General features: G+C 39.1%; 1 protein-coding gene and 1 pseudogene across 1 annotated transcript; both read right to left on the bottom strand.

Annotated features, from left to right (window-relative positions):
• Positions 1-46,051: 46,051 nt before the first annotated feature.
• LOC133750440 (microtubule-associated proteins 1A/1B light chain 3B-like) lies at positions 46,052-47,176 on the bottom strand (annotated as a pseudogene).
• A 4,587-nt stretch (positions 47,177-51,763) lies between these two features.
• Positions 51,764-105,674, bottom strand: ADAMTS5 (ADAM metallopeptidase with thrombospondin type 1 motif 5). Its single transcript, XM_062206374.1, has 8 exons — positions 103,571-105,674; positions 89,932-90,064; positions 79,613-79,780; positions 70,067-70,350; positions 67,430-67,613; positions 66,556-66,731; positions 64,130-64,305; positions 51,764-59,107 (listed from the first exon to the last, which is right to left on the bottom strand). Exons 1-8 carry the CDS (start codon positions 104,675-104,677, stop codon positions 58,540-58,542), a joined length of 2,796 nt encoding a protein of 931 aa, XP_062062358.1. The 5' UTR covers positions 104,678-105,674; the 3' UTR covers positions 51,764-58,539.
• Between the last annotated feature and the right edge of the window lie 38,505 nt (positions 105,675-144,179).

The raw sequence follows: 144,179 nt of genomic DNA, 5'->3' as shown, positions 1-144,179 counted from the left end.
AGCAAACCATGAATTCACCATACTAACTATTAAAACGATTAAAAAATAAAAAAACAAATGCATCTCTTGAAACATATTAGAGAGCTATGGATGCAAAGAGTTCTAATATGGAAATTACATTTCAGAAAATGAAAAGTAATTCTTAGTGAAGTAGGCATCAGAGGTAATATTAGCCTGAAGGATTTGCTGAGAGTGTGCATGGGGTAAGGATCAGACTGGCCATAGGCAAAGAGATTCTGACAGAAAACAGAAAGACACAGAGGTTCTCATAGCTGCTTTGGATTCAGTAAAGGATTTGCGTCTGGAAGAACCCTGAATATTTTCCTGCCAAATTTTTCTTGTGATACTATTTCTGAGTTCTGGAAGATGGAAAAGTTTCAAAGCCAGAAGTTTTCTAGTAGGAGGGTTTTCAACAAAAACATGGCAAATCTTTTCTGAGAGATAAACAAAACCAGAGTTGAACTGAGATTAAGCTCTGCCCAGAAAAACCAATCCATTTTTGATGAGATAGAGGTAGTCAGCCCTTCATTCTATCTGCCTTACAGATGAAAGTAAATGTCTTCACTTTGGGTAGTAATACTGATTTTGATCTTTATTTTAAACACAGTGTTTGGCAAACAAGGATAAGTGACACTATATGTGTATAAGTGCAAAATGCCTCTAGGTAAAAAGAAATAAATTAGCAATTAACAGAATCAGATCCACAGTGGCCTAGATCTTAAACCGCTGGACAATGAATTAAAAAGCACATTAAAATAAATATACTTGAATAAGTAGTGTGAAGCAGTTTTAATATTAAAATTGATATTTACTATGAGAGAGAATTCATGAGAACAAAGTTGATCTTGTACATGTAAAAAATAATGTATCTGACATTCGAAATGCATTTGGTTTAGCATTAGACTATGCACAGAAGAAGAGAGAATTGAAGAATTATAAACCAGGACAATAGAAATTGTGGAAATGTAAACACCAAAAGAATGAGAAAACAAAAAAACAAGACAGAGCATAGGAAATAGTGCATTTATCCTTGGGATGCAAAAGTGTTTCAACATTCACAGATCAATAAACGTTATAAATATCATCAATACAATGAAGAACAAAAATACATGATCATTTCGATAGATGCAGACAAAGCATTTGATGATACTCAGCATTCCTTCATGATAAAAATACTCAACAAATTAGGCATAAAAGAAACATAATTCAAAAATTATAAACCCTAAACATAACAAACCAACAACCATCATCATACTGAGTAGGGAAAAGCCAAAAGCATTTTTTCTCAGATCTGGAACAAGACCAGGTGTCCATTTTCACCCCTCTTATTCAATATAGCATTGGAAGTATTAGCAAAAGCAGTTAGGGAAGAGAAAGGAAACATTTACATCAAATCTGGATAGGAGAAAATCAAAATATTCATGTTTGTGAATGACATGTTTTTGTACATGTACAAATCTTCATACCCCACCAAAAAGCTGTTAAAATTGCTAAACCCATTTAGTTAAGTAGTAGGATAGAAAATTAACATATGAAAACACTCACATATTTATGCACCAATAATGATCTTGCTGAAAGAGAAATGAAGAAAGAAATCCCACTTACAATAACTGCAAACGTTAAAATATTTAGGAATAAATTTAATCAAAGAAGTGAAAAATCTCTACAATGAAAATTATAAAAACTGATGAAAGTAATCCTCAAAGACACACAAAAAATGCAAGGATATTTTGTATTGGAACCACAGACGACCCAGAATAGCCAAAGTAATCTTGAGCAAAACTCAAGCTGAAAGCATCATAATACCTGATTTCAGAGCGTACTATAAAGCTAAAGGAATTAAAATAACATGGCACTGGCATGAGAATTGACACGGTAGCTCAATAGAACAAATGAGAGCTCAGAAATCAATCTGTGCATATACCACCAACTAAGTTTTGACAAAGGCACCAAGAATACATATTGGGTCAAAGACCTAAATATAAGATCTGAAATTATGAATTTGCTGAAAGAAAACACAGGGGAAACACTTGGTGTAGGTGATGGTTTCTTTGGATAAGACCCCCAAAAGCACCGACAACAAAAGCCAAGCTAGACAAATTGGATTATATCAAATTCAGAAGCTTCTTTATAGTTAGAGAACAAAAATATCATCTATATACTCTTTAAAGGAGACTCACTTTTACTAAGAAGCATAAAATATAGAAAAGGTAAGGATAAGGACTGGAAAAATCTTCAATAAAACTTGCAATCAAATGTATGTACTGGAAGTATTTGCTCCAATCTATGGAAAACCTCTTAGAATTCTAAATGGTATCTTTAGAAACCTAGTAGTTATAAATTTTAATATAGTACATTTATGACATTTCTCTTTGATGTTTACAATTTTCTTAACCTTGTTTAAAGAATTTTGCTGAACCTCAGGTCATGAAGATCCTCTCCTCTTTTTTCTAGGTGTTTATAGTTCCATCTTTAACATTTTGAAACATGATATAATTCAAATTAATATTTGGGTATAAAAAATAAAGTAGGTGATTTGCATTTTCCTAATGAATAGCAATATTGAGGATTTTTCATATATCTGTTGGCTATTTGTATTTCTTCTTTTTTCGCATTCAAGTCTTCACACATATCTTAACTGTGTTGATTGTTTCTATAATACCCAGTATATTCTGGGTATTAATCCTTTGTCATATAAGCAGTTTACAAATAGTCTCCCATTCTCTTTGATGTCTCTTAACCTGACTGATTTTTTTCTCCTAACTATAAAGAAGCTTTTTTTTCTTTGTCCCTTCTGTAATTGTAATCAGAGAAATATACAAATCTTAAAAATCATGTATGTTTATCTCTGCTTTAACATTTTCTTTTTTAACTTTGGCTTTATGATATGTCTATGTGACATTTTCCTATCTTTATAGTGTTTTGGTTTCACTGATAGTATTTTGTGTTGGGTATTATAAATCCTCAACCATTGTCTCTCCAAATGTTCCTTTTCCATTCCCCCTTTTCATCTCCTTCTGGAGTTCCAGTTAAACATATGTTACACTGTTTTATTGTGTCTCACATATTTCTTTCTAACTTTTAATTTCAGAACAGTTTTAAATTTACAAAACAGAAATTGTAGAGTTGTATAGAGTTTCCATATCCCCCACACCCAGCTTTCCCTATTATTAAAATGTTAGTATATTTTTCAGAATCCCAAGATTTATTTATTGTTTATTTCAGTCAAAATTGCAAAGAGAAAGGAAGAGACAGATGGAGAGGGATCTTCCATCTGCTCTTTCACTTTCCAAATGGCTGCAATAACCAGGGTGGGGCCAGGTGGAAGCCAGAAGCCCGGAGCTTTCTCTTGGGGTCTCACATGGCTGGCAGGGGCCTAAGTACTTGGGCCATCCTCATCTGCTTTCTCGGGCCATTAACAGGGAGCTGAATCAGAAGTGCAATAGCCAGGACATAAACCGGCATCCATATGGGATGCTTATGTTGCAGGCAACAGCTTAACCTGTGGTACTACGATGCCAATCCCACCTCCTAAGAATTTTTTTAAAGATTTATTTATTTATTTGAAAGGCAGAGTTTTAGAGAGGGAGAGGAACACACACACACACACACACTGAGAGAGAGAGAGAGAACCTTCCATCCACGGGTTCACTTCCCACATAGTTCTAATGGCCAGTGCTGGATCAGGACAAAGCCAGGAGCCAGAAGCTTTATCACATGGGTATAGGGGCTTAAGCACCTGAACCATTCTTTGCTGCTTTCCCAGGCACATTAGCAGAGAGCTGGATTGGAAGGGGAGCAGCCATGACTTGAACTGGAACCCAATTGAGGTGCTGGCACTGCAGTTGGAGGCTTAACCCATTGTGCCACAGCATTGACCCCTTCACCCCCCAAATTTTTAAATCCAGACTCCCTCTATCCTTCCTACTTCTCTCTGACTCTAGAAAATAACATTCTGCCTTCATATTGAGGTTTTACTTTTTTAAATTCTCACAAATGAGGGATAACATGTGGTATTCGTCTATGTCTGACTTATTTCACTTAACACAGCGTCCTCTAGTTCCATCCAATGACAGGATTCCACTGTTTTTCATGGCCAAATAGTATTGTTTTGTGTGTGCATACCACCTCTTCTTTATCCATTCATCCAATGATGGATATCTTGGTTGATTCTGTATTTTGGCTATTGTGAACAGTACTGCAGTAAACATGGTGAAGCAGATATCTCCTTGATCCAGCGCTGTCTTATCTTTTGGATATATACCTAGTAGTGGGATTACTGCATGGCATGGCAGTTCTATTTCTAGTTTTTAAAGAAATCTCCATATTTCTTTCTATAGTTATTGCACTAATTCATATTCCCACAGCGTGTAAGAGTTGTGGCCATTTGGGTAGTAAGCCAACAGAATGAAGACTTTTCTCTCTGTCTCTCCCTCTCACTGTCTCTAACTGTACCTCTCAAATAAATAAATAAAAATCTTAAAAAAGGAGTTGCCCTTTCTCCACAGTCTAACCAAAGTTTATAACTTTTCCTTTTTTTTTTTAAAGAGATTTATTTATTTGAAAGTCAGAGTTACACAGAAAGAGAAGGAGTGGCAACGAGAGAGGGAGGTCTTCCATCCGCTGGTTCACTCCCTAAATGGCTGCAATGGCCACAGCCACACCGATCTGTCAGAAGCCAGGAGCTTCTTCTGGGTCTCCCACATGGGTGCAGGGGCCCAAGGACTTCGACCATCTTGTAGTACTTTCACAGGCCATATCAGAGAGCTGGATCAGAAATGTACCAGCTGGGACTCGAATTGGCGCCCATATGGGATGCCGGCACTGCAGGCGGAGACTTTACCCACTACACCACAGTGCCAGCCCCTCTGTCTTTTTTTATAATAGCATTCCAACAGGAGTTAAGTGATATTTCATTGTCGTTTTGATTCACATTTCCCTAATGCTCAGCAATATTGAGGGTTTTTCATATAGCTGTTGGCCATTCATGTTTCTTCTTTACAGAACGGTGCATTCAAGACCCTTACATGTATCTTTTTTTTCTTTTTTTGACAGGCCGAGTGGACAGTGAGAGAGAGACAGAAAGGCTTACACATATCTTAACTGTTGATTGCTTTTGGTTGTGGTCCTAATATATACCAAATATTAATCCTTTGTAAGCAGCTTACAAATATATTCTCCCATTCTGTTGGATGTCTCTTCACCCCATTGATTTGTTTTCCCATGTGAACCTATAATTTTTGTAACACTATTCCAAGTAATCAATTTCTGTGAAAACAAACAAAACAATCCCAAAGTCTAGTAATCTAAAACACAAATTTTATTTTTCTCATAAACATTTGGACCAGGAATTCTGGAAAGCTTAAGAAGGTGGGTCATCTCTGATCTATATTATCAGCTGGGGGCACTTGGGTTTGAGCAACCTTCTAAGATGGCTTCTTCACTTGCATGTCTGCTCCTCTAGCTTCTTGGACCCTCTGTCTTTTTTATCTTCACATGGTGTCTTATCCTCAAGGATTTCTAAGGTTGGCTTGGGGTTCTCATAGCATAGTGACTTCAGAGTAGTTGAGATTTCTTCATAGTAGGTCATGGTTTTAAGAGATTGAGGTGGATTCTGTCAGTCTGTTTATGGCTAGGTCCAAAAATGGTATACTGTTACTTCCGTTTTTCTACTGGGAAATCAATCATAAAGAGGTCTAGAAGGGAAACTGATGCATCTCAGTAGATGGATTTTCAACATATTTGTGCTCATTTTTAATTTACTAGAGCATCATATTGAAGACATCATTCTTCCTTTCATTGAATTACATTAGCACAGTTGTCATAATTTAAATAAACATGTGTGAATCTATTTCTAAACTCTTTATTCTATTTTTACAATGTTAAATATATTTACCATATGACCCACTAATCCTATCCGTTAGTATTTACATAAAATAAATGTAAAGCTATGTTAACATAAAATTCATTTAGATGAGTATTTATAGCAACTTTACACATAAGTATCTAAAACTGGAAGTGATTCAGATGTCCATTAAACAGTGTATTGATTAAAAAAAGGTAGTACATCCATACAGTAGAATATTTATTGGTAATAAATGGAAGAGACTATTGATTTACACAACAACATGGATAAATCCTAAATACATTTTACTAAACAGAATAAATCAAACCCCAAAGCTACATAATGCTTGATTCTGTTTACATGGTATTAGAGGAAAAGTTATAGAGATGTGTATTTGCCAGGTTCTCCTGAGAAACAGAACCAGAAAGGTGTATATATATATATATGTGTATACATATATATACATATATATATATAAAATCTCAAAGATATTTATGATGGAAACTGGCTCATGCAATTAGAAGGTCAAGAACTCCCACAATATGTGAAACTGAAAAACCAGGAAAGTAAGTGATATAATTCAAAGTCCATAGGATTGGGAAGCAGGGAAACTGATGGTATAATTCCTACTTTTACACTGTAGGCCTGAGAACAGGAAAGGAGGACAAGGGTGGATTCAACACTGGAAACCAGATGTTCCAGTACAAAAAGCGAGGGGGAGAAAGAGAGAGAAAGGGAATGAAAGAGGGAGAATTAGAATGTATCCTTCATGCTAATCAGCTTTTCATTATGACAAATACCTGAGAGAAGCTAGTTAAGAAGGATGAAAGTTTATTTTGTTTCACAGTTTTGGAGGTTCACAGTCCAACATCAGATTGTCCCCTTGGTTTGGTGTCTGATGAAGGTGTGGATGGTAAAATGTGTGCAGAGAAAGGATCACATGATGAGCTGAGAAACAGAGTGTATGTGTGTCTCTTCTCAGACAACTACCATGATTCTATTAGGGGGGCTCCATCCTAGCAATCTAATCCAATCCAACACTTACCAAAGTCCCCACCTTCAGAAACCATAATTGGATCAAGCCTCTACCCTTAATCCATAACCATGACTTTGGGATTTGGCCACCTGTGTGAGTTGGGGAACTGAATATTTGAACATGATTCTTCTGCCTTTTTCTTTTTTTTTTTTTTTTATTTTTGACAGGCAGAGTGGACAGTGAGAGAGAGAGAGAGACAGAGAGAAAGGTCTTCCTTTGCCGTTGGTTCACCCTCCAATGGCCGCCGCGGTAGCGCGCTGCGGCCGGCGCACCGTGCTGATCCGATGGCAGGAGCCAGGTGCTTCTCCTGGTCTCCCATGGGGTGCAGGGCCCAAGCACTTGGGCCATCCTCCACTGCACTCCCTGGCCACAGCAGAGAGCTGGCCTGGAAGAGGGGCAACCGGGACAGGATCGGTGCCCCGACCGGGACTAGAACCCGGTGTGCCGGCGCCGCAAGGCGGAGGATTAGCCTACTGAGCCGCGGCGCCGGCCGCCTTTTTCTTCTATTTAGGCCTATCCATACTGAAGGTGGATTTTCCTTACTCGGTCCACAGGCTCAAATGCGAGTATCTTCTGGAAATGACCTCACAGACACATCCAGAAATATTTTTTCACTACCTATCTGGCATCCTTCAATCCAATCAAGTTCACACACAAAACTACCCATCATTGGATAGAAAATACATATTTAAGTGTTAGGGAAAAGATGTGTGGAAAGATGTTGATAGAAAAAGGGGCAGCATGAGGGAATTTGGTGTTTAATGAATACCTTTTGTATCACAACTATAATGGTGACTCGATTCATTTTTCAAAAACCTATAGAACTGCATGCCACAAAGAATGAGTAGATAATTTAAAAGTAAATACAGAAAGAATTTTGCACAATAAGTGCATTGTAGTTAGTAAATTTGTTTCTTGTGGATGTATAGGTTAGTAAATCTGAAGCTACACTATGTGTACATTATGGTTGAAAAAAAGAAGTAAATAGATTGTAGTAAATGAGAGCCAGAGTTTTCTCATGAGAATGAAAATTGCAAATGAGTAAAAGGGGAAGGCTAGAATTAACTTTGTGATGTTGGAGATGGAGATATCTGTATAAGTTATTTAAATATGTATATATATGTATATATGACTGCATTAATACACAGATATAAGAATACATGTGTGGGTAAGTATATATATATATATATGTATATATATATATACATATCTTAATCTTCTATATGCCAAAAGTATCAAAAATCAAAGAAAACCCACTATAGATAAGCATACTTGGAGCCAAGATCTTCATTTTTAAATAAATAATACTTTTAAATAAATAAATATAAGGAAATGGGACACTTTAGTGAAGTGGTTAATTGGCCACAGAAAATATAAGCTATTTTCCTTGAAAATAAGACAGTTATAAAGTGGAGTAATTATATGAAAAGTTCTGAGAAAATAAAATATATATTACAGAATACATGCAATATTATTCTATTTATATGAAGTATGGAAGTATTCTTCAGGATAGAAGTAGGTGTATTTTTAAATCAATTAATTAATATTTTTTAATGAATACAAATTTCATATGTACAACTTCAGGAATGTAGTTATTCTTCCCACCATGCCTGCCCTCCCATCCACACTCCTACCCCTTCTCCACCTCCTGTTCCCCTTCCCAGGCCCATTATCCATTAAGATTCATTTTCAATTGACTTTGTACACAGACAAGCAACTCTACTAAGATTTCAACAATTTGCACACACACATGCACACAAATTGTTTGAAAACAAGTATCACTGTTAGCTCTCATATATAAAACTCACAGAGGACAGAGATCCTGCATGGGGAGTTAGTGCACAGTGTGACTCCTGTTATTAATTTAACAATTAACACTCTTATGTATGATGTCAATGACCACCTGAGGCTCTTGACATGAGCTGCTGAGGCTATGGAAGCCTTTTGAATCCACAAACTCTGTCAGTGTTTAGACAGGGCCATAAGCAAAGTGGAAACTCTCTCCTCCCTTTAGAGAAAAGTACCTCCTTCTTTGATGGCCATTTCTTTCCATTGGGATCTCACTCACTGAGATCCTTCATGTAGAATATTTTTTGCCGCAGTGTCTTGGCTTTCCATGCCTAGGTGTGTTGTTACTATGCAACCATACAAGTTGAGAATCTAATGAAAAGGATATACAATTCAGAATGCTATTTCTCTTATTTTCTAAAAAGAAAAAAACACTGTTGAACTTTCAACAGCTTAATAGCTTCCACAATCAGGAAGATTTTTCCTTTCTTTATCTCACATCTATCATTCTTTTGGTACAATTACTTCCATGTGTTTGAGGTTCAGATCTTGTGATTGAATCCCCTGGGTAGTAGCCAAATTTAAAACTGAAGATTGCTTTTAGTTTTCTATCTCCAGGGTAAATAATTCCACAAGTTCAAGTTCTCTAATCATATAACAATATTTGCTTTTTTCTTCAAGTTTTTCTTTCCCTTTGTTATAATGATGAAGAATTGAATATTCCAGTATGCAATGAGTTGATGGCTTCCTAATTTCTTTGTACTTTATACACTGGATGATATCAGTTAGCAAATCCATACACATTGGTTCCAAATTCAATTTCCAAAAACAGGCCTTAATAAAGCTCTTTACTCCATAATTCCATGTAGATACCCAAGCCCTGAATGATTTCACATTTCTTCCTCTCCCCATATCTTCCTCTTTCCCTCTTCTCCTCTCTCTATTTTCTTAACATTTTGTAGTAGCATCTTTATTTAAGAAAAGGGTCTTTTTATTTAAACCAGATAATTTCTACTCATAGACACATATTTTCTGGAAATAGTACAAATAATGATATTTGTGCTTGTTTTTTTTTTCAGCTAAATGCTTGTCATTTCAAAAACAGACATTTTTATTTTATTGGTCTTTGGTATTTTTTTCTTAGTCTCAATTTTATTGTTTCTACTCTGCTAGCTTTCTAACAAGGTGAGTGGGTTTTTTTTTCCCAGCCATTAAAAATTATTTATTTGAAAGGAAGAGTGACAGACAGTGATAGAGATCTTTCTTACCTGGGTCTACTCCCTGAATGATGGCAACCACAAGGGCTGCTCCAGGCCATAGTCAGGAGTCAGGTACTCCATCCGTGTCTCCCACATGTGTGGGAGCTAGCATCTGCTGCTTGACCTATCATCTGCTGCTTCTCTGGCACATCAATAGGGAGCTGGAATCAGAAGCAGAGTAACTGGGACTTGAACCGGTACTCTGATACAGGATGTGGACCTCCCAGGAGGCAGCTCAAATTGCTGCAGCACAGAGCTTACGCCTACTCTGATATTTGTTATTATTGCCTTTCTATAATTTTAGGTATGGTTTGTTATGGATCAATATCCATAAAATATAATGGTGGTTTTCATCTGAAATTTTTCCTATCATTTCTAGGGGCCAGCAACTCAATTCAGAGCTCCCATATGGGGGATAGGGACACAGCCACTTGAACTATCATCTACTACTTTGCAGGGTGTGCAGTAGCAGGAAGCTGGACTTGGGGTGGAACTGGTATTGGAACTCAGGCACTCCAACTTCAAATGCTGAAATCCCAACCTGTATCTTAACCCCTGCACAAACTGGTGGCATGGAGACCTGAGTTTGATTCAAACTCCACCTCTTGAAAATCCTTAAGGAATTAGGAATGCTGCTCCCTAGGCAGCCAGAGTTGCCCAGTGATGTTTAAGTTAGTTAAAAGGGAAGGAGTGAATGTTATTTAGATTCAAAATTTATATGGATGGGGTTTGTATTGGGGAATGAGAATACGATGTAGGAGGTTGAGAAGGGTTGAATCCCATGATTCAACAAACTAATAATAAGGAAAGCTTGTAACTCCTATTTTATTGAATAGCATAAGTGAATAGTGTCTCTGTTCAAATGAACTATATGATTAATGTGAAAAGCTAAGTATCTAAACTTAAACTACAGTACAATCAAAACACGTACACAAACTGAATTTCCACAGGTTTTCAACTTTGATGTTATGTAGTAACAAGACTACCCAAAAGGTGGCACTAAAAAACAGATAGTCACAATGTGACTTTCAAATAAATATATTTTAATGAGAAAAAAGAGAGATGGTAGATAAGCTGTAAAGGCTTTCTTTTGTGTTTAAATACTTGTCTGCTTAGCAATTTGCAAATATTGAACAGTAGATGTCTTGAAGAATGACTTCTATTCTCAATCCAACATAAAGCATTTGGAACTGGTTTGCATTGTGTTGATATTTCTTATTTGATATCTTTCACCTTATAAGAATAATGGTCTCTTTTTTTGAAAAAATCATCAGAGATATCAATGTTTATAGACTGCTTTGGAGTCATGCTGTTCCATAAATTTCAAATGAATTGATGCTCTTATCTGAATCCAAATTCACTCTATTGCGTGTCTCATAGTTATATAAAATGACAATGGGAAATATATGTGAAGGCTAATATTTATTTATTTAGTCTGTGTTAGTAACTAAACCACACATGTAGATTAAGAATATAAAATATTCATATATTATAAATAATGTGAACACATTAGTGTTATGATTTGAATCCTACCCTCCCCCAAACTCATTTGATATTTAGTTGCCATTGTAACAATAAGAGAGGAGAAGAGCCTACTGAGTGATGAAAACTCTGCCCTCACAAATGGATTTATGCCATTACTGGGAGAGTTGAATAGTTATCATTCTTTTTAAGATTTATTTGTTTATTGAAAGTCGGAGTTATAGAGAGAAAGGAGAGACAAAGAGCAAGAGAAAGAGCTCTCATCTGTTTATTCAGTCTCCAGATGGCTGCAACAGCCAGTGTTGGGTCAGCCTGAAGCTAGGAGCCAGGAACTTCCTCTGGGTCTCTCACATGGGTGCAGGGACCCAAGCACTTGGACCATTGTCTGCTGCTTTTCCCACGTTGTTAGCAGGAGGCTAGCTCAGAAATGGAGCATCCAGGACTTGAATTGGCACCCATATGGGATGCTGGCCAACCAGGGGGCAACTTTACTTGCTAGGCCACAACACTGGCCCTGAGTATTTACCTTGACATTGTCTTTATTATAAGTTCAGTTTATTGTCTTATTATAAGTTCAGTTCCATCGTGCCCCCTCTCACTCACTGTTTTTCACATGTGCTCTTGCCATGTGTTGCCGTCTGCTCTGTTATGACACAGCAAGAAAATCCTGGCCAGAAGGCAATGCCATGCCCTCCGACTTCTCCGTTTCCAGGACTTTGAGCCAAATACACTTTGTAATTTGTTTATAAATCACCCAGTCTGTGGTATTCCATTAGAGCAGCAGAAAACAGACCAAGACAGCTACTTTTTGTGGTTATTTGGGAAGGGCAATGGATCATGCCACATCCATGCACTCTACTTCTTTATCAATTCAAAAATACAGTAAATGATTCTACCTAGGAGGAATAGCAATAAAAAGAACCATGGCTGTTACAGTTAAAACTGAAATTAGAGAATGTGTCTAGTATCTGGGAACACGTGGGCTTCTATGTACTGAGCCCCTGGTTTCCATAGCTTTGCTTGCCCAGTGACAGGTGTGCTTGACCAGGCCAGCTCTACCTATGCAAGCAAAGCTGGTCTTAGAGAAAGGAAACAGAGCTGGTGGGCAGCTGTTTCCCAAGAGAAACAGAGCAAGAAGATTCTGGCTCCACTCACCCAAGTCCTTCCAACCTTACTTGTCACTTTATTTCATATTTTAAAAGATTTATTAACTTATTTATTTATTTGAAAGACAGCATTGCAGAGAAAGAGAGAGAGAGCAAGAGTGAGACCGAGAGAGAGAGAGAGAGAGAGATCTTCCATTTGCTGGTTCACTCCTGAAACGGCTGCAATGGCTAGAGATGGGCCAGTCCAAAGCGAGGAACCAGGAGCCAGGGACTTCTTCTGGGTCTGCCACGTGGGTGCAGGGGCCCAAGTACTAGGGCCATCCTCTGCTGCTTTCCTAGGCAAATTAGCAGGGAGCTGGATTGGAAGTAGAGCAGCTGGGACTCAAACCAGTGCCCATATGGGATGCTGGTGTCACAGGAGGCAGTTTTACCTGTTACTCAGCAATGATGGTCCCTTTATTTTATTTTTTTAAATGTTTATTTTATTTGTATTTTAAAGGCTCTCTCTCTCTCTCTCTCTCTCTCACACACACACACACACAGTGTGAGAGAGAGAGGGGAAGAGAGAGAGAGAGAGAGAGAGAGAGAGAATAAGGAGAGATCTCCCATCCACTGAATTACTCCCCCAAATATCCCAACACTGTAGCTGGCAGCCAGGAACTCAAGTTAGATTTCCCACATAAGTGGCAGGAAGTCAACTAGTTGAACCATAATCTGCTGCCTCAAAGGGTGCACATTTATGGAAGCTGGAATAGAAAGCAGGGCTGGAATGTGAACCCAGACACTATGACAAGGGGTAGAGGTATCTCAAGAAGTGTCTTAACTGCCATGACAAATGCTTACCCCAAACCTTACCTGTTTGTTAATCCACTCCTACTGATGTAACAAATAAGAAGCTCTCAAACTTGGGAGTATGATAAAAATGTCAACCTGTCTACATACAAGGAAAGGCCAGGAGTAAAGCAGTCTACTCCATCCACAAGTAGTTTTTCTAATGAATAGGTTCTTGTCCACTCTGAAACAACAACAAAGTGCTGAAGTACAGGGGAATTTATGTTGTACAATGCCTGTATCTTAGAATTTTCTCTAATGTGGAGAATGCACTGATACTTGAAGCAGTGATATAGCAAACAAATGTAATGCTGATGCTTGTGTCCCATCCTCCCTTTATACATTGGAACCTGATTCCCTGATGTGGTAATATCAGCAGACAGGTCTTGCGGGGGTGACTAGGTCATGAGGACTCTGCCTTTGTGAATGAACTTGGTGCTCTTATAAAAGACACCTCAGGCCAGCGCCACGGCTCACTAGGCTAATCCTCCTCCTGCAGCACTGGCACCCCAGGTTCTTGTCCCAGTTGGGGCGCTGGTTCTGTGCCAGTTGCTCTTCTTCCAGTCCAGCTCTCTGCTGTGGCCCAGGAGGGCAGTGGAGGATGGCCTAAGTGCTTGGGCCTTGAATTCACATGGGAGACCAGGAGGAAGCACTTGGCTCCTGGTTTCGGATCTGCGCAGTGCGCTGGCTGTAGCGGCCACTTGGGGGGTGAACCAATGGAAGGAAGACCTTTCTCTCTGTTTCTCTCACTGTCTAACTCTGCCTGTCAAAAAATAAAAAAAATAAAAAAATAAAAGCACCCCAGGGGGCTTGCTAACTCCTTCTATCCATGTGAGATCACAGTGAGAAGATAATCATTGAAGATCTTAGATATCTCTGTCTCCAGAACTGTGAGAAATAAATTTCTGTTGTTTATAAACATAATACAAGGGATTTTCAAAGTGTTATGGAAAATTTATATTATGAAAAAACTGCATGGATTTCAATTATTTTATACACAAACTGTTTTTTTTCTTTTTGAATTTATATAAAGACAACAGATTTCATTTATTTTGTATATAGAAAACTTATGTTTTGAATTTCATTTTCCACTAACTTTTTGAAGTACCCTGATATGAGAAACTCTTTGTTGGCATCGTGTGTGATATGCAGCTACCTGTTGATCCCCATGGGGCATGTAGGGCATATAAGAAACTTTTCTTCAGGCATTTATACTCAGGGGTTGTCAGTAAAGCATGAATCAATCTATCCAGAACTAATACAGTTATTCAGAGCATTTGCACATTAAAAAAGCCACTTTGCAACTTTCATTTGGAAGCACTGCTGTATTCTGGGAAAGCATTTAATGTTGGAACTGTGGAAATTTCCATAAATGTGAGATTAGAGCAAGCCTTTAGAAGACAGGTCAGATTGGGGGTAAATTGAGAAAGCCATGGAGGTATACTGAGCAGGGGATTATGAGCGAAAGTGTGGGAAAAGAAATATTAATGGTGATGGTGCAGTGCAACTGGCTTGGACAGAACAAGGAGAGTTAACTTACAGAGTTGTATAAGATGAAGTTTTATTGCTGTGAAGAATCTAAAGTATGAAAACACTCTGAGAATCCATATGAGGTCTTTAAGGAAGATAAACAATGGGATTGTCAAGATAAAAGAAGGAGACAGTAGGTCAGTTGCTCAAAATACCTTGATAAGGGCCAGCGCCGTGGCTCAACAGGCTAATCCTCCGCATAGCGGTGCCGGCACACCAGGTTCTAGTCCCTGTCGGGGCACCAGATTCTGTCCCGGTTGCCCCTCTTCCAGGCCAGCTCTCTGCTGGGGCCTGGCAGTGCAGTGGAGGATGGCCCAAGTGCTTGGGCCCTGCACCCCATGGGAGACCAGGATAAACGCCTGGCTCCTGCTTTCGGATCAGCGCGGTGCGCCGGCCGCAGTGTGCCAACCGCGGCGGCCATTGGAGGGTGAACCAACGGCAAAAGGAAGACCTTTCTCTCTGTCTCTCTCACTGTCCACTCTGCCTGTCAGAATATAAAAATTAAAAAAAATACCTTGATAAGAAGATGCTTCACCTACATAACAGATATCAGCAAATTCTGGCATGTGCTGGCTACTTCCTAACAACATTAATGAATTTACTGTTTCATTCAGAAATAGGAGAGGGAGGGCATGAAGGCTCAAAAAGCAGGTGAGAATGACATGGTATTGGACGAATAGGTGGTGAAAAGGAGAATGAATTGAGGTGAATATAATTTATCTTCTCTTGAATAAATTTTGTTCTCAATAAGGGAAACTCACTAGCTGCATACAAATAACTGAAACATGATTAGAAGATATAACAGATGTTGCAGATGTGAGATTAATGCCAACCGACAATAATTAATACCCAAGATTATGATTATAGGGATAGAGAATCATCTTGTTTTGAGAGAATGTATACAGAGAAATGGGCGAAGCCCTGAAAGCTGAGAATATTTCATGGTAGGGGAGGGAAATAAGCTTTTAAAGGACTGTATCAGGTGTCTTTTTTGACTGGCATACCAAGATCTTTATCACATGCAGCTTTTATTTTTTGGTATACATGCCCATGGAACTATATTTCTGTATTTACAACTTTGATTGCACTTGACTTCACCCTTGGAAAGTATCTTTTACCATAGTCCAGTCATCCTCTGGTTTTTCTTGTAAACTTTTTCATTATTTTGGATGGAATTAATGTGTTCAAAGAGAATCTTCATAAAATATTGCATATTTCTTCTTGACCTGCAATGAACTGGCTTAGTTTACCCTTACTCTTTTATTAAACCAACTCAGTTGAACTGAGTAATGTATCAATATATTGCAAATTGTCCCACCAAATCCATAGCTTTATGAACATAAATAAGCTTTGTAATGCTTCTATTTAAGTTTATAGGTGAGTTGAGTAAATAGAAACCATATTATATATATATATATATATATATGCGCACACACACACACACACATATATATATATGCAGACTAGTTAGACCCTGTTGTAATATTTTGTAATTAAAAGTTGACATTGTTACATCCCTGAAACCCTGTAACATATCAATACTAATATATTTCCCATGAGGGAACTGTTCCAAATTCATTCTATGAGGTCAACATTACCCTAATACTAAAACCAGGCACAGTCACAACAACAAAACATAAACCAATAGATCAATCTTCCTGATGAACATGGATGCAAGAATACTCTCCAAAATACAGGCAAATCTAATCCAACTGCACATTAAAAAGATCATTCACTATGATCAAATGGGATTTGTCCCAGAGATCCAAGGATGGTTTAACACATGAAAAGTAATAAACATAATATATTGTATCAATAGAATAAAGATTAAAAAATAATAGAGCTGTCCTATGATATAATAAAATAATATAATACATATTATATAATATTATATAGTAAAATATATTTGTTAATTATATTAATAGATTAATATATAATATAATAAAAATATAGGACTGTGGCTTAGTGGGTAAAGCCACCCCCTGTGGTTCTGGCATCCCATATGGGTGCCAGTTCGAGTCCCAGCTGTTCCACTTCCAATCCAGCTCTCTGCTATGGCCTGGGAAAGCAGTAGAAGATGGCCTAAGTCCTTGGGCCCTTGTACCCACATGGGAGACGTGGAAGAAGCTCCTGTCTCCTGGCTTCAGATCAGCGCAGCCCTGGCCGTCGCGGCCAATTGGGGAGTGATCCAGTGGATGGAAGACTTCTCTCTCTTTCTCTGCCTCTCCTTCCCTCTTTGTGTAACTCTTTCAAATAAATAAATAAATCTTAAAAAAATCATAGGATTGTCTAAATACAATTAGAATTCCTTAAAATGTGTTCTATCCAAGCTTTTTCTATTATTTAGATCTATTAAAAAAAAGATAATGCATGTATTGCTTCTAGAAGCGTTTTCTATATATTTACTCAGACAACGCACAATTTATTGGATGTTTTCACATACTAGATGTTCTACCAAGCATGAGGGGTACAAAAATGATTCAGGTATAGTCTTCAAAGGACAGAATTTTACTTCTAGAAAGAAAGGAATTCCAAAGAAGAAAAGAAAATTACAGTATTTAGCAATAAATTTTTTGTTCAAAATTTGTGTTGCACAATGCTCCTTTTTAATAACTTGAAGGAGGAACAGCTCTTGTAAGCTTGGGAGGTGAGAGAGTAGGAGTTTGTCAGGTTAAAGAAGGCAGGGAGCAAGAAGGGCATTGCAGGCAGAACATTCATGTCAAGGCCAGGAAAGAGGACCAGTACCTAGCTCAGTAGGCAAGTAGCACAAAGTGGAGAGATAAAAAAAGAACCAAATCTTGGTAGGCCTAGATTCTTCCATTGTTTGTTTGGTTACAACTTCCTTTGTACCAGATGAATTTTCAAGTGCCTTGAAGAACTGTGAAAAGCTAAGATGGAGAACTCTTGGTACAATCCTGGCAAGTGTCAAGAGGCAAGCAACATGATCAGATTTGAATTTTCAGAATAGCAGAGGAGAATGGTCACAAGGAACAAAGGCAGATATATTAACAAATTACTGAAGTTAGTTGGAAAGTGCATCATGAGAGTCTCCGTTAAAGTAGAGACTTTGGGGAAGAAAAGATGGAAGAGATATAGAAAAAAGCTTCAGAAATTCATGGAAAATTAATGTTCTTAAAAATGCATGAGTTTCAAAACTTTTTGCACCAAAGTAAACTTGTCTTTCGATTCCACTTTCTCTATATGTTGAAGTACCACAGTGAAGAAAGCACAATCAACATTCTAATATTTGTTACTATTTTATCATTGGATGAATTGTGGCTAATTAAATGTGTAGAGTGAAGAAGGTGGAGAAGTCAGAGATGAATGCTTTGTTCAGGCTTGGGGAAGGAACAAGGCAGGTGACATGAAATGTCATTGCTTAGCTACTAAATGTTTTCCTTTTGAATTCGTTGTATACATGGGGATCATAGTTATTGTATGTAGATTGATCATAACTATGTAGTAGGTATTCTGAGAATAAATTGATGTCTTCCCCTTTTCTTATAATTTTTCCATCAGCAAGAATGGTACTGAACACCAAACTGACTACAGTTCAGTGAATCTTGAGTATAGTGTGAAGAATGACTGACAGATTTTAACTAATATCATTTGGTATTCTTTGGTTGCATGTAACAGAAATAGAGTCTATCATGAGCCAAAGAGAAATGTGATAATTGATTGAGAATTCTCAGACTTGACATGAAGTCTGCAAAATCAGGCTTGGAGATATGAAAGAAAAAAAAAAGCAAATGCAAAGAATAGAACAAGAACCACAGGAGATGTCCTGTAAAATGAAGGCTTTCATCAGAAAGCCCCCATGGAAATGCATAAACCATATGACTGAGCTTGTTTGTTCCTTTACTCAAGATTCAGAGTCCAGAGAGCTATGAATTGTTGATCATCCTGAGTAGATCTCCACTGCTTTGTGGGGGAAGAGTTAGTCCTCTAATTATAATCCTTCCTCCAAGGAAGGGGTTGATTCCTCGAGCACTTGGAAAACATGGCCACTGAGGAAGAGAAAAGGATGCTAGCCAGCCAGATCATGACAAATGCCCACTGCAAGCTGATTCTAGTGTCCATTGCTTTCTGTTCAGGAAGATTTTTGAAAACCAAATCAAGCCTTTATGAAGTCTTAGCATAAGAAATTTATATTTATAAAAGGAACTTGGATCCTTCTCTCCTGGACAAGAAAATTAATTTTTAACTTAAGGTCCAGGGTTTCAGATATATACTTTTAAAATAATTGGACACAGGGATTGTACTTATGAGACACAATAGGAGAATCTACACTTGGTGGAAATTTATTGAGATTCTGTGGAGAAAATTGAATTGATGAGAGAGCAAGCAAGTGAAGCAAGTGAGAGAGGGAGGAACACATGTAGGAGAAGCATTCAGCATTATTTGCATAAGCTTCAGAACAACATCCAAACCAAATCTCCAACTCTTGAGCATCCGGAGGGAACACCCGCCACTAATTACAGGACTGAGATATGCAAGAAGCCACTGCAGGACTGTGGGGCCTGAATCCATCATCCTAATGGTAGTTTTTAAAATCTTGCTGTGGTTGTTTGTTTGATGGGTGGAGAAAATTTCAATTTACTTCTACAGGCCTGCGTTGATGTTGAGATTTCTTCCATCTCTAATTTCCCTCCAGAGCAAAGGAGATACCTAAGCCAACTCTGGCCTTATTGGCTGTGCCAGGCAGTCATGGTGATGCAAAGTCAAATCACTGTGAAGGATATTTATCTAAATGTGGAAAAGGACTGGGATCTTGTTTGAAGGTTTGCTAACAGTTTACTGTGAAGCCTCCCTATTCAATTCCTTTTGAGAAAATAAGGGAAAGAATTTCTTTTATGATTGATTTTGAAAATGATGGAAAGATTGTTATGTTGGTCTATATCTGAAACTACAGTTTTCCCAATTTTCTTTCATTTTTGTTTAAAAATAACAATTTCTCTGTTTCTGCAAAGAGTACTCCAATTCTGAGAAAATCCACATTCCTTTATAGGGTGAAATAGAGAAGAAACATAAGATGTGATGAGTAAAAAGCATATCTTGGAACTTAACTAGCATTTTCTGGGAGCAATCTGGCTCCGTAATAGAGACTAGGCCTATTACACACATCCTTAGCAACTCTATACCATTTGATGTTTATAGTTTACCTGACAACCTCTAACACCTTTTCTTTTCCCAACCCCAATCTAGAGAGATGTCCCAGAAAATAAAGTGAGTGTCGTTCTACTGAGCATGATTTTTTTCTTTCTCAATGTAGAAGAAACAGTTATGGAACAGTAGATGAGAAAGGGTAGTTCCTTAAACTGTGGCTTTAATTGGAAATTAGATAGCAGAGTTGCCTAAAGAATAACCGAACTTTTTTAACCTACCACAGAGAAAACAAAGATCTGATATACTCCTGCTTCAGAAATGTTTTCCTATCCTTACTTATAGTATAGTATAGTGTGAGTCAGACTGCCTGGGTTTGAATCCTAGATCTCAACTATAGCATCAGTTGCTATCCTGAAGTTGCAAACACATGATTTTTAGAGAGCTATCTGAGGAGACTTCAAAAAGTTTGTGGAAAATGGAAAAATTAAGTAAAAATTTTTGAAATTCATACCTAGTATTTTCATCATATGCATTTTCATAAACTTGTTTTAAGACACCTCATATTTATATATACTAGTTAATGAAGAAAAGCCTGGAAATTTAACTTTGTCAGTTGTGTCTTTGATGGAGAAAGGTAGAAGATTGTGTGTGTGTGTGTATGAGTGTATGTGTCTGTATGTGTGTTCATACAAGTACTTGTGTATAAGTGAGTGCCAATATGTATATATTTATGTGCTTTCTGTATGTATCACTAACAAAGAGCCAGCAGCTGCCATGAAGTTTGATTCAATGATCTTAACAGTACTAAGTCATCCTTAAGGGAAAACCATAGTTGAATATCATAATACTGCTATCTCAACCCATTTAACATAAAGAACAGCTACAGCACCATTCAAACACTTTACTCTAACTTTTTGTCTAGCATCTTCTACTTTCTGTGGTATGGTGAGGTAAGTAGGTAGGTGGAGCCCAAGCAGAAACCAAGTTAAGCTCTTATTTATCTCATAAGCCTTTATTTCAAACTGGGAAGGAGGGTGTGATTGAAGTGAGTATTGAGATATTGCCCGATAAGTGGCAGTCAAGACTAGCTTCTAAATGTTTTTTTTGAAGATTTATGTATTTGTTATTTATTTATTTGAAAGGCAGAGTGACAGAGAGAAGGAGGGAGAAAAGGGGAGAGGGAGAGAGGGGGAGAGGGATGGAGACAGTGAAAGAGAGAGAGCTTTTCCATCTGCAAGTCCACTCTCCAAATGGCTGCAATAGCCAGCAGATCTGGTCCAAGCAGAAGCCAGGAGTCAGGAACTCCATTTGAGTCTCCCACATTGGTTACAGGGGCCCAAGTAGTTGGACAATCATCCATTGTCTTCCCAGGTGCTTTAGCAGAAAGCTGGGTTGTAAGCAGAAACCCAGCCTCAAACTACCTTTCCAAATGGATGTAGTCATTGTGAGTAGCAGATTAACCAACTGTGCCACAACACTGTCCCCTAAAGTAATATCTGATACGTAGAATCGCATGCTGGTGATAAATTCTTTTTGAGTCTTCCCAGCTAAACTTTCACAAAGGTTTATTTTTAGCAATTTCTTAGTCATCTCTACTTGTCTTTCAGCCTGCCATTTGTTCAGGGTAGTTAAATGTGATACCTTGAAGAAATTCCTTGAACTGAATTAATTCAGACTACTAATGATTGTCTGTGTATTTGGTGTTATTTCAGGAGCGGTTTGAAATGGAAGTTACTGGATCTAAAGCTAAAAAAAAAAAAAAGTGTCCTGGAAAGTACCTACAAAATTGAACTAAATTCATGATTATATTTCCTGTGCTTTTTTTTTCATGTAAAGTAGAAAACATTGATTTAAAAACAGAATAATGCATTCCCAACTGCCAAAAAAAATGTCAAATCCAGCTTTATTCTGGTTTGTCATACATTGGCTTCACATAATTATCTTGGTTTTAGGGAGGTGGGGAGTGTGAGAAAGAATCATAATAACTAACCAGAAGAAAGCTAGCCAATCTTGTTTTATTTTAGAATTTATAGTTCCTTGATTTGGGTAGGATAATACCAATGACATGATGTCATCTCTTTTAGATTGATTTTTGATATAGTGAGAGATAATGGTTTAGTTTCATTCTTCTCCGTGATATTCAATTTTCCCAGTATCATTTACTTAAAACATTGTTCTTTCTCCAGAATCTCTATTCTTTGCACCTTTGTCAAAGATCACTTGGAGATTCATGCCTGGGTTTACTTCTAGGATCTTTATTCTGCTCTATTGGTCTATCAGTTAATTTTAATGACAATATCATGCTGTCTTAGTTATTGTAGCTTTCTGATAATTTTTAAGACCTGGTAATGAAATGCCTCCAACTTTGTTCTTTTCACTAATGAACTTTTTGACTATTCTGAATTTTTTCTGATTCCATACATAAAAATTTTAGTAGTATTTTTCCTAATTCTGTGAAAAAGACATTTGGATTTTGATAGGGATAGTGGTGAATCTGTAAATTGCTTTGGATAATTTATACATTTTAATGATATTGATTCTTCCAATCCATGAAGATGGAATGTCTTCCAACACTTTTGTATCCTCTTCAATTTAGTTAGTCAATGATTTACTGTTTTCATTATAAAGATTTTTCACTATATTGGCTAAATTTATTTCCAGGTAATTTATCTTTTTTGTAGTTATTAGGAATGGAATTTCCATCTTGATTTCTTTATCAGGTAATTCACTATTGGTATATAACCATGTTACTGATTTTTGTACACTGACTTTGTATCCTACAACTTTGAAGAATTTGCATATTAGTTCTAACAGCTTTGTAGTGTTTGGGATATTCTATATGTAAGGTCATATCATATGCAAATACTGACAATTTGAGTTCCTTCTTTTAAATTTGGATGCTCTTTCTTTCTCTAGTATAATTGTTTTAGCTAGGACTTCTAGTATGAGGTTGAATAAAAATGATGAGAAGGGATTCCTTATCCTGCTCTAGATTTTAGAGAAAATCCTTCAGTTTCTCCCTACATAAATGGTTAGTTCTTGGCATGTTACACATATTATGTTGATGTATAGTCCTTCTATGCCTAATTTTTTAAAAAAGTTTTTATTATGAAATGAAGCTAAATTTTATCAAATGCTTTTTCTAAATCTATTGAGATGTTAACAGCATTTTTGTCCTTCATTCACTTGATGTGGTATATCACATTTATTGATTTGTATATGTTGTATCATCCTTGCATTCCTGGAATGAATCCCAATTAATCATGGTGAATGATATTTTTAATGTACTGCTGGATTCAATTTGTTAACATGTTGCTGAGGATTTTTGTATCCATGTTTCATTTTTGTAGATTGCTTTTCTTGTGCCCTTGTCTAGTTTGGGGATCAAGGTCATGTTGACCTCATAGAATGAACTTGGAAGAATTCCTGCTTTCTCTAATTTTTGAAAGAATTTAAGAAGTATTGGTGTTAATTATTTTTTTAAAAAAAGTTTGTTAGAAATTAGCAATGAAACCATCTAGTCCTGAGATTTTCTTTGATGGAAGAATTTTTATTACTGATTCAATCTTGCTATCTATTGTTCTGGTTAGGTATTCTATTGACTTATGATTTAATTTTGGTAGGGTTATGTATGCAGGAATTTGATCAGTTCTTCTAGGTTATGAAATTTGTTGACATAATTTTTAATACTAATCTCTAATAATCCTTATTTCTGTGGTGTCATTGATAATGCCTCCATTTTAATCTCTAATTATATGTATTTGAAATTACTCTCTTTTTTTCTTGGTTAGTCTAGCTAACAGTTTATCAATTTTATTTTTCAAAATAATCAGTTTATTATACTTGTTTCTTTTTGTCTCTATGTCATTCATTTGTGCTCTGCTTTATAATTTCTTCTGCCAATTTTGGACTTCATTTTTTTCTTGTTCTTTAAGGTCCAACAATAAGTTATTTATTTGAGATATTTCTATCTTTTTGTTGCCAATATTAATTGCCATACACTTCCCTTTTAGTACTGTTTTTGCTAAATTCTATAGGTTTTGATATATTGTCTTTTCAATCTCTTTTGTTTCAAGAAATATTTAAATTTACTCCTTAATTTATTCATCTATCCATTGGTTGTTTAAGAGTGGAGTAAGTTGTTTAATTTCTATGTATTTGTGCAGTTTACAACACTTTTCTTCTTGCTGTGATTCTTAATTTATTGCATTGTGTTTAGAAAAAATACTTGATGCAATTTTTTTATTTTGCATTTTGGGGACTTGTTCTTTGAATTACCAGATGGTCCTTCCTGGAAAATGTTCCATAAGCTGTTGACAAAAATATTTTATTTTGCAACTATTAGACAGTTCTGTAGATTTCTATTAGGTACAATTGATATAGAGTGTAATTTACTCTGCTATTTCTTTTTTGATTTTCTGTCTAGATGATCTATCCATTTCTGAAAGTTCAGTATTAAAGTCCCTTGCTATTATTATATTGGAATCTATTTTGCCCTGTTAGTCTATTAACATTAGCTTTCTGTCATTGGGTGTTCTACTATTGGGTGCATATATACTTACTAGTATTATTTACTGTTGTTAGATTAAACTCTTTATCATTATACAATGACCTGCCCTAAAAAATGAGTTTGCTGATCTTTTTTTTACTGCTTTTTTACCTAAAGTCTATTTTATCCGATGAAAGTATGACTACTCCTGTTTCCTTTTGGGTTCCATTTGCATGGAAAATCTTGCTCCATCCTTTAATTTTCACTTTCAGTCTATGTGTGCCCTTAGAGAATTTGATGTTGTTGATAGCAGTGGCAGGTAATTTGACTTTTACTTACAAATTATTGATCTTTTCCCATAAAAATATATCAGGGCTGGGGAGCACAGATATTCTAATTAGTTTTGGCATCATCAACTTCTGGTTCTCTATGTATGAGCTTTCTCTCCAGGTTGAAAAATCACTCCAGTAGCAGTGCCACCCAACATCCCCTATGGGCACTGCTTTGTGTCCAGCTGCTCAACTTCCAATCCAACTCCCAGCTGAAAGCCAGAGAAAAGTAGCAGAAGATTCCAGAAGTGACTCTGCTATCCTCATAGTAGAGCTAGAAGAAGCTCCTGACTCCTGGCTTTGGCCTGGCCCTGGCACTGATTGCTGCGGTTATCTGGGGAGTGAACAAGCAGATGGAAGTTTCTCTCTATCTCCCCCCAGCCCCAACTTTATAACACTGACTTTTAAATAAATAAATGAATCTAAAAAAATCACTCCAGCTTTCTTGGTGTTTTGACTCCTCCAACAAACTCGACACTACATTGATGTGGCTGCATATAAAACAAGCACTCTCTCTATCTCACCATCACTTAAGTTGACTTTTTCTTTCCTAGATCCAAAATACACAAGAATTTCTCAGATGAGTTCAGTTAAGCAAGTACCAAACTGGCACCAACCTTGGATCACTCAGAGGTAACATGATACAGTATTTGAAAGCATTCATAGAAAGATATGTGTACTATTTTATGTATAAGGAAATATTTTCATTTGTCTAATGGCTTGGGATTTTAGAAGTGTGTATCAGGTCTTTAGAATATGTTGCTAACATATCTGAGATCACCATTTAAGCTCTGATCACCTTCTCTAGTTTTAGATCCTTCACTAAATTCAACAAGTGAATAATAAATGGGTATAGGTTGAACCAAGGTTTAAAACTGATTAAGAGGATCGGGTTGTGACCATTTTCAAGATGTGTCTGCTGTGGACATGTTATTTCTGTTTGGTTGTTTTTCCTTTCTTATTTTCTTGTTGTTATCAATCCATTCATCTGGTTCAAAACTAATACTTTGATGTGTTTGTGAAGCAGTAGTAATAAAAACAGAGTGAAATTAATAAAAAAAATTAAAATACATAGCTGGTTAAGCTGCCCTCTGCCTTGCCAATATCCCATGTGGAAGCTGGTTCAAGTCTTGGCTGCTCCTCTTCAGATCCGGATCCCTGCTAATGTACCTGGGAAAGCAGAAGAAGATGGCCCAAGTGCTTGTGACCTTGCACCCATATGGGAGATCTGGATGAAGCTCCTGGCTTCTGGCTTTGGTTGTTGTGGCCATTTGGGGAGAAAACAAGCAGATGGAAGATATCTCTCTGTGTGTGTCTCTAACTCTGTCTCTCCCTCTCTCTCCGTAATTCTGACTTTTAAATAAATACATCTTTTTTTTGTTTTAAACAGACATAATTGAGGCCTCAGGACTTCACACGAGTAATATCTAGATTCTATTTGAAATGAGGTTTTGGGTAACGTTGTCATTGTGTGCCTGTTCACTCACTTGGATAAGTCTAGTTCATATTTGAATTGAGTGCAGTTAACCTCATGTTCACTTTATGACTTTGAACACTTATTTTAGTGATAAATTTATCAACATTTTGATGCCAATAAGTGGTGCCAATAATTACAAAATAGATGTAAATGCAATGGGAATAAAATAAAGGTTTCCCTTCTTAATTTTTCCCTACTTAATTTTCTCAAATAATTCATTTTCGGTGTAAAAAATATTTGTTAAGTTTTGTTACAGGAATCATACAAATAAACATTAATTCTCAGACCCCAAATTTCCTTCTGACATTCTTTCAGTTTTTACTCTGCCATCTTTTTTTTTTTTTTGACAGGCAGAGTGGACAATGAGAGAGAGACAGAGAGAAAGGTCTTCCTTTTGCCGTTGGTTCACCCTCCAGTGGCCGCTGCGGTAGCGCTCTGCGGCCGGCGCACCATGCTGTTCCAATGGCAGGAGCCAGGTGCTTCTCCTGGTCTCCCATGGGGTGCAGAGCCCAAGCACTTGGGCCATCCTCCACTGCACTCCCTGGCCACAGCAGAGAGCTGGCCTGGAAGAGGGGCAACCGGGACAGGATCGGTGCCCCGACCGGGACTAGAACCTGGTGTGCCGGCGCCGCAAGGCGGAGGATTAGCCTGTTGAGCACGGCGCCGGCCCTACTCTGCCATCTTTCAGTCTACAATTTTAATCATAATTTGATTTTGTTGGTTTGTTATTCATTAAATGTTAGTGGAAGTGAAATCTCACTAGAAGTTAAGCACAAAGATGACTGGTTTACTTCAGGGAAGCCCATAAATATAAGGTGGAAAAAAATTCCAAAACATTATATTTACTGAAAAATTTGCTAAGAAGCTCTTGGTTACTCAAAGGCTCACTCAGAATGTGCAATTTGGGTGTTGGGGCCTTTTTGGGTAGAGAGAAGACAACGTTTAATAAACACAACAGACATTCGCTGGCATTAAATTGATTGCAGTGCACTAGGGAAGCAAGTTATGAGAGAAATATGAAAACAGGCTTTGTATGCTGTGAAGTGGAACATTTCAGAGATGCCGATTACTAAGATTGGAACTAATAGTAATGTCCCAAAGCCAGGTTTCTGATGCAGGCCTACGCATGCTCATGTTATTCTTCATTCATGAAGAAATCTTAGTTTGCCAACAGGATGCATACTAGACCCCCTCAAAGACTTAAGAATTTTATTTACATAGAGATTAATATAAACACATGCCCTTCATTTACAGCCAGAGGGAAATAAATGGCATTCAGCTTATCTGTCTTTTTAAAAGAAGAAAAAAGTAGGAATGAAAATTAGATTCTTTTTCAAACATACTTTAGAATAAGTTTTTTTTAAAAAATTTGCTTATTTATTTATTTGAAAGAGTTTCAGAGAGGGAGAGGTAGAGGCAGAGAGAGAGAGAGAGAGAGAGAGAGAGAGGAAGAGAAAGGTTTTCCATCTGCTGGTTCACATACGAAGTGGCCACAACAACCAGGGCAGGGCCAGGCTAAAGCCAGGAGCCTCTAGCTTCAGCTGGGTCTCCCACAGGGGCTCAGGGGCCCACAACTTGGGCCATCTTCCTCTGCTTTCCTATCAGCATTAACAGGGAAGTGGATTGGAAGTTGAGCAGCTGGGAAACAAACTGGCACCCCTATGGAATGCTGACATCATAGGCTACTGCTTTACCCGCTAAGCCACAATGGCGGCATGCTTGTTTTCTTCCATTTGTTGACATCACCATGAATTTAAAGAAGTTTTTTTGTGTCCTGGCTTAATTTGACTTTTACTTCAAGAGGTCAGGAGATCAGTTTCTGTCTCTAACTTTGGAACAATATCTTTGGACTGAGACCCTCCAAGATTGCTGAAGAAAGCAACAGTTAAGCTGACTACTAAGGGACATGATTTCTTTTTTAAAAAATAGATTTATTTATTTATATATTTATTTGAAAGAGAGAGAGAGAAAGAGGGGAGGAGATATATATATATATATATATATATATATGTATATATATATATAGAGAGAGAGAGAGAGAGAGATCACTTCTATCTACTGATTATCTCCCTAAATGCTTGCAACCACAAAAACTGGGACTGGCCTAGAGCTAAAGCCCAGGTACAGAAATTGAATCCAAGTCTTCCACATGGGAGGTAGGAACCCAGAGCTTGAGTCATCACTTTTGCCTCCCAGGGTCTGAATACTAGGAAACTGGAATCAGGAATTTGAGCTGAATATCAAACCCAGGCACTCTGGTATGTGATATGGACATCCTAACCACCAGATCAAACCATGTCTGTCCTTGACAGTTTAAAGTAGAGCTCCATGAAACAAAATTTGGTAAGGAGAAAAAAAGTCGTGGATCTATCACTCTATGCTATCTTTTAGACAGACATGTTGCACTCATTATGCAAAGGGAAACTAAGGCTCAGAGGTGTTGAGACAGGAGTGTGTATTAGTCAGCTTTTCACAACTACAACAAAATATTTTGGGCAACTCTCTTTGGAAAGAGAAATAGTTTATGTATAACACAGTTTTGATGTGTTAAAAATCTAAAGAATGTGATGCAGGCTTTGGTGAAGACACCATGGCCAATGGTGGAGCATTTGCATAGGATCACATGATGAGCCAGAAGGCTGGGAGAGAGACTGGGACTAAACTCAGCTTTTATAATAATCATCTCCAAAGAGCTACCTTCAAATGGCACACCCCCACTGACCTTCTGATGTACCCATAAACCCCACCACCTAAAATTTCCCCAAATGTTAGTCTCCAATCTTGAGGACCACAGCTTTAACATAATGCCTTTGAGGGACACATAATATACTTAAAGCATAGCAGAGTGCAATTGCTGTTATCATATAGGAGCTGCTGTTGTGTCTTAGCAGGTTAAGCCACTGCCTTCAGTGCTGGTATCCCATATGGGCTCCAGTTTGAATCCCAGCTGCTCCACTTCCAATCCAGTTCCTAACTAATGTGCCTGAGAAAGCAGTGTAAGATAGCCCAGGTGCTTGGGTCCCTGCACCCACATGGAAACCTGGAGGAAGTTCTGGCTCTTAGCTTTGGTCTGGCCTATTCTGGCCATTATGGCCATTTGGGGAGTGAAACAACAGATGAAAGATAATCTCATCTCTTTCTCCCTCTATCTCTCTTTCTCCATCTCTCTCTCTGATTCTGCTTATCAAATATGAAATAAGTAAGTCTTTGGATCATAGAGTGAGTGTATTTTTTTGTAAGAATCTGTCAAACTGTCTTTCAAAGTGACTATACCATTTTGCATGCCTACCAACAATGAATGAGAATTCTTGTTACTTCATAAATAGTTTTTAAAAATAACCCAAATGACCGGGTTTCATTGTTTTTGACTTTGACTGCTGTATAGTATTCTATAGAGTACATGTCCCATAATTTCTTTATCCAGTCTACTGTTGATGGGCATTTGGGTTGGTTCCAGGTCTTAGCTATTGTGAATTGAGCTGCAATAAACATTAATGTGCAGACAGCTTTTTTGTTTGCCAATTTAATTTCCTTGGGTAAATTCCAAGAAGTGGTATGGCTGGGTTGTATGGGAGGGTTATATTCAAGTTTTTGAGGACTCTCCAGACTGACTTCCATAGTGTCTTAACCAGTTTGCATTCCCACCAACAGTGGGTTAGTGTTCCTTTCTCCCTACATCCTCTCCAGCATCTATTGTTGGTAGATTTCTGAATGTGAGCCATTCTCACTGGGGTGAGGTGAAACCTCATTGTGGTTTTGATTTGCATTTCCCTGACTGCTAGTGATCTTGAACATTTTTTCATGTGTCTGTTGGCCATTTGGATTTCCTCTTTCGAAAAATGTCTATTGAGGTCCTTGGCCCATCTCTTAAGTGGGTTGTTTGTTCTGTTGTTGTAGAGTTTCTTGATTTCTTTTATCTGTTGCATACTTTGCAAATATTTTTTCCCATGCTGTCGGTTGCCTCTTCACTTTCCTGACTGTATCTTTTGAAGTACAGAAACTTCTCAATTTGATGCAATCCCAAATGTTAATTTTGGCTTTGACTGCAGGTGCTTCTGTGGTCTTTTCCAAGAAGTCTTTGCCAGTACCTATATCTTGCAGGGTTTCTCCAATGTTCTCTAATAATTTGATGGTGTCAGGTCATAGATTTAGATCTTTAATCCACGTTGAGTGGATTTTTGTGTGAGGTGTAAGGTAGGGGTCTTGCTTCATGCTTCTGCATGTGGAAATCCAATTTTCCCAGCACCATTTATTGAATAGACTGTCTTTACTCCAGGAATTAGTTTTGGGTCTTTGACCAAATATAAGTTGGCTGTAGATGTTTGGATTGATTTCTGGTGTTTCTATTCCATTCCATTGGTCTATCCATCTGTTTCTGTACCAGTACCATGCTGTTTTGATAACAACTGCCCTGTAGTATGTCCTGAAATCTGGTATTGTGATGCCTCTGGCTTTGTTTTTGTTGTACAAGATTGCTTTGGCTATTCGAGGTCTCCTGTGTCTCCATATGAATTTCAGCATCATTTTTTCCAGATTTGCAACAAGATGGAGGAATCTGGAAAACATTATGCTGAGTGAAATAAGCCAGTCCCAAAGGGACAAATATCATATGTTCTCCCTGATCAGCGACAACTAACTGAGCACCAAAGGGGAAACCTGTTGAAGTGAATTGGACACTGTGAGAAACAGTGACTTGATCAGCTCTTGTCCTGACTGTTGATGTACAATGCAATACTTTATCCATTATAGTTTTTATTTTTTGTTCTAGTACTATTGTTTGAACTCTGTAATTAACACACAATTATTCTTAGGTGTTTAAATTTTAACTGAAAGTGATCTCTGTTAAATATAAGAGTGGGAAAAAGAGAGGGAGGAGATGTACAATTTGGGACATGCACAATCGGACTTGCCCCAAATGGTGGAGTTAGAAACGTGCCAGCGGATTCCAATACAATCCCATCAAGGTGGCATATTCCAATGCCATCTCAATAGTCCAAGTGATCAATTTTAGTTCACAATTGATCACACTGATAGGTCTAAGAGTCAAAGGGATCACATAAACAAGACTAGTGTCTGCTAATACTAACTGATAGAATCAAAAAGGGAGAGAACGATCCAACACGGGAAGTGGGATACACAGTAGACTCATAGAATGGCAGATGTCCTAATAGCACTCTGGCCTCAGAATCAGCCCTTAAGGCATTCGGATTTGGCTGAAGAGCCCATGAGAGTATTTTAGGCATGGAAAGCCAAGACACTCTGGGGAAAAACAAACAAACAAACAAACAAACAAACAAAACCTAAATGAAAGATCTCTGCGAGTGAGATCCCAGTGGAAAGAACAGGGCCATCAAAGAAGGAGGTACCTTTCTCTGAAGGGAGGAGAGAACTTCCACTTTGACTATGACCCTGTTGGAATAAGATCGAAGTTGTCGAACCCTAAAGGCTTCCATAGCCTTGGCAACTCATGACTAGGGCCTAGGGAGATTACTGACGCCATAAATAAGAGTATCAAATTGTTAAGTCAGCAACAGGAGTCACTGTGTACTTACGTCTCAGGTGGGATCTGTCTTTAATGTGTTGTCCAATGTAAAGTGATGCTATAACTAGTACTAAAACAGTATTTTTACACTTTGTGTTTCTGTGTGGGTGCAAACTGATGAAATCTTTACTTAGTATATACTGAATCGATCTTCTGTATATAAAGATAATTGAAAATGAAAAAAAAACTTGGTTTTAAATTGGAAATTACATAGAAAATTAATCAATTTTTAAAAAATATCATGTAGGATCTCTGTCCTTCATGTGCTGTACATTGTGATTTAATGCTATAACTAGTACTCCAACAGTATTTTTCACTTTGTGTTTCTATGTGGGTGCAAACTGTTGAAATCTTTACTTAATATATACTAAACTGATCTTCTGTATATAAAGAGAATTGAAAATGAATCTTGATGTGAATGGAAGGGGAGAGGGAGTGGGAAAGGGGAGGGATGCGGGTGGGAGGGAAGTTATAGCGGGGGGTGGAAAGCCATTGTAATCCATAAACTGTACTTTGGAAATTTATATTCATTAAATAAAAGTTTAAAAAAAAGAAACAAAAAAATAATAACCCAAATGAGTCCTCTAATGAAGTCAAGAATGAGAGCATACACCTTGGATTAATAATGTCTCCCAGAAAAACATTTTCTTCTCACTTGGTCTTCAGTAAATCAATGAATCCTTATTTCTTTTCCATTTCCTTGGAAATGTTATTTTTTTATAATGCTAATATAAAATCCTCCAATATAATATCCACATTAAAACATGAGGGCCAGACAGCAAATTAGATAGTCTGAATTTGTATATGATCTAAAATTATTTTGTACAGCTTCTTTATTTTAGAGTGTTGTTATCCAAGATAATTGAGAGTTCAGTCTGATAAGGAATGGTATTTATAAAGCCAGGAGCGTTGAACTGGTGCCAGTGCATGAAAATTTTTACATGGCTCTGTTGATGGCCACAGACCCCAAACAGCTACCTGATGAAAGTCTGGTACTGCTAACAATAACAAAAAAAAGATGTAAAATGTGATGCCTCCAGTACTTTCTCTGAAGTTTCCTGGTCTTCAGGTGCTAGCTTTGTCTTTCAAATAAGGAAAGTAACCAGGCTTGGTATTGCTGACAGAAAAGAAGTAAAATTGCATGGGCCTTCAGAACTTTCTCCTAAACTTGGTGGTCTTCAGATGCTAGCCTTGACATTAAAATGGGAAGGATGGGTGGTGTAACTTATAAGCTGCCTTACTGTTCTAGGTATTATATTACATTATAGTGTTTCATTATTTGATTATACTTTAGGGCCAGAAATTCATTAGCATTGAGAACAGCAAAAAGCATGGTGTGCTAAATTTTCATCAGCTACTTTAGATTTAGTAGATATCACTGTACTGCATTATGATAAAGTAAGTGAAGAATTTACTTCTGGTACTAAATTTAAAGGGGATACACAAGACTCAGTTATCAAAAAATAATATTTCAGTGCTATATTTAAAAACAAATCAAAATTAATGCAAAGATCATGATGAATAAAATTTCCATATTCTAAATACATATTGCATTTTCCAATTATATTTGATATTAGAAACTAATGGCTATAATGCTTTCCCAAGCTAATATAATAACAGGTGTCCACGTACTCATTCATACAATAAATTACAATAAATTTGTATTGGTTGTAACAGTAAGGGTATTTAAAACACGGCCTTTTACCTCAAAGGACTTGTTATCTAATGCGGGATGGAGAACTCAGTTGGAGAGGAAAAGAAGCAGACTTATGTAATTAATTTTAAAACATGTTAAAAATAGAAGAGTATAATAATGTAGGAACCCACAGTGTGGGCATTTAGTAGGCAGGGTAATTAATTTTCTGGAAATGAGTCTGTGTGTGTGTAGTAGAATGGGTCAGTGTTCATGGAAAATGTGATTTTATTAAGAACTGCACAAAAGGGATATTTTAAGAGAGATGAATTGAAAGACAAAGTAGGCTGAAGAATAACATGGCAAAGGTACAGAGACATGGGCATATAAAGGAAATTCAGGAAAGAAGGGGGCCTTTGTAGCAGAATCATAGGTGTGCAAAATCTATAATGGTTGGATATGTGACTGGAAAAGTTGGTTGGAATCTGAATGTTTTGCATGCCCATTTTCTCCTGGAATCCATAGCCAGGCACTATGGGGTGAATAAATGAACTGCAAATATTCTTCAAAGGGGGGAATCCCCACAGATGAGAATCCTGTCTTTCTGAATGCAATAGTGTTTTGTACCTCTGACCTAGTAAACTTAAGCCAGGAAGATTAAGTTAAATATCCAGGAAAACTAGCTGCTTCAAGAATTTAACTTGGAACTGAAAAAAGGAATTATTTACACCCCATCTCTGTCACGTGCACAGTGAATCAGAACCAAGGTAGCACACTTTTAGAGATTGCCCGCCATTTTGATGGCTTGAGTGCTTTGACACACCAGACCCCGTGTGTTGGGCTTGAAATGGGTCAAAGTTGACTTTTATGACTGAAGATCATTTCTGAGAGAGAAAAATGAAGCACATCAAAGTGCAATCATTTTTCAAATTGTACACTAGATTCTGGAGATGTTGCGTCTTTGGCCTTGACTTGAAAGCTGTGGTGTTGAGTCTTTTAGGAGGTGGAAGGTAATGGATTTAGACAGCAGAAATAAACGGGAACCTCAGGAATCCTTCTGGTTTGGCATGATGGAGTCCAGTGGCAAGTACACTGTATATATCTGAAAATAAATAATAACCTCATGAAAATATAAGCAGAATTTTGTAGCACGTCCTCCCTTGATCTTACCTGCTTTAATCCACAATGTTTGTGGTCTTCTCCTCTCTCTCTCTCTCTGTTTCTCTTTCTCTCTCTCTGCCTTTCTCCATTTCTCTCTCCTTGTCCTCTCTCTTCTTAATCTCTAATATTGGTTATTGTGGTTCCTTTCTTATTTATGCCAAATTTCTAGCTATTGTATAATTGGTGATTTCTTTTCTAATTTAAAATCTGTGGTTGGAAACAAAGAAAGAGAAAGTATTTCCTTACCTTTTTACTTTTAGTTAACCAGAATACCATTAGGACCATTCTAAACAGTCAAGCTTAAGAATAAATATTTTGGTATAGGCCTTCACATACAAAATTTCTTGTAATTCTTAGTGTTTAGCAATAGCTTAAGAATTCTTAAACAAAGAGCTTCTTAAACTAAAGAACAAATTTCTATAGTGAATGACTCACATTGGAAACTGAATTGGTATTGTCTGTTGTAGTATCATGTTTTTTGTATTTCCTAAAATTTTCTAAAAACTAAAACATGCTCATGTATAGCAGTTACTACACAAAAATACCATTTGCACCTAAAATAAAATGCTCTTGAAGGAACAACACTTTTATTCTTTTCATTTGGCTATACAGAAAACATTTGGCTATATGGAAAAATAGCTTATTCAGAAAATGTGCAAACCTGGCTCTGGACATAACACTAATTTTCAAAAATGGATGGGCCAAGGCTGTTTACCATAAGTTTTGTTGCAATCAGTAACGTTCTGCTGGAAGTAGCACCAGCAGTGATTTATAGTAATTGCTTGCCATTGGTCTATGCTATGCTTGCCTGTATAATCCATCAATTGTCCCTTAAGTGCTCAGGGCTTATAATCTACCTGAGGTTATTTAGTTCTCAGGAAACACGCACTACATGCCAATATCCTAAGAACGAAACATTGATTCTCGGTTTCTACTGCTCCAATCTATATGGCAGCAGAAAAGAATCTCAGGCATGTTGACTCACCCCTGTTAGATGATAGGAGATAGTCTATGAAGGCAAGAAGTCTCAACTTCAGCACCACCGCCATCCAGGATGGGCTAATCCTTCGGGGTTGCGGCTGTTGTGTGCATCGCAGCTTCCTTGGATCTTTCTGACTGGATGGTAGTGCATCCCCTCTACCACGGCAACAATCAAAAGTATCTGCCAACATTGCCAGATGTTCCCTCACAGCAAAAAGCTCCCTTGATTGACATAAATAGTAATAAAGAGAAGGCAAAATGAAGAATTTGCAGTTGGTAAATACTGAATTCTCAAGGCATGAAGCATGTCACAATCTATTGGATGAAAAAAATAACAGGACAAATAGTTTTTAAAACAAAAATACATTGAAAATTTTAGAAACTTTTTAACTGGTGGACAGGAATGATAAAAATTAACCTCAACAGTTTGAGACTTCTGAAGCATTTGGATTTGGCATAAAATTTGGAATGGGAGAATGGTAGACTTTTTTTTCTCTACATTGTTTTATTTCATTTTATTTATTTATTTATTTACCAACTCATTTTTTTGGTTAAGATTTATTTATTTATTTGGAAGTCAGAGTTACACAGAGCGATAAGGAGAGGCAGAGAGAGAGAGAGAGAGAGAGAGAGAGAGAGAAAGGGGGAGAGAGAGAGAGAGAGAGAGAAAGGGAGAGAGAGAGAGAGATCTTCCATCCACTGGTTCACTCTCCAATTGGCCACAGCTGTCAGAGTTTGCCAATCTGAAGCCAGGAGCCTCTTCAGTATCTCCCACATGGGTGCAGTGGCCCAAGGACTTGAGCCATCTTCTGCTTTCCCAGGCCATAGCAGAGAGCTGGATTGGAAGTGGAGCAGTCGGGACTCGAACTGGAGCCTATATGCGATGCTGGCACTGCAGGCAATGGCTTTACCCGCTGCACCACAGAGCCGGCCCCCATTGGTTTTAATTCTATCCCTCTGGTTATGTAAAAGATTTTAATATGGCCGGTGCTGTGACACAGCAGATTAAGCCACAGTTTGCCATGCGGGCATCCCATATTGTTACTGGTTCAAGTACTGACTGCTCCACTCTCAATCCAGCTCTCTGTGATGGCCTGGGGAAACAATGGAAGATGCCCAAGTCCTTGTGCCCCTGCCATCCTCGTGGTATACTGAATGAAGATCCTGGCTCCTGGCTTAGACCTGGCCCAGTGCCAGTGGCTGTGGACATTATAGGAGTGAACCAGAGGATAAGAGATTCTCTCTCTCTCTCTCTCTCTCTCTCTCTCTCTCTCTCTCTCCTTCTCTTATTCTGTAATTCTGCTTTTCAAATAAATAAGTAAATATTTTTTAAAAAAATAATTTTTCTTCTCCATGATAGCACTTCAACTATTTGAAAACATGTACTATATCATTCAGAAGCTCCTTTTCCAACCTGTTTTTATAGATTGAACAATTTGTAAATATTTTACCATATTCACTTAATATATAAATATTATATACACATATATATTTTATTTTCTTGAAAGCAAAAATATTAGATCATATGCGATACATAACAAAGATCATAAAATGAATAAAGAAGGTTATATTATTATGTAAAGCTACAATTTATAATTATCTTTATACCAAACAATATGATATCCACACAGTTTTTATATTGTCTCCATTAGAAGACATGTTTTAAGTCCTCCATTTTCCCAACCTTTCTTTTAATTTCAGTGTATTTGTATTGTTATTAAACTGAGATTCTCAGGACTAAGAATCCCAATCCCTGGAGAACTTGAATCAGTCAGAAATGCTTTTGCTGTAAGACTCAGAACATCCAGCAGTTATTTAAATCTTTTTTTTTTAAAAAAGTGTTCTCCTGTAACAAGAATCCCAAAGGTGGTTGATGGTTGGCATTGGCTCATCTGCTCAGACTGTCTCAGTTGATTTTTTTTTTTTTTTGAGAATCACAGCGGAGTATTTTATTGAACAATGTTATAAGTTGTAAGAGCAGAAATCTGTAGTCAATTAATTATTTTACAAAAATCAGGCTGGTTTTAACTGTTTTTGTGTGAATGTAAGAAGTTGCACTTGAAAAAGTATAGGCTCATATTGGACAAGATGCATCTAAACTTTATAAATTGCTGCTATTTTTAATATGAAATATACATGAGTATGTGTTTTAAACATAAATATAATTGATCATAAAAGCTTTTGTTTCTACTCAAATGCACTTGTGAAAAGGAATTACAATTTAGCCATAAAGTAATTTAGCACTTCCTAATATTATCTAACTTAAACAATGAAGTAAAACATCCTAAAACATCTTTTGTTTGTGTAAGAATTACAGTGCCTCATATTAGCATTTTCTGTCCCAAAGGTTATTAAAAGTGTTGATAGGGAGACAAACTCTACAATCCTTATATACTCATATTCATTCTAGTCTCTTATTTTAGAAAAACAAGGGTTGATGATTTATGACTCCTCCTAATCTATGATGGTTACAAAGTAAAACTTCTAGTCAAGGTATGAATTTGTAAATTTCTTATCTGGAATCAAGTTATGATATAAGAAAAATTTCGTGGCACTAAGTTATAATAGTATTTCAATAATTATAAATTAAGAGAATATTTAGCAACTTAAGAACATCTGGCTATCAAAACAATTCAGATTCAGACAAGATAAGATTCCTTGTGGGGAAATCACATTCTAAACTCCTGGCTTTTTAATTACATGTCTCCGTGTCACAGGGGGGACAGCAACAAAACTCAGTGATCAGATGGACGAGCATTAGTCTTTTAGGGACACAGGTTCCCTGCTAGGACATCACTGGCCTAACTGTAGATGTTATCGACGCAGGCCCTTTTAAGGAACCATCCATACAAAATAATCAAAAGATGAAATAGAACTCTGAAAGAAATCATACATCATCTTATAATTACGTTATGAGAAAAGGACTCAGAAATAAATGTGTCTGATTTAAAGTGAATTGCAACTACTACTATATGTTTTCTTTCACAACTTCAAGTAGACATAGCTCATAAAGTAAAAGAAAATCATAGTTTTATAAACACTAAAGCTTATCATAGACAATTGGGAGCAACGAATAGCGTCTTTTATAGTCTGTCTATAGAAATAATTAACAAATGAATTATTTTCTCCCTATTCTGCAAAGCCAGTCAACGCAACTGATTTCAAACTTAGTATTTTGTAAATCACCCAGAAATGTACAATGTTAATGTTTTTGCAGCTTTATAGGAGCATAAAATAGCAGTTTTTAATTCTTGCAATTTTTTAACAGTATAGAATTCTGAGACGTTAAATGGTATTTTTTTCTTTCTACTCCATGTAAGACTAACAATGGGCAGAAAAAAATGAGAATTTTTGTTATGCAGGTAAATAATTGTGCTTTGCTTAGACTTGTGTTTCAAATTATGCTATTTTTCCTCTGTAGCAAAGCCAGGAAGCAGGTTCTAGTTCTCTTACATGATAACGTCCCTGGTGCTCTTAATTGATAACTTTTTGTTCAGGAACTTCCAAGCAGTCACACCCCTGTCACAGTGAGGGTCTTTTCTGTGGCTGGGGTCTTCTCTTCCCTTTGCTTCTTCAGGCAGACCCCGTGAGGCCAGCTGGAGATCTCAGGGGAAGCACACGTGGGGACAGAGAGACACGCTTCTCTGCTGGAGGCAGTTGTGTCTGAAATTTTCTTCTCATGGCCAAACTGACTGGTCTCTGTCCAATGATAACGCGAAGACTCACAAAAATTAGAAACACAAAAACGAAGCATTGAAGTTTCTTTTTTTTTTTTTTTTTTTTTTTTTGCCCCATGCAAGTGGAGCAATAGCTCTCAGAGTAAAACAAACAGGCTGTAAACAGTCTGTGCAATATTGCATTCTAAGGACGGACCTTAGAAAACTTGAGACTGTCTCTTGATGAGTATCTGCCCTGCCATCCTTAGAACAGAGCAAGAAAAGCATCCAGAAGTATTAGTGGTATATACCGATAAGCTCACCTTATCAAAGCAGAGTGGGAAGAGCATCACAGTCTACAACCATGAAAATCACGCTGACAGTCTAGTGGCTTCTTTAACAGTCAGATTCCGTTATTGACAATGTGTTTACCTTTCTCACGGCCTTGTGATTTCCTTGTACAAGCATCGCCCTAGCTTTAGGTCACTGACTACAGGAAGAGTCATAGTCACTATTGCGTCTCATGATTTTCACAAGTCATGTTACGTAAATGTTCAGGAAATATTTTTGCATGATCAATGCATACCAACCATGTTTGACTCTGAAGAGCATAATATTTATTTGTAGGAGGTTATTTCCTAGAAAATTTCCTTTTACTACATTCTACATTGCTTTTGTTTCTGTAACTTGGGTTTTCTTATTTAGCTTATGTTTATAAATTATTTAGAATTACATGTATTTTCTACATAGGAATTTATTATGCAAAACATGGTTTCAATCGAATTCCCAAAGAAGTATTTTTGTGTTTCTATATAGTATAGATTTTTCAGAAAAAGATAAATTGAAGATCAAATGTAAAGTACTCAGACAAAGGCATATTTTCTGGAAAATGAGATAGGGCCTCTTTGAAGAGATTTTTTTCTTCCTTCCCAAAATAAACAAAAAAAATCTGTATTTATAATGATTTTCCAGAATTTTCTGATTCTGTTACTGAACTCAAATAATGGGATGGACTATCAATACCAAAATTCCCAAACACAATTTAGGAGTCCATTTCTCATTGATTATTGGAAAAATCATAATGGGCTTCAGAAACACTCTATCAAAATTGAAATAATTTCATCTTTTTTTTTTTTTTGACAGGCAGACTGGACAGTGAGAGAGAGAGAGAGACAGAGAGAAAGGTCTTCCTTTACCGTTGGTTCACCCAACAATGGCCGCTGCGGCTGGTGCATTGCGGCCGGCGCACCGCGCTGATCAAAAGCCAGGAGTCAGGTGCTTCTCCTGGTCTCCCACTGATAGAAGAAGGATGCAACATATAAACTGTCTCTTCTTTTTTTTTTAAGATTTATTTATTTATTTGAAAGTCAGAGTTACACAGAGAGGAGAGAGAGAGAGAGAGAGAGAGAGAGAGAGGTCTTCCATCCGATGGTTCACTCTCCAATTGGCTGCAACGGCCGGAGCTGCACTGATCTGAAACCGGGAGCCAGGAGCCTCCTCCGGGTCTCCCACATGGGTGGAGGGGCCCAGGGACTTAGGCCACCACCCACTGCTTTCCCAGGCCACAGCAGAGAGATGGATCGGAAGTGGAGCAGCCGGGTTTTGAACTGGCGCCCATATGGGATGCCCGCGCCTCAGGTCAGGGAGTTAACCCACTGTGCCACAGCGCCTGCCCCTAAACTGTCTCTTCTATAGTCTCCAGGCTCATTTTCAGCAGTATATACCTTTCACAGGCTGTGTTGGTGGATTTACAATGTTTCATCCATAATCTCTCTTTGGCTCCCTGTAGGATCAATGATAGAGCAAGTTGTAGGGCTTACAAGTGAGATCTATCACTCTAAAGGACCAGGAACATGTTTGCAGTTTCATTAACTAGAGCCAAATTAAGTCGTCATGCACATTTCCTAAATAGCACATTTGCTACATTTTCTTCCTAATTAGAATGGTTTTAGTTGCTCATGAAGTGACTCAGGAGATGACTGAACAATTCATGACATCATTGTATACAGCTGCCTTAACATATTTTGGAAAATGAAAATATCTGTCGAACTTCACCCATACAACTAATAAAAACTTTCTTCACCATCTTAAATTTGGTGCCTCTTTATATCAGACACTTCTGTTGCTCAGAATGATGACAACTTTCAGAAATGCTGAACTTTTTCCAGAGGGAAAAGAAAAAGACACACAGACGAGGAAAACAAAACAAAAACAATAAGGATCAATTCTTATTCCCCACCCAACCTGAAGACTTCCCAAAGTCGGGGCTGGCGTATCAAGTAAATTACAGCTTGTGAGACTTATTGTCTGCAGCTTGCTTATTTTTATACTCAAGTGAATATCATTTCCACTTAATTGTTAACAATTATGCCTTTGTAATTCTAAACATTGTTGTTTCTGAAATGAAAGAGCCCATTTTTTGCTTGTAGAAATGGCATGTTAGCAAAGAAGAAACAACTTTAAAATGTTGATAATTAAAACAAATGAATGACTTTTTTAAAAAAGATTTATTTATTATTTGTTTATTTATTTGAAAGGCAGAGTTACAGAGAATCAGAGAGAGAGAGAGAGAGAGAGAGAGAGAGAGAGAGATCTTCCATCCACTGGTTTGCTTCTCAAATGGCTGCAAAGGCCAGATCTGGGCTTATTGGAAGCCAAGAGCCAGGAGATTTTTCCAGGTCTCCCACGTGGGTGCAGGGGACAAAGGACTTGGGTAATCTTCCACCACTTTCTCAGGCACATTAGCAGGGGACTGGATCCTATATGGGATGCTGGCACAGCAGACAGTGGCTTTACCCACTATGCCACAGTGCCATCCCCAAGAGTGACATGTTTTCTAATTTCTCAACTCCTGGAAGTATTTGATTCACATACTGTGAAATTTTTAGTGAGTTGTGTTAAGGAAGCATATTTTGGAAGTTCAAGCACAGTAAAAAAGACATCTTTTAGATTCAGCTTTGTTCTCTGGAAACAGCTGCTCTTAAAACATGAGCCATTTTGTGAAAAGATAGAGCATACTACAGAGAATCCACACAGGTTACATGAAGACAGAGGGAATTCAGCTGAGATTGGCTTTCTAATCACAACTTGCCAAGATACCAGACATGTGAATGAACTGGATAGGTTCACTCTAGTCCAGGCCTTTTGATGTGTGGAGTAGAAATATCATTCACTGATTCAATGAGTAAGTTTTTGTGACTATATCCCACATGAAATTATACCCTTCCTCTCCCCATGCTGTGATTATTGTCATGAATCCCTCACTTTGTGATATGAATATCTCTGTTTTTAAGAAAAATTCTGGAGTTAGAAATGTGCCAGGGGATTCCAATACAATCCCATCAAGGTGGCATGTACCAATACCATCTCACTAGTCCAAGTGATCAATTTCAGTTCACAATTGATCACACTGATAGATCTAACAGTCAAAGGGATCACACAAACAAGACTAGTGTCTGCTAATACTAACTGATAGAATCAAAAAGGGAGAGAACGATCCAACATGGGAAGCAGGATGCACAGCAGACTCATAGAATGGCAGATGTCCTATATAGCACTCTGGCCTCAGAATCAGCCTTTAAGGCATTTGGATATGGCTGAAGAGCCCATGAGAGTATTTTAGGCATGAAAAGCCAAGACACTCTGGCAAAAACAAAAACCAAAAAACCTAAATGAAAGATCTCTGCGAGTGAGATCCCAGCGGAAAGAATGGGGCCATCAAAGAAGGAGGTACCTTTCTCTGAAGGGAAGAGAGAACTTCCACTTTGACTATGACCTTGTCTAAATAAGATTGGAGTCGGCGAACCCTAAAGGCTACCATAGCCTTGGCAGCTCATGACTAGAGCCTAGGGAGATTACTGACGCCATAAACAAGAGTGTCAAATTGTTAAGTCAACAACAGGAGTCACTGTGTACTTACTCCTCATGTAGGATCTCTGTCCTTAATGTTTTGTTCAATGTGAATTAATGCTATAACTAGTACTGAAATAGTATTTTACACTTTATGTTCTGTGTGGGTGCAAACTTATGAAATCTTTACTTAGTATATACTAAATCCATCTTCTGTATATAAAGATAATTGAAAATGAATCTTGATGTGAATGAAATGGGAGAGGTAGCGGGAGATGGGAGGGTTGTACGTGGGAGGGAAGTTATGGGGGGGAAAAACCATTGTAATCCATAAACTGTACTTTGGAAATTTATATTTACTAAATAAAAGTTTAAAAAAAAAAAAAGAAAGAGGGAAATCTAGATTCATACCGAGCAGCAGGAGCCAGCCATGTGGAAGAGCATGCAGGCCAGAAAACTAAAAAAAAAAAAAAATTCTAGATATGTGTTTGTATATAATATCTGCATTTAAAATTATTTCCTGCCATCGGATCAGCGCGGTGCGCCAGCCGCAGCGCACTACCGCGGCGGCCATTGGAGGGTGAACCAATGGCAAAAAGGAGGACCTTTCTTTCTGTCTCTCTCTCACTGTCCACTCTGCCTGTCAAAAAAAATTATTTTGGCAAAATGCTAAAAAATTGTTGAATTTTAAAACTAAAAAAAACTGCAAATGAATATAAAAGAAAATATTAACACTCACTGAGTCCCAACTCATGAAATCATATAGTTCAATTACTTGCTGCTTTAAATTTTGGGATGGATTGTGAACTGCAATATATGAGCAGAACGACTTTGTTTAACTTTTAATTTATTAAGCCTTTACTTGTGGGACTGGTGCTGTGGTGCAGTGGGTTAAAGTCCCAGCCTTCAGTGCTGCCACCCCATATGGACGCTGGTTCAGGTTTCAGCTGCTCCACTTCTGATACAGCACCCTGCTAATATGCCTGGGAAAGCAGCGAAGGATGGCCTAAGTCCTTGGGCCCTTGCACTCATGTGGGAGACCCGGAAGAAGTTCCTGGCTCCTGGTTTTGGATCAGCTCAGCTCTAGCTGTTGCAGCCATTGGGGAGTGAAGTAGCAGATGGAAGACTTATCTCTGTCTTTCTCCCCCTCTGCCTCTCTCTGTAACTCTTTCAATGAATTAAATCTTTAACAAATGACAAAAAGAAAAAAAAAACCCTTTACTTATGTATTTACTGGCAATAAAACTGCATTTTGGAAAACATTGTTCTAGGTAATAGATAAATGCATCCATTGACTCCTTTTGCTTTCCTTCCACTGTTCAGTTGAATTTGGTTGTTATTACTGTGTCTGTAGATTCTGCACTCTGCCCCAAGCTATTAGCTAATGCCATCTTTGAATCAGAGAGTGTTTAGCAGCTCAAGTGACTCTATATCACAGTTGGCTTAGATGATGGTTGTATTCCAAGTTTTTGTGCCAGATGTAGTAACTCTGATTCTGTTATTCTTGTGTTCCCCCTTGTATTATAATTCCAGTAACTAGGTCTTAACCTTGTTCATTCTGATTACTGGTTATATTACAGGGGTGGGGAACAGTAAGTCCATGGGCCATATAAGGCCTGTGAAATCATTTGGTCTGGCCCTGCCAACGCAACTGCAGCCCAGATTCGAAATTCAATAAATCGGTACCAGAACAATTTCTAAGTTGATGATTTTGTATGGCTCATGAATGATGTTATAAATATCCGAAAGACCCTTGGCAGAAAAAAGTTTATCATCCCTGAATGACAGTTATATTGGTCAGCTTTTCAATCCCGAGATAAAATACCTGAGTCAGCTCACCTGATAAGAAAAAAATTATTTAGATCACAGTTTTGGAGGTTGAAAATCAAGAACATGTGGTTCCATGGATTTGGACTCTGAGGACAGAGATGAAGGGGGACAGAGCCACATGTGTAAAGGAAGGATCACACGGCAAGCTGGGAAGCAGAGTGCAAGGGTCAGACCCAGCTTTTATGATCAGTCTCTGAAGAGAACTATCCCTGGAGGACACCTGCCCCCTGTGACCCACTGACCTTTGCTATGCCTACCTTCTTTTTTTTAACTTTTATTTAATGAATATAAATTTCCAAATACAGCTTATGGATTACAATGGATTCCTCCTCCATAACTTCCCTCCCACCTGCAACCCTCTCCTTTCCCGCTCCCTCTCCCCTTCCATTCACATCAAGATTCATTTTCAATTCTCTCATATACAGAAGATCAGTTTAGTATATATTAAGTAAAGATTTCAACAGTTTGCACCCACATAGAAATACAAAGTGAAAAATACTGTTGGAGTACTAGTTATAGCATTAAATCACAATGTACAGCACATGAAGGACAGAGATCCTACATGAGGAGTAAGTGCACAGTGACTCCTGTTGTTGACTTAACAATTTGACACTCCAGTCTTGAGTTGCCAAGGCTATGGAAGCCTTTTGAGTTCACTGACTCTTATCATATTTAGACAAGGTCATAGTCAAAGTGGAAGTTCTCTCCTCCCTTCAGAGAAAGGTACCTCCTTCTTTGATGACCTGTTCTTTCCACTGGGATCTCACTCGCAGAGATCTTTCATTTAGGTCATTTTTTTTTTTTTTTTGCCAGAGTGTCTTGTATGCCCACCTTCTAAATATAGCAATTGGATTAAGTCTAAGTACCGCTGACTTTCTTGGCAATTTAGAATGCAAAGTATTTTATTTTTAAACTCCTAAATTTGAAAACAATATAGCCTAGTTAAGTCATAGTTTTCCAAAGCTGAATGTATTTCTTTGGAGCTGTTTTTCTGCTTGACACACAAAAATCACTTCCTAAAATGCCTAGGTGGGAACACTGCTATTTGGATGACCTGTGATTGAATGATTGAATGATCAGTCTCAGTTGCTAACGTCCATTTTTCTCCTTGGTCAGGATCTTTAAAAATCTAGAGTAGATGCATTGCTCTGGTCCTGCATTGACAATTTCATTCCAAGTGTCTCGTGGGAGGCACGCCTCTTATAGAGGAATCCATCTTCATCCTTCTCACTCTCATACCTCTGAGATCAGCATGGAGATGCTCACCACGCTGTGCCCATTCATCAAGGGGAAGAAAGCTTGATTAGCGTTGAGCTGTAAGTGCCTCCTAATTATTTTGATGAGTTCACTCATGTTCACATGATCAGCTACAAAGAATTAGGTTTTTATTCAGGACAGAAGCTGCTTCTCATTCTTGTATCTTTCTATTGTCACTGGAATTCTGGTAGAATGATGCTCTCAGATAAGCAGCATCTGCTGCTCTTTGTTCTACTCCAAAAGTGCAGAGCTGCTTGAAGGTTTTCTCTGAAGGCGTGGAGGGGGCGGCTGGGTGGTGACGGCAGGAGAGTCCCCATGGCTCTGTACCATTGACTTGTGATTTTGGAGTTTAAAGTGAAGCATGAATTAGGGAGGCAATCATGTTCAGACCGCAGCAACACCCTTGCTAATACTCCACTCAAGAAAGGGACCTTGGTTTTCATCTGTGTGTTCATTTTCTATTGGTACCGTTGCAGATGCAATTGTTCAGAAGCTTTAAACAACAACTGTTTATTACCTCATAGTTCCAGAGATGCCCAGGAGCAGTATGGCTCAAGTGGATCTCTGCACCAGGTTTTTCAAGGCTAGAATCAATCAGCAGGAGTGGACTCTTTTCTGGAGGTTCTGAGTATGAATCTCACTCCAAACATGTCCAGTGTGTTTCGTATTGCTGTACTAGAAAACTCTAATAGATATAACAACTTGTAAAGGATACAAACGTATTTCTCACACAGTCTGGAGGTTGTGAGATTCAAGGTTAGGAAGCCAGAATCTGATGAGGGCCATCTTGTTGTGTAATAACCTAGTGGAGAATGTAGTATGGAGGGAAAGATAGAGAGAGAGAAAGAGAGAGAGAGAGAGCGTGCGCATCACCCCCTTTTAGAGGAATTCACTCAATAACAACCATAATGCATTTATTAAAGCAGGTCCTTACAACCTAGTCATCTCTTACGGCTTGCACCTCTCATCACTGTTGCACTACGGATCATCTTTCCAACACATGAACTTCAGGGGACAGACTCAAATCATAGCAAAGCTCCTTTTGTTGGTTGGCGTCCAGTTTCTTAAAGTTGTACAACTGAGGTCCCTTTCTCCTTGTTAGCTATCTGCTAGGAGTAATTTTCTCAGCTACCAGTGGCTGCCTGAATTCATTATCTTGTGGCTCCCTTACTCCATCTTCCATGTCAGCAACGGACTCTCATGCTTAGAATTTCTCTTTCCTTTCTGCTTTTGCATTTCATTTTTCTGGAAATATTTATTTTATTTATTTGAAAGGCAGAGTGATAGATTGGGGGAGATAGAGAAAAACCTTGCAACTGTTCACTCCTCAAATGAACTCTACAGTCAAGGCTGGGCTAGGTTGAAGTGGGAGCCTAGAACTCCATCCATACCTCCTTTGTGTGCAAGGTAAAAGGAATTTTGCCACCTTCCACTGCTTGCCCAGGCTAATTAGCAGGGGGCTGGATTGGAAGAGGCGCTGCTGGAATTTGAACTGGTATTCGGTTTTGTTATGCAGCATTATAAGAGACAGCTTAACCCACTCTGCCAGGTCACTTGTCCTTCCCTTCAGTTTTGAAGAGTTCATGTCATTATATTGTACCTTTCAACTTAATCCAGAATAATCTCCTAATTTTAATGGGTGTTGCTTGGTAACATTAATTCCATTAGACAATGTGTTCACAGCAGTACCGGGATTATTGGCATAATCAAGGGATGAAAACTATGGGAGGGCATCTTTAGAATTCTACCTTCTACAATGAAAAGTTCTAGGAACTAAAGTTCTCTTTGTTAATCCAATACCCATGTTCTTGCTATCATGACACTACCCTTACTCCCCTGACCTAACCTGGTTTGACTTTTTCCTAAGATATTAAAAAATAGTGTTATGGTTTAAAATATTTTCATTGCCACATTTTGCCCACATTCTGAGACATTCTTGACCATTTCCTGAACCTCTTATTATGGCTTTCTGCCTGAATTGTCATTATTTCATTTGCTGACTTCATTATTCAAGTACTTATTGAACTCATGCTATGTGCCATGTAACTTCCTAGGAGCCGATGACAAAGGAGTGAACCAAAAAGATCACGTTCTAATATATACATCTGCATATCTGTGTAAATGATGGAGATAACAGACATAACCTCATGGCTACATAAAGATCTCTCAAGTGGTGATAAATTCCATGAAGAAAACCTAGAGGAGGGAAACATTAATTTCATTTGGGTGATTAGGCACAGGAGAGGAAACTCATGTATAAGAGAAGAGTGTTCTAGGGTAAGGACTCTGGACCAGGTTCATGCTTGATATGATGAAGAATAAAAGGGAAGCAGAGTAGCTGGAACACAGAACAGAGGCAGGAAATGAGAAGACATCAGAGAAGTAGGTGGGAGCAAAACCTATGGGGCATTCAGGGCCATGGAAAGACCTCACAGTTTTACACTGAGTAAGATGAAAAGTTTTGGAGAATTTTTACCAGCATTAAATGATCTGACATACAGTTTTCCATGAACAGTATGGCCACTGAAGGAAGCATGCAGCCCCATTAGGAGGCATTCACTCTTGCTCAAGGTGGGAAAAGTTGGTGGTTTGGACATGGGAGGAAGCAGTGGGGGAGGTAAGACTTGACTGGGTGTAGCAAAACCTTGAAGGAAGGACTCTCCATTGCTTGTTCTCACATACTAGCATTCTCTCTGATTTTCTGGTCTAAGCTGCAAGGACCTTTTCAGGCTTCTGCCCATGCAGGCTCTTGTGTCTCCTCTATCTTCTGGATCCTATCCAGCTCTAAAATCTGAGCTCCCATCTTGAAATGCCTAAAAAATACAATGAAGATACAAGGAGCAAGAAAGACATTTTTGAAAGACAGAGGGACAGTAAAGGAGTTTGAGAGTGAAGAAATCGTCTAGACCATTTTTTTTATGATGTCTAAAATGTATCAGACATATTTGAAAGGGGAATAGTTAATGGTTGTCAACATTTTTTGTAGAACTATTTTTAACCTAAAAGTAGTTCATTCACCATTTTTGGACAGAGTCTACTTACAAGTGATTAATAAATACGTTTTTTTTCCTTTCTTTTTAAAAATTTGTTTATTTACTTGAAAGGCAGAGTTACAAACAGGGAGAGGGAGAGACACAGAGAGAGAGGTCTTCCATGCAATGGTTCACTCCTCAAATGGCGGCAACGGCTGGAGCTGGGCCTATCTGAAGCCAGGAGCCAGGACCTGCTTCCCTGTCTCCCACGCAGGTGCAGGGGTCCAAGCACTTGGGCCATCTTCTACTGCTTTCCCAGGCCATGGCAGAGAGATGGACCGGAAGTGGAGCAGCTGAGACATGAACTGACGCCCATACGGGCTGCAGGCACCACAGGCAGATGGTTAGCCTTCTATGCCATAGTGCCAATCCTTGCTTTATTCCTAAGATTTAGATGGCTTTTAATCTTAAATAATAACAACAAAATTCAAATGATTTCAATTTAAAGCTAGCCCCAATGAATACTGAAAAAAATCCCTTATATGAAATGTAGCGTTTTCATGTGACCTTTGCATATCAGCCTGTGTACTTTAAAGCATCTTTACATTACATGTAATTCTTCATACAATGTAGATGGTGGGTAAGCAGTTGCTCTATGGTGGTATTCAGGAGATAATGACAAGAAAGGAAGTCTGTACACATTTACAGTGGGCACATTTTTTCCTTCAAATGTTTTCTTTTTATTTATTTATTTGAAAGTCAGAGTTACAGAGAGAGGGAGAGGGAGAGGGAGAGGGAGAGAGAGAGAGAGAGAATGTTCATTTGCTAATTTACTCCCCAGATGGCTGCAACAGCCAGGGCTGAACCAGGATATGGCTAGGAGCCAGGAGCTTTTTCCAGGTCTCCCATATGGGTAGCAGGGACCCAAACACTTGGGCCATGTTCCGCTGCTTTTCCCAGACCATTAGCAGGCAGCTGGATCAGAAGTGGAGCAGTGGGGATGCAAAACAGTGCCTAAGTGGGATGTCACTGTCACATGCTGTGGCTTTATCCACTATGTCACAATGCTGGCCCTCTTCAAATGTTCTCAGTTTGCAGTTAGTGGTATACATAGATGTGGAACAAGAGGGTTTGGAGGGCTAATTGTATTGATTCATTGCTTGGGAAAACATGAACTTAATTGAAAAAATTCAGTAATATATCAAGAAAGACATAATGGAATGCAGGAATAAAGACAATTTGAACTTCACAAACACCTAAAATTCCATTTCCAATAATCTCCTTTGTTTATTCTACTCCTAATCTAAAAGCCAGTCCCGGGACACTTTTTGACTTTGACCTTGTTAGAGCCAACTCATTGTTAGTGGTGAAGGAGTTTGCAAGATAAAATATTGATGTTTTTAAAGCCTTACTAATGTTTCCAGGTTTTCCAAATCAAATTCCCTTTTCTGTCCTTAAGCAACAATCTTTCGCACTGCTGTAAGTTCCTGCTTATGTCGTTGTTGCTTGCCTGGATCTCCATCTTTTCCACCTGTCTTCGTTGCAATTTCAGAACTACTCTTGCTGTGACACAGAGAACCCATCCACTAGGGCATCTAAACACTCTCTCCAATATCATACAGTCCTTCACCCTCCGTACAATCCTCCCTGATATGCACAGCCTACAGGATTGAAGACCCTCAGTGCTTAAAGAAGCCACAATTTGAAAATAAAGTGCTCACAGCAGTGTATGGAATTGGTAAGAGCCAGATAACCATTAATGGTTACTATATTGTGGCTACCATCTGTAGTTTTGGAAACTCAAGACTAACCAGAGAGGAGTATGCTTGAAGTCGGGAGGCTCTTACCACAAGATATGGTCTAATAAGATATTCGAACACTTTTAGCTATTTTATGATGACTAAATTTATATGCTAATGTGCTCCATTAACAACATGTTGTTGAACAAAGGACTGCATAGTTGATACTGGCTTCATAAGATTTTATTGCCTAATGACATCATAAACTGTATAAACACACTCCCTGATGTTCACACAAAATCACTTAATGACTCAGATCTCAGGATGCATGCCCATAATTTTAAAAATTCATTTATTTATTTCAGTGAGAAAGTTGGAGTTTAGCGCTCAATCTGCATCTTTGCCATAACTGCTGCCCTCCCCTCCCCCCGGGGTATGACATAGAAGGAAGCAGAAATCAGAATTGTGCTGAACTCAAACCTAACACTCTGTTATGGCATGTGGGAGTTCCAACTGGTGGCTTAACCACTATGTCAAACTCTCACCTCTGTATGGTGCTTTCAAAAATGTCTTTTAAAAGTATGCTTTGTACTAACTAGAAAATGTAAGTGCCACAATTCTAAAATATTATTTGATATGAGGGAAAGGGAAATTCAGTGTTTGGAATGTACACTAAACACTTGTGATTTCAAGTTTAAAAAAAATTAATGTCCTTAGCAAACTTAATGCTATAGAATTACTTTAGCAAAAAAAAAAAAAAAAAAAAAAAGAGAGAGACTTTTGCTAGTGAATTGCAGTTTATCTTTTACTTCCATGTTTGTATTATTATCTTTATTCTTGAATTTTACATATGGAAAAAATTTATGTATAAAATAGAAGTGAAACAGTTGACCATGTAATTTGTTGTTTGTAATTTAACAGAATTTCAGTACTAGGCAGACTTTAGAGAGCAGTAGCCTAGTAAGAAGAAAGTGAAGCAATAGTTTCATAGTATTTTAAATCAGATGAAGTATTAAATGTCTATAACAAAATGGGCCAGTGCCGTGCGTAGCTCAATAGGCTAATCCTCCCCCTGAGCCGCTGGCACCCCGGGTTCTAGTCCTGGTCGGGGCGCCGGATTCTGTCCCAGTTGCTCCTCTTCCAGTCCAGCTCTCTGCTGTGGCCTGGGAGTGCAGTGGAGGATGGCCCAGGTCCTTGGGCCCTGCACCTGCACGGGAGACCAGGAGAAGCACCTGGCTCCAGGCTTCGGATCAGTGCAGTGTGCTGGCTACAGCGCACCGGTCACAGCGGCCATTGGAGGGTGAACCAACGAAAAGGAAGACCTTTCACTCTCTCTCTCTCACTGTCCACTCTACCTGTCAAAAAATAAAAATAATAAAAAAAGTCTATAACAAAATGAATGAGAGATGATAGAAGTCATGGAAAATATAAGGGTCTCCTTAAGACCTGGCTTCGTGCTACTAGTGGGATGAAGAAATTAAACATAAATGGACATGTGTTCCCAACTTTAAAACATATCTTGTACAGTACATACTTTAATCTAGTTTATAATTTAGATTTATTGTGTCCACTAAAACCACAAAAGCAATGTTTAATTTTACAGTTTAACATCACACATAGGGAAATGTCTTACAAAATAAGATATTGTTCCTTAATGAAAAATATACAGGCTAGGTCCCACACAACTCAGTTCAAGTAGTTTACCTGAACCACAGCGCTATTGTGGAATGCAGGCAACAAGACACAGCAATGCTTTAAATAGCTGATTCAGATTTGAAGTTTGCCAAAGCTGAAGAGATGTTTTAAACAAGACCTGCTTTAGTTTTCCAAGCTTTTCTCGTTCTTTCTACTTCACTATATGCTAGCACTTCTGTAAAATTGAAATTCATAAGTAGTGTGCATTTTACATCTTATAAATAGTGTGCAAATCTGCAGTATTTTTCTATACCATGAAAGCATGTTTTAAGATTTTAAATTTTGGTTAAATTGACTTAGTTTTATTATTTGAATTTACTCACATACCCTAGTGTAGGAATTTAATATTTGTGCAACTGCTTACATCAAATGGAGCATATTTTTGTAATCTGTTTAGTTATCTGCACTATTTACAAAGCACATGCATGATTTCCTCTGACTAATAGGTCATTCCAAGATGTAGGCAGTGTTTGTCAACTGCTAATGGTAGCAAAATGAACTCATATTTGTCAAGCCTGGTGTATAATGTAAAAACATCACCCAGAGACTATATTTCTTAATCAAAAGTGTAGCGTCACAAAGTCACATAACAATATGAACTTCTAAATATACTCTCAGTATAGGTAGCAATGTTTGTAATATATTGTAAGTTGTGGAAGAAAAGGCTGAGATGCAGTCAGTAATGTTTACAAAAATATTGCGATACTTAAAAAATGTCAGGCCAAATGTGCACAGATGTTTAAATGGAGTAGTGAGAGCTTAGTAAATACTGAAACATAACTTCTAAACCTGACTGTGGCCTGACACTCTTCAACTTTTGATAATAGCTTAATTGTCTTTAGAATATGTATAGTTTATATTGCTTGCCACAGTTGGTCAGAATGACCACTGAATGTGCTTATTTTCCAGACTTTTGAGTGTCAAGTTGTACCCAGCTTTGACAAAAACCTGAGAGGTCATTCTTTAAAGTTATTAAATCACTTAGAAAGAAATAGTAATTCAGAAATGTTGCATTTGACAGTTGACCACTGATGATATTAGCACCTTAATAGGAATTACAACTGATTGTTGGATGTGCCAAACAATCAGGAAAAATGTATGCACTATTGTACTTACAAATCACAGTTTTCCTCCCAGTGTTAGACTTTGGGTCATTCTGATGTGGCATTGCCTTATGGGATGATGGGATATTAATTCATTTTTTTCACTTGACCTATGCAATCTACATGGACTACTTAGTGGAAGTATATGATTAAAAATAGAAATAGAAAAATTATTTCTAAAGTGGTATTATATTAATAAGATGCAATTAACTAGGTTAGCTAATGTACACTTCTAGGTCTTATGCTAAAGTCTTTCAAAACCAGTGTCTTTGTATTTTTTTATTTCTTCCACAAAACCTGCATGGACAATTATATAACATGGCACCAAAGAAATAATTGCCAGATTACTTAATCTGCTTTCTGAGATGAATACCACCCATATTCCCATTTTCAGTTGTGTAAATACATGGTTTCATATTTCAATATGTTCCCATACATCAGTTGAATAGAACACAATTACACATTACAGACTAATGTGCTTCATGAAGATATAACTAGATAAGTCATTTCTACAGTTCATGCTAACATGGGCTATTTGGCAATTAGGTTGATCTGTTTATTTTGTAATCTACAACTACAGATTGTTGGCAAATGAGAAAAATTAATAGTGAAAACATTCAAGTTTTTTTCTGTGTCTAAATGATAAACTACTTTGAATTTGTCTCTATTATAACTTTAGATGACCATTTCAGTGGTCGTCTATTTTGTAGCTTTGAAATGTTCGAAAATATAGAGTTATTTGTTTGGCTTGAAGTTTAACTATGAATATATTAGTAATATTCCCAATTGGGCCAGTGAGATTTCACACTCAGCCATAGACTGCTAGCAAGTGTCAGCCATTATTAAACATGACCTTATTGTACAAATTGTGACCCCTGAGTCATAGCACAAGTACTGGACTTCTGAATCTAGTGGCTGCTCTCATCCAAATCGTTACAATGAGATTGTTTAAAAGGGAGGAGTTGATAGGAAAACATCAGAACCAGAGATGGACCCAGTGCATTGTGCTGTGAGGCAAAGGTGCTCTCTCTTATTCTTGCAATCAGACAACTAAATTATAGTCAGAGGCAAACTGGTATTATCAGACATGTCCCTACCTGTCCCAAGTTGAATCACCACTCCAGGGGATTTAACAGTAGTAATAAAAAGTCACATTCTATCAATGAACACACCATATTTGGAAACAGTTACAATTACTAACATCTGAATCGTACGAATCCATTTGTTTGTGATCATCCATGGAATTCTACAGATACTAGGGAATAAATGATATTAAAGTTATTAAGTGTTTCAAAAGCAGCAGAAGACAAGTTTTATTATAATTTACATCACTCAGAGGTGTGTGTACACAAATTTCACATAATACATCAATAGCTCCTTGTCTAGATTAATCAATGAGGTGCGTGGACCTGATTCTTGACTGTGCTACAGCTACTATGGGAAGCTTTCTAGATGCTCAAGTTTAAAACCTGCACCTTAAATGATCAAATACATGTTTCTGTTATCTGTGACTTTAAAAAATTAATGTTAATGGTATGAAAATACCTATTAACATAGCTACAAGTAATTAATACTACTATTCATGAATGATTAAATTTAAAATTTCCTTAGAAAGGAAGATGATAGTATCAGTAAAGATACATGAAGAATTATATATACATATACACCTGTTTCACACAGAAAGCTTTCTGTAAAAAAATACAAAAGCAACCAGTGTTGTATATTATGTAAACTCACAAAGTGTACTTTATACACAAACATGAAGCATAAATTAAAAGGTAGGACAATAGCAAAACATTTTAAATATAGAAGAATTTGCACATATTTTTGTTAAATAAGAATAAATAATTTTATCACACAAATTCACATACAAGTTGCAAAAACAATAAATTACTTTTTTTCAGTGCTGCAACTTTTTTTCTCAATTGTGATTTACCCCTTAATTCTTAGATTAATGGGATAAAACTGTTTCCACAGGAAGGCAAAGAAAGTTGAATTTGTTGAATAAGTTATAACAATGCCCTTGTACCTCTAAAGACCAAAGAAGGGCTTACTTTAATCTTTTCCATTCTAGAATAAATACTGAGCTCTCCTAGACTTCGTTTGTAATTGAGATTGACTTTTTATAAACCTGAGCATTTTCAAATATTTTTTTCTGAAGGAAGTAATCCCTAGCATCTTGAACTGTAGACTTATTAAAAATTCAAGATGCAACTTTGAGAAGGTGAAAGATGAAGTACCAAGTCAAACTGGACTGAACTGGATTGAGCTATGGAGGATTTCCACCTTGTTCATCACTCTTTATATTTATTGATCATTCTATTTATTTGAATTTCAGTTTCAAGTTTGTCATTTTTCTCAGAAGTTCATGCATACATTCCTTGGTCAATCTAGTGATAATCACAACAAAAAAAAGTAGAGAAAACTCTTTAAAAACATGGAGTAGTGGTTTATTGTTCTAAGTTCTCTAGGATTATTTCAATGAGAAGTGTACAACTTCATTACTTTGGGGAAAAGATATCATTAATTAATCCTTTGAAAATTTTATGAATACAGTTGTAGAGAAGTAGAGTAGAAGACAATCATGTTTACCCTTCAATTTTTTTTAATATTGTTGAAATTTTAATCTCAAAAGATAAAAATAAATGTTGGCACATTTAAGTTACTTGACTTTAATTATTTTCAAAGCTAGAAAAACTAAGATTGACCTCTGTACTAATTCTCTTTGCATGGTCAAAAGGTTAATGAGGTTTGTTCAATAGTTCTTTTCTCTCTCTCTCATTCTTTTTTTCTTTCTTACTTTCTTTCTGCCTTTCTTTCTTGTTAACCAAGTTGGTCAGCTTTTATCCCTGTCCTTGGTATCTGGCTAGCTCCATCTAATATAGGTTACCAGTCCTGTAATGGATCTCATTTCTCAAATTGTAAATTGTTAAGAAAACATTACCATGTCTAAAACAAAGTCAATGTATGAAAATGTAAAGGATGACTACTGATTTTGTATTCTTAAGAGAATACAATCTACTAAAATTTCTTAAGAAAATAAGAAGTGCTTAAAACAGTGAGATCCATTTTTCTGCCCCACTTAAAGGAACGTGATATAGCAAGATTAATTACATAATTATTTTATATTAAAGGATTTTATAATAAAAATAAACTCATGAGTTCAGTGGAACCCAAAACAATGGTTTCTTATCAACCTTGTATGCACATCTTTAACAATAGGCACATTTGGTATTATTATCAAATTTTATTTTTTAAAAATTAGTTTTGTGGCATTTCATGAAGAAAATGAAATCTGAAGAAATGAAACACCTAACATTTTCTGAGCTACAGAGTGGAGGGGATGCAGTTTACCATCAAAAAATAAATTTTTAATGCATATGATTATAAAAATTTCAATTTCTAACTATTCAAACTTAGAACTCACTTAGATAGGGCATGGAAATAAAAGCAATAAACTTCCTAACAAATGTGATAGAAAATTATTTCATATTTCATCATTCAAACAGTCTGATACAGCCAAATGCTTTCCATTTGGGAAAAATTGCTAGTACAGTTAGAATAAACTTGCAGTAAAAATAATTGAGGAATTATTGCCTATGGTGTGGAAACAGTCTTATTAATATTAACCACTGATTTTTGCATTAGCCACATTAATGATGATAACCACTTTTAGATGTGGTTAACTACCAAATGATCTTTAATATTCCTATTAAACCAAGTCAGCAAGTACAAATTATGGTAGGTCTTATGGAATCAATGAACAAAACAAACAAGTACATGAAAACAAAGACATTTTAAAGGCTTACTGGTAAGATGTGTACCAGTGTTGAAAGTGTTGGATATGATAGAAAACTCTTTGCTGTGTGTTTTGTATCTATCTATATTACACATTGTAAAATATCAGCTGAGAGCCATAGAGAGAAAAAGCAGTTGTGAAGACAAATTGACAATATGGTGAAATAGATGTTTTCTCTTTTACAATCCAACATAAGGAGTCTAACTTTTAGACTGTTGAATACTGATCACACACACACACACACACACGCATACACACACTACTTCTACATCCTGACTATGCATTAATTTGGCTAACTGTCTGAAATAAATACAGTCACAAGTTTGAGTAAATGGACCCATGTATGTATTTAAATGACTAGATACACTGAGATCCTTTCTCTTTTCAAAATTTCTCAGAAGATGATTGCTGTCAAAGTGGTTTTTGACTTAAATTTATCTCCTGTAGTCGGCAAATGCATTAAATCTTATTAAAACAGCAGCAAGTCCTTAATTTCCAGTAAAACATCCACAGCTCTTTCTGGAAATTAGAAGGGATTGAAATAGCTGCAGACCTACTTTGGTCAAATATTTTCTATAGAAATATATATATGTATATATTATAGAACCAAGTGATATAAAGTGACATATCAAGGGAGAATGTATTTACAAACAGTAAAAATAAGCTACTGTGTGTCATGGGTGACAATGATTATGATGCCTTTAAAGACATTCTATAGAGGTAGGTGACAAAGGGGAGACTTCTTCCATTTTCAAACGTCCCCTGAATCTACATTCATCGCTGCTTCTTTTTCTTTTCATTCTTGCAGGTCAGGGGATAGTCAATAACTCCCAAGTTTTTCTATATTCCAAGGTCACCGTTGTCACATAAAGCAGTGCACACCTCCATTTGGCCGCAGAGAGCAGATTCTGCCCATAATTCGACTCCTGTTGACAATGACACTGAAGCATGACTCTCTGTGCATTAGGTAGACCTCTCCTTCACCACTCTTGGATCCGTGATGAATCCTCCAGTTACATTTGTGCATAAGAGCATAACCACAGGCTAACATTTCTTTAGCAGACACTGCTTAAAAGCAGAAGGCCTCTGAGACAGGAGACATCCCTTTGCTAACTTCCGGTTTCCATCCTGGCACTGCACCGTCCTAGTGTGCCAGCCTGTGTCACAGGTCCTAGAACAGGCGAGCCATGGACCTGTCACCCACTGCAGCTGTGAAGTATGTGATACCACTTTATTGCTGCCATGGTTAGTGACAGAGTTTAGTTTTTGAGTGGACTTCTTGGGAACAAAAAAACTGTATCGGACGTCTAATGCTTTAGTTGGGTCCGTTGCAAGAATTTGCACTATTAGAATTTCCTTTGTGGCTGAGTAGCCCATACCATGTAGAAAGTCATCTCTGTGGCTCCAACCACTGTAGTTCATGACTGTTCCATTGATGTCAATGATGGTCTCTGAAGTGGAGATCATGTACTTCCCATTGATAAGGTACTCACCATTTTTCTTCTTCAAGGCTAAGTAGGCAGTGAATCTAGTCTGGTCTTTGGCTTTGAACTGTCGAACCTTGATGTGGGTTGCCCCTTCTGGAATCCTCACAACATCAGTGTAACCCTTACTGATGGCAGGAATTGTGTCCACAGGGGAGGGAAAGAGAGGGGTGGGGATGGAGAGAAAAGAAATAACATGTAACAAATGGCTGAACAAACAGAAATTCTCCAAAAAGTGTTCCCTGACACAAATTATTAATGCATTTAAGAAATACGCTTAAATTTCAATAAGAAATTGATTTTCTTATGACAAAATACAGTTACAGTTAGACTATTGTATACAATTATTGGCATGTTTAAAGTTAGAATGGGAGCTGGCACTGTGGCATAACAGGTAAAGTTGCCGTCTGCAGTGCCAACATCCCATATGGGAGCTGGTTCAAATCCCGGCTGCTCCACTTCTAATCCAGCTCTCTGCTATGGCCTGGGAAAGCAGTAGAAGATGGCCCAAGTCCTTGGGTCCCTGCACCCTCATGGGAGACCTGGAAGAAGCTCCTGGTTCTTGCCTTTGGATTGGTACAGTCCCAGCCATTGTGGCCATCAGGGGAGTGAACTAGTAGATGGAAGACCTGTCTCTCTCTCTCTCTCTCTTTCTTTCTCTCTCTCTCCTCAGCCTCTGCCTTTCTGCCTCTACCTCTCTATAACTCTGCCTTTCACGTAAATAAATAAAAAAAAAAACTTCAAAAAAAGAGATGACATTAATAGTTGCTTTTATCTTCAAAATTTGTCACAACTGTATTTTTTTTCTTTCTTTCTTTTTTTTTTTTTTTTTTGACAGGCAAAGTGGACAGTGAGAGAGAGAGAGACAGAGAGAAAGGTCTTCCTTTTCCATTGGTTCACCCTCCAATGGCCACTGCGGCCAGCGCGCTGTGGCCAGTGCAGCACGCTGATCCGAAGCCAGGAGCCAGGTGCTTCTCCTGGTCTCCCAGGCGGGGGCAGGGCCCAAGTACTTGGGCCATCCTCCACTGCACTACCGGGCCATAGCAGAGAGCTGGACTGGAAGAGGAGCAACTGGGACAGAATCCGGTGCCCCGACCGGGACTAGAACCCGGTGTGCCAGTGCCACAAGGCAGAGGATTAGCCTATTGAGCCGTGGCGCCGGCCCACAACTGTATTTAAAGATTTATACAAGCACTAGCATTTTTATCAAATCCTTCCATCTTTACAAAGCTACTTTATGTTCTTCACATCAGGTATGACATGTAAACACAAGCTGGCAAAATCTGCCCTCATTAATATCAAACAAATTTTTAATATTTCTCTCAAACTTTTCCACACTGGAATCACCTGAAGCTATTAGAAACATTCCAACACCACACACCACACCAATTAAATTCCCGATTTCAACATGGGTAACACTGGTCCAATGTGTACATTAATTTGTGACCATGGATTCTAAATGTTTCTTGGACTAGATGCAGGATAGAGGCTTTATTTCCATTTCTACTGAAAGTCTGGGATTTACGAGACAGAAAATTCAATGGAACAGAAGATTATATAATTGGGTAATAACATCTTACTAAACTTACCAAAAAAATGAATTTTAATATCTGAGCAGAGTTTCCTGAAGGCTTAGTTCCCGTAAGATACCACAATAAATTCCATTAGGCTTTACCATGAGTGACAAATAGATCTCCAAAGACCCACCACCTTTTCAGAGGAATGGGCCAAAGCATTAATATCTCTAATACTCATGAACCTGTGGCAAATGCCAGGGCTGAAATACTAATTAAGCATCAAAGAACTATTGCAGTTAGAAGGAATCCTCTTTTTTCAGATCTTTGCTTTATAAATCATTTCATAATAAGGCCTTCTACATATTTTTTCTTTTTGAATTAGATGATATGCAAGTAGACAGTTTGAAGCCACAGCGGCTTCAAAGAGTCAAGACTGGGATGATGGAGAAAATATCGCATCTTCTACACAAAGAATACCAAGTGGCAACGGAGAAATGTGTTTGAACATGTTCACTCCAGAGCTCATTAGTGGCAGTGTGAGGCTTATCTGCTGGACCTCTTGACTCCCAATTTGTGTTCCTTTCAGTGTGCCCCGATGCATGAGATCTTTGCTTTGCCAGACGGATTTTATAGCAGTCAAATGAAAATAAGTTCTGGTTGCATGCAGAGCTTGAGTGATAAGAAGCAAGGAAAGAAGGAAGGGGTAAGGAAAAGAAAGAAGAAAGGTAATGGGCAAGAGAACTTTCCAATTTTAATGCTGATTCTTACAGCCTGTCTCACACGGATGGAAGTCAGTAAGGGCATCAGCATTGCAGTGGGTCTTCAAAATGAGTTTCACGAGGCATCAATAAAACTGAGGCTGGTGCTCTGATTTCCTAGCGTCTTAGTAAAAGATGATTGCATTTCTTATCCCCTTTCTTTATACCCTGCATGGTAGCATTTCAATTCGAGACAGTAATTGGCTCCCTGGCTATCATAAATGAATCCCATTGCCTTCATACTATAAAGGATGGCTGGCAGGGCAGGGAAATCTTGCTTTGTTCAGGGCTATCTGCACAGGACCAAGCACCATGCCTGCCATGGAGGAATATCTTCTTCATACTGATAATGCTCTCATGGAAGCAAAACTTTAGTGGGGGTGGTAACATCTCTACCTCTCCCCACCAAAACAAATCTGTGGTTTGTATTGACTGATCAGAATTCTGAAGAAAGAGAACAGGGTAAAAAATGGAGAGCACTAGTGGGGATGGGAGAGACATCCTTCAATTTCTTTAGGGTAGTCACCATCAGTGGAAGTGACACTTAGCAGGGACCTACAGAAACCCAAGGCGGACACTGATTATTAATTAAGGAAGAGATCCAGGCAGAGGACACAGCATTCACCTGCCAGGGGCCATGTTTGAGAGGAGGCAGGCTGTCCAGTGTGGGTGAAGCAAAGTAAGTGACAAGGACATGCTGAAGACACACACAGCAGAGCAGGGGACAAATAAAATCTCTTGTACCTCTTAGGTTACAAAAAAGTCTTGGACATTGACTCTAAGCAAGATGGAAGCCACTGGAGGGCACAGGGCCTGATTAGAAATAAAGTGTTAGCTATCCTTACCTACTGACAGGGGCTTGGGGCTGGGAGATAGTGAGGAGGAGCTGCGTTGGTCCAAGTAAGAACTAACAATCACTTGGATGAAGTGTCCTGGTCACAGTGGTGAGGGCAACCAGATTCTGGATACAAAGTGGAAATAAAACTGGCAGAATTTGATGTATGGATGGGGGTGTGAGAGCAAATGAGAGGTGAATGGTAACGAAAGAACTGGGCTTATGTAAGAGGACTGAATGCCATCTACTGAGATGGGGAAAATTAAGGAAGGAGTGATTTAAGTTTAGGATCAAATCTGTGATGGGTGTAAGCTTAGCAAACTATTTAAATGTGTATTACCTTGCTTAACCTGCGTAATCAATTTTATTAACTACAGTATAATTACTATTATTTCCATTCTACCTTTGAGAAATCTCATGGTAAAGATACTACATGAGTCCTCAAGGGTCATATGACTAACAAATTACTCAATCAGAGGCTGGTTGCAAATATTCCAGCCCCAAGATCCTTGAATAGGTCATTTGTCCCACATTGCATAATCTTGGTCATTTTGCAATGCTTACATTGCACACCATTGGTTGCTATCATAGATTTCTTCCTCTTTTCATGTGACAGCAAATATGCAGGTGTTACTTGTTAGCAAACTTAGGCATAGCATTTTGAAAAGTGACTGACAATTTTGTGTAGAAAAAAAAATACATAGCACATGATATATGAGATAGTACTTTTATTTTATATTTTATTCCTAAACTGGTTACTGAATTTTTTTCTCTTTTTCTTTTTCAGTCTTTCCCCTTCCTCTCTTTCTCCTCCCTTCCTTCCTTCCTTCCCTGTCCTTCCTCTTTTCCTTTGTCTTTTTACAAAATGTCCTGTGCATCCTGTGACTTAGGTAGCAGCCTCTGCCCTGCTCTGACGTTCATCAGTTGTGCACCACCTATAAAGGCCTAAACCTGCAGAGTCTCAGTTTTCTAATTTGTAAAGCACAAGGTTGGATATAGATCATCTCTAATGTGACTTGCACTTGGAATGTTTAAAAATGCAAGTTGTAATTGAGAGATGCAGGATTTTTGACATAGATGGTCCAACACAATGAAATGAATAACTTGCATTAGCAAGTAAGATGTAATACATATTTTAACTCAGAATAATTTCTTTAGCTTTGGATTTTTAAAAAAATTAGATCAAATGTCATGACCAGTTTTTATGTTAATGACATAAAATTTCTATTATTAACATAACACATAAAGCGGTTTTTAAAAAAATAAGTCCTTATTATCAATTTGGTTTGCATATTACTCTCAAGTTACACACCACATGGTACTTACACTCACCCAGTGCCACTCAGCATGACAATGATAGTACCAAGGAAACAAACAACCCTGTATTCTATGGGATTCTGTAGAGAACTCAGCCCTTTGGCTGACAGCACAATGTTTTATGCCAGAAGCTTAAAAAATGTACATGTTTAAAGCACATATGTAGGACCATGAGAGGAAGTAGAGGATAGTCATGGCTGTGTATATTACTCTATAGAATAGCCATAAACCAGAGTAGTCCACTATAAAACAGGATTGTTGCCCACACCACTGCAATTAATTTCTCGAAGAGAAATGTTTTCTCCAGAACAACACATACTAATGAGAATCCACTTGTTAAAAAAATTAGTTAAGATATAAATCAGCCATTCTTTCATGAACTGTGTTTCAGGAATCATACATCTGCAAGATATCACTAAAACAGAATGCCACCCACTTTTTATTTTCAGTTTTTTAACTATGCAAGACTTTGACCCTCACAGCCATTGTAGTTTATCTCCTCCTGAAGGCACCACAAGTGTCCAACCAGAGCTGTATTCATCTCCTCTCATTCCTGATTCATCTCCTCTCATTCCAGTCTCATATTCATACTGTGTAACAGAATCACGTTAGACATCCTCCTATAGAGAGCTTACGATGTAATATGAACCCCCTTTTATCAATTTTGTAAGAGTCGATGAAGTTCTGCTGGAGTCATGTAAGGGCAAGAGTTCTACCAATTACCTTTTTTTATTGAAGGTTCCAATAATCTTTGTACAACTGGAGTTGTCTCCTCCACATACTCCACACTTGTCATACTGAAGCTTTGAGCCAATAATGCCATCACAGCCGGTGCGCACACACCTCCCTCGCACGCAGACGGAATTACTGTACGGCCTGCATTCAGTTCCATCTGTCACCTGAAGCATGACACACATATTAGCAGTGGGCAATAGTTAGTTCCTTTGGTAAACTAAACAATTCTATTTGTGATTTTTGAGTGAAATAGATAGGATATGGACGAATAAACAAGCAAACAACCGCAACTGCATAGTTTCCAGGGGTCTCTAACAGAAAAATCCTTGACATACTGGGAGAAAGAAGATCTGGGAGAGTCTAGGTTGCACACTTTCTCCCTTCAACTTAATTTACATACTACTTAATTCCCAGCGTGTTGGGAGATCCAAAGTACTCATCTTCCTATCTGCATACTTGTTCCCACAGCAGAAATCTTGGCTTTCTACCTTGACAGAAGCAGTCTTCTCACTTAGTATTTCTGATTATCACCTGTGTGGAGTGAATATAAGTGGGTTCAACAAGCCAAGGTCCTTCTTTGTTGTGGAAGTGTATTAGAGTAACGCATTTGAAATTCTAAACCTGACATTCAAAACCATGTCATGGTTGGAAGGCATTCCCTATTTGTAGGTTGACATGTTAGATACTGAAATAGGGGCCAATTAGTAGAAACAGGAGCGTGGAGAAGTCAGAAAAAATATTTGCTGGAAGAGACTCAACAGAGGATGAATAAAAGAATATGCATATATTATAGTTAAAAAGCCAGTTGTAAAATAGTATGTAAATGAATTGTTCATTGTTTGGGCATATGAGTATATATAAAAGTTGCAAAGTGATCTTTGCAGAACTATACAAATGTACTTCAAAAATTTGTGGAAAACTGGAATAAAAAGATAAGGTAATTTGGTACAAAACTTCTTGAAACTTCTACATAGTTTTTTATAATATGCATTTTATTGAACTTTTCCAATACACCTCATCTGCACTGACATATAAATAAGCATACGTATCTTATACTCATGAATATATGAAAACTGCTTTTCATACATGTGTGTGAGCAGGTGAGTGACTGCATATTTGCATGTAAATTAGTGAACATATTTCAACAGGTTAGCAGCTCCCCAGATGATGGTATATCCAGTTAATATTTTTATTTTTATTTCTCTGTGATAATTCAAATGAAAATATATTATTTTTAATAGAAAGATACAATATTTTAAAAGTTGCATAAGCTGAGCAGTAGCTTCTTTTTCAATACCGTGTTATAAATATATGAATACTAGTTTTAGGAGAGTTTTAAATGTAGAAACTGTTTGAAAACTAGAACAATAATATTTTAACTAATATAAATTATTGCATAATATTGAAAGCAAGAAAATAACTGAAGTATATTTAAAGACATTTTTAAAAGTATATCAAAATATCTCTTGTAAAAGACAAGGGATAACTACACACAAATTTTTGATGAACACTCCTATGAATAAATTTAAAATATTTTTGCACCTAAATAAACTTATCTTCTGGGGCTGGCACTGTGGCGTAGTGAGTAAAGCCTCTGCCTGCAATGCCAGCAACCCATATGGGTGCCGGTTTGAGTCTGGCTGTTCCAATTTTGATCCAGCTCTCTGCTATGGCCTGGGAAGGCGGTAGAAGATGGTCCAAGTCCTTGGGCCCCTGTACCCGTGTGGGGGACCCAAAGGAGGCTCCTGGCTTCAGATCGGTGCAGCCCTGGTCGTTGTGGCCAGTTGGGGAGTGAACCAGCGGATAGAAGACCCCTCTCTCTCTCTCTCTCTCTCTGCCTCTCCTTCTCTCTCTGGAAATCTGACTTTCAAATAAAATAAATAAATCTTTAAGAAAAAAGCTTATATTCTAATTCCATTTTCTGTGAACATTTTGAATCTGCCTTGTATGTGGCATATAACTAGAGGGACACTGACTTATTTTAAAAGTGGAAGATTTATTCAAAAGTCTGGGTCGAGATGATGATCTTGAAACCCATCTTCATGATGTATAAAGGGATCCTTAAGTAAATGACAGAAAAAGAGAAAGCTTTCTTGCTTTATAGTCACTTAGACAACTCTAGATATTTTCATGGCTGTTTTGAAGGTAAGGTCACATTTTACCTTCTTTGACAGTTAGTTATGCGTTTCAAAAATAGCCTTTAAAACATTTATGTATTCTGTTTATAAAACAATTTTTATTCATTGTATAAAGTTTGAAAATATAGAATTTATAGAGGTAAAAATAAAAAGCTTCCAAAATACTAACCACCCCAAAATATAGTGGCTGCTTGTGTATGGCGTCTGCAGGCTTCTTTCTACCAAATAATTTCCACAGAGGATGCCTTCTGCTGGTGGACAGTAGGGTGTACTTACCTTTGGAGAGAAGACCACGTAGTAGCCAGTGCCCTTGGCTCTGCAGGTCAGTTTGCACACATCTGCTGGCAGGACGCCTGCATATTTGGGAACCCATTCCACAAATGTTTTCACTCCTTTTGCATCAGATTGATAGCCATTTTTGGCTTCACATTGTTCATGTCGAAAAGATTTACCTAGGACCAAACACATCACAATCTTACTTTATCTGTTCTGAAATTTAGACATTTAAATAGTTAATTTTAAGGAGAAGATGCTAACATTTCAAAAAAATGTAGAGCCTCTTAATTCACCCATATTGAATTTTATGTATACATGGGCTCAAAATGATGACTATTTTCCTTTGTCACCTGAATACCTAAATTATAACTTAATCAATTTAAGAATCATTCACATATTTGTTATTGATTTGCACATTGGCAGAATTGGGCACTATAAGATTAATGCTATTTCTTCAGCCTCCTCTATTTATTACTGCTAGAATACAAACTTATAGGCCGGCGCCGTGGCTTAACAGGCTAATCCTCCACCTTGCGGCGCCGGCACACCGGGTTCTAGTTCCGGTTGGGGCGCCGGATTCTATCCCGGTTGCCCCTCTTTCAGGCCAGCTCTCTGCTATGGCCCGGGAAGGCAGTGGAGGATGGCCCAACTGCTTGGGCCCTGCACCCCATGGGAGACCAGGAGAAGCACCTGGCTCCTGGCTTTGGATCAGCACGATGCACTGGCCGCAGTGGCCGTTGGAGGGTGAACCAATGACAAAAAGGTAGACCTTTCTCTCTGTCTCTCTCTCTCACTATCCACTCTGCCTGTCAAAAAAAAAAAATACAAACTTATATGCGCACATGTTGGTTATTGACACTTGGGAGCAACATACCATTGGCTGGGCAGGGCGTGACACTGCACGATCGGTAGATGGCCCTCTTCCCTGTGCAGTAGCGGCCATTGTTTCTGGGTGCAGGATTATTGCAGTGGCGATAGGCAAACTGTACTCCTCCCCCACAAGAGCGAGAACACTGGCCCCAGGGACCCCAGGACCCCCAGTTTCCGTGACTTGATGTCTGTAATAGAAAACAGAAGACATTTTTAACTCAGATAGGAGGAAAGCTTCCAGTGTGTACCTTTGGAAGTCGCTTGCCTGCAAAGATGCATGGAAATCTCATGACAGATAGGAGCACATCTCAAAAAGTTCATGGAAAATAGAATTAAATGGTAAGTTTGCATTTTTGTGAAAGTATTGAAACCCATGCATACAGGAGATCTTCAAAAAGTTCACAAAAATGCATATTATGGAAAAACTATGTAGGGACTTCAAAATCTTTTGCACCAAAATGAATTTATCTTTTAATTCATTTTTCCCCATGATATTTTTGAAGTGCCCTCTTGTAGTTATATTTTTATAGGATTGAGCATGGCAGTGCTCTGGAATTGCAGCATGTTTCCAATTCTAACCAATTCATCTTCTCTCACACGCCTCACACCCAGCACAAGTGGATCTGAAAGCATCGTCCTAAGTATGCACTGAGCAAACTGCCAAGATTACCTCCGAGCCATTTGACATTATGCCTTCTAATAGTGTATGTCTCTGCTAATGATCTCTGGGTCATGGTATATCTGTCCATTTAGATCTTAAAAATGTTTAAAGTTATTGAATTTATTTGAAAGGCAGAAAGATGGGGTTTAGGGGAACAGGAGAGGAGAAGAGAGGACAGGAGAGGAGGGGGAGGAAAGAAGAGGGAAAAGAGAGAGATATCTCCTAGCTTTGGTTTCATTCTCAACATACCCATAATAACTAGGCCAAAGCGGAAGCCATGGCTGGGATCACAATCCAGGTTTCCCATGTGGGTGGCAAGGACCCAAGTGGACCATTACCTGTAAGCTTGAATCAGGAACAAAGCCAGAACTCCAACCTAGGCTCTCAGATAGGGGATGTGGGCTTCCCAAGTGACAACTTAACTGCTGTGCCAAGTACTTGCCCTAAGATCTTGGACCTTTAACATAATGTATGTGGAAGAAAGTTTTGCAGGATGGCTGGCATTTTTTGTGTTTGCATCTCTTTCTCTCTCACCAGCACTAAATTTTTTCAGTTCCTTTGTTGATATCACATATCCTGTTTATAATAGGCCTTCTGCTCCATACATAAATGTATTTGAGCTGGATTTGGCTCAGTAATTAGGTGTGACAGATACTTAAGGCACACACACACCACAGGGAACACCTCAGGTCTGTTCCTCTGGACACACTGCAGGATGACACTGTGGGACTCCAAACGGTGGAATATTGCAAGCTGCTGTGCCAAGGGAGTACACACAGAACTGCCCTGACAGCCAGGGCTGGGATATTGGAGAGCAGGTAAAGAGCGTATAGAAACACTCTTCCAGAAACTTGCAAGTCTCACACATGAGAGTAAACTCACATTTTGTTCAGACCACAAAGGTCTTAACACTTGTGGACCTGAAATTGGGCTGTGCGTTGGTTGGTAGACTTGTTTCCCTGAGGTAGCCATAAGTTACCCTAGCTCCTCCAATTATGTTAACTTGCTATCAGAGGGACAAATTGATCATTTTGGAGCTAATTATGTATGAAGACCGTCAGCTCTTCTATTATTTAGCGGAGTGTTAAGTATTCTGGGGTGGGTATTTGGCTCAGCAGTTAAGACTTCTTTTGGGGGATGGGCATCCCATGCCAGAATGCTTGCATTTGAATTTGAGTTCTAGCTCCACTTTCAATCCAGCTTCTTGCTCATGATCATCCTGGGAGGCAGCAGATGATGGCTCAAGTGCTTGGGTCCCTGGCCCCACGTCGAGAATGGAGACCTGGATTGAGTTCCTGTCTCATGGATTCACCCTGGCCCAGTGCTGGCTGTTGCAAGAATTTGTTAATCAGCAGATGTGAGATTCTCATATTTATTCTCTCTCTCTTTCTCTCTCCCTCTCCCTCTCTCTCTCACTTCTTTGCTTTTCAAATAAATAAATTTTAAAAATTAAACAAATGTATTCTGATAACTTTAGCAAGAGAAATTCAAAAGCAAGATTTCACAAAAACAGTTTTAAGGGCCATATTTGAGGTCTCAATTAGACAGAATTCAGGTTATAGTAGTTATTTGTAAAAGAGTATAAGCTGTGTAGAAATCCCTGTTATTTGCATTTTCTCCAATATTTGATTACTCAGAATGGTGACTGTGGGGCAAAGTGAAGTTGTAAATGGATCTATAAGGGGAATATATTTTAATTAAGACATATAAGGCTACTTCATAAGACATCATGGAAACTAGAACTAAAAGATAAATGTATTTTGGTGCAAAAGGTTTTGAAATCTATGCAAACAAGAAGTCTTCAAAGAGTTTATGGAAAATGCACATTATGAAAAGGATATGTATGATTTCAAAAAAAGTTTTTGCACCAACATAAGATTATCATTGTATTGTATTTCATGAAGCTAATGACAGTGCCTATGCATGCCCCAGGAATGCTCACTTCCCAACTTGGATCTGGGTGACAAGAAAATCACTTACTGAGTAATATTTCTTCTTGGTCTTGTCCACACACTTGCCCTGCAAGCAGATCCTGCCTTTCCCACAGGGTGTGCCCTCCACGGCAGGCAGCTTCTTGGTGAGGCACACCATCTGGCCCTGGCGCACCACCGCACACCACAGGCGGGCACACACGTCCATGCCGGGACACACGGTGTACTCAGGCCCAAATGTCAAGTTGCATTGCTGAGTGGCATCGTAGGTTTGTCCTGGGAGTTCTTCGGGGCCCAGGATCTGCTTTCGTGGTACGTCTAGCAAACAGTTTCCTACAACAACAAAGATTGATCTCTGCTCGGGGTTTAGATTTTAAGCCAATGAAATCATGAATCTAAAAATGAAATGATTCAGCTGGTATTGATGTATGATGCATCCACACACCTGCAGTATCAGGTTCTGGAGAAGGGACCCCTCAGGAGGTGAGGCTTCGTGCCTCCTTGCTCCAGAACCTTCCTTTACCCATGGGTGATAGATATCTCTACCAGCTCTGTAGTGGTGGAGGTGGGACCAGCAGTGGCATGAATAAATAAAATGAATTTGTAATGATTACTTGTGAAAATAGACAGTATGCTGGGCACTAAAAGAAATTTTGAATGGACCTAGAGGAAATCAGATAGTGAGCTTAATAATAACAATAGGGAAATTGCTGTATAACTTTCAGAAATAGAATTTATCCTTGACACTCTATACCTTAATCTCCAGTTCCAACCTACTTCTTTCCTGTGTGCCTGTCACAAGCTTCCTTTTCACTGATTTCACAAACAGTAACCGAGGTGCTACACCACTCATTTCTGCACTCACTCAAAAAGCATTTGTTTGGCATTTACAATGTTCTAGAAAACCACATTAGATAACACTTAAGTAATACAAAAATATGACTAGGCTCTACCTCTTAAGATCTTCCAATAAAGAGAATCATATAGTCTAAGTAAATAATTTCTTCCAGACCAATAAAAGTGACAATAGAAAGTTGTTAATATGCACAGAATGAAGGAACAATGAGAGAAGAAAAGCAACAGTTTTTGACTATTTAGGAACAGAACAGTCTTCATATTCTTTTTTTCCCATTGTGTCTGTTAGTTAATGCAATTGGCATTTGTTGAGTGTGGTAATGCATCTACTAAAACCACAGTGGTGTCTCACTATATCACAGATGGGAGTGTGAGGGCAAACAGGAGTAGTCCACAGAACCTTAGATAGGGACAATGAAAATTCAGAAGCTGAAATGTGCATCCTCTCCCCAAAAAGAATCCTTACCCAGTGAGTTGCTACCAGAAATTTTTCTCTTATCATATACACATGTATAAATACTACAAGTCAGCTTCTATATTTTTTTTAAATTTGATTTTAGGATTTATATGCAGGCTATAACAGCAATAAGAATAATGACAAATATTTGTTGTATTTCTGCACTATTCTTAGTTCTTTTCAGGTATTTGTTTATTTAATCCTCATGAGATCCCTGTGAAGCAGGTTCATTTATTATATTTATTTTACAGATAAGGAAACTGAGGAACATAAAAGATCAATTACCCAAGGCCATACAGCTGTTAGGATTTTGTAGTCAGAGGCTGTTTTCCTCATTGCAGACCATATTGCTTCTAGTTAGCATGTGGATAGTTGTCTTATATTGCTGAAGGGTAGGCTTGGGTAAGGATTCCTTAAATGGGAACTTTTGTGCCTAATGGTAGAAACATCTGGTCTAAAGTCTAATCCTGATGCAACCCTAGATGGCTGAGTGTTCTTGGCCAAGTTAGTTAATCTTTCCCTAATTTATTTTCAAGACCTCTGAAATGTTTCCCTTCTCATTATGATTCTACAAAGGTAAAATCAGCTAACAAAGAAATTAAGAAGACCAAAAAGTATGAGACAATGATAATTGGTTCTATTCTCAAAATATTTATCAAACTTTTAAGTGTTTCAATTATTTTACAGAAAAAAGTAACATTCAAATCCTTAATTCCACTGAAAATAGAATATTCAGCACATTTTAACTATACTGTAAATGTTTTTATAACTATATTCAAGTTTCTTCAAAGTGAATACCTTAAAATTTGTTGATCTAGGATGGATGCATTATATGAAAATGAATAAAAAGCAAAGTTCCCATTTAACTTCTGAGCCAAAGCATTTGAAGAGGTAAAACTTCTTAACATAAGCCAGCAAAAGCATTAGAAATAAGCTTCCAGCCAAAGAGAACTTGGGGAGAAAAACACCAAGCTAAAAGAAAAACATCAACATCAAGTCAATAGGAAAGAATGATAGTAAAACCTCCGTTGGTTTTGTTTACAGGACAGAGTAAGATAAGGCACTCCGGGGACAACTTATCTTCATTGCTACATATAAAGGAGCACCATGGTGTGTAAATCAAGCAGTGCTTAGCAGACTGCTGACTTAGAAGATTGTCAACAAACCGCTGAGTCAGCAAGAATGCTTTCCAATTATTCAAAAGTGCTGCTTTAAGAATTTTTTGAAAAATTTTACTGAAAAGCACTGACCTTAAGAACTGGGTAACTAAATATTAGCTGGCAAGTCTTTATCATGTGAGGGTGCATGTGACCTGGGTCTACTTCATTTATCTTCAGCCAAAGTAACCCACGACCTCACTAAAGGCACACAGCTACACACAGCCGCCATACCTCACCGGTTACTGCTGATGAATGAGAAGAGATGGGTAACACAAACAATCTGAAATCAGCTTACAACAGGGAGGCTTCAAGATGTAGAATCCCTTTACAAAGCTTAATCCAGAAATATACCTTTTTTAAAAAAATAAATACACAATGGTTTTGCTATGAAAAATAAGATGTTACCAGTTCCATATTTTTCCCCTTAGAGGGCAGGATTTTCTTGCTTAAAATAAAGTGATTTATTTCAGAATTGCCATCAGTTTGTTATCCTACTGTTCTCAGTAGAAGAATGTGTTGCTGCATCAATTTCTCTTTACCCTGAAACATACAGTCTATCCATTTCAATTTCCGTTGAATTATGTCCATTTACACAGACATCTCTAGCAAATGGCAGGCTCCGACTCGTGCCAGGGAACAGCAGCGTGAACAAATCAATATCAGCCTGATTCTGTCTCACAGTGCAAAATACTGAAAATCTAAGTAATAGTGGAATGGATATGCATGCTCCATTTTTAAACATGTGTACAGTTTGAGGGAGGAGTGACAGAGGAAACTGATCAACCTTTTGGCATCTTTTATATTGATCTGTAAAGGGACCCAAACTACAGCTTACTTTTCTTTGCTTGCTATGCACTTACTCTCAACCACATCTTCATAGCTACCTCACACGTATTCTAGTTTATCCTGGTCTGAAATTCTACCTGGCCTTCTCTGCCAACATTTTGTCTGGTCTGTTCCACAAATCGCTAAGTTTCCTCTTTCTCCCTTTCTTTCATTGGCTTTACCATTTTGTATATGTAATAGGACAGTGTATTTTTTTAAAAGGTAGAATAGTACATCTTTGTTTTTACCATCCATGTTAAGCAAAGTGTTTAAAATAAAGTAAAATGCTTAAAAGGAAATGTGGTGATTTGAGATGAACAAAGAATCTGGCAGTCTTTCCACGGCCCCTGAAGTTTACCAGTGGTGATGGAAAGTATACCAGGTCTCCAGGAAATAGAACGGAAAATTCTCTCTCTCTTTTTTTCATTCTTACCTCCATCACTAATTGTCTTTTTAATTCATGATTAATGGAAATTATTGGTTAAGGATTAATGAATGGAAATTAATGGATTATGGTTACTATCCTTAATCCTTTCATTTTTCTTTCTTATTCATAGCACTGTAGTTATTTCAGTCTACTCCTCCTTGTCCATACACAAGAAATACACTTAAGCATTGGCCCAAATATCCATGGCCTTAGAGAAATCAATGAATGCTCCTTACTAAACTTAATCAAAGCAGCATAACAACATCTGATCTCCCCTTTTGCTTCCTATCTCCATGTCCCTGCCTTTGTACCCCTTCTTTTAGGTCTTTTTTTTTTTTTTTGGGACAGGCAGAGTGGACAGTGAGAGAGAGAGACAGAGAGAAAGGTCTTCCTTTTGCCATTGGATCACCCCCTAAGTGGCTGCTACTGTGAGCGGGTTGCGGCCGGTCCGAAGCCAGGAGCCAGGTACTTCCTCCTGCTCTCCCATGCGTGTGCAGGGCCCAAGGACTTGGGCCATCCTCCACTGCACTCCCGGGCCACAGCAGAGAGTTGGACTGGAAGAGGAGCAACTGGGACAGAATCCGGCACCCTGACTGGGACTAGAACCTGGGTGCTGGAGCCACAGGTGGAGGATTAGCCAAGTGAGCCGTGGCGCCGGCCTCTTGGGTCTTTACTTGAATTTCTACTGTTAAGAGAGATACTGGTGCATTTGCCTACTCTTTGATGAGTCATTTTGGGCCCAGTGATAGATAAGTAAATAAGGACACTGGCAAAGGAACAGACAATTTTTGACCAAAAATAATTGAAGGGGTCTGATTGTGAAGCTCTTAGGTGCATGATGTACACTGTTGAGCAGATGTAATGACAAGGAAATTAGACTAAAAATTTTCCATGATATAAGATGAAGCAAAGGTTTTGAAAAACACAGTCGACCAGAATCTTAAAATATGTGTCTCATTTGCACACTCTCTTAATATTTTTATTATAAAAACTAAGATACAGCTATAAAAGACTTTGAATTTTATAATTCCATCTAAGAGACTAGTTGTTTAGCACTTGGTGCTAGTGTTGCAGTCTACAGGTAAGAAAGGATTCAGGATGAGGCCGGTGCCGTGGCTCACCGGGTTAATCCTCCGCCTGCGGCCCTGGCATCCCATATGGGCACCGGGTTCTAGTCCTGGTTGCTCCTCTTCCAATCCTGCTCTCTGCTGTGGCCCGGGAGGGCAGAGGAGGATGGCCCAAGTGCTTGGGCCCTGCACCCACATGGGAGACCAGGAAGAAGCACCTGGCTCCTGGTTTTGGATCGGCACAGCGCCGGCCATAGCGGCCATTTGGGGAGTGAACCAATGGAAGGAAGACCTTTCTGTCTGTCTCTCTCACTGTCTATAACTCTACCTGTCAAATAATAATAATAATAAAACCCAAAACATTTAAAAAAGAGAGAGAGAAAGGATTCAGGTAACTGTGTTTTCCAACAGCATTTCATATCAAAGACCTGTGTTCAATAAATGGTTATAAGATAAGCTCTTTCAAAATGCTACATATTAACTTTTCAAAACTGTCTATTGATTCTCTCCAGCAGCTGAGGTTGCAGGTGCTCTCATGCTGTGTCTACGCAGATGGTGGCCTTAGTCATCACCGAACGTTGTGGACGTGGCTACAGCAGACACAGCTATCTGTTCTCTTCTCAAGGTTATTAAATGTTTGAGAAAGGAAATGCAACAATCTGCTTTCCCTGCACAGTTTATCCACCATTGCTTACCTTTGTTTTCAAGGATCACACTCCCAGCCAAGTTGCCTAGAGCTAACTTGTATAAACTGTCTCCAAGGATCTTGGCCAGGGTAGCAGGGTCGGAGTGGGGAATCTTCCAAGACATCGCTTTTCTTTTTTGGAATCAGAAATCTGCCTATACAGTTACTTTCGAGGGTGCACTCTGACTTTTCAGCCATACCTAACTGATGCACAGTTCTTGTTGGAACCAAATCAAGAAACACTCAGTATTAATGAGTTTAAATTTGGCAGTGGTCGAGTGCTACAAAAGTCCAGCTACTTATGGCTAATAATTTTAAAAATAAATCAAATGCTCTGAATTTAATTTTGCTCTAGGACCTCAGGTCTCCAACATTTCTGGAGGTGGGGAATATGGAGTGGGGATATGATATTACATATAAGTGGAATGTCAAGATAATGTACTTTTAAGACAGTATCCATTTTAAAACAGCAGTTACTTTGTTGCTTTTATAAAGAGGTAGCTTTAGGGATCATGTACACATACTAGGGTTTTCTACCTTGTGGAAAACCATGCTACTGCAAGATGTTATTATATTATAAGAGTGTTTTTTTATTTTTATTTTTTGCTTCTCCCTTATGGTCAATTGATACCACTTCTTGAGCTCAGTTCACCCGTCTAAAATATTCTCCAATCCTATGACTACTTTGTTAGTGTGGGCAGGTATTGTGGTGCCTTGGGTTAAGTTGCAGCTTGCTACACTGCTTCACCTATCAGAGCATGAATTCTAATCCTGGTTACTCTGCTTCTGATCCAGCTCCCTGCTAATTCACCTGGGAAGGCATTACAGGATGAGCAAAGTACTTGGGTTCCTGCAGCCCACATGGGAGGCACAGAAAGACTCCTGGCTCCTAGTTTCAGCCTTACCCAGCCCTGGCTGTAGCAGTCATTTGGAGAGTGAACCAGTAGATGGAAGATTCCTTCTCTGACTTTGTCTCTCTCTGTCTCTTTTTATCTCTCCCTCTCACACACATATGCACATATACTAGCTCTCTTTCTCTCCTTCTCTTTCTGTCTGCCCCTCCCTCTCTGTCACTCTGCCTTTCACATAAATAAATCTTTAAAAGATCATTAGTGAGAGCAATGTTTAATTTGTGTTTCATTATTTTGACATTACTTTTGTCACTACAGACTGCCGATAAAATAAAATAATGTTTTTTGGTTAAAACAAAAGACGGACTAATCAAGTCAACATATTCAAAAGTGAGAAAGCCTAGAGTTTAATCATGAAAATTCTCTATCTAAAGAATTTGGTAACTGAATTTGTTTATTCAATATACTCAGATTTTTTTTTTAAATCAGGCAAATGTATACGACCTATTTACACTTAAAGTATGTCCTCAGTTATTTTCTGTGCTCAGTGCTTTGGAATAGAATCCAAAATGTAACAGATAAGTATATTTGTTGTAAAATTTTTAAAAAATCAGAGTAGAGACATCTTTAAACATAGACACATTTTTCAAAAATTAAGACAATGGTGAAAGGATATTTACTGCACAGAAAGTAAAATCATAAATTCCACAACCATAGAATCATTTCAAAATTATTTCAATGAGGAACAAAATTGTGCACAGCATTGTAATTAGTTGACCTAATATTTGCACAGCAAAAAAAAATTGTACCATTTAACAGTAAGTATTTGCTGTTTTAGCAACTAAGTCCATTCAATTAGTGATTCAAGGTTTAACTCAAGCTTTTGGAATGTGTAATGTGTGATTTTGAAATTAAATATTAATGCTATTTCATTTTCATAAAACTGAGAAAAAGAAAATGAAACAGTAGGGTAATATTAACAGTGGAGAATTAAGATTCTACTCAAGAGGATCTTTGTTAAATATTGGTTTGATCAATATAGTTAGGAAAATAATCAAGTAAAGATTAATTTCAAGACTTTAGCATCCTTCAATTATATGGACCTAAACATAAAGTTACAATTTTATTACTGATAAAAGAAAAGCCTATCATAGTGAGTCTCAATATTGATTTTAAGTTTCTACAGTACTAGGATGTTATTTTCACTCGCAAAGAACACATTTTTTATTGAGAAAAACTTTAAAACAGTTTGGACCTTGATTGCTTTTAGGAACAGAAATGTTTTAAAAGTTTTATTTATTCATATCTGAAAGATAAAATATGCGTTTGTGTGTGTGTGTGTATGTTTGTGAGAGAGCTTATCTGTTATTTCACTCCCCAAACGCCTGTAACAGTGGGAGCTGGCTCAGATTAAAGAGAGGAGCTGGTATCTGCAATCAGGTTTCCACATTTCCACAGGGGTGGCAGGGATCCACCCATTTGAACCATCACTGCTGCCTCTCAGGGTCTACATTAGCAGGAAACTGGAATCAGGAGCACAGCCAGGACTTGGCACTCTGATATGGGATGCAGGTGACCCAAGCAGCACCTTAGCTGTTAAGCCAAACTCCTACCCTGGGAAAAGGAAATTTAAATAGTAGAAAGCAGCTAATGTATTGCCAGTTCACCATTAAAGCAGTCAAAATGAGTTAATGACAGATTTTGGCTACACAATATTGAAGAACTAGGTATCTGAATTTTTTGTATGAAACAAATTGAATTGATAAATCTGTTTTGATGCATAATCAAAGTTTACGATGACCAATGCATGAACAAATTATGAAAATATTAATGCATAAACTTTGTAGAACTGGGAAAAAAGTTACCACCGAATATCTTAATATAGCTTAATATTAAACTATATTAATACCTTAATATAGTTTAAACTATACATCATGGAATAATTTTATGGGAAATTATTATGATCAAGAATTTCTTTGGGGGGCCAGCATTGTGGTAGAGTGGGTAAAGCCAACACATGCAATGCTAGCATCCCATAGGGGTACCAGTTCCAGCCCTGCTGTTCCACTTCTGATCAAGCTTCCTGCTAATGCACCTGGGAAAGCAGAGGAGGATGGTCCAAGTGCTTGGGTCCCTGCCACTCATGTGAGAGACCCAGAAGAAATTCCTGGTCCCTGGATTCAGACCATCCCAGCTCCAGCACTTGTGGCCATTTGGAGGGTGAACCAGCAGATAAAAGATCTCTCTCTCTCTCTCTCTTTCTCTCTTTATTGTAACTCTGCCTTTCAAATAAACAAATGAATTAAAAAAATTCTTTTATATTCAATGTAATGACTAGTTTTAGAAACAGATCAATTTCAGGGGAGCAAAGAAGAAATACAAATATGCCTATATTTGTAAGACTGAAAACTCAATCAGTGTGGTTTCTGAAGGTCTCTTCCAGCTCTTATGTGTCTATGCTCCTGGGTTTCCAGTCTTTTAAGGTAATAAAGGATGCTAGGAAATCTGCAACAATTTGTTGTAAAGATTATTATGGTATCAGGATATGCTATTTCTAGAAACTGTGACTTCTTTATTTGTATATAATTTATTGCATTATACTTAGTTTCATAATAAAGTATACTCTTCTCCTGAACTGTTATCTAAAGAATAAAGCCAAAGATTTTCTTTTGAACTGCTTAATGTGTTTTCTCACCATTCAGATCACTTTTTCATTTCCATTCTGCTGTTTTTACTCCACTTTCAGGAGAATCTGCTGCCTGGATGAAATAAAATTCTTTCAGTCAATGCAAACGTGGAGAACTTCCCTCCTTTGCTTTCTGTTGCCATGAAGAGAATTCGGTGGAACTGTCACCTACCCCTTAACCACACCCCTATAATAAGCATGTAACAAATAATTCTGAGAGTCATCTTAATAGCAGGGAAACCAACATGTCTGCCAAAGTTCTCACAGGAAGCTGGTGGTGAAAGAAGGAATAAGAGCCAGGCTTTCAGAGCACCAGTGAGGCATTCTGTGTGGTCTCCCACACTGTTTCTCTTTTGAACTTTGCAATTCCAAAGCAAAAATACCATAGCTGCAATGCCACCAAGGACGCTGGCATTACGTGCCAAGAGATGATCAGCTCCCTTGCTCCTTTCCCTCAGAGTGTCTCAACATCCATTGTCTAACAGGGCTGGATAATATTGTGTAGAGGCTACAATGAAGAAAAACTCCGAAGAATCCTCAGTGTTTTGTTTCTGGGACTATGCGGTCCTGAATGATACATACCATGGCCATCATCCAGGAACTCCGTGATGGTGGCTGAGGTGCACTTGGACCAGGGCTTGGAGGCATCGATACTGGTGAGGATAGATGACATTAAGCGCTTGTCTTCTGTGGAGCCAAAGTTCTCTTCACAGAATTTGGAATCGTCATGAGAGAGGCCGAGGAGATGTCCTGCAGAGAGAACAGAGAATGTGAAAATAATAGGTGATTTTGCATTTCTGTTTTTCCACACAATTGCACTAGCACATGATTTTTTTTTCCCCAGGTGGTGGATGAGTTCATTTTTACTACCTTCTCACCTATACGCTGGATCCCCAGGGAAATAAAAGCTGCATGTTATTAGTGAAATAGTTACTTTTGGTGAACATTGAGATGAAGATTTGAAAAACTCAACTCAGGAGAGGATGATTGCTCTCTTCATCTGGTCCACATATGCTGTGTGACATGTAGAGACCAGGCCTTATTTAGAATCTAGAATCTGTGAGACAACTGTGCATTATGTCATAGCCCTCACCGCATATTATTTTGATTGTCTAATTTTCTGTTTTCTCGGATCAACAATAAGCCCCACGAGATCAAAGTGCTTCTCCCCCCATTCTCTGCTGCGACTTCAGTATTTAACTTAATGCCATGCAAGTTGCAAACACTTACTAGAGGTTTTTTGAATGCCGATGATTTCTGTTTCCTTTGTCAAGGAAAATACATGGCTAGCTATGTGAGATGTGAGGATAAAAGAAAGAGAAGCGAAAGTAGAGACTTTCTGGTCCCATGAAAGTGTAAACATGTTATTCCTCTTCACTCCTTTTAGTTATTTCGTGACTTATGACTGTTTACTAGTCTCCCAAATAAATTGCTTATTTTGAAAATATGCGTATCATGGAGTCAGTGTTGGTGCTGGGAGAGAAACAAACATTGTTAGTGAAGTGATTGTTCAAACAGCACTCAGCCAGGTGGTATTTAGGCTTAAGCTTCCCAACCATGTTCTTGGCAACCCCAGCCTACGCCATTTCTAACATATCAAGCTAGATATTATTTCACAGAGTGGATAATTGTTATTTTATAATCCAATAAATTGCTTTTCATTACATAGTATTAACTTCCACTAATCTTAGGATAAAATTACATTCTCCAATATATCTATAATGCTGCTAAAAATACAGAAATTTGAACAGTTTGTAGAAACTCTAAAAAGTAGTCAAAAATCACTCTACGAGTGCCTTTTTGGTAAAGGTTTCTAGAATAGAATATAAACCACTTATAAGGATGTGGAAAGTAGTATTGCCAATTGATTACTACATTCTCCTTGGGTTCCTGATGCCAAATGCGAGCTCTCTGGCCATGCTGTCAGGAGTTCAATGCACACGAATGAAATCCAACAGAGATGAAATCTTTCACGTTGCATTCCCACTACTTTTGGCCAACTCGTTAAATCACTGACACCTCATAACAAAATTGTTCACTGAGCAGCTGACTGCTGTTGTGGCTGCAATTAAGTGACTAGGGCCCAGTGACCTTCCAAGTCTCCACATTCTTAGCTACGTTTTTTTTTTTTTTTTTCAGATATTTACTTCAACAGGATTTACTATGCTAGCAAATTTTCTCTGGGAAAATCTCCCAAATCTACTCACCTTTTGTTGATTCAGTCGCACAAATGTGCACCATACTCTAGAAAGTATGTCTCAAACAACATGTAAAAGAAGATTAGCAGGAGCTCATCCAATTTTGACTGGTGTGTTCAGAGAAGTCACAGATCCCAGAAAAACACAGAATCTTTCACTCATGTCCTTTTAAAAACTACTTACAGTTACTCAGGACATTCAACACTTGTTGTGAGTGCCCTCTAAGCTTCCAGAACGTCTCAAGGTAGAAACTTTATCAGCTAGCACTGTGGGATTGGTGTGGCAATTTCACACTGGAGTTTTTTTTCCCCTCTCTGGCATAGAAAAGAGAGAAAGTGGCCCCAAATGACCTTTGTAACACAATATTTATTTGAACCTAGGTTTCATACTTTTTTAACAAAACATTTGAGTTTTGCATTCTATTTCATAAGATAGTCCTATTGATTTAATGGAGTAATAGTCTTTTCTTCCAAATCTATATAAGTTAAACTTTCCATATGCATTTTTATTATTGCATCAAGGGATTTTCACTTCATTTGGAGGGGAATGATTTTGGATTTCTGATTTAAAATGCAGGCCATATGGCAAATACCAAGTATACTTTCAGGGGCCTGGGAGAATATCTCATTTTTTTTTCCTTTCTACAGTGAGACAAGTCATATAATTTTAAAGATTTCAATTATGTAAGCAAGGCAGTTTACTTTTAAAATATTTTGTCATAATTTTATGAATCTTTTGGCCTGCTCTTGGGCATAATATTGTGAGTTTTATGCTTCTGAATTTACTAATTTGTCCATGTAAGTGAATCGCTACGACAGATACATACAAGAATTCTGCCAGACAAGCTTGCCATTCTGAGCATGGACAAGTCATAGCTCCACCTCAGCCAAAACTAGAGAGGGATATGAATTTTGTTGGCTCCCCAAGCCAGGCAGATAAGGGCTGATTGCAGCTCATCTGGGAGAGACTGACATTTTAAGGGTGAAAAAAACATCTTGTCCTTCATGGAGAAAGGCTGTGCGATGGCTGCGAGAGACATGGGCAATTTGGAGAACACTGAAGCGCCCCCAGACGCAGGAAGCCTGTTCCTGAGTGGCTGGAATCAGGGCACAGAGAGAAAGCCCATGTGACTTCCCCTCAGGAGCTGGACGGCAACTGAAAGGGAAGATCAGCGTGGGGGATGCTTGGATGCTCTTCAGGGAAGACGTGACCCACATACTGAGAGCTGTGCACAGCAGAGTGGTGGATTCCAATGGGGGCCCCCCAAACAGTTTTGCTAAGGCTTCTGATGTCAGTCGGAAATTTGCCCACAGTATTCTGCCTGGAAATGACAAGGTACATACAAAAGCACCAGCTCTTTTAAAGGAGACAACGCACTATGACACTAAAAGCTCACTAACAGAGCAAATCTGGAATCTAATGAATTTAACACCAAGTCGCAACAATCACGTATGTTGAGGAGGGGTTGTGAAGGGAAATGGGAAATTATACAGAAGACCAAGGACAGTCTCTGGCTTTGGCGACATCTGCCTTTCCAGGGAATTTGTTCATTTAACACCCACAGAGATACTGAAAATGAACGGTGTGGTTTGCAGATTAAGGATTTCTGTGACAAGCAGCTTCCAGTGGCATTCCCAGCAGACAGGATTAGACAATCATGGCCTAAGAATAAAAGAGTTGGTGAAGAATATGAAGAAGTGGTACAGAAAGTGATTACAATGCCTAAAGCAGGTTGTTGTTTTCATCAAATTGTGTGTTCTGATTTTTTTTTTTTTTTTTTTTTTTTTTTACATCCATACAGGACAACAGAGTGAATTGAAGGATGAAGTCTTGAAGGAGGCAGGGAAATGGAATTCAGAAACCCAGGAAGGAAGACAATCCCTGGAACAAGTGTTTGGTGCAGTAGTTAAGATGCTGCTATGGACACCTGCATTGCATATCAGAGTGCCTGGGTTCGAGTCCCGGCTCTGCTGCTGACTCCTGTTTCCTGTTACTATGCACCTCGGGAGGCAGCGATGATGGCTCAAGTAATTGGATCTCTGCCCTTCAAATGAGAGATCCAGACTGAGTCCCAGGCTCCTGACTTCAGCCTGATCAGTTCTTGGTTGTTGAGAACATGTGGTGAGTGAAGCAGTAGAAAGGAGATCTCCCTATCCGTCTCTGCCTCTCTCTTGCCTTTCAAATGCATAAATAAATTTTAAAAAAGAAAACAATTCTTCCCTTGGGAAGATGGAGAAATATTTCTTTTTTCAGAGTCAGAGCATAGGAAGAAAAGAGTGGTGAAGATTCTCAAGAATAAAAGAAGAGATTTGGGACAGCTCAAGCAAGCTCCCTCTGCAAAACAGGCTGAGCAGATTTCTAGTGAGAGGGAACCACAGGGATGGACTGTAAGGGGTCTGGTGGGGGTGGGAGTGGGGTTGAAGTCATTTACAGTCAGGGTCTAAAGCTGAGTTCCCAAAGTCTTGCTTTAGAAGAAGCAGTGTTTACAACCATTTGTAATCAAGAGACATGCAAAATATGGAAAAGCAGTTTGCTTGAGCAATTCTGTTCACAATACTCTCTTTCTTAGTGAATCCTTAATTCTTGATGATATAATTGGAAACTTCTCACCTAAAATCCTGAGGCAATGAGAACCAGTCATTGACAGAATCTGAATTTATGTACTCTAAAAAGAGGAGAGAGAGGGACAGAAGCCAGAGTGAAATTTCAAGAATAATATAACTGTCTGAGCCAGGAGTGTTTTCCCAAGGAATGCACTCCTCAGGACTGTATTCATTCGCTAACTATAATCATTAGTAAAAGTCAAATTGTAAATTGTAGGTGCTTTTGTAGAAAATGTTGGTATATTCTTAACAGATATTAAGTGATGTCATAAATACAACTGTCCTGTTAATGAGTACCCTTTTCACAAAGTAACACTGGATGGAGTTTGTCTGAACAACACTAACCAAATGAATTTAATGGTAAATTATGTCTCAGCAATGTCTATACACTCAAGAGTCTGAGTGATAATGTTAACACAGAAATGGGGCACAGTTACCTGATAATGCTTCTAGTGTGATAATTTTCTTTAAAATTGACATATAGATGCTATTTTCTTTAAAATTTTATCTTTGATATTCCCAATATGGATTAAAAGAATGTGTGGCCTCCTTAAATTTACAAGTGAATCTAATATTAGAAAGAAAATCTGTGATACAATAGACATATTTCCTCCACAGGGAAGTGTTGGTTCAGCTTCTAATTCAACTTAGGTATTACTGTACTCTTCGGTATGACTTAGAACATTAACTTTAGGAAGGAAATCGCTTGTTTTTCTAAACTTTGGTGTGCAAGTTAAACAGAATTTCACAGTCTTGTCTCCTGATTCCAAAGTGACCAATGGTCAAGGGGACACAGTACCACATTCTAAAAAATGTTACAAGAAGCTCTGTAATGTGTTTACTTGGGAAAGCACTGCATGGATGAAGCATCTGTTTCTTAATGAAGTCATGTTTTTATTTTACCTAATTTTCCAGCTGGGATTATGGAGGTGGAAGACAGTCTTGCCAGGGTTGAGAAGTGAGTCAACAGCTTACATGGGATCAGAATCTAGGATCACTGAAGAGAAGAGTCATGAACTCCAGTAATTGGGCTGTACATGTCTACTCAAGCATCTATTCCTTATGGAGAAGTGATAAACTCCCCTTACAAAACAATAAATATGAATGGTAAATGTGGTACCAATTATGTCATTTGGAAGGAAGAAACATTTTTTTTTTTCTTTCACTTCATTCACTAGCAGGGTCAATATGCTTTTGAGTCAATTCAGGGTTATATCCTTCAAACTGAATATTATCTGAAAAGCAATTAAAGGCCATGAAAGAAATCTTGGGCTCTGGAGCTAAATGAGTTGGGTTTAAATTTTACCCTAGGAGTGTATTAATTGCTAACCTTAGGTTTAGAAAATTCTTGATGTGCTGGTTTCTTCTTCTCTTGGTTGATCTATAAATAGTACTTATCCCATGGCATTTTGTGAGGTTCAAATGATGTAAAAGATATGAAGTGTTTAGAAGATATGCTTGGTATTTATGAAAGGATTAGTAACTGTTAGCTAACTTCACTGTCCTCATCAATATTATAAGGCTGTTATACTTTTACTTATTTGTATGCTAGTCTTCAGGAGTTTTAATACATTTTGATGTTATTAAACAACTTCCTTTGGGAAGGGAGGAAAATTTTCCCTTAGAGAAACAAGAATTGAAATCTGATTTAAAAAAAAAAAAAGAAAAACTGACAATAAACACTAAATCTCTCAGTGATGCCAGACACAGAGCAAAGTCCTATATTCCCTCTTTCCATCTGGAGGCCAAGTAAGGCTTAGTGTGGTATTGCTCCACGCTGGAAAGAAAAAAAAAAAAAACATGCTCAGTTCATGTTGATTAAAGCCATGAGTTTGTGGGTAAATACCAAGTTTAATCCCAGCTTCCTCTGACCTCACATCTCACAGCCAGTCCGGACATCTGATTCTGTGCATTTGGCTTTGGTCTATGGTGCTTTGAGGGCCTCAGCAGCTTTTCAAAACATGGCCTATTTAATCTAATCATCTATGGGAGCAGAGTCACACGAAGATCAGCACAACCAGAGAACAGCCTCCAACCGCAGCAAAACACAGGCAGTCCTGCTGTTGTGTCTCGACCACTTCCTAAGTCACAACTGAATATAGGGTGTTGGCTTGTTTAAGTCTCCGGACTTTAGCCTAGGAAGCACACTGCAGTCTTTCATTCTGCAGAAATTCACTTAGCACATTTTATAATTAACTACAATAAAGCAAAGCTTTGGCGTGTTTGCAAATTATGGATTTCATTAATCTAAATAAAATGATTGTTCCCCCTAGAGTATGGAAAGCTGGCCCTACATCAATAAAATTATGTTTCTCATAACCATGTGGGCAGCAGGTGAAATCTTTATTATTACAAGTTGATAATAAAAAATTGACAAGTTAAAAATACAAACATAAAATGTAAACTCAAATTAACTGAAATGTCTGAAGTTCACATTTGGGTTGTAAATGTCTGTAAATACATTCCTGCCTCCAACTCAAGGCACATGAATGGGGACTGTATTTTCTGAGTGTTTGAAATTCCCTAACAATATAATCAAAGTTTGCATGCATCTATTAAAGCAAGGAGGAAAGCAATTCAACATCTATTAACATCGTCTTCCAGCAGCCTACATTGTCATCACTTGACTATATACTTCCAAAAATCTCACTTTTGTAAAGAATTAGTAGAAAAAGAGAAGTGTTATGCTTATCATGTAGTACATGAAAAGAGTAATTTCTCAGAACTCTCTGTTTAACCCATGCCCTTAAGACTTTGAGTAATTTAATCCTGTATCTGGAAATGGTGTCACATAGAGACTTCAGTTTTGCCTCTACTTATCTTACACATCAGTTCTCCATGTAGGAGATTTTTAGGTGCAGGAAGCAAAAGGAAAAAACAAATTTTGATTCAATTTATGTGGAAAAATGTATTCAACTTTGAGTTTTAAACCATAGTGCGTAAAAAGAGAAAGCACTTGGGTACTCCCATGAAAACTTGCACATCAACTAATGAAAATGCTATTCTTAATCAAATATATCCTTTAACTGTTTCCAGAAGAAATAAAGTAGAAAAAAAATGAGATGGGCCTGAGAATTTTCTCCCAGCTTATGTTTTGAGCACAGCAACACATTTACACGGCATGAAGGAAATGCATACTGTAGAACATGGTTTAAGGAAATTCAGAACACTCTGGAAACAGGTTCCAAAACATTGTTTTTGTCACTTTACATGGCCTGTACATGTAAATTCCACATATGAAAGTAACAAATATCTAATGGAAGGGAAGACGGAAGATTGCATAAAAAAAAAAAAAGTCAAGTAGAATTAGAATCTAGAGTGTGGTTAGCTTGGGCTGATAGCTTCATAAAACAACCCAAAAATAAAACACTGGAAACAGAGTAGTGAGCTACGTTACCCAAGATCTAACTGGTTGAAGAGAGAAGACTCGGGTGATATTTGTAACACATGTTCATAATATTTAGGCAAAAAGCAAAACCAAATAGTAAAGCAGTGAGAAAAAAATGAATGAAAATCAAATTGCTTTACATAAGGGGAACTGATTGCTCACCCTCCCACATCTTGACTTTAAATATTGCAGCTTAGACCATATAGAATGTAAAAAGAGAAATCAAGCAAGTAGTGCTTGATTGATGGAGAATGAGTTACACAGAATTTAAAAGAAGGAAACAGATATGGTTCAACCAAAAAATTAAAGTCAACATATGAGCATTTGATTTTGCATGTACTTCAAAAATTTCATAAAAATTAAAGTCTAAATGTATTTTTATGTAAAAAAATTTTGAAATATTTGCATAATATTTTTATAATATGTATTTTTCATGAATTTTTAAAGATTCCTCATGGGAGCATGCATTACTTCCACACTGTTCTCTTGTACATCTGTGTCCAATACCCTTGTCCTTTTAAGAAAGGTTCCTCTTGTACACTTGGATACTCATAGCTTTAATGTCACATTTGTTCTCACCAGCATCTGGCTTGCCATGTCTCAGATTGCTGCAACTTTACAGCAAAGACCCTTGGTTTAGCAATTCAGGAGTGCTGAGAAGTTTTGCTGGAGGTTCCTTCCTTGCAATCTAGCTGGTTTGAAAGTCATAGCAGCTCTGAAGAAGCTGTGTTCATTGCCACAGGATTATACATGAGAAACTTCCAAACACTCTCAATGTGAGAGACCAGAGGAGAGGACAGAAAGAAACAACCCTTCTTGGAAGGAATGTGCAATCGCATCTTTTGGAGATTGGGATTTTGCACTCAAAACCCTGTGCATGGATGGTGCTAAAATTCAACACTTGTTTATTCCCCATCGTTTCCCTCCTGGTCTGGAACTCACCAGCCTTTGCCTTCCCAGATATGTAGCACCACTCTGTTGGGATTCCATGCACTCTGAATAATGGTGATCAATGACCAGCACACTATTTAAATTTCTTCTGCTTAACTACAGTCCTTTGGACTATTTGGACTAAATCCTCTTACTTTCTGCTGTAGAATCAGAATGTTGCCTTGTCCACCTCATCTGTTTCTTTCACTCATGCACATACCCAGAAGTGTAGCAAATATTGATTATTGTTTTATATCAGGCTATATTTGTATCAGTATTTTAATAGGTGGGGTGAGGGACACATGCAGATATAATCCCTAACCTGCAGTTCAAGTGACATATGCTTTTAAAAGGACACCAGCTCTTCCAATGCACGCATGAGAGAGTCACGCCTCGTTATTAGGACACCACATAGGGAAGAAAGGGATTCAAAGTATCTGACTTTGGGATAACAAAGAGGCCACAGGGACAGGTCTGGGACTCCATCTTGGATCTTGGTTCTCAAAGGCAAAGATGCCCAGTTACCAAAGTATTGAATTGAATTATTATCAATAATGCTTATATTACTGATGTTATTCAAATTTTATTTTCTTGCTTAGATTTTAAGAAGGGTGTTAATCAGGAATATTAATGTCATAATTAATACTTAAGAATTGAAACTTATCTATGGGGTTTTACCTTGGATGAGAAATTATTTTTAACCCCTCAAAGAAAATACACAGTTAAAAATTGTCTGCTTATAAGGAATTTGAAAAAAAGTTTGAATTGCCATTTAAAAGTTAGTTTCAAATTTAAATAAGACTAAAATTATCTTATAAACCAAGTATAATAATTATCAAAGCATGCTTTGACTCCAAAAGATGATGCTGAGGTGATAAATAGATTTAAAAAGGAAGTGAACTATTTAAACAGCAAAAGAGAAGTACACGGCCATGTAAATAACACAGAGTAACTATACCCTACCCAATGTTGTGTAGATCCTTAACACAACTCCATGAACTAGGACCTGTTATCCCTATAGGGAAGATATGAAAACTGAAGCTTAGAGAGTTTAAATAATCAGACCCACGAGACACAGCTAGAAAGTACCTTTGTAAGAATTAGGCTCAGATGTGTCTAGTTCTAACCATATAGTCCTACGTACTAAGCCAATTTCTCACATACCTGGCAGCCTAGGTCAATGATAAGGAAGCATACATTCCTTCTTCTCTGGATAGTTTTATTAGCACTAAATTTATGGCTGTAGCATTTATGTGTTTCTTCTAAGAAATAAATTTGGTAAGTGACATTTAAAGCACCGGGATTGATTTCATCTGTCTCACTGCATAAGATCTAAACAAGAACATGTATCATAAGTGAAAGATTACCTTTACTAGGAACTTAGAATTATTACTCACAGTGGAGTACAACATGTTAACTTTCTCTACAAACACATTCACCTTGGATGAGTCAACACCACCTTGACCAACGTCTAAAAGCGACATGACAAATTTTGTCTAGGAGCTATTTAGCAATCCTTAAAAAGGAAGAAGACAGTAGCAGTAGCAAATGTCTCTTCCACTTCTAAATGACACTGACAGAAGGAAACATCTACTGTGCTGCTGACTTTGCCTTCCCTCTCCCATATTAGTTAACCCTAAAAGTGCAAATATAAACAAATTTAATCCCCAGCGGTACATACGAACCGGGAGAAATCTGGAATTAATTGCCAAGTATTTTGGTTCCTGTTGCAGCTGTTCCAAGTGTTTGATTTGGCGAGGGAAGAGAAAAGGCGCTGCATACCAATTTCGTGAGCCACGGTGAAAGCTGCATGGAGGCCATCATCTTCAATCACGGCACAGCTGCGCTCTGGAGAACATATGGTCCCAACGTCTGCCATTCCCAGGGTGTCACATGAATGATGCCCACATAAATCCTGTCCCAGAGAAAGAAAGAAATCATTAAAATCAATTTACATCCAGAAGGAGGCACCATGGAAAGCTGCTTGCTCACCCCAAATGGCAAGACGGGAGTATGTTTATGGTATCACCTGTTCAGCTTTGGAAATGTTCCAAAGACAAACTCAAGGCAGCTACTCTTTTCTGATACTCTGGGACCAAAAACACAGAAGGATAACGAAACTCAATTGTGCTGAAAAGATGTTTTAGGACTGCTGCTTGTCCGTTACAATAGCAGCCATGGCCTTAAAAAGCTGTAATGTATACATGTATGTCAAGGATCACATATGGTCATATTTAGGAAACTCCTCACATTCTGGTCCAAATTCATGCTAAATTCATCAGAAGCCAGACCTAGAAATTTGTTTCAATCACAGATGCAGACTACAACCACACACTTGCAACAGAATATGGATGTATCAGCTTTATCGACAGAAAACTACATTTTAGCCCAGAAGTGTAATTCTTTGAGAGATCATTTCTTAATTTCCAAATCAAGTTGCAATTTCATAGGTTTCCATATTATAAATGTGTGCAGTCTTACCGATAGCATTTACTATAGTGTTTCCAAGCTCATCAATCCTCAGAAATTATATGTAGTGTATTATGGGTGTGTAAGTGAGTGTATGCATTTTTCTGATGTGAAGTTGTATAGCACATCCCACCAACCAAAAACATCATCAATTTTGATGAAAGATACATCACCAATCCTTAAAATATGAAGCATAAAGAAAAAAAAAAAAACATGAGTCACAAATTTTGACATGATGGATTTGTAATAAGCTTTCTCTTTAAATGCTATTAGGATATTAATAAATGTTAGAATTTCTCTTTTGCTTTATATTATTTTCAATGAAAACCACTTGACAGTGTGTCCATTTATAACCAAAAAAGCAATACTCCTAATGGTCCGTAAGTCAATAACTGCAGAAGGAAAAAATTTAGAAAGACATTAATTACTATGAGAGAAGACTGACAGTTGAATTAATAAGTACTGTTTCCTTTACAATTATCTTTGTATTTCCAATGACTACAATGTCTAGCTTATGATAGCAACTCAACAATTACATGACTAAGTTAGTTCAATTTGTCACTATCTTTTTTTTTTTTTTTTTTTTAATTTTTTTTTTTTTTTTTTTTTTTTTTGACAGGCAGAGTGGACAGTGAGAGAGAGAGACAGAGAGAAAGGTCTTCCTTGGCCGTTGGTTCACCCTCCAATGGCCGCCGCGGTTGGCGCGCTGCGGCCGGCGCACCGCGCTGATCCGATGGCAGGAGCCAGGTGCTTCTCCTGGTCTCCCATAGGGTGCAGGACCCAAGCACTTGGGCCGTCCTCCACTGCACTCCCTGGCCACAACAGAGAGCTGGCCTGGAAGAGGGGCATCCGGGACAGGACCGGTGCCCCGACCGGGACTAGAACCCGGTGTGCCGGCGCCGCAAGGCGGAGGATTAGCCTAGTGAGCCGCGGCGCCGGCCATTGTCACTATCTTGACAAGTGCAAGACAGAGCTACTACATAAACAGCGCCACACTTAATGCCAATAACTCTTCAGCTCCTTCCCTAGTTTGCTACATAAAAATTCAACTAAGGTGAAGAACTGTGAAAAGATATACCCTATTCTTTTCTCTTTAGTACATTTTCAGGTTCTTATTGTGTTCTGTGTATTATGAGCTCCCAGCTATGATGAATTACAGTGTGGCCACCATGTTATTGTAGCTTCAGACAGTGGAAATCTCAGCCAAGTGGCCTGGTGAATCAAGGCACCAAACCAACAAAAGCCTTCCAAAGTCTCCCTGCATATCCTCGTATGTCATCCTGTGGGATCCCAAATTACAGCTGTTGAGAACAAATTAGTAGTTTTTAAAATTGAAACTGGAACATGCTTTTGCATAATAATCAGCCTTTGAGATAATAATACAGTCCAATACATTTTTAATTCCCCTTCCTTTTCCACTAACATTTTAGTAGTTCTAGGATTAAAACCCGTCATAGCTTAAATGAGTCACTAGACACTATCGGTTATGTCGAAACACATAAATTTTTAAGCCAAGCTTTGTGTTTATCTTCATAATTCAGAGTTAATTATCTTCAAATAATATAATTGAAGAATTAAAATTTCCTTCATACTCCTTACTTCACTAATAAGCTTGGAGGAAGACCTACAGCGAAAGGAAATGGCCCTCATGCTCGAATAGAATTTAAACTGGAATCACAACATCTTTCTGTTTACTGTTAATCAACTGCTCATTAGAGGCCTTCAAACCTCCTTGTTATCCTTTAGTTGTATTAAATGCTTTTGGCCCTTCGCCATGAAAATGTGTGCAAGTGACAAAATTATGAACAGAAGCACTTTTTTTTTAAACACATTGACAAAACCCTTTGACCATACAGGCACACTCCATATTTCTATAGCTATAATTATGTAAACTGGCAACCTTTCTATTTCACTCACATGAATTCAAAGCTTAGCTGTGTAGTCCCACTTTCAAGATTTACAGTGAGCCTCTAAATTTATTTGTGAACCAATTTCTATCTTAATGCATCAAAACTATCTGTGTATCAGCTTATTAAAATTACAACATGTTACACTCATCTCTATTTTTTTTTGGTGATAATGTGTAACAGCATTTATAGGTAAAGCTTTATTTGAAGTGTATAAGATTTTCAGAAAACATTTTAATTCAGGTGTAAGAATACTTTGGGCCAATACTGGACACATGACAAATGAGAGACTGATAGAGATAGAGATATAGATAGAGATAAAGATAGATAGATAGATAGATAGAGAGAGAGAGAGAAATTTGTAGGTAGGAGATATTGATTACATGTGGATCCCATACAGTATCTACATAAGACTTGAATCAATTAAAAGTGGTACTGACAAGAATTTCTTACTTGTGTAATGCGGATCTGAAGGTAACCATCACTGTCATAACTGAAGACGTAATAATTGAAGATGGCTCTTTTTATGCAAGATCAGTATCTTGTCACCATTGTGTGGGGGACATTACAAAGAGATTTAGAAGAGTAAGGGCTGCGAGAGTATGCAGAGATTTAACTGGTGGTCTTGGGGAGTGGTATTGGCCAGGATACAAGACTGCAGACACGACATCTAACAAAGATATGTGAGGGAGCAGACACTGAGCCCAGCAGTTAATTGTCAGTTAAGATGCCCGCCCGCATCTCACATTGAAGTGCCTGGGGTTGATTCACACTTCCCGCTCCTGATTCTAGCTTCCTGATAGTATAGACCTCGGGAGGCAGAAGTGATCATTTAAGTACCTGGGTTCTTGCCATCCACAAGGAAGGTCTGGGTAGTACTCTAGGCTCTTTGATTTGGCCTGGCCCAGCTGGGATCTCAGCTGTTATGCAGGAATTTGGGGGGATGATAGTGCTCACTTTTATGCTCCCTCCTCTCCCTTCCTTCATTCCTCTCTCCTTTCCTCCCCTGCACCCCCTATTTGTCTCTCTCTGTTTGTCTTGCTGCCTCTCAAAAATAAATAGCAAGATATTGAGAAGGTCTACAACATCATTAACGGTTTGATAGGAAGTCATTGACATTGTGACTGCTTCCCAGATGAGACCTTTCAGAAGACTATGAACATGACAAAGCTTGTGATTTAGCATGGAATCCAGAATTATGAGTAGTATCAAAGACCTATTCTTGGGAACAAGGGGAGGAAAGGGAGCCAGCAAAGTAGTCTGCCTTGAGAAGCACATATCCAGAAGATATGATTTCAGAAGCTCCAGTGGTCAGTGCTAGGTGGAGAATGATGTTTAGGGGCCTGCACTGTGGCATCGTGGGTAAAGATGTTGCCTAAGGGGCCTGCATCCCATATGGGCCCACGTTCACGTTCTGGCTGCTCCACTTCTGATGCAGCTCGCTGCTAATGCACCTGGGAAAGCAGCAAGAAGCTTGCCCAAGTACTTAGGTCCCTCTACCCAAGTGGGATATCCCTAAGAGCTCCAGGCCCCTGGCTCCCTACTGGCCCAGCTCTGCCAATTGCGGCCATTTAAGAAGTGAATCAATGGATGAAAGATCTTTCTCTTGATCTCTCCCTCCCTCTCTTTCTCTGTAACTCTGCCTTTCAAATAAATAAATACATCTTTTAAAAAAAAGAATGATGTTCAACATGGGACAAATCACAGGAGATGTAGATTTCTTGCCTTGATTCATGGATTGGTGTCCTTGCAGCCTCTGTATACTGGAGGAAGGAGCTACAAGGAACAGACACTGCTGAAGATAGAAAGCAGATACTATCAGAGCTGCAGAAACTGAAGTTAAAGTTAAGAAAACCTGGTACAGGAGTTAAGTAACAGCAACTTCTGGTTCTACATATACATCCTGGTGAGGGCAAGCAGGGAGTCCAAGGGAAGGGCCTAAAATAGGTTATAACTTGTTGTAAAATGTCTCCCCATCTGTCTGAACGATACTTACTGAAGAGAGATCAGTGATGGAACAAGTGGTCTGGTTCAGTACCTCTTTTAGTCATAGGTATTTTACAGATGCACATATATTCACACTCACCCTCACATGTCTGTTCTGTTCTTGAGGCATCATTTGTCTGGCTTGCTATACAGCAATTCTCAATCATAGGTTGTCTAATGTGAAATGATGCTATAACTAGTACTAAAACAGTATTTTTACACTTTGTGTTTCTGTGTGGATGCAAACTGATGAAATCTTTACTTAGTATATACTGAATCGATCTTCTATATATAAAGATAATTGAAAATGAAAAAAAAAACCTGGTGTTAAATTGGAAATTGCATAGAATATTAATTAATTTTTTAAAAATATCATATAGGATCTCTGTCTTTAATGTGCTGTACACTGTTATTTAATGCTATAACTAGTACTCCGACAGTATTTTTTCACTTTGGGTTGCTATGTGGGGGCAAACTGTTGAAATCTTTACTTAATATATACTAAACTGATCTTCTGTATATAAAGAGAATTGAAAATGAATCTTGATATGAATGGAAGGGGAGAGGGAGCAGGAGGGGGGAGGGTTGCAGGTGGGAGGGAAGTTATTGGGGGGGAAGCCATTGTAATCCATAAGCTGTACTTTGGAAATTTATATTCATTAAATAAAAGTTAAAAAAAAAAGCTCAAAAAAAAATCATAGGGTTCTTGATTTTGGTCTTCAACAGAGAGTACATGAATTAGAACTGTTAAGTGAACTGATACAATGACTCATGTAATGAGAGGGCTTCAAAGAGTTCATTGCTTACTAGGTAAAAAGTATGCATGCATTTCAAATAATTTTTGCACTCAGACTTAATGATCTTTTAAATCAGTTTTCCCATGAATATTTTAGAATATCTTCATATACAACGTTTATCCATGATTCTGGAAACAAACTAGATAATACCTCATGAACATACAGAGCACAGCTATATTAAGGACCAAGGGATGCAGGTTACTTACTCCTCAAACAATGGTTGTGTGCCTACAATCTGCGGATACAGTGATAAGTGCTAGCATTGCAGGAAACAAATAAGTTCTTATCCTGACCCTAAGAAACATCATGATATAGCACATGAAACAGGTATGTTCACAAGGAAATAAATTATGATGTGCTCTTATGAACACATTGTTGACAGAGCATACAGGAGGGACTGATGAATTCTTTTTAAGGGAAATCCAGAAAAGTCTCCAGAGAAGCGACTGGATCTGAAAGTCTGGGAGGAACAGGAACTCTTTTTTATTTTTATAAAATTTATTTATTTTTTGAAAGGAAGTGTTACAGAGAGAGAGAGGCAAAGACAGAGAGAGAAAGAGATATCTTCCATCCTCTGGTTCCCTGCCCAAGATGTCAACAATGGCTGGGGCTATGGCACTGGGCCAGGCCAAAGCCAGCAGCCTGGAACTGCATTCTGGGGTCTAAGTACTATGGTCATCTTCCACTGTTTTTCCAGGTAAAATAGCAGGGAGCTGAACTGTAAGCAGAGCATCTGGGACTCCAACTGGTGCTTACATGGGATGTCAGTGTTGTAGGCAATAGCTTAACCTGCTGTGCCACAATGCCAGCCCCAGAGAAACAGGAATTCTAAGAAGGAAAGTGGAATGGGAAAATCATGGAATAGTAAAAGACAGGCTCTGTTTGGGGAATAGGATTTGTTGGATAGGAGACCAGCTGGAAAGAGAATCTGCTTTCAGAACCCCAAGATAGGACATTTTTATCTGAAAAATATAAGGTGAGAAAAATGGGAAGAAGACATGGAACAAGTTGGAGATGGAGGGGAAGTAGAAGCTTACTACAGTCATTTTGGAGAATGGGAATGGAAGGCCGGCTGCTTTTTAATGCTAACTCTACTAATAAGAATCATTGCATATACCACTTACAGGCATTGAGACAATGTCTTGTCATCATTAACATAAGGATTATGCACTAGGTCTAGGGCTCCTTCTAGCTGATCATATGCTGGTATTAATAAAAACAGTCACTTTGGAGATCAAAAAGAATTGATGCTTGGGACAATAAAAGCCCCAGATTATCAGCTTGGACACACTAAATTCCAATTTATACCCAAATAAGTGGAATATCTATATTCCATTGGAGTTCCAATCTATATCTAAATACTGCAATTCCTGAACTTACATCATCATGGTATTAGTAAATCATCCTATAGGTTATTCTTGACATTCATCTTATGTTTTATAGTCACAATATACACTGAGGCAAACACATTCTTTTGTGTAACAAAGAACAGCAGCATCTTAATTTCTAGGGTGTGCTTATCATTTAGAAGTATTATAACCATAAAAAATGCACTGCAGGGGCCAGTGCTGTGGATTGGCAGGCAAAGCTGCTGCCTGCAGTGCTGGCATCCCATATGGGCACCAGTTTGAGTCCTGGCTGCTCCACCTCTGATGCAGCTCTCTGCTATGGCCTGGGAAAGCATAGAAGATGGCCCAAGTGCTTGGGCCCCTGCACCCACATGGGAGACTCGGAGGAAGCTTCTGGCTCCTGGCTTCAGATTGGCGCAGCTCCGACCATTGTGGCCAATTGGGGAGTGAACCAGCGGATGGAAGACATCTCTTTCCCTCTGCTTCTCCATCTCTCTCTGTGTAATTCTTTCAAGTAAATATAAGTAAATAAATAAATAAAAATGCACTGCAAAAGTGCATTCCAGAAAACAAGACAAAGCCATTGCTGCATAAGAACCCTGATGACATTGTTAGTATGTTTCTCTCATGCATTTGCTACATCTCATAGGTCACTGTACATGCATCAGTGTAGTTGTCTGCTATTTCTCATTCCTTCCATTAATCCTTCCTGCCTGGACTTCTTCCTGGGTCCTTTGCCTCCTGTAACTTCCCTATCTATATGTTGTGGTCAGTTACCTTCTTCCAGCACAGATCTTGTAATATTCCTTCACTCCTCCACATGCACCTCTTCCTGCCTGCACCTTACTTTCTTGCTCTGTCCTGTCCGCTATTTCCTGCATATGTTATGAATATTTTGACCCCTAAATCATACACCAAAATATTCCTTCTGCTAGTAAGGATTACTTCACACCAATCTCTTTTCAACATTTCTTGACTCAATCCAAGATTCTTAATTTCTAATGCAACTGCTTTCATTTGGACTACATCCAGCCTCCTTTTGACAATTACTGAAATATTCTGCAAAGGCTCTCCAGAATCCAGCCCATCTACTTAGAACAGAAGGCTCATTTCAGAACACATCTTTGGTCATTGCTGTTTTCTTACTAATGTTCTTTCCATTTATTCCAAATGCATGTAATTTGCAATAGAAACTTCCTAGCATGGTGCCACTACTAAAATATGTCCTCCCCAAATTCATAAATTCAAGCCTTAACCCCTTATGTGACTACATTTGGAAACAGTGTCTATAAAGAGTTAAGGAAGGTTAAATGAAGTCAGAAGGGTGAGGCCCTGAATAGATATGATTAATGCCCTTTTAAGAGGTGATAATCAGACTTCTCTCTCTCTCTCTCTCTCTCTCTCTGCCCTTCCACATCCCTTCCCCTACCCCAGGCACATACCACACAGGAGGAAAAGGTCTTTTGAACTATCGAGAAGGTGGCTGTATACAAGCCAGGAGAAAGAGCCTTCACAAGAAACTGAATTGCTTGGAATCTTGGTCTTGGGTTTTCCAGTCCCTGGATTGGTGAGAAATAATTTCTGTTGTCCAAGTCACCCATTCTACGGTACTTTCTTATGGTGGTCTAACAGGCTAATAGACATGATGTATAATGTCTTCTACATTCTGGTTATAACTGACTTCAATTAATCTATCATAAAACTATCATGCTGTACAACAAATATCCATTTCCTTGTCTGCTTTCTAGAAAAGAGACTCTAAAAAAATCTCTGGATCCCTCTCCACCTATGAGGAACACTGGATGTTTGAGTAAGTTAATTATAACATTTTTAGTATAGGGAACAACTAGACAGGACTACCTTGGCTTTCTGCCATTTGTCAACTATTAGTGTTAGAAGAGTATCTCTATCTTCACATGAACATTTTAATCTACCAAAAGGAAATAATGATGTGATGACTGCAGATTGTTGAAAGGATTAACTATAAACTGATTTATGGCCATGGATAGCAGAGAAGAAATGATCAATAGCTAGGTGAACCCAAATCAAACCTATCAACCCTTCAAGTCCCATCTTTTATTTTCAATGAGACCAGTATAAAGATCCATAGGCAGAATCCCTTTTTTCTCCCATTTCACACTTTTTTTTTTACACAGCTCAGAGCATTTATTGGTTTTCCTAACCTTACAGTGATTTACACATGAATTTTCTTCCTCTCTGCAGTGCCAAGCCCAGTGGGCAGGGAGCAGATATTTTACATTTTGCTACCATCAGCTGCTGAAATGAGTGTCTCACACATGGGAGGTGCATGTCCTAAATGTGAGAAATACAACACAATAGATACCCATGTATGTTGGTGAGCTGCCTGCAATAGACTTCTGATTTTTCAGAATATTCTTTGTAATTTACTTAAAAAATATCAACTAGAGCTGCTCATTCTGCCATGAGTCTCCCTGTTATGACTTATTTAGCATTTTATTGATTAAGATTAACCTATGGGCTATGATTCCTTGTTAAAGGTTAACCCTTGGCTTTCAATGAGATTTGAACTCAAATATGTGATTGAAGAGGTGACGCCACTCAGCAAGCCAATAAGATAAAGTATTTTCTTTGCCCTTGTCCAAGCCTCTGTTCTCCTTCTAGCACCCCCTATTGCTAACAAGGGACCAGATGGTAATGGAGAAATGCTGTGTGGAGTTGCAACCCCAGAATCATCAGGCAGAACGCGAAAGAGAGATTTCAACTGAGAGATAGCAGCCTATTAATGTGCATGTTGGTATTTAATGAAAGTGAATGAGCCTTTTATATTACACAGTCCTTAGCTAGTTCCAGTTCAATCCATTGCCTTTAATCCATGAACAAGTAAGACTTTGATCATTGCTGTGCAGTGGCAGGAAATTAAGCAATTTCCAATTTCATTATCAAGCAGGTAGGCCTTGTTTCTCAAAAAAAGTGAACAGTCTACACAATGAACTTCAGGGTTTGTCTTTAAATAAATTACTTTACAACAAAAGAGGAAGTCGGCTACAAAGAAAGTATTCTGGAAAGCAAAATTAACTCCTGGGCAGATCAGATTTCTACTGTTTGGTGGCAGAAGTCATGTGAATTCCAGCATAAGTGCTATTCCACAATGAAAAGGGCATCTACGCCAGAAAGTTGACTGATGCTAAGTTTCTCTAATGAGAACAGTGCCAAAGTGCTGGGGTGCAGTCCTGACAGTGCAATGTGCTAGTTTGATAGATGAATTATTAACACTACTCTGCTGACTTCCAGACATAACGTTCAAGGTGGCCGCAGCTAGTAAACAGGAGTGGAAAACATATCCTCACACATTTGCTTCATGCCTGAAAAACAAGCAATTTAGGAGAAGACATCTGGACACAAAATTGGAACAGGACTCAGAGCCCATCAAAACATGCATTTGATGGCTTGGCGTCTGGTTGCTAAGCAACGTGCTTCTTACTTTCAAAACAGAGTTGTAAAAGTAAAATCCTGGGCCAGCTCTGGGTATTTCTCATTGAAAAAGAAATAGCCAGGGCTGGCTGGCACTGTGGTGTAGCTGGTAAAAGCCTCCACCTGCAGTGCCGCCATCCCATGTGGGCACTAGTTCTAGTCCTGGCTGCTCAGCTTCCAATCCAGCTCCCTGCTAATATGCCTTGAAAGCAGTGGAAGATGGCCCAAGTCCTTGAACCCCTGTATCCACATGAGAGACCAGAAGAAGCTCCTGGTTCCTGGCTTCGGATCAGCCCAGCTCTGGCCTTTGCGGTCATTTGGGGAGTGAATCAGGGGACAGCAGACAGACCTCTCTCTCTGCCTCTGCTTCTCTGTAACTCTTTCAAATAGATAAACAAACAAACAAACAAACAAAAAGAAACAGCCATGAAAATTCTGTGTTAGACCTCAAGATATCTGATTTCCATGAGATAGAATAGCTCAGATCACCTTTCCTATAGACTTTCACTTTTCAAAGTGTTAGGCAGAAATTAACTTCACATTTTGAAACAGTCTCAAATGAATGCTACATACAAGTCTTAGAGTATTTTTCTCATTCCCAAATTAATAGCACTCTTTTAAATTATATCCCCACATTTTTCTAATATTCAGTTCTCATGAAGTGAGATGTCAATACTAGAGGACCAACCAGCCAATAAACAAGATTTGCTTTGCTAAAAGTGTGCTTCTGCTTGGCAAGCAGGCTATGCAGGGCCCATGTGAAATATTTTCCATGTGTAGACTAGTTTGAGAAGCATATGTTATTATAATACTTACTATAATTTTTTTTTTTGACAGGCAGAGTGGACAGTGAGAGAGAGACAGAGAGAAAGGTCTTCCTTTTGCCGTTGGTTCACCCTCCAATGGCCACCGCGGTTGGCGCACTGCCGCCGGCGCACCGCGCTGATCCGATGGCAGGAGCCAGGTGTTTATCCTGGTCTCCCATGGGGTGCAGGGCCCAAGGACTTGGGCCATCCTCCACTGCACTCCCTGGCCACAGCAGAGAGCTGGCCTGGAAGAGGGGCAACCGGGACAGAATCCGGTGCCCCGACCGGGACTAGAACCCGGTGTGCCGGCACCGCAAGGCGGAGGATTAGCCTATTGAGCCACGGCGCCGGCTAATACTTACTATAATTAATACAGACTGCTCATTTGTTTCTCCTTTGCTTTTTTCTATTTAAAGTGTACCAAGTTTGGGGGCTGGACATTGTGGCATAGCTGATAAAGCCACCGCCTACAATGCCGGCATCCCATATGGGCACAAGTCTAAGTCCTGGATTCTCCACTCTAGGTCCCACTAATGCACCTGAGAAAAGCAGCAGAAGATGACTCAAGTGCCTAGACCCCTCTACCCACATGGGAGACCCAGAAGAAGCTCCTGGCTCCTGGCTTCGATCTGGCACAGCCCTGCCATTGTGGTCATTGGGGAGTGAACCAGCAGATGGAAATATCTCTCTGCCTCTCTGTGCAACTCTGCCTTTCAAATAAATCAACAAACCTTTAAAAAAAAAAGTACTAAGTTTCAGACTTTGCAAAGTAGAAATTGGTAGCTCCCCAAACAGAAAAGAAATTCAGAAAAAGCAAAGGGTCACTGACTAGTTTCCTTTTTTTTTAACAATTTGGAAGATTACTGGGGCAAGAGGTAAGAAGTGATGGTCCTTTTGTTCATTTTCATTTGTGTTAAAAGTATGGAATGCACATTTGTATTCCAAAATGAAAGCGAGCTCTTAAAATTACCTACTCTTGGGGAGAGTGTGCCTAGAAAAGCATTTCTTCCTCTTTCTTTAGAGAGTCTCCTTCCATAAATTCTCCAAAGCCTCTTTCTTGGCAGCCTCTTGGGATGCAGCAAAGCAAGGAAACCCAGACATGGAAAGTTGCTTACAAAAAATGTTAAAAACGACTTGGAAACCAAATAAAAACCGGATAGTTTTACAGGAGAGCTTACTTCACTTCATACGGAAGGCTACAAAACGAATGCTCTACCGTTTCAAAGACCAATGTTGCACAGAGGAATTAAAGGATGGCTTCCAGAGGCTCGCTCAGCGAGGAGATTTTCCATTGTGCACAGCACTGTGTGCTGCCTGGACCTCCCTACACTGTTGCCCTGCAGTGCCTTTGTTTACATGTGGTTTACATTCATGTCTACCCCCGTGAACCACAAGTGTTTCTCTACTCCAAATTTATCAACACTTTCCCTTCATACCAGAGGTGCCTTAGTAAAAATAGCAGAATTAGGTAGTGAAGCTGTGTAATCCTGAAGTTTCCTTCAATTCATCATCTAATTTCCTATCCCTGTTCTCTTTGCTCCATTTCATACCATGATTTTACATAATCCCTTCAGGAATCCTTCATCTCATCTGGATGGGGTTCAAACACGTCAAGAATGAGCTTTAAAAGTCCCTTCTTACCAGGCATCTGAGAGGCACAACTTAAAAGTGCCAAATCAGAGGAGAGTTGTGAAAACTGAGGCAAACCAGGCCCCAGGCTTTTTGTCTAAATGTCACACCACCCCGGTGGACAAATGACTGTGTCGACAGACACGGCGTTTCTGCCTGCGTCTCTGGTCTTACAGAGATCTGTTTCTTTCCTTTCCTGTTACCATCTTGCTCCCTTAGAAGGGGGAAACCCTGGGAAAACATTCCTTTCCCCTGGCTTCTTGACTCTGCCCAGATCTGCACTGGGACTTACGCTCCTCCAAAACCAACGTCATGCCAACACGAGGGTACCCTTCCTCTGGCTTCGGAGTTGGTGCGCGCAGTGCTGCGGGAGCGCTGGCCTGCTAGGAGGGAGTCAGGAGGCTCACCGGCTTGTCCTCCTCACCGATTGGGTAGATCCTCCTTACCCTCCCACATTCTTTCCTTCTCAGGATTCCAAGGTGGACCTATGAGAATTCCATTAGGAAGCGTGATTGGACAAGGAGTCCTTTGGAAAGTCTGCCCTCTACTTGCGTTGCAGAAAAGGTTCAAGAAGAGAGGGACATTGAGGAAGGAAGGGCATCAGATGAAAGTGACCACCAGGGCTGAATCACCGAGCCCTTCTGTTAGGTTGGACAAAGTGATACTTCAGGTCTCACTGGAAAGGTTTCACAGGCAATGTTGCATCTCCCTCTTCCCACTGAACTCCCCACAGGTTCCGGCTTATGCACCTGCGCCACCACTCCTCAGACTGGGTGATGCCCAGCATGACTGCTGACTGATTGCCTAGGTAGGTCTCCTCGTCCTCATTTGAGCCAGGCACTGCTGCTGGGGCTAGTGTGAACACAGGAGCAGAGTAGGAGCATGGCGGGGTGTCCTGCAGGAGCGGTTAGTCATGCAAATCCACAGCGGAGGTGGGGCGGTTGGTGGGAGAAGCAAAGCCACCAGCAAGAGGGTCACCTACCTCCTCCTCGCCGTCTGGGAGCACCCACCCCTGCCGGACCTACCTCCCGAGTAAACAGGATGGCCGCGTCATAGTGCTCCTCATGGTCGTCTCCCAGCTGGTTGTGCTGGTGCTGCCACTTGCAGAAGTTCTTGAGCGTGGTGGCCGCGTTCTTGCTCACCTCCAGGCTCTTGTCCTTGTCGCCCAGCACCACCACCTTCACCACGGCCAGGCGGATGTGGTTCTCAATGCTGGCGTGGCTGTACAGCCGGTTGGCGATGGAGGCCAGGGTCATTAGGTAGTGGTGCAGGCCACGGCCGTACATCCGTGCCATGGTCGAGTCAGCCACCAGGAGCAGCTCCACCTGGCGGGACCGGGAGATGGAGCGGCGCCGCCGCCGCCACCACGTCTGTGGTCCCGGTTCGTCGGCGGCCGGCGGGAGAGCCGACAGGTCCGTGAGCTGCGGTGCCAGCGCTGCGCGTCGGGCAGGGCTGAGGTGCGCCGGGGGGCGCTCGCGGGGCCCCGGCGGAGAAGCCGGAGTCTCGCAACTGGCGCGCGGCGGCAAGGCCTCGAAGCTGAAACCCTCGCGGGTGTAGACGTGCAAGATCCGCGCGGACTCATCCCCGTACACGCGCTCAGCCTCCGCCTCGGTCCAGGGCCCGCGCAGCAGGGGCTTCAGGGTGTAGCGCGCGTGCTTGACCGCGAAGAAACCCTCCAGACCACCGCAGAGGTCAAAGACGGCCAGGGAGCGGGAGCTGCCGTCCACGGTGCCCCTGTAGAAGCAGTGGTCCCGGTGGCGCCGCGGTGCGCTCAGCCCGCCTCCTGCGGGCACGAGGCCAGCAGCGCCCACCGAACCATCCCGCTCCAGGTCCAGGAGGAATCTCCGGCCGCCCGCGTAGACGAGGTAGCCCACCTTGCCGCCGCCCGAGTAGAGCTGGTCGATGTTCTGCACGAGCCCGCTGCTCCGGCGCTGCGGCGCCAGCGGCTGCGGATGGCGGGGAGGCTCGGTCCGCTCCTGCGCCTCCTCCCCCTGCCGCTGGCGGGGCTGGGCGGCCGCTGCAGCAGCCCGAGGCTGCCCGGCTTTATCCTGGGCAGGTGCCGCGGCGGTGCCGGCTGCGGCCAGGGACAAGCGGAACGCGCACAGCAGCAAGGACGCCCACCAGAGCAGCATAGTGCGCTGCCCGCGGGGAGGGGCTGCGTGACCGGGACCTTATGGGTATTTGTTATTCGCTAGGGAAGTTACCGGGGCGGAGAGTGGGGGCACACACACACACACACACTTGCTCCCAAGGTTGACTCAAGTGTCGGAGGGTGGGGGGGACCTGCAGCAGCGCCTGCCTGTCCGGACCGCGGTGCCAGCGTGCGAACTTTTCTTTGTTGGTTTGGAAAAATGTTTGGATTGCAGCTCCGGAAGAAAAAAAAAAAAAATGGGGGGGGGGGTAAAAAAAAAAGAGAGAGAGAGAAAAGAGTCAGGTGATGGAGATTCAGCAAATACGTGGAAAGGAGAGGAAACAAGCAAACAAACAAAAAGTCCAATGCTGCCAGGATCCTTGCACCAGGAAAAGTAAGGAGGGTACCGCGCACCGGGCCGGCAACTGGTGCGCGCCGCCTCGCCGCCGCCCCCTGGCCGCTCGGGCCCCGCCGGCTGCAGAGGTTCCGAGCTCCGTGGCCCACTTGCTTTCTTATTTTGTGGGTTTCCTTGGCTCTGCTGGAACCAGGAGGAAGGGGAGAAAGAGAGGAGGAAAAGCCATAAAAATTAAGACAAAATCGCAGGGGGCGGCGTGCGGCGAGCCGGTGCGGGCGGCGCGTCGGGGTCCCCTGGTCTGCGGTGCCTTCCTGCCCGCGGTCATCCCCAGTCGGCTGCTGCGAGCGCGGCGAGCAGCGCGAGCGCTGTGAAGATGCGAGGAGGTGGAACAATGAATTTATAGCGGCATGCCATCCTGCAATGGCAATTTCAACAATTCGTCACTGCACGCTGCCTCTTAAAGGGAGAGCTTCCCCCACCGCTCCCACCCTTCCCGCTCCGCGCTTAATCGGATGGGGGAGGGCAGGGGCGGAGGGGGAGGCTGATCGAGGAAAGGGAGACCAGGAAGGAGGAAGGGACCGGGACCCGGCTAGCGAGAGGGAGGGAGCGAGAGCGAGGGGGAAAAAGTATTGGGGCAAGAAAAACAGAAGATTTCCTTGGCCTCATTTAAAGCCACAGCGGCCCCGGGTCTGTCTGATATTTCACAACCAATCGGAGTTGGCTAACCCCGCTTACCTCATCTCCCGAAGGAGTGTTTTGGTGTGTTTTTAAAGTTATTGGGACATTTCAAGTCTCTCCCTGCCTGCTTTTCTGGCCCTCGGTGGGAAGTTCCCGCTGTAAGTGTTTCCCCTTGGCGCGCCCGTGCGCCCCGGCCCCTGCAGACCCGGCACCGTTCGCCCACCGGCAAAAGGCGCCCAGCGTCCCAACCGCGTCCCCTAGCCCCCGCGCTCCTTTCGCTTCTCCCCGGCCATCCCGGTACCCGGGTCCCTCCCGCGCCCTTCCCCGGCCGGTCTGCGCTCCGACGGCCGCCGGCTTTGGGCTCCGGGTGACTAACTTCTGCCGGCCACCAGCTGAGCGGCAGGACAGCTGGACAGACTTGGGCACTTCCTGGCTCGGCGCTGTGGTGTCGCGGGCAGGGCCGCTGGCGGCCTGGGAACTCCCGGGCTTTGTGTGAGACCGACGAACGCCCCTCTCTCCTGGGTGCTTAGCACCGGTGCCCACCGTCTGTCCTTAATCCCAGACCAACTTCCTTTGCTTTAGAAGGCAGGATAGGAAGGAGTTAATTCTTGAAGGAGATTCAGCTGAGTTTTTTTCAAGATTAATTTGTGCTCACAGTTTCTCTTTTTTCATTCTTAAATGCTAATTACATGATACATCCCCATATTTGCATTTACCACACCTCTCCTAAAGCCACCACTCCATGCCATAGGCCTGGACTTACTGTCATCCTCAGAATTTCCTTTCTGGGGAAAGACTTTCAGTGGAGGAGTATCCGTGCTTATTAAGGAGCAGCTGCCATTGTCACTTTTGTCACTGCAACTCATTTTAGACTTCCTTTTGGGGCCTCTAAGAGGAAAGTCGGGAATGTCAACCAGTGGCTTTCTAACCCCTACCTAGTAATTGCTACAGGATCCACTGCTGTAGGGCCCAGAGCCCTCATGCTGCCAATCATTCTTGGGCGAATTCACCAACGCCTCTAAGGAACAATGACCCCAGCATAAAGTTTCTATTATTTTTAACTTAAGTGGTGGTGTAGAGGCTAGTTGGAGCCTCCAGTGGTCACCAAGCCAATCACTGTGTCTGGGAATCTACCTGAGCATCCAGGACTGGTGTGCAGTCTGCAGGGCAGCAACCCACCTGTGGGGGGGGGGGGGGGAGAAGATTCCAGAACTGCCCAGTGATGATTGCTCTATGCCTAGAACCACTCTGGAGCCATCTAATGAGAGGCGGAATGAAACTGACCTGAGGTCGCATTCTCATTTGTAAATTAAGTGATCTCAGGACACCCAGGAACATCCAACCAGCCCCTGAAAGATTTTGATATCCATAGGTCATAAAGGAAGTTGCTGTTGCTGAAGACCTCAGCTTCTTAATTCCATAGCCTCCCTGTCTCTAGGTGGCCAGTTGCCTGAGGGCAGTGTCACCAGCTGGCTGGGTCAGGGTTGGAAGGAAGATAATCTGTGTTTCAGCAGTGTTGTCCATTCTGCCAGAAGCCCTCTAGCCTACGCTGACCATATGTTCTCTCTAGTGGTCCTTGCATTGTGCCTACAGATAGCGAACTTTATTTAATTTTTTTACCAGTTCCAGTGAAAAAGAATCCAATATTTGATACAAATCATTATCTATAAAACAGCCTTGGTCCAGTAAATTTAATGGTTTCATAACTGTTAATATCAAAGGGTCATTTGATAAACAAACATTTTAGGTGACTGCTATTAAGTTAATAAATTATAATTCTTTTTATTGATTACATACTTAGAATTTGAGAAAACTCCAACTGAATTTTCTTCGTAATAAAGTTTTTTTCCTCTTCCCCAAACACTGCACATCTCACATGAATCTGAATCTGAATTTTATACCTTTAAAGTTAAATTACAGAATGACATTTCCACTCAGATATTCAAATATTTATAAATATATTGAAGAACAGAATAGAAACAAAGCTCCCAAAGTGCATATCACATTAGAACATATATTTATGAGGAGAGGAATTAATTAGAGCTTATAAATATAATGAATGCATTCTTGTTTATTCAGAAAACTTCTTGAGTATAAATTTTTCTGGGAAGTAATATGGAATCTTTAGGAAATTAATCTGGTGATATTTTAGAAATATTATTTTAGTGGATTAGGATGAGATTCTATGTTCAGGAAAAAAAATGCTTCTATGTCAAAGAAAGTCATTTGAATCAAGTTAAAGTAGCCAACATTTTATTTTATTTTTAACATCGAAAAAATATAGACTCACAATCACGTTTTGGTGGAGTAATTACTTACTACTCCATTATTCCATCATCATATGTGACAGTTTTATTTGTCTATATTTAATAAGAAATTCCCATTACATTTGTAGAACATATGCTTATGAAACAACTGATATATAATTTTATGTTTCCTTAAAGGAAGAAAGACTTTCCACTCCAGAATGTTATAAGTTAGAAGTTATCTTACACATCACCTAAGGCGACTTCCTACATCTGCTAAGAGAGACTGAGACCTACAGGATGCAAGTGACTGCCTGTGGATAAAAACATCTGCTATTGGTCCACTCTCTTGAAACCGAAATCACCCAATCCCTAATGAAATGCTCACTCTACAACACTTTTTTAAAAAATTTATTTGACAGATAGAGTTAGACAGTGAGAGAAAGAGACGGAGAGAAAGGCTTCCTTCCGTTGGTTCACTCCCCAAGTGGCCACTACGGCTGGAACTACACCGATCCGAAGCCAAGGAGCCAGGTGCCTCTTCCTGGTCTGCCATGCAGGTGCAGGGCCCAAGCACTTGGGCCATCCTCTACTGCCCTCCCGGGCCACAGCAGAGAGCTGGATGGGAAGAGGAGTAACCAGGACAGAACCCAGCGCCCATATGGGATGCCAGCGCTGCAGGAGGAGGGTTAACCAAGTGAGCCACGGCGCCAGCCCCTCTACACTTCTTAAAAATCAAACCAGTTTAGTAACTATTCATCAAGGGCCGACGACAAAGTGCTTTCTGAGACATTTTGAGGTTTTGTGGTGATGATTAGGCCATGGTTGATGTTCAAAAGGAACTCATACTTCAGAAATGGAGCTAATTTTGCTAGATATGTAGAATAGAAGTTGGGAAATACAAATATAGAGGCCAACAATCAGAGGAACAGTTCCTGCAGGTGCTCTGAGCCCTGTATTTCCAGTACAGCTTCACCCCATAGGATTTCTGTGTCCTTGTAAGTGGGATTTCCATTTGCTAAGGTGTTATTTCCTCCCCCCCCCCACTATGATTTTAATAGTAAGAGTGAGGAAATACCGACAGTAAAATTTTTCCCTCCAGTCAAACACCTGTTCCTTACCACCCATGTGGAAGAGTCAGGCTCTCAAGTCTGCTTTCCTTTCCCACATCAAGATTCCTGCCCTAGCCCTTGCTGCATTTTGAGCCCCCTTAGGATCATCTAGCTTAGTACCATGATGCATGGATGTTGGGAGTGGGAATTCTTCTTCCCCTACTTGGGCCAATTGTAATGCCGGAAGGGCTGTAGATGAAGATTGGATTTCTGGTGCAACAGCCGGGACAACACTTGGAAAATACGCGTGCCATATTAAGTCCTGGCTTTGCTTTTGGTTCCAGAATCCTGCTAATGCACACCCTAGAAAACAGCAGGTGATGAGAGACCAAGATTAAATTCCAGACTTCCGGTTTTGACCTGGCCCCCACTCTTGGCTGTTGTGGCCATATAGGACATGAACAAGCAGATAGGGGATCTCTCTCTGGATCTCTCTTGCTCTCTCCCTCTCTCAAATAAAATTTTAAGAAACATTTTTTTTTAAGATTTTTATTTATTTATGTGAAAGTCAGAGTTACACAGAGAGAGAAGGAGAGGCAGTGAGAGAGAGAGAGAGAAAGAGAGATCCTCCATTTGCTGGTTCACACCACAAATAGCTGCAAAGGCTGGAGCTGCTCTGATCCTAAGCCAGGAGCCGAGAGCCAGGAGCCAGGAGCTTCTTCCGGGTCTCCCACGTGGGTACAGGGGCCCAAGGACTTGGGCCATCTTCTACTGCTTTCCCAAGCCATAGCAGAGAACTGGATCAGAAGTCGAACAGCTGGGAATGGAACTGACGCCCATTTGGGCACTGGCCCCGAAATTTAAAACAATTTTAAAAAGACACCAGGTGACGTTTTTCTTCCAGTGCTTCTTAACATTGCTAGTTCTGGTTCTAAGAAGACTTCTGCTGGGGCCAGTACTGTGGTGTAGCTGGTAAAGCAGCTGCCTGCAGTGCCTACATCCCATATGGGTGCTGGTTTGTGCTCCAGTTGTTCCACCTCCAGTCCAGCTCTCTGCTACATCCTGGGAAAGCAGTAGAAGATTAACTGAAGCCCTTGGGCCCTTGCACCCAAATGGGAGACCCGGAAGATGCTCCTGGCTCCTGGCTTCCAATTGGTGCAGCACTACCCTTTACAGCCATCTGGGAGTGAATCAGTGGATGGAAGGCCTCTCTTTCTCTCTCTCTCTCTCTCTCTCTCTCTCTCTCTGCCTTTGCCTCTCTGTAACTCTGCCTTTCAAATAAATAAATATTTTTTTGAAAGACATAGTCTTATAAAACAAAAACAAAAACAAACAAAAAAGATGACTTCTGCTTCCAAAGCAAAAGTTTTGGGGAGTGGGAAAAGCAGTGCATTTACTATTTTAGTTTTTGATATGAATCTGACATTTCTAGAGGGTGAAACCACACCTGAACAATCCTTGTCTCATTTGCCAGCCCTTCCCCTGCCTGTCCATCTCTGCCTATAGTCCACAATGGTAGGACATGCATCTTAATGCATTAACACATACACACAATACATACATGTTAGCACGCATAGCAAACATGCGCACACACATGCACTCTCACCCTAATTTGTGTTTTCATGTAGGCTGCTCTGATGGGGGAGGGGGAAGAAATTTCTCATCAGCAATTGAATGACTGGAGTAAAAATTTGACCAACTCTAAATAAAACTTTCTTGAGATCTGCATGATAGGGTATTTTCTTCTTTTTGGTGAAATTTACTGGACCCTGATGAAATTCCATCAATTTTCTTTGCTATCTCATGGATATCTTATAGAACTTTAGAACTTCCTTCTGTTGTGATGGATCACTTACGCTGTAAAATTATTTTCACTTAATATTATCACAAGTAAGTTTTGGGGGAAGCTAGATTTTCTCTTTTCTTACACACAGAAAGTTTACACTGGGTGAAAAACCTTCAAATGAATAATGTACATGTGTATTATTTAAGACATACAGGTGTTATCTGTAAAGTAAAACCCACAAGCCTTTTTTATGCTGACCAGCTGTGAAATGTTGTTTTAGCTTTTCTCACAATTATGCACATATTACTTGCTTTTATGAGTTACCCAAGTTATTTTTTCCTTTATTTTCCAGAAATCAACTCAAAACCAAACCTTACTGGAAACACATGGAAAATCAGGAATTTCTAGCCCAGAGCTGTTTGAAATATTTGAAGTTTTTTCCTCCTTTCCTTTGTGATGGCAAATTTCAAGCAATGATTTTTTAAAGTATTTAATAAACAGTAATTGTAGTCATTGTTGTTGGAATTGTTGCTACTTAGTCCTACTACTATTTTTTTTTCTTAAGTTGAGATTACATCTTAAAATTATCTAGCTCAAAGTCCGGAATATTACCATCTTCCTTGAAAGTATTCTGTCTCTCTGTATTAGATGTATTTACCTTACTCTGAGTAGAAGTCAGCAAGTTGAAATTAGTCCAAACAAAACTGATAAATAGCAGTTGGTTACTGTGATCAATAAAGTAAGACAGCTGTTAGTTCAAGCACAGCTAATATTAATTGGCTTACTGCCTCAATCATCCTTGGCTACTATAACAGTTCAGACCATAGCTGCCTAATCAATGCACTTCTCTCCAACCTACCATGACCCGTGCACTGCAAATTGTCTAGATGGTCTACGGAAGAAATGCACAGTGTCAGTTATTCATGACTGCCAATGGATTCTTACATACATTTCTAATGCACACTTTTGGCTGGCGCCATGGCTCAACAGGCTAATCCTCCGCCTAGCGGCGCCAGCATACCAGGTTCTAGTCCCGGTCGGGGCGCTGGATTCTGTCCCGGTTGCCCCTCTTCCAGGCCAGCTCTCTGCTATGGCCCGGGAGTGCAGTGGAGGATGGCCCAAGTGTTTGGGCCCTGCACCCCATGGGAGACCAGGAGCAGCACCTGGCTCCTGCCTTCAGAGCAGCACAGTGCGCCGGCAGCAGCGCACCAGCCGCGGTGGCCATTGTGGGGTGAACCAACGGCAAAGGAAGACCTTTCTCTCTGTCTCTCTCTCTCTCTCACTGTCCAATCTGCCTGTCAAAAAATAAATAAAAATAAAAAAACAAAATTTAATGCACACCTTTTCAGTCAGGTCCAAACTAGTGAAACAGCAATATTCTGGGTTGTTGTCCCAGGAGGGTTCATATCATTGCAGTTTTCATTTGCTTTCTTTTAGTCTTGTTTTCCAATCCCCCAATCATATTGGAAACAGGAAGTGATGCCAAAACCTGGTGACTTAATTGACTTGATGAAGACTTGATCTACATCCCAGGAAAGAACAATCTTGTGCCTACAGAATTTCACAGTCAACTTTTCTCCTTTGCTCCTTCCAGCTGGCTAGATCTGGACCTATTGGAAACTCCTCTTTCATTACTAGCTGATGTGCCAGGGGGCTCAACAGGATTCACACTGTGACCTGTGAAAGCTTGAGCAGTTGATCATGAGGCAGTAGGAAGAGAAAGGACAGAGACTTGGATTGATTTAGAGTCCAGGGAATCAACTTTGCTCATGGTTTCCTCTGTGGTCCTTCCCAAGAGCCAGACTCTTGTTTTTCCTCCTCACTTTTTCAAATTTCAGGACCCTCTTCCAGCCCTGTAAAACCTTTCCTACCTAGGTTAGTAACAAAATAAGATTCCCCTGTGCTTCAGGGACATGAGGTGGGGAGGAAAGGATGAGATTGTGATAAAGTCCAGGTGACATTCAAGCCCATTTTCAAAATAATTATTTAAGGGGAGTCCCCATCAGACTTGAGCTCGGAGATTATCAGACCCTTGATGGTGCATGTCAGTTAGGGTCCAGGTGGGTCAATTGACTCTGTTAAATGATACCTGAAAGAGCTTTTAAATACCTAGAGCTGTTTGTGAATTATTAAACCAATTCTAATTTAGATTTTTGCAATTAACCATAAAATCTCAAGTTTAATTTTCTGTATCTCAGACCCACAGTTATTTCTGACCAGCATTAGTCAAATAGATAATGTTTTATTCATCTATTAATTTATTAGATATCTTTAAGAGAATTCAAATGAAGAAAACTGGGCAGATTGAACTTAAGGTGGAAATATTGACAAAAGAAAACTGGTCATTGTGACACAGAGAATGGCTCTGCATAGCTGAAAATCACAGAAGTTTTAGATAAAGAACATTCTAACTCACTAGATTCTCTACTAGCTTCCAACCAATCCGCTCCCTCTCCAAGAAAAACCAAACAACATGTTGAAGCTCTTGTTGATTTCTCTTCTCTGTCATAAATCTTGTTGTTGCTTTTGATTGTTGACAGGCATCTTAGGATTGAGTAAGTCCGACAAAAGCAGCCTTTTGCACGCTTAGGATAACTCAAGGTCTCAGAATTATTTTTAGCCTCCCTCTCCTTTCTTTCTATGCTCTTTACCTTTCTACTTTTCTCTCTCTTTTTCTGTCTTCCTCACTAGAATGTATTCTGTGGAAACAAAGACCATGTCTGTGTTTATTACCAATGTCTCTATAGTTTCTCACTCAGTAGCTGGCATGAAATGGATATTTTGTGATATGATTGTCATTTTTAGCCCTTGTTTATACTCCAGTGGAACTGTGGTCTTCCTACTTTTTACTTGTTGAATTTTATGGTTAGTGTTGAATTAAGCCTGTAAACATAGATTGGATAAAAATTATGTCTTTTCAAAAACTGTTGAAAGAGGGGGGATAGAGCGAGGGAGTTTGGGGGGTGGGAAGTATAGTTGCCATCTTGGAACTGTACCTATGGAAGGTATGAAATCTATCCTCTTTATATGAATAAAAATTTAAAAAGGCAGGAATAGATATATGCTAAGTATGCAAAACATGTATTTTAACTGTTTTAAAATTATACATTATTTTTCTAATAATAAAAACATAACCTTTCTAAGGGAAACCCAATGTACATGTTTGAGTAAAGTGATCCATTTCCTACATCTCTGGATCCTGAATACCATGCATGGGCCTCAGAGTTCCCTTGGTGCTTAACCAGATCAACTACTTCTGGGGAGAGCTCTGTTCATTGGGGTCTCGCCTGGTACATTTGCCCAAATCATTAGACAAATATAGTTTTCCTCTGGGATCTGAAGATTTAAGAATCATATATTAAGGGAAGCATAACTGCTGTATAGGAAATCTCAACTCTAAGTGCTTTCACAAGAGTCTATTCTTTGTTAATATCGCAGTCCATTGTGGATTGACAGCTGGAACAGTGCTGCTCCTTGTAGTCATTCAGGAACTCAAGCTTATTCCATTCCACATTCTCCCTCATCTCTAACTTGCTGACTGCAAGAGTGATGAGAAACGTTAAGATGGAGGAGAAGGTACATCGTCCTATACTTGTCTCTTCCTGGGAGTAGCATACTTCTGGTGCATTTGCAGAAATAGCCGTGTGCCTCCCACCCCAACACGTAAGGGTAGGGGTGGGAAGCTGGGGAAGATAGAGAAGCTGTAAACCAAAAGGAAAGAAGAGTGAGCACAAAATTAGCCACTCTCTACTGATTTCCATTTTTAACTTAGAGATGGAACCAAATGGAAAAAGACCAAGAATGAAGGCAAGGAGAGGTGAGAAAGGGAGGCAGAGAAATAAAGTAAGAAAGAGAAGGAAAAGAAAAGGGAAATGGCACATCAATACTTGAATACACCAATGTCAATAAAATATCTCATTCTTTGCTTAAATTAATTTAATTAAAGATTCTGTTACCTAAAACAGAAAAAGTCTGGATTAATCCACACCTTTTCTGTTTGTCATGTTATGCATAGCCCTAACCTTATGTCTTGCATATGACAGACAATTTAAATATTTTTTCAAAGAGAATAAGAATACACCACTCAGTATTAATATATTGAGATAAAACAGTGTCGGGGCTGGTGCTGTGGTGCAATAGGTTAATCCTCTGCCTGTGGTGCTGGCGTACCATGTGGGCAAGGCACAAATTCTAGTCCTGGCTGCTCCTCTTCCAATCCAGCTCTCTGAAATGCCCTGGGAAAGCAGTGGAAGATGGCTCAAGTACTTGGGCCTCTGCACCTGTGTGGGAGATCAAAATAAGCCACTCATCCTGCCTTGCAAAAGATGCTTAAAGATGTGTTACACACAGAAACACAGAAACATGGTCACCAATATGAAAGAAGGTAAAGGAAGGAAACCAAAAAATCAAAGTTTCAAACAATCTGGTCTCTAAAATTTCCAGTAAATCCTGGACTTTGGTTTTTCCAGTTTGGGCCCAACTGAAAAAATCGAAGGACCTATGTCTCTCATCTTATAGAGACACCAACTAATCAGTCTATTTGGATTATATTAGAAGTACTGTCAAGATGTGATGTGGTACTAAATTTTAAGTTTCTATAATGGAAAATGCTATTAATACAAATGTTTGAGAATTAAAAAGTCTAATGATCTTGTGTTACTAGACATGATAGTTATCTTAATGAGAAAGCCCCAGAGGCCTAAAGGGTTAAATACTTGTAAAATCCTACAGGTGCTTTCAAAAATGCTGTGAAGTAAGCAATTGCCTCCTGTTGGTTGATGAGTTTATAATTTTAAACATGGCGACTTAAAGTCTTTTGTCATCCACAGGTATCTATGATTTGCTGCTCATAAAACTAAAGCGTTGTTGGTTCTGTGTTTAGCTGTCCTCCTATAGGTTCCTGTGGACTTTTTCCAGCCACTTCTATTGTATTCACTCCTTTGGGACAGCTCTGTAAACAGATGAAGCCAATAATGTATTAACAGTACCAACTGAGAGAAAGTATGGTTAACTGAGGTTACTAAAAAGAAAAAGCAATTCAAATCAATTGGCAATCTACAAAAAGAGTTAAAGATTTTAAAAGCTATTATTAAAATTGCTATATTGGTCTATTATGCTATGTTATATGTGTGTACATATTGTATGTCCACATGGGGAAATTTAATTAAGAGTTTTATTTTAAATGGCTTATAGATAAGATTGTCCATAAATTTAAGCTGCTAAAATCAATCAAAGATATGTTTTAATTTGTATGACCTGAATCTGTGTATCATATGTTTTAAACGTGTTGGTAGAAAGAAACTAAAAACATTCTAGATGGTTGTGCTTAAGTTTAATGGCTAAACAAACTACACCACGTTAGATATTTAAGAGGTGTTTTCAAATACATGATTCTTAAAATTTATAGAAGGCATTGGACCTTCTGGTAAATGTTTTCTTAAGTTGTTATCTAATGGTTGAAACTGTTTGCTAAGTATTCATGTAATATTGCTATTGTCAGCAAGCGATCTAGGACTTGCTCCCTCATTTCTCTATTCTAAGCCCAACTTGTTCTTTCATTTCTCTATTCTCCTCAAGGTAGGAAACTAATTCTATTATAAAGGAATCTGTAGGACGCAGAATTTAATCTTTAGACCTTATAAAAGAGATGAGTAACATTTTTCTGTAATAGCATAGCCAAAATAAGAACTTAAATAATAATCTCATAGCTAGATTCACTTCGCCATCAGCGAAGTATACAGTAAGTAGAAAAAACCTCCCTTTCAGACCAAAGGGAAAGAAAGTGTTAAAGTGAGAATATAATTTTCCTCATGGGCATTGTCTACCTTAGAAAAACTACTACAGAACATGCCTGTGACTATAGACTTGTAGTTCAGCCCACTGAAGATTAGAGATGGGACTTGGGCACTCCCTTGACTTGCATCCTCTGGTCTGCTTTAACACAAACCAGGAGGAAAAGAAAGCTAGGCATCAGAAGCAATGGGTGGCAGGCCTATGAATGGCTGATCTGTACAGTGATCTGCCCTCAAGGAGACGCAACAGGCCAGTCCACTGCAGTGGCTTTCAATGTGGTAAGCCTGGGCTTCAGCAGAACTCAGCTTGTGAAGAGCCCTGGCAGCTCTGCCAAGAGTTGGATCACTGGAAATGGACCTGCCCTGGAGTCGAAGGATGCCCAGGTCAGAGCCACAGATCTTATTGGCTCTAAGCTGAAAAGCCCTTCACTCAGCCCAACTTCCAAAGTGACCACTGCAGCTGAGGGGATGGTCAAGTAGGGTCAGCAACATTGCAGGCAGAACTGTAAATTTCTTGTTAGAGATGCCCCCTGTCTTTACCTAGCCAGCTCTCCTCCCAGGCCAGCCAAGTATTGAAAGTCAACAGAGTGCCTTCCCCTAGGAGGTTCACACCTCCCTTAGGATATAGCCCATGTGAAGAGATAGGTAGGTCTGGGCCTCTGAATTTACAAGGCCTAAAGCCCAACAGATTATTATCAAGCCCCTTCTATCAGGTTCTATTTGCCTCTCAATCAGAAAAATTACTTGTAGCTTAGACAGCACCTTTCTTAGCTCCTCTAATAATGACTCTGTCCTTTGTTCTAGACCCTGTCTAGTGCACTTGGGCCTCATTCCTTTGTAATCATAACCTCTACTCTACCACCAATGGCTCTACTCCCAACCTGTGTGTACTGATGGTCCTCTTCCCCACTTAATGCTGTATAATTGTTCAAACCTGGTAAACACCACTCTTAGGATCATTGGTTGCTATCCTCACTCTGTCTTTTATGACCTTGTCTAAATATGATCAGAGCTGGTAAACTTGGAAGGCTTCCATAGTCTTGGCAACTCATGACGACAGCCTAGGATGGTTACTGGCACCATAAACTAGAGTGTCAATTTGTTGGGTCAACAACAGGAGCCACTGTGCACTTGCTCCTCATGTGGGATCTCTGTCCTTAATGTGCTGTACATTTTGATTTAATGCTATAACTAGTACTCCAACAGTATGTTTCACTTTGTGTTTCTATGTGGGTGCAAACTGTTGAAATCTTTATACTAAATTGATCTTCTGTATATAAAGAGAATTGAAAATGAATCTTGATGCAAATGGAAGGGGAGAGGGTGAGGGGAGGGTTGCGGGTGGGAGGGAAGTTATGGGAGGGGGAAGCCATTGTAATCCATAAGCTGTACACTGGAAATTTATATTCATTAAATAAAAGTTAAAAAAAAAAGAAGTACACATCTTCTAATGATCATTACTTTTTACTTCTTTGTAAGCCATGAAGAAAAATTTTGAAAAATTTGTGTCTTCTTCTGTTTGAACTTCCTGATAATATTGAAGCTCATATTTTTTGTCACACTAGCCACATGTTAGATTTCTATCACACAGAACATGTGAACTGTTACTCTGGTTACACATGCCTCCAATACCTAAGACAACATCAGACCTTGCTACCTTTGACAAATATTCCCTCACTTGATTTCTATTAAATCAACCTCAATTTCTTATAATCCCCAAGCTTTTAGATAAGAAAGACAGCGAAAGCTACTCAATCTCTGTTTTTATATATAATATAATATAATATAATATAATATAATATAACATAATATAATATATATTCTTGGTCTGAGTGAAAGAAAATAGAAGGACTTACAGCTTATGAAATTAATCCTGAATATATATAACTCAATTTAATAGAATGTTTGCATTTTAGAGCCCCCATTTGGAAAATAATATAGTTGGTGAAAATTTGGTATTCATTGTTGTAATTTGAGGAATGGGCAAGGACTCTTATCCTTTATACCACATGAGATAATATATTAAACACTTAGGATCAGTGTGTATAACTTTCATATTTTCTTTTTAAATTTTTTTTAATTTTGTTTAAGAAATAGAGCTTCATGCATTTAATATATAAAGATTTGGGAACATGATGAATCTCCCCCCCACCCAAACTTCCACCTTTCTTCCTCCTCCTTCTTCCTTTCCATTCTTATTTTTTTACAGTTAATTTTTATATTGATAAGATTAACCCTACACTAAGTAGAGAGTTGACTAGTTAGTATGAAGAAAATTAAAGAAGATGAAAAGAATAAAATCAAACAAACAAGCAAAACATGTTCCTCAACAGTCAAGGCAAGGGCTATTCAAAATCATTGCATCTCAAAGTGTCAATTTCACTCCTATAGATTACATTTAGGTACATTTTAGGTGCTCTATTAGTTACCACAAATCAGAGAGACCGTATGGTATTTGCCTTTCTGTGACTGGCTTATTTCACTAAGTATAATGTTTCCAGTTGCATCCATTTTGTTGCAAGTCACAGTATTTCATTTTTTTACCACTGTGTAGTATTCCATAGTGTATATATACCATAATTTCTTTATCCAATCTTTAGTTGATGGACATCTGAGTTAATTCTATTTCTTAGGTATTATAAGTTGAGCTGAAATGAACATAGGGGTACAGATCACTCTTTCATATGTTGATTTTATTTCCTTTGGGTAAATTCACAGAATTGGAATAGCTGGGTCATATGGTAGGCCTATATTCAGCTTTCTGAGATATTTCCATACTGTCTTCCACAGTGGCTGTACCAGTTTACATTCCCACCAATAGTGGATTAAGGTATCCTTTTCCCCACATCCGAGCCAGCATTTGCTGTTTGTTGACTTATGTATGACAACCATTCTTAGGGGGTAAGGTGAAACCTCATTGTGGTTTTGATTTGCATTTTCCTGATGGCTAGTGATCCTAAATATTTTTTTCATGTGTCTGTTGGCCATTTGAATTTCCTCCCTTGAAAAATGTCTGTTCACGTTCTTTGCCCATTTCTTGACTAGGTTGTTTGTTTTGTGGTTGTTGAGTTTCTTTATCTCTTTATACATTCTGGAAGTTAATCCTTTGTCTGCTGTTTGCAAATATTGTCTCCCATTCTGTCGGTTGCTTCTTCACTTTGTTTACCATTTCTTTTGCAGTGCACAAACTTCTCACTTGACATAACCCCAATTGTTAATTTTGGTTTTAGTTGCCTGTGCTTCTGGGATCTTTTCCAAGAAGTCTTTCCCTATGCCAGTGTCTTATAGGGTTTCCCCAGTGTTCTCTAGTAATTTGATGATATCAAGTCATAGATTTAAGTTGCTTATCATTTTGAGTGGATTTTTATGTAAGGTGCAAGTCAGGGGTTTTGTTTCATACATCTGCATGGAGGGATCCAGTTTTCCTAGCACCATTTGTTGAACAAACTATATTGGCTTCAGAAGTTGATTTTTACTCCTTTGTCAAAGATAACTTGGTTTAGATGCATGGATTAATTTCTGGAGTTTTATTCTGCCCCATTGGTGTACATTTTTGTTTTTGTGCCAGTGCCAGGCTATTTTGATTACAACTGCCCTGTCTTGAGGTCTGGTATTGTGATGCTCCAGCTTTGTTTTTGTTGCATAAGATTACTTTAGCTGCTCGGGGTCTCTTGTGTTTCCATATGAATTTTAGCATCATTTTTTCTAGATCTGAGGAGAATGCGTGGTATTTTGATTGAGATTGCATTGAATCTTTGAATTGCTTTCGGTAATATGGACATTTTACAGATGTTGATTTTTCCAATCCATGAATATGGAAGATTTTTCCACTTTCTTTATGTCTTCTATTTCTTTTTTTAGTGTTTTGTAATTTTCATCATAGAGGTTTTTTTTTTTTATTTGAAAGATAGAGTTACAGACAGTGAGAGAGAGAGACAGAAAGGTCTTCCTTCTGTTGGTTCACTCCCCTAATGGCTGCTATGGCAGGTGCTGTGCCAATCCAAAGCCAGGAGCCCGGGTGCTTCCTCCCAGTCTCCCATGCGGGTGCAGGGACCCAAGCACTTGGGCCATTCTCTGCTGCCCTCCTGGGCCACAGCAGAGAGCTGGACCGGAAGAGGAGCAACCGGAACTAGTCCCCCCCACCCCCGGCGCCCCAACTGGGACTAGAACCCGAGGTGCCAGCACTGCAGGCAGAGGATTAGCCAAGTGAGCCACAGCAGCGGCCCATCATAGAGATCTTTGACATCCTTGGTTAAATTTATTTCAAGGTATTTTTTGTAGCTATTTTGAATGGGATTGATCTTAAAAGTTTTGTATCAACTATGACATTGTCTGTTTATATAAAGTATGTTGATTTTTGGTTGTTGATTTTACATCCTGATACTTTGCCAAAGTCTTTTATGAATTCCAATAGTCTCTTTGTGAAGTCTTTTGGGTTCCCTATATATGGAATCATGTCATCAGCAAATAGGGAAAGTTTGACTTCTTCCTTCCCTATTTATATCCTTTTTGAATCCAATAACACATCAGAAAGATCATTCACCTGGACCAAGTGGGATTTATTCTTGGTATGTAGAGATGGTTCAACATCTAAAAATCAGTAAATGTTATACACCACATTAACAAGCTGAAGACCACAAACAATATGATTATTTCAACATATGCAAAGACATAATTTGACCAAATTTAGCACCCTTTTATGATGAAAACCTTAAGCAAATTGGGTATAGAAGGAACATTCCTCAACATAATCAAAGCAATTATTAATAAAACCACAGCCAGCATCCTACTGAATGGGGAAAAATTGAAGGCATTCCCACTGAGATCTGGAACCAGACAAGGATGCCCATTCTCACCATTGCTATTTAATATAGTCCTGCAAGTTTTAGCCAGAGCCATATGGCAAGAAAGAGAAATTTTCATATTTTCAATCATTGAGTGGCTTCCTGATGAATTTAGAAACATGATAGACAGACATTCATAATTTGAAATGTCAACTATACTGTTGGATGGAATTTCTGGTTCCTAATTAAATTTGTTTACATTTTTAATACTTATTATCACAGAACACACAGCTCATGAGATTAAAGCAAAAACTAAAACCACAACCCTTTTTATTATAAAGGTGTTTCTCCTATGGAGGTTAGCTACAATTGTTGGTGCTAGAAGTGAAAACATAAATAAGTGTAACACAGTTGTGTTTTACAAAAAACAAAATGGATACATTCAAATTGATAATTCAGTAATGACTCAAAATTTCACTATGGTATAAGAAAAGATGGTAGAAGAGACAGTGTATCCAAGTGTTTCCTGAAATGTAGAGTTTATTCATCAATAAGCCTTTGGAAAAAGTAGCTAAAATGGAAAAACCTATTATACACAAAAAAACTGCATGTCTTTGAGATCTCCTTATGGTGAGCTTGAAGAGAAAGTCAAGAGTGCAAACATCTCTACAAAGCTATAGGTGTTGAAGGTATGATGGTGGGCTGGTGCTGCGGCTGAATAGGCTAATCCTCTGCCTGCGGTGCCGGCACACCTGGTTCTAGTCCCGGTCCGGGCACCGGATTCTGTCCCAGTTGCCCCTCTTCCAGGCCAGCTCTCTGCTGTGGCCCAGAAGTGCAGTGGAGGATGACCCAGGTCCTTGGGCCCTGCACCCGCATGAGAGACCAGAAGTGCCTGGCTCCTGGCTTCGGATCAGCGTGATGAGCTGGTCACAGCGCACCGACTGTGGCAGCCATTGGAGGGTGAATCAACGGTAAAGGAAGACCTTTCTCTCTGTCTCTCTCTCTGTCCATTCTGCCTGTTAATAAAAAAAAAAAAAAAAAAAAAGAAGATATGATGGTGGTAGTTGAACAAAGTACACCTGGACTTAATGTTGGTGTGAGACTTCCAGTAGTATTGAGTTTTTTCCACATATGAAACAAAAAAAAAAGCATTATTTGACTCATTGCTCCACATGTGTTCTCTTGAAGAGAAAAAAAAATCATAGAGGAGACATGCCATGTTCAGAAAGAAAGTCCTGGCCCATATTGGAAGAAAACACCTTCCTGAATATTCATCCATGAGATGTGAAAGAAAACATGAGGACTTAAGGAAGCCAAGGATAAACTGACTCATCTGCTTTTGTGGCAATGTAGCATATTTTTGGATTAAGACTCACTTGTTTTCCTGTTCTGTCATTTCCCAACATTAAGGGACTTGAATGAGAACTCACTGGATGTTTATTGACATTCCATTAAAAAGAGCATAAGGCAAAGCCAAATCTTTTTTTTTCCCTTCAAAAATGTTCACAAGTACTTCGGGCTAAGATGGTATTTTAAAATATATGGGTTCTCAATGTTTTCTTGACATATCTATAAAGTAGAAGAACGTTCTTTCTTCTTTCTTCATATTCCAACTGAACAAGGAAAAATAAATTTCCTTCCTTTAGAAAGCAGTGAATCTTAGACATTTGGAAGCCCTTTTATCCCATTTAAATTATTGAGACTACAAAAAACTTTGGTTTATGAGCAATTTACCTATTGAAATTTATCATAATTGAAATTGAACAAAAATAAGTAAATATTTATTGATTCATTTAGTAATGATAATAATAAAATTATACATGCTAATGGAGATAGAACATTTTTAGTGAACATAATTATACACTACAAAATGAAAAAAATAATGAAATGGAATGAGTGACATTGTTATATATTTTTCTGAATCTATTTATAGGAGATAGCTTGATTTTCATGTCTTTCTATGCAATCTTTTAACATCCACAAATCAAGTACCCACTGGAAAACACTACTGTAACATATTTCTTCTGTTATAAAGACATTTTTGCCTTTGGGGATCTCCTGAAAGGACTCTAAAAACCCCTCTCTTGGAACTTGCATAATGTGAGAGCATTATAGAAATTCAAAATCTCAGTCACACCTGAGACAGACTAGGTCAGTTTTCACAAGCACTTCAGGTGATTCTCAGATACATTAGTGACCAGAGGACACTGTTGCTTTGTTTCTGTTTCTTAGTGATAACTACCCAATGGTGGATCAGCTAATTGGTGAAGGAAATGATAGGCAAATATCAGCCCTTATTTTATAGCTGGTCATAATTAATAGGGTGAAGATCACTGAGCAAATGTGGCCTTTTGGCCGGCACCGCGGCTCAACAGGCTAATCCTCCACCTGCAGCGCCGGCACACTGGGTTCTAGTCCCGGTCCGGGGGCCGGATTCTGTCTCGGTTGCCCCTCTTCCAGTACAGCTCTCTGCTGTGGCCCAGGAGTGCAGTGGAGGATGGCCCAAGTCCTTGGGCCCTGCACCCCATGGGAGACCAGGAGAAGCACCTGGCTCCTGGCTTCGGATCAGTACGGCGCGCTGGCCGCAGCACGCGGGCTGCAGCAGCCATTGAGAGTGAACCAACGGTACAGGAAGACCTTTCTCTCTGTCTCTCTCTCTCACTGTCCACTCTGCCTGTCAAAACAAAAACAAAAACAAAAACAAAAAACCGAATGTGGCCTTTTTGGAGGGGTGGAAGTGGGTTTCATGTTTGTGCTTAAAAGTTCATGTGGCAAGCTTGCTAAATATCTGATTGTTCCCTTAATGAGGTCCTAAGGGTTAAATAAGGAAGACAGAAGGATAGAGAACCAAGTTCAAGTGTTCTTTTAATTATGAATACCAGTTATATTTTGAGTTGTATGTGGCTCTGAGGCCTATCTTTTCAGAGGAGGAGGGCATTGTGATAATTAGCCACTCACATATCTCAAAACCTAGCAAACATGAACATTTTCTCTACAATGCCTGCATAGACCAGTTTATGTTCCTATTATGTGCTGTCCTTACTATTGGATGTAGAGTGATAATCTAGAGCTTCATACTGGGTCAATTACTTGTTTCCTTGATAAAATATATTACACATATTTCTACAAGGTAATAAATGGTTAAGACTTATGATTAAGAAAGTACATGAAGTTTACGCTTATGTTTCAAAGTCACACTTCTAACTATATAAGTTTTCGAACTTACGCATGTTTGTATCCCACTGCTAAAACATGTAACAAAGATGGGTAAGACAAAATATGAGATGAGAAAAATCAAGAGAGTTGGGCACTCTCTGAAGATGATCTCTTTGGGTTAGAAACAAACTCAAAGTCATGAAGTCATAGGCTTTCTGGTCTCTGTAATAAGCAGATGGTGACATCAAGGAGTCTGGTTCCTGAAGGGTAATGGGGGCAAAACCAAAGTAATCTATAGAAGTGGGAAGTCAGTATCATTACTGAAAATCTGAACTTAAATCCTCTTACTATCAAACTTAGTTCATGGTAGTGGGTTTAAAAGAAACTGCTGTATATATCGATAGATTCTGGGAAGCTGTGGCACAAGTTTGTCATAAGGCCAAGCTCAAAACCCAGAACAGGAAGCAAGGAACCTAATGAATTAGTGCTTTTATCTGTGATATCCGCAGAGTCTCCTTTGGCAGTGGCACTGCCGTGATGGATTAACAGGATGTTAGCGACTACTGATCACTAAGCAGGAATGGATGAGCCCAGTGAGTATAGTAGCACACAAAAGGAAAACTCAACCAACAAAAAACCTCCTCCTTTTTTCAGTGCACAGAGGATACTACACAGAAATCAAATGCTAAAATATATACAGCTGGGGCTTGCGCTGTGGCACAGTGGGTTAACGCCCTGGTCCAAAGCACCGGCATCCCATATGGGCACCGGTTGAGACCTGGCTGCTCCACTTCTGATCCAGCTCTCTGATTTGGCCTGGGAAAGCAGCAGAAGTCGTTGGGCTCCTGCATCCATGTGGGAGATCCAGAAAACCTCCTGGCTCCTGGTTTCGGATCAGCACAGCTCCGTCCGTTGTGGCCAGTTGGGGAGTGAACTATCGGATGGAAGACCTCTCTCTCTTTCTCTGCCTCTCCTCTCTCTGTGTAACTCTGACTTTCAAATAAATAAATAAATCTTTAAAAAAAGAACAAAATATATACAGCTAATGAAATCAATACTTAAAATATAAATATCATTTTCAGGATGGGTAGATGCAAACTTCGAATAAAACTCCCAAGGAAACTGAAAGGAGTGAAGGAAGAAATCATTTCTATCAAAAAGAACAGTTAACTATGAAATTGCATTACTGAAAAAGATAAGGGGGGGGGGGCTGGCACTGTGATAACAGGTGAAGCCACTTCCTGCAATGCTGTCATCCCATATGGGTGTCAATTTGAGACCTGGATGTTCCAATTCTGATCCAATTCCCTGCTAATCCACTTGGGAAAGCAGTGGAAGATAATTCAAGCACAGGGGCTCCTGCCACCCATGTAGGAGACTCAGAAGACGCTGCTGACTCCTGGCTTCAGATGGGCCCAGATCTGGCCATTGCAGCCATTTAGGGAGTGAGCCTGCTGATGGAAGAACTCTCTGTTTCTCCCTATTGGTCTCTCCCTCTCTGTCTCTCTCTTTGTGACTCTTTCTTTCAAATAAGCACATAAATATTTGTTAAAAAGGCAAGAGAGGATGCATGATAAGAAAAAAGTTAGAGATCTTGAATATGAAAACTACATTAAAAATAAAACCATGTTAATGGATTCTACAAACTCTGCATATAGTTGAAGAGTCAGTGATTTGGAATAAGGTACTGAAGAATTCATGCAGGATGTATCATAGACAAAAGAAACAGAGTGTGTAGGTCAATCAAGGGAAATTCTATAGACTATGGGAATGGAGAGAATAAAAGGGAAGCAGTATTAGAAGAATGATTATTTGGTATTCTTTTCATAATTCATGAAACCAACGTTTACTCTGTCACCATGAATTTATAAACAGAGTTTCTATGTAGACTAATTACTCCGACTCTCCCTAACAAGAGGGGGCATTTGTTTAGCATAATGTCTACCAGAGACGGGGGCAGATCCAAGCTTATACACATTTAACAAACTTGTCAGGAAGCATATTCAACAGAGAGTAGTGAATTCATATATAAAAGGAACAAGGAGAAATAATTGAAAGCCTAGAATTTTAGACTCAGCTTTATTATTTTTCAAGAATGAGAACAAAAGAAACATTACAAGTTGTTTTTTTCCTGAAAACTTAGAGAGAAGGCCCTGATGCAGGAACTGTTAAAGGATTAAAAAACCAGCAAGATAGAGTCATCATTGATGAAAAGCACAAAATATAAGGAAATAGGGTAAATGGAAAAATGATGAAGTATGGATAAATACATCCAATTTTGACATAAAATAACACATCTTGTCATCTTTTTATTGTTTTATCTAAAATAAAATAGGAGAACTTGTTAGTTTTTTTTTTTTTATTTATTTTTTTGACAGGCAGAGTGGACAGTGAGAGAGAGAGAGAGACAGAGAGAAAGGTCTTCCTTTTGCCGTTGGTTCACCCTCCAATGGCCGCCGCGGTAGCGCGCTGCGGCTGGCGCACCGCACTGATCCGATGGCAGGAGCCAGGTGCTTCTCCTGGTCTCCCATGGAGTGCAGGGCCCAAGCACTTGGGCCATCCTCCACTGCACTCCCTGGCCACAGCAGAGAGCTGTACTGGAAGAGGGGCAACCGGGACAGGATCGGTGCCCCGACCGGGACTAGAACCCGGTGTGCCGGCGCCGCAAGGCGGAGGATTAGCCTAGTGAGCTGCGGCGCCGGCCGAACTTGTTAGTTTTAACATAGGAGTCAACACAAAAGAACTTTCAGTGACTCTCAGTGGTCAAAAATGGAGCAATTTGGTTGATGGAAGAGCCAAATAAATAAAGATTTTTGGATTGTAAATATCCAGGAGTCCATACCGATATGACTACATTACTAGATAAATAAATAAAAAGAAGAAAATATGAATGTTCTGTACAGAAGAAGTCTACATATTATGTCAACATTCTAACTTATCCTCCATCTCTTGTATACGGGTTACATTTAGTGACTTGCTTCCAATGAGCAGAGTATGTAAAAGCGTGACAGATTGTATTCACATACAGGAGTTCTACCAGCATACCTTGACAGGTGGTCAATGTCAACAACATCACTGGTCAGCAATGTTGATAGTAAGAACGCTTGGCAGGATGTACTTGGTGAACATAACAACAACAAAACCGTGCATGCATATACACATGGTTTCAGGGAATGGCATTTTCTTACCATCACCTCCCTTCCAAAAACCTGTAACCTCCATCAACTGGGAAATAAACACATTGGAAAAATAGGAGAATTAATATTGCTGCAAGTTTAGGAAGGAGAAGTAAGAAAAGGGAGCTGTGAGGCACCTGAGGTTTTTAGTGAAAATGAAATGTAAGTATAGGAAAATAAAATGAAAGAAAATGACAGGACTTCAGGCTCAGCTGGAGATATGGAGGAGCAGAGAGTACTGGGGTGCTTTTACAGCTTTAATAGTGAAGGTGGAAAAACATAAAATTGCCAAGGACTGTGTGGCAATATCCATGAAGGATTTAGCTTTAATGCTGAAAAGAAAAAAAAAAAAAAAAAAAAAAAAAAACTTCCCTGGCCAAGCTGAGGGGAAAGAGAACTGGATTTTGTGAATGATGGTGATGTTTTGGTTAAGAAACTGGAATTTCAGCTTGGGTATCTGTACATAGGATTGAACTCAGAGGAAGTAGGTCAGATGAGACTTTTTAATCTATGTTTTTTTTTTTATTTTCAATGTAAACTATCATTCACAGTGTTGTAAAGACAGCTCCTAAATAGGGGGTGATCATCAGAGGCCAGGTTCCTCCAAAGAGAAGCCTCCGAAGATGAAGAGAAGCTTTGCCTAGATATCGGTGCGGCAAGAGGGAATTCCTAGAAAACATTGCAAGCCAGAGTTGAGCACCAAGTACTTCGCATCAAAGAAAGCACTCTTTCCTGAGTTTTCTCATGCCCAAATAGATTGAATGAGGCACTTGTCTTAACTACAGGTGGTTCCTACTTACAGCAATTTGACTTTAGTGAGTCACACACCCAGTGCTCTGCCAGTTACTCAGAGCCCTGGCAGGAGGCCACGCACAGCTACATCATTGGCACTGTCTGCTTTCTGACACAGGAAAACTTGAGACCTTGGGGTCTGGGTCCTTGACTTCTAATGACCTCCTGAGAGCCTATTCAGCCTCTTGGCCTGGGTTCTCTTTGGCACTTGCTCTCAAGAATTCCCCATCAATAATCAAAAATAATAATGTAGGGCACATCACAAAGTTTCGCTATTAACGCTTGTGCATGTGTCCTTTCATTTTGGACCAAATGCTAATTAACATGTATTGCTCATTTACTATGCATCAATTACTATAGAAGTCACTTTGAATAGATGAGTGAATTCAATCCTGTATCAGTGGAGGATATTCCTAATTATTTTCAACGACTGGAACCATCTCCAGAACCTGATTCCAGCTTCCTGCTAATGTATACCCTAGGAAGCCATAAAGCCTTTTACTAAACAATATTGCCCTTCCTCAAGAAGACCCTTAGTTAACTTTCAGCCACAAATTAATTCTACTAGTTAAACTTCCTTGTCTGATTAAGAAAGCAATTCACTTCCATACATGCAAAAATCTTTATAATATGCAATGTATGTTTGCTACTTATGACAAATAAATAATATGTCTTAATATAGAAGTTAATTTTTTTTTTTAATTTGAGAGGCAGAGAGAGAGAGAGAGAGAGAATTTCCATCCATTGATTCACACCTTAAGTGCCCCAAACTGCAAGGGCAGAAGCTGGTGACTAGAACTTAATCCAGGTGTTCCATTCGTGTGATAGAAACTCAGTCACTTGAGCCATCATCCCTGTTTCCCCAGAGTCTGCATTAGCAGGTGGCTGGAAACAGGAACTGGAGGTCAAATTTAACACTGTCACTCCGATTTATGAAAAAAATTGAGCACCAAGTTGCTGCTTAGGAAACAATTCCTTATAATATTGTATATGTTAGGGGCTGTCATTGTGGCACTGGCATCCCTAGATCCCAGCTGATGTGCCTGGGAAAGCAGCAGAACATGGTCCAAGTACTTGGGCACCTGCATTCACATGGGAGACCCAGAAGAAGCTCCTGCCTCCTGATTGGCCTAATTTGGGTCTTTGAGGCCATCTGGGGAGTGAACCAGCTAATGGAAGATTTCTCTCTCCCTCCTGCTCTCTCTTCTGCCTTTCAAATAAATAAATAAATCTTAAAAAAAATACTATATCTGTGGAAAAACCAAAGTAAATCCAAGTAAATCCATTTATAGCCAAATTGATTAGTTTTAAATTCACAAAATATTTTTTGAATGAGATAAATTTATTTTGCTCTGACAATGTTTGAAATCCATGGCTGTGAGGAGCTCTTTTAAAACTCATGAAAAAATGTATAGGATAAAAAATTTTGCATGGATATTAAAGTTTTTTTTAAAAGATTATTTATTTGAGAGGCAGAGTTACTGGGGTGGGGGGTCTTTCATCTACTGGTTCACTTCCCAAATGGCCATAATGGCCTGAGTTGGGCTGGTCCAAACCAAGGAGCCAGGAGCTTCTTTGGGGTCTCTATGTGGGTGCAAAGGTTCAAGGACTTGGGCCATATTCCACTGCATTCCCAGGCACATTAGCAGGGAGCTGGATAGGAAGTAGAGCAGCTGGGACTGGATCTGGTGTCCATATGGGATGCTGGCACCACAGGCAAAGGCTTAACCTACTACATCACAGTGCTGACTCCTTTTTATTTTGTAATAAATGCTTTGTACCTAAATAAATTTATATTTTTATTCCAATTTCCATAAATGTTTTGAAATATAATCCTATTCAGTATAGAAATTTAAGTGGTTTCCCCTCATCATTACTTATTTATTGGTTATAAAGAACACTTTGTTGTGGGAATTTTTCCTAGATCATGAGACACATGCATCCCATACCTGGCTCCAGCTCTTCACTCCAGCCTCTGTCAATGTAGACCCTGGGAGGCCTTAGTGATGGCTCAAGTGACTGGGTTCCTCCTACCCATGTGCAAGTCCTGGATGTTCCTTGGCTCCTGGCTCTGAACTTGACCCTACTCTGGCCTTTGAAGGCATTTAGGCAGTGAACCAATGGATGGGAGTGTGTTCTCTCTCTTTCTCCATCTCTCTGTTTCTCTGCCACTCAATAAATAAAAATTAGGAAAAAAAAAGAAAGAACACCTAAAATGTTCTCTACAATTGAATTAAATGCAAAATTGACTTTAATGAAAAAGAAAATGAGCAAAAGTAGCCTAGAAGCTCAGGGAAATAAATCTCTTCGTCATTCATTTCAGTGTATCCTTGAGAAGGTGAGATAGAGGCAATGCCTCCCTAGACCGCCAGCGTCTCCATCCCTTTCTTCACTATAAGTCATGAATTTTTAAAAGTTCCATTCCAATGCTTGGATTTCAAAAACATTTTTTATTCCTTGTAAAAATTTCTTGCTAAGTCAGGTGAATTAGGTAACATTGAAAAAAAGCTGGGGGCTGGTGTTGTGGCACAGTGTGTTACACTGCAGCTTCTCAGCTGTTCTGCTTCTGATTCACTTCCCTGCTAATGCACCTGGAAAACCAGTGGATGATGTTCATTCAAGTGCTTGGGCTCCTGCCACCCACATGAGAGACCTGGGGTTCTGGGGTTCTGGGGTTCCTGGCTTCTGGCTTTGGCCTGGCCTAACACTGGCTGCTGTGGTGTTTTGGGCAGTGAACAATGGATGGAAAATCTCCCTGTTCCTTTGCCTTAGTCTCTCTCTGTCACTCTAAGTTTTGAATAAATAAATAAATATTGAAAAAAAAAAAGAAAAGACAAAGTTGAGGAAATCATGGTGATAATGCAGAATAATAATAAAGCTATTATAATTTTCATGTATTTTCTTTCAGCCATTAATCTGGTACTTTAGTTATTTTTTTACCAACTAGATTTTAGAGGACACTGAAAGTTTTAGGGTGCAAAAACAGCATCCTTGGGTTCCGTGCTGTGACACAGTAGGTTAAGACACCACCTGCAAAGCTGGCATCCCGCATATGTGTTAGTTTGAGTACCAACTGCTCCATTTATAATCCAACTCCCTGCTAATGAGCCTGGGAAAGCAATGGAGGATGACCCAAGTGCTTAGGCCCCTTGAACCTTAAGATTCAAATGAAGCCTCTGGCTCCTGACTTCAGCCTGGTCCAACCCTGGCCATTGTGGTCATTTTGGAAGTGAACCAGCAGATGGAAAGCTGGATCTCTCCCTCTCCCTCTCTCTGTAACTCTGCCTTTCAAAAAATAAAACTTTTTTCTGTTTAAAAACATAACATCCTCATGCACCTCCAAACACTTATCTCATCCCACAAAAGTAGCCTCTTGAATTCTCAGAGTTTTAGTGTTTCTTTTGATAATTCCATTTGCTCAGTGTAATGTTAATTATACTATTTCTTGATTTAATGACTTCAATCATCACACAATGACTTCATATCAGCTTCCTTTTTTTTATTTTTATTTTTTGACAGGTGGACAGTGAGAGAGACAGATAGAAAGGTCTTCCTTTGCCGTTGGTTCACCCTCCAATGGCCGCCACGGCCGGTGTGCTGCTGCTGGCACACCGCGCTGATCCAATGGCAGGAGCCAGGTGCTTCTCCTGGTCTCCCATGGGGTGCAGGGCCCAAGCACTTGGGCCATCCTCCACTGCACTCCCGGGCCATAGCAGAGAGCTGTACTGGAAGAGGGGCAACCGGGACAGAATCCGGCGCCCTGACCGGGACTAGAACCGGTGTGCTGGCGCCGCAAGGTAGAGGATTAGCCTATTGAGCTGCGGCGCCAACCCCATATCAGCTTCTTATCTACTCCTTTCATGTATTTCCTTTCTCTTTATACACCCAATAGAATTACAATCTTAGGTAAAATCAGGAGTTTTATGATTTTCTCAATTTGCATGAAGCAAAGTTGTTTACTGAGAGTGAAGGAAGTTGATTTTAGAGGTGTGAGAAAAGAGAATATGAGAAGGAATAGTCTAGAAGCACAGAAAAATTTAAAAAAATCTATTAATCATTTAGTGTATTCTTGAGGAGGTAAGAGAGAGGTGATACATATGTTTGATCAACTCTGCTTGCATGAAGAACAAGAAGTCATTTACAAAATAAAAATATTATGTATAAAATATGTATATGACTCTGCTATGAGTTTTTATTTACCTTAAATAAAGGTTACTTCAAAAATTCATGGATATGGGGACTGGCACTATGGTGCAGTGGGTTAAGCCACCACTTGGGACACCCACACTTCATGTCAGAGTGCCAGTTCGAGTCCTGGGTACTCTTGCTTCCAAGTCAGCTTCCTGCTAATGTGACTGTAAATAATAATCTAAAGTGCTTTGGCCCCTGCCAGCCATGTGGGAGACCTAGGTGGGGTTCTGGGCCCCTGGATTCAGTTTGACCCAGCCTTGACTATTACCATTTGGGGAGTAAACCAAAGGATGGAAGAGCTCTCTGCTGTCTGTTGCCTTCTCTGTGTCACACTTAGTTTCAAATAAATAAATCATTTAAAATGTTATTTGTTAATGGGATTTAAATATGTTTATTTTGGTGCAAAAAATTTGAAGTTCATGCATAGTTTTTTTCATAATACATATTTTCATGTGCAAGGATTTCAAAAGAATTTTTCCTCCCAGTAAAAACTTAAATTTATTCAGTTCTCCATGAACTTTTTGAGGTATCCTCATTTTACAGTCAATTGTGCACATTAATTAAAAACAAGTAAATACACTTAGAATAATAGAAAAGTTATGTTTCATTCTCAAGGAATTAAATCTGGGTCAAATTCACCAAAAGAAACATGTGTGTTGATTATAAAAGGCTTTAAGTAGCATTATTATGAGGTAGCTTGTGCTCAGAATAGCATGACTTCCATGTTGAAGACTCAAATGTGTGGCTCGAATATCAACTCTGCCAGTTCAATTCATCATCTATTAAAATGTCCAAAGTGATATTTTCCTCATCCATTAGAGAAAATTACCAGTTTCCACATCTATTAAAATAATATACCATTGCAGCACTACTGTGTGGAGTAGAAGTCATTTTTATGAGATATCAGGTACATGCAAGCTTTTATTGAATGGCAATTGCTTTGTTGCAAATGTATTGAATGACAATATTATGACATTCATTGGAAAAGATGCATAGGATGTGTAATTTGTATTTAAAGCCCAAGTATTTCAATAAATCATTAAAATTTTTACTTGTTCAAGGATACATACTTAGGGGTGTATATGTGTGTCTGTGTGTGTGTGCGCACACACACATTACATAATTCACTCTTTGGTTATTTATTCATTTACTTATTGTATTTATGTGAAAAGTACAGAGAAAGAGAGAGAGAGAGGAGAAACTTAAAGAAAAAGAACTTCCATCTGCTAGTTCACCTCCTATAAACGTTCACAACAAATGGGTGGTTGAAGCCAGGAGCCAGGAAATAAATATAGTTCTGCTACAAGAGTGACAGCCATCACATACTACATTCCAGGGAATGCATTAGTAGGAACCTAGATTGGGAAAAAGAACTTGGACTTTTTTTTAAGATTTATTTATTTATTTATTTGATGGGTAGAGTTACAGACAGTGAGAGAGACAGAGGAAAAGGTTCATCCCCCAAATGGCCGCAACAGCCAGAGCTGCACCGATCTAAAGAAAGGAGCCAGGTGCCTCTTCCTGGTCTCCTATGTGGGGCAGGGGCCCAAGAACTTGGGCCATCCTCCACTGCTTTCCTGGGCCACAGCAGAGAGCTGGACTGGAAGAGGAGCAGCCAGGACTAGAACCCGGTGCCCATATGGGATTCCAGCACTGAAGGCGGAGGATTAACATAGTGTGTCACGGCACCAGCCCCCTGAGCTTGGACTTGAACCTAGGGACTGTTATATGGGATGTGGGTGTCCCCACTGGGGTCTTAACCACTGAGCTAAATGCTTACCCTCAAGGCAATGCTAACATTGATATTGACGACTGACTTACCCCTTGTTTTAACCACTCTTCTGCTTCCTTACCTCTATGGTTTTACCCTTCCCTGTCCAAAGGACAACCTCTTCACCTCTCTTCTTTCCACAACTCCCACTCACTCAAAAAAACAGCACAAAAGAAAACAAACAAACAAAAATACTCTCTGAGTGACTTGTTTCCCTCACCTTGGTTGTATTTCTTGATCTTAAGGTCCGGTAATCACCCTAAGCTGAACATTCCTGGTCCAGAGTCCGGATAAAGTAGGTGGATAGCAAATATTTATTAAGTGAATGAATGAATTATGCAAGCATCCCAAATGCCCACAGGCCCATCTCCCATCATTCTGTTTTCAGTTAATGACTTTGGTAGCCATTCATCTGGTGCAGTAAAAAAGTGACTTGCATCCCTTCTCATTTCTGATATTTATTTGGTCAGAAAGTTCTGGCAGTTTGACCTCAAGAGTAATTCTAAGCTCTCCTCCTCCTTGCTGTCACCTCTGTCATATTCTCTCACCTGGCTTGCTGCCATTATTTATTGCTAGTCTCCTGGTCCCTGTCTGACCCCACCCTGTTTCTTCTCTCCATGAACATTTTAAATCATAAAGAAAGTACTACTTTATGAATCCCTATTGAGTTACTGCATTAAAAAATCTTGAGAGTTCTCCATTTCTTACAGTATTAAGTTCAGAACATTTAGTTTTATGTAAAAATGTAAAAATCCATTACTCACCTCTTAAGATGACCTTTTAAGACTCATTCTGTCCTTTCATTCATGTCCATTCCAGTCAAATAGGATTCTGCTTCATTTTGTGAGCACTCCTTATTCTTTCATCACCTTTGCGCCTGCATACTTTTAGTTTTTAGTAGCATAGCCATATTCTTTCTTTTATTGATATAGGTGAGATGCATTTAATTCATCTGAAATATACTTGAAAAAATTTGAGATATACACACCAACTCTATGAGAAATCAATTTTTCTTCTTTTGCGTACTGCTGATATTGCAAAGGTTTCCTGGCCATACTTCAGAGCTTATCTACAGAGTACACTTTCCAAACAGTGAATCTCCTAATTTTACCATCTTTTGCAATCTAGACAGGCTGAAATTTTTCCCAATTATGAAGTGTTAAATGTTTTGCTTAAAAACTATTTCTTCAATTTTCTCTTTCAATTTACATTTTATAAGGAGAAAAAAATCAAGCTGCACCTTAAATATTGTGCTTAAAAATAACCTCAGATAAATATCCAAGTTTATCTATTAGAATTATAGCTTTCTACACAAATATAGTATGTAATTTAACTTACAAGTTGCCACTTTTAAAACAGAATCACCTTTACCCCAAATACAAACAAAATTAATTTCATTCCAAGCTTTACCAGAAATGCCTTTATCATTCATATTTCTACTACTAGTCCATTTAAGACTATCTTGACTTTTTCTATCATATGTCTCAATATTTGTAAAGCCTCTCCCTTTTTTCCAATTTAAGACTCTTCTACATATATATATGTATTGTATATAGCAGCAAATTCTCTACCATGTAAGTTTCCACTAGAGTAACAGAATGACTAGGATCTATCTGTTACATAATTGATTAATCAATATAGATATATTAAGAGGCTTATTACAAGGAACTGTCTTGGGCAATTGTGTGGGCCGGTGAGTAGTAAATTTATGAAGCAGACCATTAAGAAGAGGAGCCTGTATTTGGATTATATTAGAAGTACTGTCAAGATATGACGTGGTACTAAACTTTAAGTTTCTATAATGGAAAATGCTATTAATACAAATGTTTGAGAATTAAAAAGTCTAATGATCTTGTGTTACTAGACATGATAGTTATCTTAATGAGAAAGCCCCAGAGGCTTAAAGGGTTAAATACTTGTAAAATCCTACAGGTGCTTTCAAAACTACTGTGAAGTAAGCAAGTGCCTCTTGTTGGTTGATGAGTTTATAATTTTAAACATGGCGACTTAAAGTCTTTTGTCATCCACAGTCATATATGATTTGCTGCTCATAAAACTAAAGTGTTGTTGGTTCTGTGTTTAGCTGTCCTCCTATAGGTTCCTGTGGACTTTTTCCAGCCACTTCTATTGTATTCAGTACTTTGGGATGGCTCTGTAAACAGAGGAAGCCAATAATGTATTAACAGTACCAACTGAGAGAAAGTATGGTTAACTGAGGTTACTAAAAACAAAAAGCAATTCAAATCAATTGGCAATATACAAAAAGAGTTAAAGATTTTAAAAGCTATTATTAAAATTGCTATGTGGTCTATTATGTTATATTATATGTGTGTACATATTGTATGTCCGCATGGGAAAATTTTATTAAGAGTTTTATTTTAATTGGCTTATAGATAAGATTGTCCATAAATTTAAGCTGCTAAAATTAATCAAAGATACATTTTAATTTGTGTGACCTGAATCTGTGTATCATATGTTTTATACTTGTTGGTAGAAAGAAACTAAAAACATTTTATATGTTTCTGCTTAAGTTTACTGGTTAAACAAACTACACCACGTTAGATATTTAAGAGGTGTTTTCAAATACATGATTCTTAAAATTTATAGAAGGCATTGGACCTTCTGGTAAATGTTTTCTTTTTTTTTATTAAACTTTTATTTAATGAATATAAATTTCCAAAGTATAGCTTATGGGTTACAATGGCTTCCCCCCTCCCATAACTTCCCTCCCGCCCGCAACCCTCCCCTTTCCCGCTCCCTTTCCCTTTCCATTCATGTAAAGATTCATTTTCAATTCTCTTTGTATACAGAAGATCAGTTTAGTATATATTAGGTAAAGATTTCAACATTTTGCCCATATAGCAACATAAAGTGAAAAAACTACATTGGATTACTAATTATAGCATTAAATAAGAGTGTACAGCACATTAAAGACAGAGATCCTACATAATTTTTTTTCAAATTAATTAATTTTCTATGCCATTTCCATTTTAACACCAGGTTGTTTTTTTTTTTCATTTCCAATTCTCTTTATATACAGAAGATCACTTCAGTATGTAATTAGTAAAGACCTCATCAGTTTGTGCCCACACAGAAACGCAAAGTATAAAAATACTGTTTCAGTACTAGTTATAGCATCACTTCACTTTAGACAACACATTAGGGACAGATCCCACATGGGGTGTAAGTACACAGTGACTCCTGTTGCTGATTTAACAATTTGACACTCCTGTTCATGGCGTCAGTAATCTCCCTAGGCTCTAGTCATGAGTTGCCAGGGCTATGGAAGCCTTTAGAGTTCGCTGACTTTGATCTTATTCCGATAGGGTTACAGTCAAAGTGGAAGTTCTCTCCTCCCTTCGGAGAAGGGTACCTCCTTCTTTGAAGGCCCCATTCTTTCCACTGGGATCTCACTCACAGAGATCATTCATTTAGGTCTTTTTTTTTTCCATGATATCTTGGCTTTCCATACCTGCTATACTCTCATGGGCTCTTCCACCAGATCCGAATGCCTTGAGGGCTGATTCTGAGGCCAGAGTGTTGTTTAGGACATCTGCCATTCTATGAGTCTGCTGTGTATCCCACTTCCCATGTTGGATCTTTCTCTCCCTTTTTGATTCTATCAGTTAGTATTAGCAGATACTTGTCTTGTTTGTGTGATCTCTTTGACTCTTATACCTATCAGAGCTATCAATTGTGAGCTGAAATTGATCACTTGGACTAGTGCGATGGCATTGGTACATGCCATCTTGATGGGATTGTGTTGGAATCCCCTGGCACATTTCTAACTCCACCATTTGCGGCCAGTCCGATTGAGCATGTTCCAAATTGTTCATCTCCTCCCTCTCTTTTTCCACTCTTAGATTTAACAGGGATCACTTTTCAGTTAAAATTTAAACACCTAAGAATAATTGTGTGTTAATTATTGAGTTCAACCAATAGTACTAGAACAACAACAACAACAACAAATACTAAAAAGGATAAAGTATTACATTGTACATCTAAAGTCAGGACAGGAGCTGATCAGTTCATTGTTGCTTATAGTGTCCATTTCACTTCAACAGGTTTCCCCCTTGGTGCTCAGTTGTCACCGATCAGGGAAAACAAATGATATTTTTCTCTTTGGGACTGGCTTAATTCACTCAGCATGATGTTTTCCAGACTGCTCCATCTTGTTGCAAATGACTGGGTTTCGTTGTTTCTTACTGCTGTATAGTATTCTATGGAGTACATGTCCCATAATTTCTTTATCCAGTCTACTGTTGATGGGCATTTGGGTTGGTTCCAGGTCTTAGCTATTGTGAATTGAGCTGCAATAAACATTAATGTGCAGATGGCTTTTTTAAATGTTTTCTTAAGTTGTTATCTAATGGTTGAAACTGTTTGCTAAGTGTTCATGTGATATTGCTATTGTCAGCAAGTGATCCAGGACTTGCTTACTCATTTCTCTATTCTAAGCCAAACTTGTTCTTTCATTTCTCTATTCTCCTCAAGGTAGGAAACTAATTCTATTATGAAGGAATCTGTAGGATGCACAATTTAATCTTTAGACCTTATAAAAGAGATGGCTAACATTTTTCTGTAATAGCATAGCCAAAATAAGAACTTAAATTATAATCTCATAGCTAGATTTACTTCACCATCAGCGAAGAAAACAGTAAGTAGAAAAATCCTCCCTTTCAGACCAAAGGGAAAGAAAGTTTTAAAGTGAGAATATAATTTTCCTCATGGGCATTGTCTACCTTTGAAAAACTACTACAGAACATGCTTGTGACTATAGACTTGTAGTTCAGGCCACCAAAGATTAGAGATGGGACATGGGCACTCCCTTGACTTGCATCCTCTGGTCTGCTTTAACACAAACCAGGAGGAAAAGAAAGCTAGGCATCAGAAGCAATGGGTGGCAGGCCTATTAATGGCTGATCTGTACAGTGATCTGCCCTCAAGGAGACCCAACAGGCCAGTCCACTGCAGTGGCTTTCAATGTGGTAAGCCTGGGCTTCAGCAGAAGTCAACTTGTGAAGAGCCCTGGCAGCTCTGCCAAGAGTTGGATCACTGGAAATGGACCTGCCCTGGAGTCGAAGGATGCCCAGGTCAGAGCCACAGATCTTATTGGCTCTAAGCTGAAAAGCCCTTCACTCAGCCCAACTTCCAAAGTGACCACTGCAGCTGAGGGGACGGCCAAGTAGGATCAGCAACATTGCAGGCAGAACTGTAAATTTCTTGTTAGAGATGCCCCCTGCCTTGACCTGGCCAGCTCTCCTCCCAGGCCAGCTAAGTAATGAAAGTCAACAGAGTGCCTTCCCCTAGGAGGTTCACACCTCCCTTAGGATGTACCCCATGTGAAGAGATAGATAGGTTTGGGCCTCTTAACTTACAAGGCCTAAAGCCCAACAGATTATTATCAAGCCCCTTCTGTCAGGTTGTATTTGCTTCTCAATCAGAATACTTAATTGTAGCTTAGACAGCACCTTTCTTAGCTCCTCTAATAATGACTCTGTCCTTTGTTCTAGGCCCTGTCTAGTGCACTTGGGCCTCATTCCTTTGTAATCATAACCTCTACTCTACCTCCAATGGCTCTACTCCCAACCTGTGTGTACTGATGGTCCTCTTCCCCACTTAATGCTGTATAATAGCTCAGACCTGGTAAATGCCACTCTTAGGATCATTGGTTACTATCCTCACCCTGTCTTTTATGACCTTGTCTAAATATGATCAGAGTCGGCAAACTTGGAAGGCTTCCATAGCCTTGCAACTCATGACAAGAGCCTAGGGTGGTTACTGGTGCCATAAACTAGAGTGTCAATTTGTTGGGTCCACAACAGGAGTCACTGTGCACTTGGCTCCTCATGTGGGATCTCTGTCCTTAATATGCTGTACATTGTGATTTAATGCTATAACTAGTACTCCAACAGTATGTTTCACTTTGTGTTTCTATGTGGGTGCAAACTGTTGAAATCTTTACTTAATATATACTAAATCGATCTTCTGTATATAAAGAGAATTGAAAATGAAAAAAAAAAGAAGAGGAGCCTGGGACTATCAAGTACAGTGTGAAACTGAAGTTCACTGCAGCACTTCTATTTTTTCATAAACATTGCAGTTCTTGTAACCATTTGAAAAGGGTCCTCCTAAATTGTCTAGGATAATAACAGGTAGATTTTTCATCTGCAAAATAATTTTTGTGACAATACTTAGATAACTGTTGAATTTGAATAGCTGAGTAATGGGGGGCATGGAGACTCAAGCTGACATATAAAACTGATCACTGTGATACTCTAATGGTTAGGACAGCTGTGGTACAAGGCCATGTTTCCATTTATGCTGAGTAAATACATAAATGATGCTTCACTCCATGAGCTACTCTTCTGCTGTATTTGGCTCTGTGTGGGGTTTGAATTCTTTGGTAATTTCTTAAATGATGCCACCACAATCACATTCTAGCCCCAAACTGGGGATCTTTTTAGTGCCCAATCCTTGGCCAGTTTGCATTTCCCATTCCTGGATCTTGATGAAAATACATAATATCATGGATATTGGTATACAAAATTGTATATATGAAGGAAACAGGACTGATTTAATAGCTAAAAGGACACACACTTGTGAAATGTAGTCCTTTTTTACATAATTAAAATATATTTATTTGAATCATTTTTTCTTAATTTGAGATTAGCTTTTGCTATTTGTGAATTACTATTCTGCATCATTTCTACTTCTGTTGGTTTCTTTTCTCCATCTGCTACTCACTCCCAATCATGATTATGAGTAGTTATTAGTTCCTAATACAGTTTTTCAGACTGTCTTACAAAATTTCCAGTAAGTCAATTCTAAAATTACTCAAGATATAAACTATTCTTAAGTTAATATTCCAAAAAACTGAAAATATCATAAGAATTTGCCACCCAGAGTTTAAATCTCTACTCTGTGCTCAATGACTTTGAAAATGAAATTGAGATTGAATCACTTTGAGAGTGATGACTTTGAACAGCCCTTGTCTTGGCTGTTGAGGAACAGTTTTTTTTTTTTTTTCATACTATTTGCTCAACTCTTTATTTAGTATAGATTTAACTTTATGCATATAAAGTTAATTAAAAATAGTAAAAAATAAGAATGCGAATAGGAGAGAGAAGAGAAAGGGTAGGAGTGCAGGTGGGAGGGAGAGTAGGGTGGAGAGAACCACTATGTTCCTAAATTTGTGTTTATGAAATGCATCAAGTTTGTATGCCTTAAATAAATGTTTCTAAGGAAAAAAAGGAAATGAATATAATATGTTGCTGTCTTTTAGTTTGCACATTTTCCATGAATTTCCAGAAATACTTACAGGGACTTTAGTTGTTCTCTGCTATTGTGTTCAAGTTTTTACTATTCAGCAGCCCTAGACAATGAAGCACATTAAAAAGTCAATGTTCTTTGCTATTTTCTCACTAACGTGAGGCTTCAATTTTAGCTAAATTCAATGTATTTCAGTTTGAAAATTATCTTACTTGACAGAGAAAATAAAAGTAATATTTAAGATTTTGAATCCCCAACTCTTACCAAACTGTTTAGGTATATCATCTTCTTGTTTTGGTCCTTTGTCAGTGAATAAAGAATGAATGATTAATTTTTATTGTTAACATTTTTCAAAAGCCTCAGTTTTGTGTTCAATTCTAGAAATTTCTTCAATTTATTTTCTTCGATAATCATCATTTCTCTGCCTTTGTTTGGTAGCTAGATAGACAGTAGCCTATGTGTGTTTAAGAGGAGCCAAATAAGATGGGAAATGTTGAGGAAAATGGTAATAAAATGGGAATTTTTAAAGAAAATGAATTTATGTACAATAGAGTAAGGAAACAAGCAAGTGTGTCTAAAGTAACTGCTCTTGTTCAATATCCCTATTAGATGGGTTTCAGCCTTTCCCTGGGGTCAGCTTAGGAAAATCTCTCCTGCCCTGCACCAAGCAGGCTATTAAGTTATGGTAGAAATTTTGGGAACTACATATCCAGAAAAACTCCCCAGTCAGTAATTTCCCAGAAGACGAAGTAAGAGTGGAGAAATAGGGAGACCCAGACTCACATCTATAAAAACTCCAGTCCACAGCAGACTGGACGCTCAGTTCTTTTCTGGGATGTCCATTTGATCTATCATTTGTATTTGTCTTCATTTACCTTTGCCACCTTGCTTGTGGGTACTCTTGGTCATACATCTGAATTCTTGAATTCTTTCTTGTGAGAAGACAAAAGCCTCAGAGCAGCCATGTCTGGTAACACTTTGTGTTTTCCCTTTGCGAATGTGTCTATGTCCAAGAGTTCTGAGCCCAGATTTGTCAATTGCCATATGTACACCAACATGCTTTACTCCATGGGCATACCTTTAAATTATGTACTTGCAGTTTCACTTCTCATGCATCACCATTCCTCCTTCTCATTTTTCCCTTCTGGATTTCCATGCTTGAGGTCATTTATATGCCTTTTTCTGAACTTCCTTGAAACACTGTTCTGAGATCTAGAATTTATGCTTGACAGAATAGGATGCCAAGCGATGTGGATATCATAACTTGCTAAAACTTATTTGAAGTTGGGTCAACTACTCAGGGGTTTCCTGAGCTTGTTTTGTGTGAAAATTTGAGTCAGGTACATTCTGTGGAATATTTTAATCTGAGTTTCCTTTAAATTGACTGGAAAAGTTCCAAACCATGTGTTATTCATGATTTGTGTTTCCACCCTACCTCCTCTACTGTTACCCACATTCATCTGACCGTAAAAGGCCTTCTAACTAGGGCAAACCCATCCATGTTTGGGTTCCTCAAATGTTTCTAGTGATTTCTTTCAACTATTCGGTTTTGGCAAACTCTTGTCAACTTTTTGCCAATGTGGTTATTTTATTTCTTCTAAATTTTTAAACTAGAGTGCATTTCCAGGGAAATGTAGTCCATATGTTTCTTGTTTATTTATACATAACTCATAAAAATAGTTTCTAACACTTGCATTCACAGTAACTGTGTGCTATTCCACATCTATATCTTGATCTACTCAGAAATTTTTCCCCTTTGTAGTTTAACTTAGATGAAAGATTTTGAAAAAATGTGTAACTAAGTTGGCCAGTAAGCTGAAAGTTTGGCAAAATGTATTTTTCATTTCTCTTATTACCTTTCATAGAAATGAATGATGTTCTTTTACCTAAGTCAACAAAATGTCACACCAATTAAAACAACAAACAAATAGCACATGTAACAAGTATGTTTGAAATCAATGGGGAGCAAGTTCTTATAGCATGTATGTAATTACCAGATAGATTTATTTTGTAATTCTTCTCCGTTTCCACTCTCCAAGAGACTTTTTTTCCAGAAATGAAAACAATGTTGGTCCTCAAGTAAATTTAGAAGGATTGAGATTCTATTTCTTCACATAAATTCAACCTTTTCAGTAGAATTTAAATCTTCATGGCTGAAGTCACCAGCACTTGCCTGTTTTTACACTTTCCCCCTTTCATTTGATAACTGCTCAGTTTAAGTCTAAAGGGCTTTTTCTTTTGAGTTCACTCCAACACATCGCTAAGTTGCTTTGCTGTCCTCAGCCACTCAATACTTGGCTGCTGACATGATTTCTGGTTCCATCTCTCTGCCTCTAATCTAGCCTCTGCACTGTTACCCAGAAATTGAAGAACTGTGCTTGCTGTTTTTGCCAGTATATCTGAAGTAAGTTTAATGAATTTCAAAGATAGAAAACTAGATTTACATACGTGA

The sequence above is a fragment of the Lepus europaeus genome, chromosome 2 (assembly GCF_033115175.1).
Source record: "Lepus europaeus isolate LE1 chromosome 2, mLepTim1.pri, whole genome shotgun sequence".
NCBI lineage: Eukaryota > Metazoa > Chordata > Mammalia > Lagomorpha > Leporidae > Lepus > Lepus europaeus.
This window is presented reverse-complemented; position numbering and strand designations above follow the sequence as displayed.

Bases quoted from the DNA above. Each gene is read 5' to 3' on its own strand.
- ADAMTS5 (XM_062206374.1), bottom strand. From the start codon at position 104,677: ATGCTGCTCTGGTGGGCGTCCTTGCTGCTGTGCGCGTTCCGCTTGTCC. The intron at 70,351-79,612 runs GTATGTATCATT...TTGTTGTTGTAG, and splicing joins GTTCCTGGATGATGGCCATG to GAAACTGTTTGCTAGACGTA. The intron at 66,732-67,429 runs GTATGTTGCTCC...GTTTGGTCCTAG, and splicing joins CACGCCCTGCCCAGCCAATG to GTAAATCTTTTCGACATGAA.